We start from the raw sequence: 144,179 nt of genomic DNA, 5'->3' as shown, positions 1-144,179 counted from the left end.
CGTCACATTTGAGGAACCGTTCAACAGGGCGATACCCTCACGACCAGGATTTCAAACATGTTTGATTTTCTTACGAGCATGCAATTGTTGGTTGGGAGCTGGTTGTGAGGTGTTAATCGCTTCTCGTGACCCCATATATACTACTATACGATTTAGCCGAAACTTGGCTCGATCCCAAAAAAAGACCCACGAGTCAAAAATCGGCTCAAAATGGGCCGAAAATCGCACAGTGTATGCCCGCCTTTAGACTTGACAAAGAAATGACTCGTGACTTAACTCGGACTTGAGCCTATGACTCGGAAAGTTACATTTATTTAGTTAAGTAGATTAAAACTACCATCTACTTTGTTTTCTATCTTCTAAGATGCTAAGTTTGTGATCCAGCTGCTGATTTAGTGCCTTGCTCTTGGGCTCCAGGTCTCTTTTGTTCACCAGAGTTCCCAGCTGGTGTTGGGCTGGCCTGTGTGGATTTATTTAGTGTGTGCAGATTGATCACACTGGTTTGTGTTTAACCTACTTAGGCAGAGAGCGAGCGCTAAGCTGAGCCCCCTGCAGGATTTAACATTTCCAACTGTCAGGAACGAATTAACCGTCTCTAATACCACTTTCATCCCTCGCTGGGTTCCTTTAGCAAAGTGACTCACGGCTCTGTAACGCCGAGCAGGAGGATGTTGGAGCGTTTTGGAGAGTGATTCTTCTAAACATCCATGTTGATTAGACTCTGATCTGCTCCCAGGGGCTTCAGGGAAAACTCTTCTGCTTCCATTTAGAAAGCTATTATTTAGAGCACGGTGATCAAACACTTCAATATTTGGGGTGCTGGTTTTCAAGTAAAGATAGCTTTGATTTTAGGAAACCAATAAAAACTAAGCACATTGATTACTGATACAGATCCATAGAGAGAACAAATATATTTGTGACGCCATAGTATGAGGCCTTAACACCATATTACAATAGTTTATTTTAAGGAAAGCAGCTCTTTGACTCACTAGTCTTTTCTTTTTTTTTTTAGAGCTCACCATGTTCATTTGTGTGGAAATTTCATTTTATTGAAAATTTCCTAAAATCCCAATAAGAAAAAATCTTTAACCATTTTTTTCCTGCTTTATTCTTCCTCCTTTATATCCTGAAACAGGATCAGAATGTAAAAAGGTTCAAACGTGTAACTGAATTTTTGCAAACACAGATCATTTTTTCATAAGGATGTTGAATCTATTTAGATCAAAAACTCCCACACTGTGCAGTTGAATGGTTTCCCCCGGGAGTTTTTATTGTCATGGAAGTGGAAAAAGACCATCACAGGTCAGAGACTGACGCTTTGAAGGCACAGACACTACAGACAGAAAACAAAAAGCTGTTCACTTTTCATTGCACAAAAAGTAGTCTCTAAAAAGCGAAGAATGACACTTGTAAAGATCCATTCCACAGGTTCCCCATAAATCACAAGCAGCAAACTCAAGGTCCGGGGGCCAAATCTGGCCCTTTAGAGCATCCAACTTGGCCCGCGAAGAGAAAACATGAATCATTGTTGGGAATTTTAGTGACTTTTGACTTCAAGTCATGATGCATAAGTTCCCTTTGGCATGGAGGTACTTTAGGACAATAGAAATACATTTACCCTAAGACACAAGTGAGATCACACTTTATACCTAAAATACACGTTTCTTAAAAATGGCCACCGACTGCAAGATAGGCCCATATCTCTGCTTCTGCTGTTGCTATGAAGATAAACATGATGTTCAAGATTACATTTTTGGGGTCAAGAAATCCCATAATATAGGTTCCAAGTTGAAAAAAACAACATTATTCCCCTTTTCATGACAATTCAAGGCAAAATATGCATTTTTTTGGTTTCCTTCTACAGTCCAAAAACATGACTGTCAGGTTGATTGGAGTCTCTAAATCAGGGGTCACCAACGCGGTGCCCACGGGCACCAGGTCGCCCGTAAGGACCAGATGAGTCGCCCGCTGGCCTGTTCTAAAAAGCCCAAATAGCAGCACTTACCAGTGAGCTTTATATATATAGATTTATTTATTTAGCTATTCTTGTTTAAATCACACTTACATGTAACTTAGAAATGACAATACATATATAAACACTTAAAATGTAAAGTGTTTTTTGTGTTTAATACATACTTGCCAACCCTCCCGATTTTCTCCTGATTTCTGCCCGACATTGTCCGGGCGGACCATCCTTCACTGAGCGTCGTTTCCAGCCGGACAATAATAACGATTACACCGCAAGAGGACGAAGACTCTTCTTCCTCTTCTTATGCGGTGTAATTAATTATTGTAATAATAATATTGTTGTAATAATGATTACACCGCATAAGAAGAGGTGTAATCGTTATTATTGTCCGGCCGGAAACGACGCTCAGTGAAGGATGGTCCGCCCGGACAATGTCAGTGAGGAAATCGGGAGAAAATCAAATCCGACCATGTGTAGGGAAGTGTTTCTGTTATGGTTATAGCCGTTGTTGTATAGGCTATGTTTAATTTTCCTTTTGTTGATTATTTTTATTTCAGGCATACATTGCATAAATTATCCATCAATCTATGCAATGTATGCTTTTTTTGTTTAATTTTATGTTATTTATTTTATTTATTCTACTACTACCACCATTTACCATTTGCACGGGTACTGTGGAATTTGTTCTTTACTTTATATGTGTTTTTCAAATAAAAGAACACTGTGAAATTGAATTATGTCATTTTCTCTTTAAAAAGCAAACTACCCCCCCCCCTCTTTTGAAAATCTCCCTAAATATTATTTAAGTGTGTATCAAACTGGTAGCCCTTCGCATTAATCAGTACCCAAGAAGTAGCTCTTGGTTTCAAAAAGGTTGGTGACCCCTGCTCTAAATTATCCATAGGAGTGAATGGGAGTGTGATTGGTTGTCTGTGTCTGTGTTGCCCTGTGATGAACTGGCGCCCTGTCCAGGGTGTACCCCCACCTCAGTCTTTTGATAATCTTCAACACGTTAGTGAAGATTATCAGAAAATAAGAATCTGTGTACCCTTCGTTCTTTGGTTAGTTTTAAAACCAAATTACAATTATAACAAATAAACAGTGTGGTTATTTTGTTTTTCTGATTTTAAACCAAAACAGCAAATACAGAAAAACCAGATAAGCAGTGTTTTTCAGTTTTTTTTGTGTGTTTTTTCTTTTTTTAACTTGTTCTTTTTGTGTGATGGGGAAATTAGAGCAAGAACTGAAGTCCGCTGCACTTTGTTCCCTCCACAGGTCCTGGACCAGGTCTCCACACACAATAGGACTGTTTAAGATTTATTTCAGCAATTTTCTGGTCCTGCTCCTGTTTTCATGCCGTCTGTGGATGTTTTAGCTCGTAAAAAGCTGCTCAGTTGATCGCAAGAAACGAGGAGCATCAGTAGATTCATTACACCACCTGTGGTTCCACATATGTGCATGTTTTACGTAACATCCATTTTTTGGTTTTGATTTATTTAATAACGTTTAAATTCACCAGTAATGTGACTTATGCGTTGCTTCTTTTTATGTCCGGACCGGGAGCAATAGTCTGGCCATTCACCAGTTTATCTGGATACAATTTGGACCATAACAGTGTTCGGTAAAGTTGGCAGATATTCACAGATTCAGACTTCCAGCATCAATAATTATTTAACGAAATGCCATTGATACACAAATTACACTTCTGCCATCAGGTGAGGTGGAAAACATGATACAAGATTATTTTTTATCAAACGCAGCAGAATAAAAGTCCGTCTGTCGGTCGTTCTGTGTGGTGAGATTAAAACATGAAGCTGTCGTCCTCGTTTCCCGTAAATATCCAAATATCACACAAACAGAACCATATTTGATTTTAAGACAGAAAAACGCTGCTTGTTTGGTTTTTGTTATTTTCCTGTTTCTGGTTTTAAATTAAAAAAACAAAAACAAAAAAAAACAATCAGTGTTTTCTATTTTTTAATTTGGTTTTGAACAAAATAACCAAAGAATGAAGGGTACACTGATTAATAAGGCCACATCATTGTTTATTCCATTGATGCAGGTTTTTTTTTTTTGTCAACATCTGTCTCTGAGCTGTACACTGTCTAAAATAGGCTGACAAAATTACTCATTATATTGAAAAGAATGATAAATATTTCCAAGTTCCCCCTGCAAGATGCTCAAGTACCCCTAGTGGTACACATACCCCTGGTTGGGAACCACCAGTTTAAATTCACAAATTCAATGAAACTCACAGTTTTGATGGCAGCCATTTTTATTCACAATTTTTTTTTTGAAAGAATATTTTTATTCAATTATTTTACATTTCCTTAAATTAAATACAAATTTGTCTCAAATTTTAGGAAATTTAAATGACGAACCTGCAGAAACTGATATCTGTCACTTATTGGAAGTGGAAACTTCATTTTGCAATAGTTTTCCCACCTAAAAATCTGCGACTCACTTGAGATCAAGCTGCCCTGAACTAAAATGAGTTTCAAACTCTTGCCATGAAAGGTATCAAGGTGCATTTTCCACAATAGCAACAATGATACAGAAGTTTGTGAGGCGTCATAGAAGCACTGCTAAGAGAGACGTCAGCTACCATGGTGATACATGGAGTTACGTCGTCACTGATGTGTTGCCAAAGATCATTTTAAACCTTTCAATTAAAGGTTTTAAAAAGCGAAATGTGTCGATTAAGACACGTATAAATGTTTCTCATGAGTTTCTGCTAAAACAATCAAACGTACATTTAGAGCTTGTCGCACTAACGTCATCTTTTTTTTCCTTTATCAAACTGTGAACATTTAAATAGGTTGCTCTTTCTCACAAATCCAAGAAATAACCCTTCATGAATTATTGATGAGCGCCAAGAGGATTAATTATTAAGCTGTAAAACCTTTAGCTAATGTGATGTGTTCAGAGTGGCACTAATGCTTGTGACAAAGAAAGAAACCCCAAATCCTTGCATGTTTTCTTTTTAGTTGATTTAAAAGTAAAACATAGTGTCATGATTATACAAACATGGCGCAAAATCGATCAATTGATCAAAAACTATATCAATTATAAATTTACTAAATTCCTCTGTATCTTTCTCAGTGCATCAGGACAATTAATACAATTCCGTCTGGTTGTATTATAATTATGATACAATGATAATAGCAATGATTTATTAATAATCACATTCATTTCTATAAATGGCAAGTTTGAATACATAGACATACATAGACAAACCATGAAAAATCACTCCTTGGAACTAAAAGGTGTGTACATTTGCTGAAATTGCAGAGAAAATGTTGCAAGTTGGTAATTAAGTTAATAATTGTAATATTCCGGGGTTCTTTTATGAGACTGGAAGAGAGGTCATGGACTCACGTGGCTTCAACTCTTATTTTTAATCCCAGCATAACACAGATAAACACACCCTTCCGCAAACCGTTAAGGTACTCATTTTACGTATAACACAAATAACTCACTGGGATGGTTTCATATATAACAATATATTACAATAATGTCTTTAAAATTGAATGGTTGGATTACAATAATCAAAGATCTATCCAAATTCTTTTTTTTTTTTTTTTTTTTTCTTGATGCCCTCGGCGACTATGGGCATGGTCGCTGTCCCTGGGGGCGCTGCTCTTGGTGCTGCTTCCGTTCCGGGTCTCTGGCCTGGGGTCTGATCCCTGCTGGCTCTGGGCCCGCTGGCGAGTGCCCGCTGGCTGCCCGTTCGGCGCGGCTCTGTCCGTCTGCTGGGCGTGGGCCTTGGCTCCGCTGCTGGGGTCTCGGGCGGGGGGCTCTCTGGGCCCTCCCCTCGGGGGTTGGGTGCTTGGGTGTGGGTGGGTGGGGATGGAGGGATGCTGGCGGGGGGCCTTGGGGTTGGGGGTTGGGGTCGGTGGGGGGATGCGCTGGGTGCTCGGCTGCTTGGGGCTTCCTCGGATGTGGTGGGGGGCGGTGGCTGCCTCTCAGCCTGGGATCTTGGGGGCATCTGGGGGGTTGCTCGGCCGTGGGGGGGCCTGGGGCTCCCTGGCTCTTTCTGCTGGCCTGGCTGCATCTGTGTGGGCCGGGGCAGTTCCTGGGTTTGCGGTAGCGGTTTTTTGCACATATACTGGTATACGATGACTGGCACGCCTTGGGATGTGGGATAAAACTCATACTGGGCTTAACTTTAGACACGTTAATCCCAAATACCTGCTTTAGGTATACCACTCACTCAGTCCCCTGTTCACAGCCACCACCATTATAGCTAAGCTTCACACTTATCACTATACTGGCTTGATTACACAACATAATAAGCACAATATATTCTACAACTTCACATCTCACCCTCACTGTAAAACAATCTATTCTTCCCACCCTTTCTATTTCCTACCTTGAGTCTCTCCTCCCTGCTCCCTTTCCCCTCCCCCTCCCTCTCCACTTAGGTGTAACACTGCTCTCCCTTTTTTATATTATCCCTTAATAAAATATTTCTCACCCTTCCTTAGGGAGGGCTGGTGAAGGTCACAATTAGGCATTAAAATAAATCAATTTATTTTATTTCAATAACAAACATGCATTGCTGTCTCATAATGATTGCACTTCTTGTAGTGTTGACCTTTGACAGCATTTGCAGACAAGAAAAAAAAAAGATCTATCCAATTTCTGACCCGCATGTTCTGTTTTCAGGGTCGTGGGGATAATCATTAAAAAATTACTTAGTTTAATATACATAGAGCTCAATAAAAGTATAAACGAAAGAACGTTTTGAATGTTTACCTCATGTTAAATGTCATTGAACACCTTTGTGAAAATTCATTTTTTTAATACAGGGATTGAAACAAAAGATTGAAAAGGATCCTCAAAGCATGTGGTCATTGAATGAAGTCCAGGAGAAATTTCTTGTGGTGCCTTCATGTAGGCGGAGAAATTCCTGAGTCAACAAATTCCACTTGACAATATTTCAAAATTGTTAAATTCACGTGTGAAATGGATACATCAGTTGACAAATGTCAGCATTTAATCTATTTTAATCCATTTATTTTATTCATTATTTAGTCCCATGATGAGGGGTTGGGCCGGCCTCCTGCATGTCCCTGGTGTGTTTCCACCCAGGTGTTCCTAATCTCCTGATTGCCTTCACTGCATTACTTAAAGGGGCAGTATTATGAAAATTCACTTCTATAATAGTTATGCTACAGTTAATATACATCTCTTTAGCCTCATTCAGAGGGCCAAGGTGGAAAAAGTTATGTTTCCTCTCTCCCTTGTTATTTCATAATTTGTAAAAAAGTCAGCTTTAAATGGGCGAGTTGGATTTTTCTCGATACTTGACGTCACGTAGTGGAAACTACGGTGCACTATGGCAGCCTCGCTTTTGTCAGTCTGCCCCAGCGCAGCTGTGGCTACAATAGTAGCTTACCACCACTATGTGTGGCATGAAAGAATATAGCCTTAATTCTGTAAAGTGCTTTGAGTGTCTATGATAATGCGCTATATAAATCCAATGCATTATTATTATTGTCATTATTATTATTAAAAATGTGAGCTCCTCTCTCTCAAACTAACTTACAGCTAAAACATATAAAATATATATTGTACTTTATTGTCGTATATGTAAAGCTACATACACAAAATGTGCTCTCTGCATTTAACCCCTCCCTGAGAAGCAGTGGGCAGCAACCAGAGCAGTTCCATTTTTAGTGTCCGTTATACCGCCTTGCATCACCTTTGAGATGATCTGACGTATTTGTAACCCAATGCGATGCAGCTGTTGGACAAAACAGTGGATTATCACCTTGAATGGACTATTCCTGTAATAAGTAATGGAAGAAAGTGACGTAGCAGCTCCAGTGAGTGTTTGAAGCAGCTGACAGCTGATTGAATTTGCTGAAACAATGTTTGTCTGACTCACAATCACAATAGCCGCTTAAATAACCATGTGTTTTACTGTAATGTGCAGTTTTTTTGGCTTACAGCCATAAGTGTGTCTGGATAGCAAAAGAAAATTGCTAGTGATCAGCTGTGGTGTGGAGCCAGCGTCTACAGACACGCCTACGCATGAATATTCATAAGTAGGCCCCAAAAAAGCCCATTTTTAGAACTGCTCAGAAAGTCACTTTTCAGAGGCTAAACTCTGGAAAACAGGCGAGATTTAGGAAAATAAACCTCAAATACTATGACGTTGGGGTTCTTAGAACAAATGGAGATTAGTGAAAAATAGCATAATACTGGACCTTTAAAGCTGCAGGAGATAATTTTTTAACAAATAAAGACATAGCGAAGGCCTTGTAGATCATTAACTAAAAAAATATATATATTTGGTTGAAATTGTCACTCCACATAATTCAAGAAATCTACTGTACATTATGGAAAAACGTTCATTTACTCTCAGGATTCAAAGGGACATGTTTTACAAAATCTGGACAAATGGACAGAGTATGTCAAATCCATAAGGTCAGATCTTGTATAAATGTAAATGTTTTAAGTGAATGGATACCATTTTGTACAGGTGCTCTTTCCCATAATTATTCATAATCAAAAATATAAAAAATCAAAAATTGCAAAAAAATAAAAAAAATGACCACTTTACTGTAAACGCTTGGTCTGTTGAAATGTTGAAAGATTCTCTCACTACGAGACATTTCATTTCGTCCGGACTTGGGTCTTTCGGGTAAACTCTGAAGTAAACATCCATCATTGTTTTGTAGCAACTTTCAGTGAAAACACCATAAACTTTGGCAGAGTTTTTGGTGCAAACAAACTCACAAAATCACAGTTAGAATGAAGTAAATGACTTATATGCATCTCTCTCTGAGTGTTTACAGTAGAGATAAAAACAGACAAGTGGAAATTTCAACCTACTACATTTGGTTGGGAGTAATCTATCCTTGATTTATTGATCTACACTTTCTTTATCTTTTGAAAATATAATCTCCAGCAGCTTTAGTGTACTTGAACACAGAATGGGGTAGGGCTAGGTGATAGGGAACAAAACTCATATTCAAAATAGCGATATATGATATAAAGACATTTTTGAGTTGAATATACTGATGCATATCACACAGGCACATTTATTAACAAACAGCTGCACAATATGTGCCACTTTCAGCTTGTTCCTCCTATAAGGGACAGCACGGTGAGTGAGTTCTGTATTGTGGCGTTTTTTAGGGGATGGCTCTGGGTTAGGACGCACTCGACAATCCATCTAACTGTGCTTTTCATGCTGTAGTAGTGAAAGTAATGATTCTTCAAATGACTGTTTTAATATAAAATTAGCTAAAAATGATTTGTTATAGACTATATTGTAATTTTTTATATTGCCAAAATAAAAATCTCGATATATCTTAACTCTCAATATCTGCCAGGCCACAGTTTCACATCTTTCCACCTGCTCTGTCTGTGTTGCTTGCCTCTTTGTCCTTTGCACTTGAGTGCCATCCTCCACCTTCTCTCTTGGACAAGGATTTTCCTGTTGTGTTGCTGTGCTGAAAAACAGTTTTCCTCCAGAAAAGCTCGGCCTACGACAAAAACACACTCTCACCCCAGGCTCCCTCTTTGTCTCATTTTCATACAGCGGCCTAGTGCTGGCTACAAAGGTCACGCTGCAGAAGCTCTCCTCATCAGAATACAGATCAAAACAATGTGAAAAGTATATGCAGAAGGTCACAAATGCTCTGTTTATCTAAAAAATTAACTCCACAACATTGTCTGTTACAATGTGCATGTGTGGCGTCCCTGTGTGTGTCTTCAGGCATCAGCCAACACTGTTGCCTTAAGGTAAAGCCAGCTGTCTAAATGTAATCCGCTCTTTCTTCCTATGAAGACACACACACACACACACAAACACCACACCACGCTATAATCCTCTTACTGGTTAAATATGAGGATCACTGAAACCTGAATATTTCAGTAAATACATATTTTTGTCAGTTTCTCGTGTCTACAGATCCTTTCCTTCCATGTTTTTGCTCCTTTGAGGATAAAACAACTGTTTCTGCAGTCTTCTATAACAAATTGTCCTGTTTAGGCAAGGCAAGGCAAATTTATTTGTATAGCGCATTTCATACACAAGGCAGCTCAATGTGCTTTACATGATTCAAAAAGTGCAAAAGACAACAGCTTAAAATCAGATCAGAACATTAAAGTTTGCAACAAAATATTTAAAATCATCAACAAACATTACAACAACGTGACAAAAAATCTCTCTCTCAATCATACGCAGTAGAGAAAAAAAGTGCCTTTAACTTTGATTTAAAAATGTTCACATTAGATGCTGACTTCAGCTCTGCTGGCAGTTGGTTCCACTTCTTTACAGCATAACACTAAACGCAGCATCGCCATGTTTACTGTGAGCTCTGGGCTCCACTATCTGACCTGTGTCCATATGCTGGGTTCATACCTGACTAACATCTCACTGATGTATTCTGGACCAAACCCAGTGGCAGTGTCACGTTTCCCTTGGGATTGTGTTGTGTTAATTAACATTATTACCAATATGTCTATAAAGAAACAACTCACTGAATTGTCAGTGTTTGTGTTACACCTACACAAAGCTAAACAACAGTCGCCCACACTCTGTGCCTGCTGCCAGCACCTTCTGCTTTACACTTGTGTTTCTCTAAATCAGTCATTCGCTACTGCTTCTCCGGCTTCACGACCCAAAAGCTTTCATTAATAACAATATGTGACCCAAAACAAGGAAAAAGGTTCATATATCCGGATTCATGTTTTGAAAAGACGGAGCATGTCTGGAGCAGAACAAAAAATATACCTATAAGGTGCACCGGTTTGTTGTTTTTATTGTTAAGACGCATTAAGTGAAACAAAATAGTCAGATAAGTCAAACTTTAATCAACTCATTAACAATAATTCTCAACGTTGTTCAGGTTTAACACATAAAATAACAGAACAATACACTCACTTTTTCAGTTCAGTATGTTGAAGCACAGTACTGGTACATAGCACTCCACGAGGCGCCTGACTACGGTAGTCCTAAAGTGCCAAAAATCCATCACGCAGTGCAGCTTCATAGTTTACCAAAGTTGTACTAAAGCATTTTGACATTAATTTCATACATAAGGCGCACCTGATTATAAGGCGCACCTGACGATTTTTGAGAAATTAAGGATTTTAGTGGCGCCCTATAGTAAATACAGTAATCATTGTTGGGTAACATTTAAAGAATGAGTTTTATGTTCAAATTAAAATGTCTTACAGATAGAGAGAAACTTATATTCTTACTGAACTACCTTTCAATGATTCGTGCTGAATCAGATTTTGGATCTTTATTCAAAAAGGCAACAGTTAAAATGATAGCATTAACATTGAAAATAAACCAAACAGTTGCCTAAATCATAAAATAAATAAAAATTAAAATGGTTTTCCTTGGGAAAAAAAATTATGGACTGTATTTTTAATGTCTGTTCTCTGTCTGCTGAATGGCTAATGACCTTCAAAATTATGGAAAACACTACAAACTTCTATAAGGACAATTACAATCCAATTCGTGTAAAATTACATCACATTTTTTGTAAAACTACATTTACAGTTTATGCAAACTTACATTCACAATTCATGTAAAATTAACATTTGAAAATGAAACAAAATATGTTAAAAACAACCCTATAATTATTGACTTATAAAATTAAAGGTAGATATTTAAATTACTGGTAGTATCTGTTAATTTACAGTTAGGATACATTGTCTTATGGAAAACTGGAATAAATCTGTAAAAAAAATATACAAAATATTTTATTTAAAATGACAGTAATCGTCATTAAAATATTGATGTTATCTTACAGTTGTAATTTTAAACATAAACCTAGTATTACTGAAAATATCTGTGAACCTACTGCAATTTCATTGTTTTTTTATGAAAACAGCAAAAATCTGTAGGCTTAAAAAAAAATGACTGAATATTTCCAGTAAAATTACATTATTTTGTTACAGTGCAGTGTTAGAATCCTCCTTAATTTCAGAATCCTAAACTTATTTTCCCATTTTTACTCCACTCCACACTACATACATCTGATACCAGTTTAACGCAGAATGTAAGTCCACTATGAACTAGAACAGGAATGTCAAACTCTTTTACTTAGGAGCTATGTTTACTGTAATCTCAAGTGGGCTGCAGCAAAAAAATACAGCTTTTGGAGGGATAAAATATATTTTTTTTACAATTTGTACTCAAGTTTATCATTTAAAGAATGTAAATAAAATAAAAAAGAAAAAAGAAAAGTTTAATGTATGCTAATTTGAGGAAATATGTTGGAGAACAAGCATTGGTACGGAAGCGTAGAGCTGCCATATTGAAAACATATATTTTTTGATCACTATATTGTACAAATGTGATATATTGTTTGCACAATATAAGTATAATTGTTTGTATAATATGAATGTTTGTACCGTATAATATAATTTTTGTACAATATAATATCACTTTGTACAACATATACTATATTGTTCGTACAATATAAGTATATATAATACATGTATAAAAAAGTACGTAAAATTTAAAGTGTTCTAGCAAAAAAAATTGCAATTATAAAATGCAGAAATCAATAAGAAGTTCTAAAAAAAAGTTCCCTCCTTTTTTTTTTTTCTTACCTGAAGGGACTGAGATATCTGCAACTAAACTTTAAAGGGGACATATCATGCTAAATCTACTTTTTTAGCCCTTAAATGTTTAGAAGTACAGAAAAGTTCAAATTAGTCTCTTCAGGTGCTCTGTTGATATCTTTATATTCTGTTTTGGTCATATTTTGCAATCTGTTTAAATTTTTCTATTCTCTATTACGTTTTTTGAACAATAACATCACAGTATTTTCAGCAGAACTGCCAAATTAGGACATCAACTCCAGGCCCAACAATTCGAGCAAACTGGCCTTTTTTATTTCTCGCTTTTATTTTGTAGTCCAAGCTCAAGGATGCCGAAGTTACGAGAGGATAAGTCAAAATGTTGGGTTGTTGGATGTAGTAACCCACACGCTTCATTACACACCGTCTCCCAGCATCAGAACCTTTTCGAAGTACCTGGTTGAGTTTTATTTTTCACAGAAATGTACCCACATCTGTGGGTAAGGTCATTTTTGTGTGCGCGAAGCACTTCAAGGATGACTGCTTCTGCAACCTCCGCCAGTATAAAGAAGGATTTGCAGAAAGACTTTGTCTGATTGAGGGTTCAATTCCTTCTATCTTTGGAGACGACGAACAGAGCACTTCGGTAAGCTGTAAATAACGCTAAAAAGTGTGATGATAAGACGTCCCTGTCATTGTTTTGTGGCATTAGCAGTTGCACCGTCTTCATATGTTAGCGCTGTGTGCTCGTTTTAGATCCTTGATGATATGGCCTACGTGATTTAATTTAAGTCTAAAGTTTTCATTAGTCATTTCATTTTGCCGTTTTTGTCTCCGAAAAGATTGTATTAAAATGCATTCCGTGAAGTTAGCTTGACGCTAGCGTTAGCTGGGCGCTAGCGTTAGCTCGGCGCTTGTGTTAGCTCACTTGTTAGGGTTCTGCAGGTTCATCATCTTCATTTTCATCTCGCTCCGACTCTGGCTCGAACATGTATGGCTGGATGACAAGTCTTCTGTTGTTGAAATTTTGTAAATAACGTGTGAATAAAAAGTTTCTAGCTAGACAATCGTATCTCTTCTATCAAACTACAAAAATTGCCGAACAGGGTGGAGTTGAACCGAGTGTCACCTCTGCAACCTGGAGAGGGGGCGGGGTATGAAGTGTCTCATTTGCATCTAAAGAGACCGCACCAAAACGAGTTGCTCTCAGAAGCACATCAGAAAAGGGGTGGAGCTATAATAATGAGGAATTCAGACCCAAGCATTGCAGTTCCGCTTTATATAGACCACAACTGTATGATTTATATGTAAAAAGGAAAAATTTAAAGGCATGACATGTCTCCTTTAAGATGATTTACACAATGATTTATATGTTTGTTGTACTTTTTAAAAACACAATGAAAACATTAATACATTCTTCCCGCAGGTCTAAGGAGAATCTCTGTCGGGCATTGAGTTTGACACCTTTGAACTAGAGGTTCAGTGGTGGTTCGTCTGGACCAGCTTTTCTAAAGCAGTGCTGGAGGTCAGCAGCGCTACAACCAGACTTCTCAGTTTGATCTGTCCTGACGGCTGAGCAGCTAAATCTGCTCCTCAGCAGTGAAGAACAAGCAGCTGTTGTTCTGCGGAGAGAAAAAGAGCCGACGCCTGAAGGAGATGATGCATTTGGATGAACGAAGGAAGAACAGTGATCTCCTGACCTATTGTCCTTGAGTGAGGACATCCCATGCCAGATACCCCACACGTGGCATCCAAATATTTTTTTTTTGTCAAACTTAGTCACGTGTCAATAAGGAAAGCAGGATGTAGTCTTGTTTTTCAATCATGGTGCGTTTCCATTGGCTGTATCGGCTCTACACGGCTCCGCACTCCTCAGTTTTGGAACCTGATACTATTTTTCTGGAGCATTTCCATTGAGCCTCAACCTGACAAACGAAACTGCCAGACTCCATGACCTGCACTTTTTTGCTCCCATTTTCACAAGATTGCCAACAAAAATCAATGGTGGCCAAATGCGTCCTCTCTGTGCATGAGTTGATGACTACGCTGTGATGATTCTCCGAATCAATCAGTGTCTGCTTTGTGCCTACGTCACATTTTCAGACCAGGGCAGCTTTTCTTGGAACCTCAACTAAGGAGGTACAGTAATACCTCGTTTATCGCGGGGGTTAAGTTCTAAAGATAACCCGCAATAGGCAAAATCCGCGAAGTAGTCAGCTTTATTTTTTACAATTATTATACATGTTTTAAGGATGTAAAACCCCTCACCACACACTTTATACACTTTCCACAGACAGGAATGAACATTTCTCTTTTATTTCAACACTCTCAAAGTTCAAACCTTCGTAGAATTTAAAATATAAACCTGTTTTCAAACCTACAGCACTTCAGAGTCACACTGCTAGCGATCAGACATTGATGCCGAACGCATTCAGAGTCTTTGTTGACGATGACGTCAGGCCGTCAACACAGACACCGGTCTGTTCACCCATTCAACCATGGAGTAAAAGCTGTGTGTGACCACCTGGAGCTGTGAGACACAGCCTTTATAACCAGGACCGGACAAGGAAGGATTTGGCGTGGAGGAGAATCAGGGAGGAGGTGGTAGTAGAAGGTAAAAGTTATCTCTGTAGCACTGAGCTAGGATAGCATTAGCCGCTAATCACACCGGCTTTTTTCACTGGTGGTTTATGTTCATGGGGAGAAAAAGGAGCATAGCTCCTCACTTCAGCAGGCAGTGAAAGTCACCGTGTTGGATGTGTTGCTGGTGGGTAAAGGCCAGTGTTGTGCTAGTTACTGAAAAAAGTAACTAGTTACCGTTACTAGTTACTTTATTCACAAAGTTACTATTTTGATTACTTATACCAAAAAGTAATGCGTTACTGGAAAAAGTAACTTTTGAGTTACTTAGAATTAAAGAATGTATTTTTTTTTTGGGTCATTTGTGTCCATACAGCTTCATATTAGTGCTGTAATAATATAATAATCCACTGTTGATCAACTGCTATAAAACAACCATAAATTATGTGCATATAAAGCACAAAACAGCTGCTCCAAAATTAAAACAGTAATTTTTCAGCGTTAACACAGTAATGTAAAGTAAGCTGTGCATATTCCAGGTGCACATTCTGCTGTTGAAAATGCTTATGAAAATAAATGTGGAAAAACAAATTCACAGCATTTTTCTCAGCTACACAATGCTAAACATATCAGGCTAATGAGCTGCTGTTAGCAGTGACTCTGCAGTAGCGACAGGCTTCTTATTTACAACACATACACATACCATGCAATAGTTTGGCTGACCTGTCCGTGGATTACAGTCACAGTCCGTTACAATCCAGTCGCAGCGTTAGCTTAACTTCACTGATGCATCTTTTGGAGACAAAAATAATACGCGTATTTCCACTCGACCTGCTCTCGCATTGACTCACCATGATTGGCGCACGTGATGTAAACAGAGACACGCTGACAATGCTTCTTTTTCTACTGTTTTACCATGTTTGGCACGGTGTCCCGCAAAAATATGTAGCGCCACTGTAAACAGGAAGTACACTGCAGCTAGCAAAGTAACGGACAAACGCACCATATTGTAATGGTAACGGCGTTATTTCTTTAGAAAAATATTGCGTTACAGTACTAGTTACTGTCAAAAGTGATGTTGGGGCGGGAACGTGTTACCGCCCAACACTGGTAAACGCAGAATTAGCCGATCAGGACGCAGAACACAATGCGCGTTCATACGCTGTAAAAAAATGCATCCAAAATTGCACTGTAAAAAAAATCCTCAAAAAACCGAGGCTGGGAAAGGTGAACCACGTTATAACGAGGGACTACTGTACTAAAAAAGGCAACACCAGGTACCCTGGAGGAGGTACTTTTTCCCAGTGGAAACGGGGTGAAAAAGGAGCGTAGAGCCGATACCACCAGTGGAAATGCGTGTGTGAACCCTTTGTAATGACTTGAATATCTGCATAAAATGTAATCTAATTTTCTTCTCTGTCCGGTGTATGTTTTCATGTTTTTATTGGACACAACATGTCAACCTTCACGGTCCAGGCTGGAAAAAGTAATGAAAACCTTTGGCTTTATTAACTGGTTAATGGACCTTTGGCACCAATAATCTCACCAAAATGTTTCCAGTAGTTGCAGATCAAACTGTCAGGAGGAAATTTGGACGATTCTTCTTCTCAAAACTGTTTCACTTTTATTTTGGGATGTCTTGTCTGAAACGCTTTCTTGAGGTCGTTCCAAATCGTCTCAATCTGGTTGAGGTCAGGACTCTGACTGGGCCGCTCCAGAAGGCGTATTTTCTTCTGTTGAAACCATTCTGTTGTTGATTCACTTTAAAGCAATAGTTAGTTGAATGTTGAATCACCCATCATCTGTTGAATTGAAATGTTTGGATGAATAGTCTGTAGTTCTCCAGTAAAATGTCTTCGTACTTTTTTCCTTTTCTGTCTATAATTTCAATCTGTCAAGGCTGTGGCAGCAAACCAGCTTTAAACCAAGATTGCCTATCATACTTAAAGTTGGGCTGAGTGTTTTTCCTCACACGTAGGGTTGTACGTTCCCTCCAAACAACTCGTGTTTGGTTTCATCTGTCCACAGAGTATTTAGCAGCAGTGCTGTTAAACATGGTGATCTGTTGCAACTTAAAACATGCAGCACTGTTTTCTTGGAGAGCAGTCGCTTCCTGTCGTGTCGTATAAACTCTTTTCTTCCTTAATGTAATCACAAATTTGTCTATCATCAGAGATGCAAGCTAGCCAAACTATGGAAGCCATAATGAAGATTTCACATTTGGAATACATATACTCAATTTAGGTGTACTAGTGCACGAGTACACTTTACTAGTGAAGCAACAAGGCAAAAGGAATTTATTTGTATAGCGCATTTCATACACAAGGCAATTCAATGTGCTTTACATGATTAAAAGATGCAACATTGAACAGTTTCAAAATGAATAAGAACATTAAACTCAGCAGTAAAAACATTAAATCAACGATAATATGATTAAAAGTCTCCCTCTCAGTAATAAGCAGTAGAGAAAAAGAGTGCCACTAACTTGGATTTTAAATGGCATTTTGTTCCACTTCTTTGCAGCAATGCAAAGAAGTTCATAGTTTTTCATCAAACAAGGTAAGTACAAATAAACACAATTTCAGGTCAGTACATTTTATTACAATACACTACAATTTAATTTTAAACTCTTTACTAAATCAATGCAGGTAAGTAATCTGTAAAATAAGGCATTAACCAAACAGAAAACTAGGTCTACTTTTATAACCAGAAACCATTTTCCTTATGTTTATTTCGATTAAAGATATTACAATTTTAATTTTAATTTATCAATTTCCCTTTCATATTATACTGTTTTCATACATAAATTAGATATTTTCACTCTGAATCTTATTAAAGAGAAATTTGCTATATTTTAAATACTAGTTTATTTTAGCCCTTAAATACGTAAACAAGGTTTTGATTTAATTTTAAACTATTTTATTTATTTTAACAGTCCAGTCCTTATGAGCTCACAGTAGCTCTTTGGTTTCAGTCCTTTTCCCATGTGTATTGTGCAGTGCACGTTTCTCGGCTCCGTTGTGCACAGCCAAAGGCTGTTTATAGGGTGACTTTCTCATCGGTGCGATTGCGCTCACCTGTTGAGGTGCGCCGCGGAGAATCATGCGCGCACACGGAGCAGTATGAGCACGCGCTGGCATGCGCTTGGAGCGGCACATGCCCCCAGCATTAAGCCTGGTTTATGCTTGACGGGCGCGGGACGTCGAGAGGTGCGTGAGCCAAAAATGACGTCACCGCTCACCCCGCGCTCGGAGCACTCAGGCAGATCACCGCAACAGTATGGTTATCACAAAATCACACTGAACCACTGGTTGTAATACATAAGTTAGTCACTGTTATTTTCTGTTGGGATCGTGTCTAACTGAGTGTGTATGTTTAGACCTAACACTGCTGGAAGTCGCCATCTTGGAAAGCCCATGGCCTAATAGCTTCGACTAAGTTATTATATTTTTGGCTTGAAAAAACATGTTAGTGAGTATATTTAAGTGTACTGTTTCATAACTCATAAGACTGTGTTTTGTGAAAGTTAAGCATAAACGGTGTGTTATATAAATAACCGCTGATCACGGTAAATGTTAGCGTTAGCACATACATGCATTTTCCCATAGACGTTAGCATGAAGCTCACGGACTTTTTGTATAGTGGTTTGTTCTGTCTATGAAAATACTAATATGTATTTGTATGTTCAGTTTACAGTGTTTCCTGAATAAAGACTATGCATATCGTCTGAATCTGAGTTTTGGGGCCTGTTTTCCATCTGCCCAGCTGTGGTTGCGGGGGCAGAATACTTGTGTTAAAGTAAATTAATAAACATGAATAAGATTGATTGTATTTAAAAAAGATACAGGTGGTTTCAGTCAATGAAGTGAGATAAAGGCTCGTTCAAACGTTTTCCTCTCAGTTCTGTTTCCTCTGAAAAGGATATAATGGTGTTTGTTCACCTTTTTTTTGGGCCACAAAAATGTGATTTTCTGATCCAAGGGCCACATTAACAACATTCATGTCAGAACGATAACCAATCTGAGCATCTATAACAGCAAAAAATAAAGAGTTTGTGTTTTTGTTGTTTAATTGTGTGTTTTTGCTGAATTTTTGGAAGCTTTTTTGTGTGTTTTTGGATTATCTTTGGAGTAATTTTGTGTTTTTGTTGTCCTTTTTGTGTATTTTTCAGTAACGTTTTACTGTTTTCTGGAGTTATTTTGTGTATTTTTGTTGTTTATTCAGCATTATTTTTTATTAATTTTGTGTGTTTTTGGAGACATTTTGTGCGTTATCTTTGGGGGATGCATGAAATTATAAGAATGGTCTCATGTGGCCCCTGGGCCACTAATGCCCATGTCTGCTTTAAGTGGGTTTCCTCCTTGTTGTCTTAAACATAGATTTTGTGCTAATTACTTACTCTAAAGGATGACTGTCCCTTTGTTTGTTAGCCTCAGAAAGAATAGGCCACCATGTAAATCTTTCTTTTTATGCCTCATGTTTGCAGCAACAAGCTCCATTTTGCAGTTTGTCATAAACATAATACTTTGTCTTATTTCAAAGTATTGGTTTCCGTGTATGTGTGTGGGTGGAAGTTTGGGGATGGCGGTGGGGCACCAAAGTCTACTCTCGCCTAGTGCACCATATTACCCACTGTTGATATCAATGATATCTATCATGCTCAAATGGTTTCCATACTAAATTTTCTCTTTTTATCGATAAACAGTTCTACTGTTGGCTGATGAACATCAAGACTTTTAGAGATAACTTAGTAACAGTTTTCCGCTTCATGCAAGTCAACGATTATTAACTGTAGGTCTTCTGAAAGCTCTGTTCTGCGTGGTATGGTTCACATCAAGTAATGCCTCTTAAGAATAGAAAACCTAAAACATCTTGAATCTTCTCATGCAACTTGGCTGACTCTTGACTTTGTTTCGCTCCTGAAGATGTAATAGACCCAGGGGCTTGCACACGTTACCCAGCCCCAACTGTAAATGTTTACATGTTGTGTTCAATAAACATATGAAATTCAGAGCACATTTAACTATAATTTACTCAGAAATCTTACATTTTCCCGGAACTGTAATTCAGAATCTCCAATGGTGCAAAGTAAATGTTTATGGCAGTTTGAATGAATGTGTTTCTATGATTACAGCTTCAGACCACTCATTAGTACTACTCATCACTTATTAATAACTGCTTAGATGAGATGAGATCAGGTAAAATCAGCTAAAAATGCTAATCTTGTGACATTTTAAAGTCCAAACAGACATTTTAGAGGCTTTCAATTAGTTTGAGGGACATAACTCATGTTAAGTCTGTCAAATATTTGCCGTCACTCTCTCCTGAGTTTAACGATGGATGGAGTTGATCTTTTCTTTGAGGTAAATGAGTTTGTGAACTTGTTGGATTTGAGGTTTTTTTAGTTTGTTTTCCTGCAACATAGCAGAAGATGAACAAAACTGAGTCAGATTCTCACATTACTGACATTTGAATCAGGTACATCACACACAGACACACACTTGCCAATTCGTGGTGACTCAGTGCGTCTGTGGGCGGAGCATCTGAGTCACCATCAAACAACTTCTGAGCCAATAATACTCTCTCTCTCTCTCGCCATCCATCGCTGCACACCTCCAGCATCTCTCCATCAAGCTCAAAACAAATCAGATGCTAAAAGAATTCCCAAAATCATGTAAGAAATAATGTTTTTGAACCGTTCAAACTGTAATCTGACAATTACTTTTAGTTTCTCTCGTGCCATACTCAGTTTTTTATTCTATTATTTCACCTTGTTGGGCTGTTAAAAGATAGTTATTTTGCTGAATGAATGAATGAAGTCATGCGATACCTTTCTTCAGTCTTCTCTGAAGGTGTCAGATCGTCCGTTAGACGACAATCATCTTTCAGACCCCTGAAGACAACATTTCAGCTAATAGTGTTTACAGATGTGTTGTGCGTCTTCTGTCATGGTTCTGTTTTAAATTTCCAGTCTCCTTTTGTTTCTGCACAGCATCGCCATCGCTATAGCAACTACAAAGCCAAACACTAAACAAAGATGCAGCTGAAAAAATGTGTGTTTTTGTGTTTGAAAAGTGTGTGTACGTGCGTGTATGTGTTATGTAACGGGCGGTAACTTTTAAGGGTTTGCCAACATCACGAACATGTTGGAGGAATTATGTTTGTGGGGGGGGTGGGTGGGTGGGAGGGGGATACCAGTGATTCCTCACATTTACAATCGTGGTGACGAGTCTCTGGTGTGGTGTGAAACAGCGCTGCGATTCTGTGATTCAGCATTGGAGTAAACAAAAGAAGCAATAATGTTACATTTTCAAAGCAGAATTTAAGCTTTTGCTGAAGGAATCTTGTATTTGAAGACACCATTAGAACAAAATATTCGAACTAACCATCAGAGAGAACAGAAACGTTAGGATCAACCGAAAACAAGCCAAGATTTTCTTCGAGGTAAGTGAATATGGATTGTTCTGCAGCTGCAGAGTCAGTCATCAGAACGTTTCACCTGCTGAGGCTGCAACAAGCAGCAGGAACTGAAACCGCAAAAGACCTGCAGATGATCACCTTGAACTATTCAAATCTCGATATTGGGTCCACGATACAATTCGGATCCCGATATTTTTTTTTTTTAAATACATTGATTTATTTTATTGCTTAATTGTGACCATCACCAGCCCTCCCTAAGGAAGGGTAAGAAATCTTTTATTATAGGGAGGATATAAAAAGGGAGAGCAGTGTTACACCTAAGTGGAGGGGGAGGGGGGAAGAGAGCAGGGAGAAGAGACTCAAGGCAGGAAATAGAAAAGGTGGGGAAGAATAGACTGTTTTGCAGTGAGGGTGAGATGTGAGGTTGTAGAATAGAAATGTAGAAATCCCGATATTTTTTCAAAGAAAACGTTAATCAAAGATTGGGATGTAATCAGCGGTGGACTGGCCATCTGGCTTATCGGACCTCGTCCTGGTGGGCTGTTGACCCAAAGTGAGCCGGTCCGCTCCGATACTTTTTTTTTCTTTTTTGACAAGCGAGTGGAGGCAGAAGGTGACCAAAAATTGTCCCAAAGTGGGAAAAAACGTGGCAAGAAAAGAGTGACAAGTGACTAAAATGGGCCAATAGTAGTCAAGACTGGCCAAAAAATGGACAAATGAAGAGGAGGTGGTATGTAATGGAAAAGGATAGCTTCAAAGGGCAAAATGTGGCAAACAATAGCGAAAAAGGACAAAAATGTGGAACAAAAATAGGCAAAATGTCAGGGAATAAAGGAAGTAAGTGCTATTTATTGGGGAAAAGGTAGCATATTTGGTTGAAAAGTGGCTAAACAAAATGAAAGAGAGGACAAAAATTCAATAAAAGTGTCAACTTGCAAAAATGGACAAAAAATAGGAAAAAAAAGGAAAAAGTGTCAGAACTTTTTGAAAAGGGTTAAAGATTGGACAAAGGAAGTTGCAAAATGGTCAAAGGAATTAGGGGTTAAAAGTTTCCCCCTTTTAAAATTTTCTGGTGGAATAATAATTAAAATGAAGACATTAAGGGCCACATGTTGAGCATCAGTGACTTAATAACGGCTTCTACGTGGTGTTGCTGATAATGTAGGAGGCTGGTCTGGACATAAATTGCCTGGGAGAAATACTTTTCTCTTGTCCACTCCTGTATGTAATAATGCACTTCTCCACAACTCCTTTCATTTTGAATACAACAGATCATATTCTGGAGAAAAAACGAATTAGTCAAAATACAGATTCTTCTTTTTTTATTTAAATTGTCAATATTTTATTTTAACTAATTTATTTTCTTCTTATAACCATCTTACAAACCTTCAAATGTTTGAACATATAAACCAAAATAAACTGCACATTTCTTCATTCATCACCATGCAAAGTTGAACAAATAGATGCTGACTTTCCTCGGATCATTAAGGCGCGCGCATGAACGTGAATAGTGTTGGGTTAAAACGGGTTCAGGCTTTAATAGACATCGGCTTCACTCGGCTCTGAAAGGTTCGGGCCGTGTTTTGTCGTACTCGGGCTGGGTCGGGTCTTCTTTCCTTTTTTACTAAAACAGCCACAGCACCCCCTATTGTTTAAGCAGAGTATCGATGCACATACTGTGCTGTATTGATTTTAATCCCCCTTATTTGCATCGATTCTTTGCCAAATTTAGGATATCCTTTCATCCCTACCTGGAACCAAACCATGTTCTGTGTTGTCCATTATAACACAGTGGTTATAATGGACAAAGGTATAAAGTGATATATCTTACTCAAGAGTACCGTTACTTGATTTAAATTGGACACAAGTACAACTAAAAGTAAGTCAAACATAAAATACGCAAGTACGAGTAAAAAGTAGCTCAATTAAATAGTACTCAAAGAAAAAGTTACTAGTAATTTAACAAATTACTGTACTTCTCTTAAAACAAGTAACTATAAAAGCAACTCAGTTACAGTAACGTGAGTACTTGTAATTCATTACTTTCACCTGTGATAATGGAGGACATGACTCAGACTCTGCCATCACTCAGCTGCTGTCACACATCTCGCCCTCCGTCTCGCATCACTTTGACGTCCAGCATCTTGTATCACTTCACCCCCTAAACCGGCTCCACATCAGGACGACTGTCGTCACCTCGACGTGACAGGCTGGCTGCTGGCAGTGGGCGGGCCAAGTGGTGCCTCAGGTGAGTCTAATGGATATTTAATGAGGCAGAATGCCGGATTGGGCCGCGGGTACACAGCTGGAGCACTACAGCGGTTTTTGACCTGCAGTCGGTCTCAGAGCATCAAGCTGAAAGTAATGTGATTAGCATAGATGGAAATGTCTTCTTTCCCCAAAAACAGTTTGTTTATTCATGCAAACATAATCACATTTCAATGGTTGAATATTCTTTCAGGCTTCAGTTGGTGGCCTGTGAACAGTACCCATAATCATTATGCATGAAGATGTGTGTTTGGACCCTAAAGTGAGTCGCTACGGTGGCCGTAAAAGCTCACAACACAACGCAGAATGACGAACGCCATGATGCAACACAAAACAAAAACGTACAGAAATATAAACTTCACAACACGAACGCTTACAACGCAACACAAATGTTCACAACACAAACGCTCATAACACAAACGCCCACAACACGAACGCTCACAACACAAGACAAACGCTCACAACACAACATGAATGCTCACAACACAACACGTAAGCTCATAACACAACGTGAATGCTCACAACACAACACAAATGCTCACAACACAACATGAACGCTGACAATACAACACAAACATCCACAACACGAACATCCACAACACAAACGCTCACAACACAAATGTCCACAACACAAACATCCACAACACAAACATTCACAACACAACACAAACATCCACAACACAAACGCTCACAACACAAACGCTCACAACACAAACGCTCACAACACAACACAAACATCCACAACACAAACGCTCACAACACAACACAACACAACACAAACGCTCACAACACAACACAACCCCACAACACAAACGCTCACAACACAACACAAACATCCACAACACAAACGCTCACAACACAACACAAACATCCACAACACAAACGCTCACAACACAACACAAACGCTCACAACACAAACGCTCACAACACAACACAAACATCCACAACACAAACGCTCACAACACAACACAAACATCCACAACACAAACGCTCACAACACAACACAAACGCTCACAACACAACACAAACATCCACAACACAAACGCTCACAACACAACACAAACGCTCACAACACAAACGCTCACAACACAAACGCTCACAACACAACACAAACGCTCACAACACAAACGCTCACAACACAACACAAACATCCACAACACAAACGCTCACAACACAACACAAACGCTCACAACACAAACGCTCACAACACAACACAAACATCCACAACACAAACGCTCACAACACAACACAAACGCTCACAACACAAACGCTCACAACACAACACAAACATCCACAACACAAACGCTCACAACACAACACAAACGCTCACAACACAACACAAACATCCACAACACAAACATCCACAACACAAACATCCACAACACAAACATCCACAACACAAACATCCACAACACAAACATCCACAACACAAACGCTCACAACACAACACAAACGCTCACAACACAACACAAACATCCACAACACAAACATCCACAACACAAACATCCACAACACAAACATCCACAACACAAACATCCACAACACAAACATCCACAACACAAACATCCACAACACAAACATCCACAACACAAACATCCACAACACGAACGCTCACAACATAACACAACACAACACGAACGTCCACAACATGAATGCTCACAACACAAAAGCTCACAACACAACACAAAAGCAGTCCAGTAACAATCCACAAAGAAGAGTGACATTGGTTTCAGCGCCCCATCCTCTCACGTACCTGATCCTTTCCTCGCTCTTCTTCGTGGATTTTTATCAGACTGCTTTCGTTTTGTGTTGCATTGTGGCGTTGTTCATTTTGTGTTGTGTTGTGAGCTTTTACGGCCACCGTAGGTCACAGATCTATTTTTTTCTTCTAATTTTAAGTCCATGCCGCTTTATATTTGCATATCTGAGCTTACAAAGGTTAAGAACCACTGCTCTGCCTGACTTACAAACTAAATGAAAATGTCACACCTCTGAAGTGGATTTTCAAATGTAAGTTCCAAACTATTTTCCATGAGCAGGTCACTCTTGATTACAGCTTTGAGGTCCTTCTGGAGGTTTTTCATGCTCTTGGTGTATTACTGTAAAAAGGTTGAACTTTGCAAATAGGTTACAGTGGAGGAAGTACTGAACTGCAGGAGTTGGTGCAAAGATACTTTGTGCATTTTGGAAAAGGTGGACCTGTAACTTTAATGTAGGCATTTATGTATGACAAAAGGTCTTTATTTTTCATTAATTCTGTCTCTTAAGACTTAAAAGTGCCTTTTGAGGGTTGTAGTCGTTCTGTATCCATCAACAAAGTGATATGAGGTGAGTGAGTGTGATGGTGCGGGGCGATTCGGAGGGAGAAAAATGTAAAACCACATTAACAGGCTCCGACGTTCACTGTCAACTCTCATCTAATCATAAACATCTTTATTTTTAACAAATAGAACCATCACAGAGCAGAAACACCATGTCCGAGAATACACAGAGATACGTGCACGTGCATGCTTGTGTGTGTGTGTGTGTGTGTGTGTGTGTGTGTGTGTGTGTGTGTGTGTGTGTGTGTGTGTGTGTGTGTGTGTGTGTGTGTGTGTGTGTGTGTGTGTGTGTGTGTGTGTGTGTGTGTGCGTGTGTGTGTGTGTGTGTGTGTGTGGGTGATGGGGTATTAGTCACCAGAAATGGCACAGAGCCTCTCTCTCTTTCAGTAAGTGGGTCACTCCATCTGAAGCAGAATATGGAAGAACCGCAACACTAACATTTTCTACCCAAGAAGTAACCACAAGAACACACACACACACACACACACACACACACACACACACACACACACACACACACACACACGCACACACACACACACACACACACACACACACACACACACACACACACACACACACACGTACACAAACACCTTAAGCAGTCAGTGTTACACTTTGAAAACTTCATCTAAATAATGGCAAATGAAAGAAAAAAGAAGAAGCAAATCGTAACGATGTCAGAACTTCTTCATCCTAAAACCAAAGTTTTTTTGAGCAGAAGAGTTCAATCATAAGTTACAGTAACATCAAGAAGAAGGAAGATGAGAAACTGGAGAAATACCAGGACCTGAAGGAAAAGATAATGGTGACCTTCAAACAGGAGAGGGACTACAGCAGAATCCTGGAGCAACATCTGAGTTCTCAGCCCAGAAAATCTCAGTTCTTGGAACAACTTAAGTGCTTTCTTTGGACTGATGCAGGAAAGTTGACACATATTCTCAAAAACATGTAGAAAACCCACTGAACTCAACTATTATCGAAATAAAATAGATTTATTTATAGCAAGAAACTTCCAATTGTTAGAAATAACACATTTTACCACCTCTAATAACTCTACAGTTTGTTGCAATACAAATGCACATTACAATAATTATTTCACCCATTTTTATGCCTAACTATCGCCTTGCCACATATTGTTGGAGTTAAACATTTTTTTGTCCAGTTTTTATGCCTTAATATAGTCTTACCCCTATTTTTTGGCGTTTATTCGCCCTTTTTTATGCCTTTGCTCCATTTTATGAAGTTTGACATTTTTTCTCCAGTTTTTATGCCTTACTATAGCAATACTTCCCTTTTTGGGTGTTTGGAATTTTTTCGCCCATTTATATGCCTTAATATAGCTTTGCCTTCAATTTTTGGAGTTAAATATTTTTTTGTCCACTTTTTATGCTTTACCTCCATTTTATGGAGTTTGACATTTTTTCTCCAGTTTTTATGCCTTATTATAGCCATTTTTTTTGGCATTTGAATTTTTAATGTTAATTCACCATTAAGTGCAAATAATGGCAACTCGTGACAGGGAATGATTTAACTATATAAGCTTAATGATTCTAAATGTCACTTATTGCTATAGTAAAATGCAGAATGTGAGAACAGAAACAAAGTCCTGTGCTTTAAAGCTTTTTCAAACGTATGTAAACGCTGTCTTTGGAAACATACTTTGTCTTCATCTTCTTCAATTAATGAAAAGCATAATGTAGAACTGGAGCTGATCCACTGCAGCATCAATGCTGTGACTGTGCAGCTCTGATTCACTGAGAGAAAAATCACTCTATCCCTGTGATTCAGCGATTAGCTCAACAAGTGAAACCCTCAGAGGATCAACACTGTGCAGGGCAAACCCAGCAGTTAGTGGCATGAGACACTGACGCTCTGAAATCCACCCTGGCCTTATATTACAGTCATCATTTCATACCACTTAAACGTTACAAATGTAAACGTTGTTTATTAGGATTTTATGAGATAAAGAAGGGGTTCCAAAACGTTTCACAGTCCCGTACCCTTTCAGACATTTAACCTGAAGCCATGATCCCACGACTCCTGTACACTTAAAAACATTATAATGTAATGTCATATACAATGTAGCCCTATAGTGAAAATTGTCTCTGAATTTACCAATCCTGTTGAGGAATCATATATAACTAGAATATTTGCTTCTCCTGAAGAAAATGTGAGGATGCAGGTGCTGGCCCGCGCCATTGAATACTGCATTAGCATTAGCCTAGCATTAGCCTAGCATTAGCCTAGCATTAGCCTAGCATTCCTGTCACTGATCATTAGCATTAGCTAGCATGAGTTAACATTAGAATTAGCCTAGCATTAAAATTAGCCTATCATTAACATTAGCCTAACATTAACATTAGCATTTTCTAGCATTAACATTAGCCTATCATTAACATTAGCCTAACATTAACATTAGCATTTGCTAGCATTAGCCTAGCATTAACATTAGCATTTGCTAGCATTAACATTAGCATTTGCTAGCATTAACATTAGCATTTGCTAGCATTAACATTAGCCTAGCATTAACATTAGCATAAACTAGCATTAACGTCAACATAGCATAACCAAATAATTAGCATAAACATATCATTAACCTGGCATTAGCATTAACCTATTATTAGTGTTAGCTAGCATTAGCTTAGCATTGGCATTAGCCGACCATTAGTACTAGTACCCCCTATGACAATTTGTGTACCCCTGGGAACCTCGGTGATAAAGCAATACAACAATTGCAAAATGGGAAGAAAAATTAATCATAGTTTTTAATTTATTTAATTTTTTTGGACAAATACTCATCCTCCTTTTACTCTGATAAATACTATTAAAGTAAGTAAGTTAGTAATTTACAGAATGATTCATGTTTTCTCTGTCATTTTCACATTCTCCTTCGGGCCAAATTGGATGCTCCAAAAGGCCAGATTTGGCCCCCGAGCCTTACATTTGACACGCGGTTTCGATCAAAGCATTTAAATGTGTTTAAATGGCCCAATCAAAGTCCAGATATTTGTCTTATATTTAATTGTCAGTTTTTTTGTGTTTTACTAGTCAGTGTGCGGGTCTCGTCCAGGGTTGTGGTCAATTATCATTGTAATCAGGTAATTGATATGAATTACAATTAATGGAAAAATTGTAATCATAATTGTAATTGAAAATATCTGAAATAATTGTAGTTAAAAAATCTGTTGCTGTTGTAATCGTAATCAAAATTTAATTGATTAGAGATAATTGACTGTAATTCTATGAAAACTGTCCATCTTTTATGATAACGAGTCAGTTTTGACCCATGTCAGCTGTAAAATACACAAATAATTATACAGTATCTATCATTTAATTTGTGTCTCATCCCTTGTTTTCCTTGTTGACTTCTTTATTCATGAAAACATTTTATTATTTTTTTTGGTGTGTGCGTGAACACTCCTTGATTTTGAAAAAGAGAACTGACAGGTATTGGGAAAAGTTGATTTGAAACATATTTTGATAATTGTTAACTACGTACTGTGTGTGTAAGCCATAGAACTGGAACATGGGTTCCACAGGTTTGCGTTTAATGAAATTGTATCATTTTATTCAAAAAAAATAAATAAATAATTGTAGTCGAGGAGTATACTGACAGAAAAACGGCTCACACGCCCACACCCAAAAAATAATAAGATGTTTTCATGAATAAAGAAGCCGAACAAAGAAACCAAGGGATGAGACACAAATGAGATGATAGATCATATTATTTTGTGTATTTTACAGCTGATTTAAGACATGGGTCAAAACTGACCCGTTGTCATAAGAGATGCTAACAGAAAGCTAACACAAAAAAAGGTTTTATTTATTAAAGGCTCAGTAATTGTGATTAATTGTAATTGAACTTGAGTAATTGAGAATGTAAGCGTAATTGTCTTTCAGAAGAAAAATAATTTAATTGGAATTGGAATTTTTTTTGTTACAATGCAGTTGTAATCATAATTAAGTTGTAATTGAACATGGATCATTTAAGATGTAATTGTAATTGAAAAATGTAATTGAGCCCACCCCTGGTCTCGTCCTAGTGAGTGTTTGGACACTGAGTGGTAACGTCTCTGTGATGTTTCCTTTCCCAGTTGTGTTTGTCCCAGTTTCCTTTTGTTCTTTTGATGAAATGGCCTTTGATTTCTCCTTCTCTGCATCACATCCTGACACAGTCTGGAGCCGTTTGGCAGACGAGCAGAAACGTCAGACACATTTCAAACGACTTGAACAGGAAATGAATCTGTGCATTTGTAGCTTTGCAACACAACAGTGCAGCGTTAAAGCCTCACAATGGTGTCATTTGAGTTCACGGTCAGACTTTCTGCACTGAAGTCATTAGATCAGCCGCCGCGGACACTTTGAGACAATGTCACAATATTTGGCGAGATACGGTTGCAACGTGGGCATTGATTACCATACTGCATTGTGCCAGACATCTCAACACGTGTCTTTATTTTTTTTATGAACATTGATATTAGATAAATACTTTATGCCAGAGCTTTCTGTTCAACAGCTGTCACAACTTGAATAAATAAAAATATGTTGTGTGATATTTGAGGACATCCAGTGTCAAAATAGAGCTATGATAACTGATAACTCCATAAAACTTTAAACTGAACACCAACCAATGTGATTGTCAAGTGATGGTCACATGATTAACATTCACGTCAGCATTTAGAATAATGACCAATAAATACAGGAAACCGCCAAGGTTTGTGTTTTCATGATGTACACTCTTCTATTATTCCTTCCGCATTTTTTGGATTTATTTTCAGCAGAATTATGTCAAAATGACTTCACAGATTTTGACCAAATTTGAACCAAAAATAGACTTTAGGGCCCTGGATGATTTCATACAATTTTGGAAGGGATCCGGATCAATATACTGATTCTGGATCAGTTTTAATAAATGGTAAAATTCCTTTCTCTCATATTTTTTCAAGAAATTCCCATCTCTGTAATCTCTGTATCTCATATCTGAAGTTTGACTCAGTTATGTTGAGTTGGTTCCTCAATGACCCAACCCACTTTCATTGGGATCGGATCCGTATTGTGCATTTCATTGTGATTTGTCTGAAATATTGGGGTTGCCCTTACATTTGGACCTACTTGTCATTTTTAGTTAACACAGGGTAATTGAATTTATTCTACATAAAAAATGTTAGCTTAACATAAGGTAAATAAATATACTTTACATTAAAAAGTTTTGTTAATCTAACATAGGGTAATTCAATGCACAGTAAATAAAAAAAAAAAAGTCATATTAGTTTTAAATGATGTAAATAAATATACTTTACATTAAAAAAAAGTTTTGTTAATGCACAATAAAAAAAAAGTCATATTGGTTTAATATATAGAATTTTTGTTTGTTGAACATTGATAAATCATTTTTAGTAAACAAATTGTCCAACTGACGTTTTTTTTTTTTTTTAATGTAATTTCAACAGACTTTTTTTTTCAGTGTATATAGTTATCAATTGTAATATATATATATATATATATATACTGTATATATATATATATATATATATTTTTTTTTTTTTTTTTCCTAAGCCTTTAAAATGTGAATGCGTCACTGGTCCTGATAATTCACAATATCTGTAAAAGAGCAGATTTTGTGTGTTTTTTTCTTGCTCTTTTGAGTATTTTTTTTGTAATGTTGTATCTTTTTTTTAGTAATTCTGTTTCTATTTGCTGTTGTTTTATGTATTTTTCTGTCATTCTGTGCACGTACTGTACGTTGGGGACCACTACCTCCAGTTTCCTAAATTTTGTCTCGAATCAATTTCACTGTAGTGTCCAAATGAACTGCAAAATCTTGCTTTTATGATCCCACAAATAATTTTTACAAATCAAGACTCTAAGTTTTGACATTCTGAGGGACAAATACAGTCTTAAGTGTAAAATCGTAGTTTATGAAAACACAAGCACAAGTCCCCGTAGTCACAATAACCAAAACAAATCATCATGTCATAATACATCATTGATTTGTGTTTTTACACAATGTTAATGAGTGCTATACGTCATCCTTAAAATGATTAAATAAACACTTGAAATCACGGCTGAATTGACACAAACATCTCAAAACCACACCTGTAATAAATAGACAACATATCTAACAAATCAAACAGATTACACATGTCAGTATGTTAACAACTTTTATACATTTGTACAAAAATAGAGATATTAAAAGCAATGAAAGCATCATTCGTGTTCAAAAAATAAATAAATATCACACACTTGGAAACAACATGTTGACACACAAACCACACCACTGTAACTGCAAAGAGTTAGTAACATCTGGTATTATTGGTCAATAACTGAACGTGGAGCTGCAGTTCCCTGAAAATCCAACGAATATAAAGGCTTTCCATCTAACAGCAGAAGTTTGACTCCACACAAAGTCGAGTCTGTGCAAACTTAGCCATCATCTGAAAAGCTCTAGTCATGTCCAAAAAAGGGAAACCCACACCAACGACAGCGGAACAGTCTGGAGATTAACAAAAATGTTTTTAGCTGACAAAACTCAAACACACTTTGTGATTGTAAGACCTGAATCGGAGATCAGGATTATTTAATGCCTTTTTTTTTTAAATACTATGCCTCAACACCTTGATGATGAACCTTGACAGCAGCTTTAAAAACCATAAACCCTTTAAGGACAAGTCAAGTTTCCCAGATAGTTAAAGCTACTTGACCTGATAACTAACTTTTTTTTAAATGTACCAGTCTGTCATCAAAAAGTTGTTCTCACAAACCCTCTGACTGGAAGTTACTCACAAACAAATGTTGAAGGTAAGAATTGTCACTGAAAGGTTTGTTTTTGACTCCGTCACAATCAATGAGTTTGTTAACAAATGGCCATGTGATTTGATCTTCGGCAAGGCTTTGCACTTTGGGATTGGGATTGGGATTGGGAGTCCCGTAGAGCAATGTAAAGACGGCATCAATGCAGAAAAAATATTTTCTATTGGGGGATGGGATTCGTTTGAAGCCATTTTTGTTCTGCTTTCTTTGTGTTCTTCCCTCTGATACTTCATTCTGATTTGGGCCGTTATCGGTTATTCTGTGAAAACTTTGGGAAAACAGCAGAAACGTCACTTTAGCAAGTGTTTTTGGAGGAATACTGACATCAGCAGCGGATAAGAACAACTTTTGGATGAGATAGAGTTACAGTTTAAAAAGTTTTAGTCATTGGGTCAACTTTATATATCGCCCTTGAAATTAATAATGTCCTCAAGATCTTCTGCACTGAGACATTTTCATCTTTTTCAGCCATCTGTGACTTGATGAGTCTGGATTAGTTGTTTTATAAGATCTACAGGCTGAAACATGAGCTTTGTAACATCCTAAAGAACCAAACTGGATTCAAACTCCTTCATAGCATCTGCAAAGTGGACGCTACGAGGGAGGAATCCAACTTTTTAAAGGTTTTAAGACCTTTTATAAGTCGGATTCCTCCATAGGCATATTTAGGTCCTCATTCAAGTTCAGTGAGATTGTCTCGTTGGAGATGAGCTGTGAACTCATGGCCCCCAATCACAGTGTCTTTCCCACAGGGAGGCCAAAAATAACAAAACTTAGGTTTTAAGTGGGGTCTCCAAACCAGGTCCTTAGGACCAACAGATGTATCTCTGCTCTAATGAACCTGAAGATAAGGTGTGGCCTATTGTTATCTGAGGTTTCCACTGGATACGTCTTTGTTGCTCCACGGCACCGATCTGGTTTTGCTCCGCTGTCCGCTGTCCGGTAATCCCCAACGGTTGCGTTTTGAGTGCGCCACGGTGCACTCCGTTTGGACGACTGTGACGTCACGAGACAGATCAGTTCTCACAATATTTATATAATAATAATGCAGTTAAAGGTATATGTTATAAACGTAACAATAAACAGATAAACATGTCAGTGTTCCTAACGAAGGAGAACAAGAAGGTTGGACTCTGGACCAACAGAGAAGAGATAAAACTGCACCAGTAAAACATGAACTAAATCAAAGTTACTGCCGTTTACAGTGTAGTTACAGTATGAGAGGAAACAATATAGTGGATGTGAATTTGTTTTTACACATTATGACGTTTTGGTGATGTATTTACTTGAAATATAATCTGAAGTGTTTTATTTTGAAAAGTAACAGGTTATTTTATTGCTGAGTACGTGCTTAACTTCTTGTTTAGTTTAATTTGCTCTGTGCTGATTGATGCGTCGTGCTCCGATGTCCGCCAAAAATAGAAGCCCTGCGTAAATCTGGCAGAGGGCACCGGACTACCACAGCTGGGAAGGAGCAGACATGCACCGCAGCGGACCCGGTGGAAATGAACACATAGACTAAAGTGGAAACCGATCAGTCCCGGTGGCGCGGCGGTGACGTAACGCAGCGGAGCCGCATCCAGTGGAAATTGGGGGTTAAGCTTTCGTTGGATTTTGATGCTTTATGTCAGGGATGGGCAACTTTTATCACAGTGGGGGCCGCAAAAAAATGTAATTTTCTGATCCAAGGGCCACATTGTCAACATTCATGTCCATATTCAGAATAAAGACCAATCTGAGCATTAACACAGGAAAGAACAAAGACAGAGTTTGTGGTTTTGTTTTTGTTGTTTGTTTTTGAAGTCATTTGTGTATTTTTTATGTTGTAGTTTTGTTGTAATCTTGTATTTTTTAACTCATTTTGTGTGATTTTGTAGATTTTGCATGTTTTTGTGGTCATTTTGTATATATTTCAATCATTTTGTGTTTTTTTGTTGTTTTGTGTGTTTTTGGAGTCATTTTGTGTTTTTACATTGATGCCTGCACAAACTTAGGTTGAGGGCCGCATTTGGCCCCCAGGCTGCCAGTTGCCCATATCTGATGTGTGTTTTATAAGAGAGTGATTTCTAAAACTTGCCGGACTCCAGCTCTAAAGAAATTACGTTTGAAACCCTGATTTAAAGCTCTTTATATTTCCTTTACAGCATTAAAAAAAGTTCTCTCATAATAATGTAACCTTTATTGATGACGTAGTGAAATTCTTCTCTGCATTTTTACCCATTTTCCCCGAGGGGTAGCAGTGGGCTGCCAACTGCAGCCAACCGGGGGAGCAGTTGGGGGTTAAGGGTCTTGCTCAACATCCCACAGTGTTGGGACTCGAACCGGCGATTACAAGCCGTCTAGGCCACCACTCCCCAACTTGCTCATAGATTTCTAGAAGAGCCAAGAACCCTTCGGGATCATTTAGGCGTCGTCATTTAGGACCGACACGATCTCTGTGACATCATGTGTGACTGGTGCAGGCTGATTTAAAACTCAACACTTTGTTTAGATATAAATCCATGAAAAGCAAATAAACACAGTTTGTCCCAGCTCAGAGGCAGAGTTAACAGATGGGCTTAATGATGGACAAGCTTGTCATTAGGTCTCTTTCTGTTTAAAGAGCTGATAGGCATCAAATGTAGCACATATTCAAACAGCTGTCAGAGCTGTCAAACACTAAAGACGCCTCGCACAGTTCCATCCTCCAGGAGAACGTATCCAAGAAAACGTAACGTTCGGCTTATAAACGAAGAAGAAGGTGAAAACATAACTGAAGTAAATGATGACCATTCACCTCCTACACTGAGAGATGTAATGAAGCACTGACTGTGGATATGAAGAACCACATACTAAACTCACATGATAAACTCATAAGAGTTACAAATATTTAATAATGAAAAGTTCTCATTTGTAAAGATTGGAAAGTCATCTGAGATTCGAACCAAATATATTCCAAAAGAATCAAATTCCAAGAGTCTTTGATCTTTCCCTCACAGCCCATGATTGGTCCTCTCATGTGCATCCTGAAGCTCCACCCCCTTTGTGGCGTGCTTGTTTGGCGTTGGTATACACACCCATCCCTCCTGTTTCAGTGTGGCTCACACAGAGTGGCCTGCTGTCAGCTTGTTCTGACCAAAGCTATGAGCGTCACACCCTCAGCCTGCTGCGGCATCCATGTTCTCCTGATTTCCACGGCCGATTCAGCAGCTGGAGTCTTCGCCCCTGGTTCCTCCTCCAGACTTTCTTGAGGCAGTTGAGCTCACAGTGATCTGGCAGCCATTGGTGACATGACTCATGACCTTCTGTTTGAGCTGAGCAACCTGCTCCCGCAGCATGGAGGCGGTGGAGGCCAGGTCGGAGTTCTGGTTCTTGAGAACTTTGACCTTCTCCTCGAGCCGTGAGATCCGCTCCAGTTTACGTTTGCGGCACTTGGAAGCAGCAATCCGGTTGCGCAGTTTCTTGCGTTCTGCTTTGATTCTCTCCTGCGTCTCCAGGTCTATCGGGGAGAGGGATGGTGGGGATGATTGGTCTCCTGGTGGGTGAGGCACCTCAGGGACAGTTTGAGGAGCATCCAGGCTTCGGGGGTGAGACTGAGGAGCTCCACCACCGTTGTGGCCTAAACCTCCACCGTAAGCCATTTGCCCTCCGGAGTAAGGCATCTGGCCCGGGTTATAGCTGCTGAGGTTAGTGTAGACAGGCATGTCTCCACCACACACCAGGCCCCTCTGGTAGGGCGCCTGCAAGGAGACACTGGATGAAGTTGAAGGAGACATGGGTCCACTGACCACCAGCTGGTTCTGTTTATGAAGGTCTGCGAGAGCTTTCACGAAACCATCTGCGAATCCCTCCTGCTCATTGGTGGCCTGGTTGCGGTAGAGGAAGGGATTGGTGGAGTTGGACGCAGGGCTTGTGGTGACCAGTCCCTGGTTGGACTGAATGATCAGATGTTCCAGGTCAGGGGAGGCAAGCTTCAGCAGGTTCATGTCTGCTGAGGAGGCTGCAGAAGATGCCGCTGATGGCGTGTTCCCGGTGAGACCCAGGCTGTTGTGAGTCCCGCCCCTCCCTCCTGTAGCAACACCTCCACCAGAGAAATGATGGCTCCCTGCCACCACCATGCCCTTCTTACTCATCAGCATCTTGTTTCCGGGGTAACGCTCATATTCTGACAGCTGGCTGAAGCCGGGAACAGAGGGGGAATCATCGTGGTAGAATGGAGTCTCCATTTTGGCCGTCATTGACAAAGTAATGCCTGAGAGGAAATCTTCATAATCAGATTAACCTGAATATCAGAGAGGATTCCAGTGTTCCACTGACGTCTGCGGCTGGAGGATGAAGGACAGAGTGAGGAGCTGTTGGGAAAATGACAAGATAAAGGCTATTACTGTGTGGAAACCAGAGTGTTTTATAAAGAAGCTCAGAAATGGCATGAACTGGATAATTATTCCTTAATTCTAAATCATCTTATTCAATTCTGTGGCCCAAGAGTTCACTGGACACTACTAAAGGTTCTTCAGGAAACCAGTCTGTCCCATGACCAACACACAGACATTAACACACTTATTCACTCCTACAGACTCTCTACAGGTGCTAAATGTGGACCAGTTTTGTTACGGTTCGGTGTTGGTGTGGACCCCAAATGCAGGGAAAGAAGGAGGCAGGATCGTAGCATATCGTTCCTGGAACCACTCCATGTTTTTCTTCCAAAATCCAAAATCAAAACTTAAATCCAAAACAGGGGAACAGGGAGCAAGACCAGACACGAGGAAGGCGACAACGAACCTGACGTCACACAATGATCCCGCACACAGACATCACTGAGGGGTGGAGCCACAAACACCAATCCCTGAAACACAGACAAGAGTTAACACAAACCAAATAAACAAAGACAGAACAAAAAGAGGACCCAAGGGTTAAAATAAACAGAACCTAACAAGTTTAAACCAAATAGGCTGTAAAACCATTCATTTCAAAAGCCTCATTTTGTATTTTTTTAGTATAAATAATATGAAAAGTAGCCTGTAAGGCACCGACAATATCTAAGCAATAAGTGATAAATATGAATATCTACTCAGAAATTGATAGCTACAATATTTACAATATAATCTATTTTAATTTGATGTTCAAAGGAAGCTGTGTTTGTTATTAACTTATTTTACGGTTGAACATGCCCCTAACAGATATTGGCATTAAAACATAGCTACAGCACTGCATTACTACAGATAAAAAACCTTTTAAGTAAAAAAAAATGTACATCATTGCTTAATGTTTTATTTTAGTAAAAACAATACAAAACAAAAAAACAAGGTTTGTGGATTTTTTTTAAAATTTTTTTTTACCTGAACTTGGATCTGAATGCACCATTTAGTGAAAGTGTAATGTTGCTAATTCTGCCTTTAATGGAGGTCATATCTATTTAAATGTGAAATTATTCCGTTAGATTCTTCTATTTTTATTTGTTTTGTGCAATAAAAAAACATGTTTGTGTCACATAATTCTTTTAGTTATGGAATAAAATCAAGATTTCTCTTACATGATTAATCAATTATTTAAAGAATCAGTTACTGCAACCTTAATATCTAATATTTTTTCAAAATCCTTGGTCTCTTGCCCTCAACATGAATTAAAAGTTGATCAATTGATCAACCTGTGTTATCACCGATAAGTAAGAAGTCTTTTTGGAATGACTTTAAGAACATCAGTGAGCTGATCATTGAAATTGTCTACTAACTCCTGAAATCACTGATCAATATACTTATTCAGCACTTTTCATGCATGTCAGTTCAACACAAAGTGCTTTAAAGTGGAAAGAATGGTTTGAAACATGTCGTCTTATCCACTCGACTCCCTCCTGGAGGCTCGTCCACAGGCTGTTGGACGGGTGAGGAGCATAATGCTGAAAAGCTGCCTCTCCATACGTGTTTGTGTTTGTGCTTGGATTCACTAACCGATCTGTGCCAGAGTAGCTCATAACGGGTCATTTCATCAAGCAAATCTGTAAAACTGTTCACTTGGACACTCACACATGAGCACAAGTCCATCTTTAAACTTACAGAACGTGGAGCTAATGTAGGATAAACTGCTGAGTATTTTCTCTGGTCCTCATCAAAACACCTACAACTACATTTTGGAGCAGCTGAAGGTGTGAACTGCTTTTTTTTGTTTTGTTTTTTTAAAGAACCAATGAGGAGAGTGTTTCAATGATAAATAGGACATGAGATAAAAGCTTGCATCAGCATGAGCACATTGTGCAGTGGGCCGACTCTGGCTGCAAACCTGAAGTGACTTTTAAAGAAATACTTCGACTTTCTCAATGTTTGGTTTCCCTTTTGATGATCAATAACTGTTTGTCTGCTTCTATGATGTCATTTTAAGGCTCAAAACCATCCATCCATCTACTTTCCAACCCGCTTGCTGTTTTTCAGGGTGGCAGGGGGTCTGCTGATGCCTCTCTCCAGCTGTCATTGGGTGCTAGATGGGGGTACACCCTGGACAGGGCGCCAGTCCACCACAATCCAGAGACTCTAGTCAACCTCACAGTCATGTTTTTGGATTGTACGTGGAAAAAAAACACACAAGTATGGAAAACTCCACCCAGAAAGGACCCACCCAGGGCTTTAACCCAGGACCTAATTATTATTATTATTATTATTATTATTATTATTATATAATAATAATAATAATAATAATAATAATAATAATAATAATAATAATAATAATAATAATAATTTACTTTTAATCTGAAAACAATTTATACTTTTTTTAAAAACAGCAATTTTAAACAGGGACTTTAACTTTGCAACTGTTTGTTAACCAGCAAACATTTTCTGGCAGTCATTTTTCAAAGTGTTTTGTAAAAGTTTTGCTGTATGTGCAGGCTATAGACACGGATGCATCAGAATGGAAAAGGTCGTTGGATCATAGATGTAAGACACACAACAAGAAGAAGCCAAACAAACCAAAGTACATTGTTTTCTGCATTGATGTTAGAAGAACACATGATCAGATTTTGTACATTTTGTCATGGAAATGAATGTTACTGATGTCTGTTGGATAACACTCCCTGCCAAAAAGCAGGAAAGAAATAGTATCGTAGGCTACTTTTAGAAACTCTGTAGTTAGTAAACAAGTCCAGAGAACTTCCAGGGCATCGAAGATCTGCTGCAGATACCACAGCACACCTATGTCTTCATGGTTTGGGTCTATTTTGACAGCACATACACAACAATGGCTGGTGGTCACCAGGGTTGGGGTCAATTATAATTGCAATCATGTAATTGATAATAAATGACAATTATGGCGTAATTACAATTGTAATTGTAATTTCATAAATCTGTTGCTGTCGTAATAGTCATGAAATTGTCAATGACTTCAGATAATTGACTTTGTAATTGTAATTGGCATGAAAATTCGATGAAAAACTGTCAATGATAATTTCACACAAATTTCATATGTTTCATATCAAGCATTTTGTCATTTAAAAAACATTTTAATTGAGGGCGATACTGATAAAAAAAATTTAGGAACCCAAACAAGGTCAGCAAGAGATAAGAAAGAAATTGGTTTTTAGTGTATTTTATAGATCATTTAGGAAAAGTTATCATTAGAGATGCTAACAAAATGCTAACACAAGAGAAAGGTTAACTTTCAAATAGGTTATCTATTTCAGGCTCGGTAATTGCAATTGAACTTTAGTAATAGAAAATTAATTGTTTGAATAATTGTAATTTAATTGAAATTGGAAAAAAATCGTAATCGTAATTGAATTGTAATTGAACATGGGTAACGGAATTGACGTAATTCTAAGATAACGAATGCAGAACTGTTTCCCTCAATAGCTGATAAACACAAACAGATGATTCATTAACACCATCCAATTTAGAGTGAACGTGAATGTGAAGATAACAGCTGGAACAGCAGCTGGCGCCAAATGCTGCCTGACCCCCTCTGGTGGACAAACTGTGGAATAACATTACTGTCACGTTTTAAAGATAAAGCTCATTATCAGCATATATATCATTTTACAATAAATGCATCATTAACCAAGCAATATTTCCTCTTTTGAATTAGTTTCAAGTATCTGTTGTTTTGTTTTTACTAGTTAGGAGTTATTCCTTTATTGACTTTTTTTGAGGACTTTTTCACTATGCATATAAAAATGTTCATTCTTCATTTTCTTGTTTTCACACACACACACACACACACACACACACACACACACACACACACACACACACACACACACACACACACACACACACACACACACACACACACACACACACACACACGTATGATTAGCAGCCACCATCATACAGCACAGTTTAAAAACACAGCGCTACTATTTACTTCAACAGTAATAAATCACCTCGAACTGATGGTTTACTTTCAGCGACTCGTGATGAGCTCCTGGTGCTGGTGCTGTTTAAAACTCCATCACACACACCATCAGCACAGCTGGAAACAAACAGCTGGAAACACGAGGAAAAAGGTGAATACTCACAGAGAAGGACGGAGAGAAGAAGGCTCTGCTGCAACTGTATGATCTGAGAATACAACGAGAGAGAGAGAGAGAGAGAGAGAGAGAGAGAGAGAGAGAGAGAGAGAGAGAGAGTGAGTGAGTGAGTGAGTGAGAGAGAGAGAGAGAGAGAGAGAGTGAGAGAGAGGGAGAGAGAGAGAGAGAGAGAGTGAGTGAGTGAGTGAGTGAGTGAGAGAGAGAGAGAGAGAGAGAGAGAGAGTGAGTGAGTGAGTGAGTGAGTGACTGAGAGAGAGAGAGAGAGAGAGAGAGAGTGAGTGAGTGAGTGAGTGAGTGAGTGAGTGAGTGAGTGAGAGAGAGAGAGTAGAGAGCGAGAGAGCGCGATGGTGCGTGCGTGCGTGTGCGTGCGTGATGCGTGCGTGCTGAGCGAGCGAGTGTGCGTGCGGAGCGCGCGAGGGAGAGAGAGAGTGAGCGAGAGAGAGAGTGAGTGAGTGAGTGAGTGAGTGAGAGAGTGAGAGAGAATCCAGAGTTTATTTGACCTCTTATTTCAACAGTAATGTGTGAAGTAAAAAGTTATGTGTGAAGAACAGTAATGTGCACAAAAATATTTGACATTCATTAATTAACAATATAAGATCAAAGATAAAGACTTGTCCACCACCACCACCACACCACCAGTGTTATATTGTTTTTCTAAGCAAATGTATAAAATACTTCTCTATTTGAATAAAATGTTGTTGAAAAATGTAAAATAATACATTTTATATTAATTTTAAAGTAATTTTTAAATTAATAAATGTAAAATATGGTGTTGTGGTGGTGGTGGTGGAGGCAGAAAGCAGGAGTGCTGAGAAAAGTCAATCATTTAAAAAAGTGTCTATTTGTACGGTTGGTGTACGGACAAGCCCCAGTGCTATTGGTAAGGATACCAAAGTACAAGTACGTAGCGTCTTAGGGTTGGGGTTAGCGTTAAGTTATAACCCTATGTCGCAACAATTTTTAGGGTTAAAGGGCCCGTGTTAAGCTAAATCGACTTTTCTGTGCTTTAAACATCATAAAATGCTATATGGGCTTCATACACATGCCCAAAGTGTTTTTTTCATTGATTCCCTCAATCGTTAATTAAAGGGTGATTTGCTCCTTTCTTACCTCGCTCCAATTTGATGACGCGTTCCCACTTTGATGACGAATTTGACGCAGCACTGAGCTGGAGAAGCCACGCCTCCAGGAAGCTCTCTGCCGTGATTGACATGTAAACAGACACGCCCACGAAGGTGAGCATTTCAGCGTCCTTCGCGCAGTGCTGTGTATGTATTTTCTACAGTCTATGTATGTACCAGTGAACGCCCCGCCCCCATGCTCTGTCTCGTATTTATAAAGCAGCATGAGCTCGGCTACGGAGTGGGAGGGAGGAGGGCGGGCCGTCTTCTGGCCCTACGTCACCGTGCGGGGAGAAGGAGGTCAGTGTCCCGTCTATAGACACGCCCAATCATGAATATGCATAAGTAGGCCACAAATCAGCCTGTTTGTGTAGATTTGCTCAGAAAGTGACTTTTCAAAGGCTAAAAACAGGGAGTTTGGGAAAATAAACCTCAAATACTATGTTTTTGGGGTTCTTCGAACAAATGGAGATGGGTGAAAAATAGCATAACATGGGACCTTTAAGGTTTGGGTTAGGTTAGGTTATATCCCTATATTTGCAACAATTTTTAGAATAAAGGTTAGGGTTAGTCTTAGAAGCCACTGACTGCAGCATGCAGTCCAGGGAGGCGCTCAACTCTCGGGGCGGCGCTCAACAGTTCCGTAAGTCTGAACCAATCGTGTTCAGACTTACTCTAACCCATATCTATTTTGTATGCCTATAGAATTATGAAACATACACAATTATTTATATGGCACATTTTATTTATTTTGAGGTTGATTATTTTTAACTGTATAAAAATCACACAGCACAATAGCATGCCGCATTGAGCTCCGCCCCGAACTGTGGACTGAAAGCCAATAGCATGCCGACGTTGAGCAGCATCGAGCTCCGCCCCGAACTGCGGACTGCAGTCAGGTGTACTTCTTTAGTCTTCGTCACGTGACCTAAACTGGCCAATGACTAACCTAGCACATGACCTAAACTGGCGCTGTGTAGGATAGAATATCGGTATATTGACAATATATATGACAAAAGTGGGATTCAAACCCACGGCAGCGGAAGGAAGAATCCCTGAGTGAGGCGCCTTAGACCACTCAAGCATCCTGACGCGGTGATAACACAGGCAAATTACGCTTATGTAGAAAAGGTCCAGAAAACGTACCCATAGTCCTGGGGGCTATGGCTACGTTTCCGTATCAATAGACACTTCCATAATTTAATGTCATATTCCAAAAAAACTAAAACCTACAACAAAAGCTATTTCTAAATCGGTAATTTTGGTTACACTTAAGTACATTTTAAAATAAAGTAAAGTAATTAGTTACATTTCTACACCCAGCCGTTACTGAGCAAATTATTACTTTTGTTGTTTGAAAAGGATCAACGGACATTTTGAAACTACAGAAAATGAAATAACCACCCAACAGATAAATCACATTATAGCCGACCAAGCAGATTAATCGTAACGCACGGCTCCAAAACACCATTGAATGGAGGTTATTTTGTCAGTTTTAGAGTTCATAAATATAGCTACATACTTAGAGCCTGATGGTTTATTTTTTATTTTTTTTTATTTTGAATTGAATTCATTGGTGTTATTTTGTTCAAAAAAAGAATTGTACATTTTGACAAACCTTTTATTTTATTACCGATGCCTTTGTGGAAAATATGATTGGTTCAAACTGTGCAAGATTTGGTCTTTTCCTTTTTAAGTTTATACACGAGATGTTTACTGTATGCAAGGGAACCGTGGAAAGATTTATTACCAAAAATAAACATGGGGGATGAAAGTAACAAGTAACTTTTACTTTGAGTACTATTTAACTGAGCTACTTTTTATTTGTACTTGAGTATTTTATTTCATGTATGACTTACTTGTACTTGAGTACAATTTCAATCAAGTAACGGTACTTCTACTTGAGTAAGACAATAACCCAGCCACCTCTCTGTGCCGGAACACTAAGATAAATATTGAGGGAGGCCAATCAATGAATGTAGCACACCTGAGTGTCAAACAGGAGGGAGCTATTCACTCAACAGCACAAACACACAGACAAGACTAGTGGAGACACCATCAGGATACTTGGAAGCACAAGGTAAGGCACATTTATTTGTATAGCGCATTTCATACACAATACAATTCAACATGCTTTACATGATTAAAAAGTGCAACAGAAAACATTAAACAGTTTAAAAATCAATAAGAACATTCAAATCAGCTGTAAAAACATTTTTAAAAATCCTGTAAAAACATTAAATCAACAATTAAAAAAAAAAAAAAAATGGATGGATGCTAACTTCAGTTCTGCTGGCAGTGTGTTCCACTTCTTTGCAGCATAACAACTAAAAGCAGCATCAAACGGTTTTACTCAGCCTTGCCCATGAGAAAATACGTTTATTTCAGCAGAAAGTTTTAAACTGCATTGAGCGAGATACCTGGGAGCTTCACGCGTGAGCTCTTATTTTGAAATAATCTAATCCAAGTCAAGACGAGGTGAGAGGATAAAGGCTGAAAACATCCAGCTCCTGACATACACTGTTATGTGTACGTTTTATGCATGTATTCAATCTAAAGGGGACGTTGACAATGCTCATACTGACTGATGACATACCTCGAGAATTAGCACTTGATCATCAGAGATCATCAAATCGCAGAGGTTTATCTTCTACTACAGAACCATAGGTGTAACGCGTTGTTCTTAGAGCTCATGCCTAACTTTTTAATTTATAAGCCAACATGGAAAAGAAATGTACAGCACGTAAGGGTGGATTGATTCTAACAGGAAGTTAACAGCATGGATCACTTACATTACATCACCATTGGGCTTAATTTGTTTGACCTTATGAAGACAACATTGTGAGCTTGAGGTTAAATCAACATGACCATTCTGACTCTAGCTGTCATATGGTTCCCATCTATATGTGCTTCTCGTGGAAACCAGTCTGACTGTTCCTCCTTCACGTCTTTGTCAGTTCATGTGATGACTTCTTCTTTCCTTTAAGACTCCTATTATTCTCATATTACTTACACATTTTACCCCTGGGGTCAAAAATTGGTGACCAGGAACTTTGTTTATTTGTTGAATACATAAATAAGCCATTAATAATGAAACCTCGCCCTGTTCTCTACCGTCACCATCAGGTCAAACTTTTAAATTAGAATTCATTTCACTTTAATAGTTTTCATCCAAATCTTCTCAAAGTATGAACCCTATAGTTGTGATCTGCCGCCATCAAGTCAAACTTTCAGTTCATCCAAATCTTTTCTAATTTGGGGTGCACATTCATGACTCGCACAAAATTGATTTATATTGGTAAAACCCTCTTTTCTTCTTATGAACATATTTATTTACTTATTTTTATCTCCTTTTTGTAACATATTTGGGTTATTTACTAAAAAAAGTCCTGTTTCAGACACATCCTCTTCTATGTGACTTTCACTGTGAAAGAGCTGTCCCAAAACCTCATTGACATTTTCCTAGTGGACATGAGAGAGAGAGAGAGAGAGAGAGAGGCTTGCATTAGACACAGAGCACAAAAGACAAGTTTTACACAGCTAAAACAGCTTGTGTTCAGCACATTGAAAAGATATCATGATCATTTCATGCTTAATCAGTTTTATCCATCAAATAAGGAAACGTCATAAAATGTGAAGCAAAAAAAAAAAAAAGTCAACTAGTATTTTTTGAATGATAAATATTGAATGGGGTCAAATTGGCTCCAAGGATAGTAGCAGGGTTAAAGTTTGCACTCAGATAATTGTCCCCCAGATAAATCATACACGTTGTAGAATGTAGTTTTTTAAAATACATGGCCATAATGAGGAAAATGCTACAATTTAACTTTAAATTTCCTTGATTTTTGGGACCAATTTGTATTGAACTTAGGAACATTTTGGAAAATAATTTGTGAGAAATTGGAAAAATTAAGTTTTTCCAACAATTTGAGATTAAAAATGATTGCCATTGTGATATAAGCATTGGAAAATTGTAAGCCCTGAAAATATTGTGAAGTTTCATTGAATTAGTGAATTTGGAGGTGCTGAGATGCCTATTGAATTAGTCGGTAATTTACACAGTGAATCATGTTTTCACTGTCATTCTCCTGTGAGCCAAATTGGATGTGCTGAAGGGCTGGAATTGGCCCCAGGGCCTTGAGTTTGACACTTGCTGTAAAGGTTCTAATAATGTGGCTTCATGAAGGGTTTTTGGGGAGACGTTTGAGACAAAAAACTGTTGATTGTGTTTGTTTGTTTGAGTGAACATCAGTGAAGGATTCTACATTCAGCATATACGTTACAGGTACAGACTGAAACTGACTTATCTCTGCATGTTTGAGTGGAGACTCCACTGGGATGCAAAGGAACAGAAACTCACACCATGTGACACATCTGAAAGTTATCAGCTAACGTGACATAAGCTGAAAAATAGTCGCGATGACATCATTCTGAAACAGAAACAGGAAAAAAAAAAAAAAAAGGAAAGAGGAAGACATTCACTAAAGAAACTGAGAAATGGAAAATTACAGGCTGGATTTTTTTAAGTCTGAAAAAGTATCAAATCTAAAACAATCCTGAATTAAAATAAATATGAAGATGTGGCTAAATGGTGCTGTCACTAATAGTTGGTTTGGATTAGGAGACAAACAAATAAAGATACAAAATGCAGGGTTAACTCAAGTATCAAGTATGATCTGAAAAATGAATTATTTGATACAGTGAACAAATAGGCATGAAAGTGAAAATGAAAAAATGACAAAAAGAAAGTGTAGAGACAAACCTTAGAGATGTTCAAGAATGGTCAAAGTATGGGTAAAGGAAGCAGAAACAAAACAACCAGGGAGACATTTTCATCCATCTTCTATGGGTGGCTTTTCTTTTTTGTTATTCATTCCAGTTATTTACATGGCACATTAGTTTGGTTTCTGTCTTTGAATTAGGTCATGGGTTCGAGCCCTAGAGCTTTGTCAGTTAGTTGTTCATTTGATTTAGTTGGTCTTGTCTTGGTAACGGCATTAAATTCATGAACTGAAGTTGCCTTATGTTCAGCTTATTCCGGCTCTATCTGTTTGTGGGTCAGTGAGTAATGTTTGTTTCTACACACCTTGTCTAAACAGTCAGTCTGTGCTGAGAAAGTTGTAACGCTCCCTCCTGTTTCCACTCAGGTATGCCTCATCTCCTGAGTGCCTTCTCTCACTATTTAAAGGAATGAAGTGTTGTAAGAAAATGCATTTCCATGAAATAGTTCCAACCAAAACACACTGAGTTTGAAAGTTGTGTCCACAGAATGAAGACAATGCAGGAGTGGTGGTGGCACGCACAAGAAATGAAAGTATTAGTTTCATGACGGGGTGATGTTTTCCCATGACATCATGTTGGTCAGTCAGTCAGTCAGTGAGGTTCTTGGTTTGGTAGTTTTTGCTTTGTACATTCATTTTCTTTATTTGTACTTTTGGGGTTTGGTTTTACAAGTAACTGGACCATCCTCCACCATGTCACCATGTCCAGTGACTCTGTCTGTGCCCAAAAGATAAAGGTTTGGAGGAGGTTATCATACAGATATTGTGAAGTCCCATTTAGATTAACAATCTCTATTTCTAGGCAGACAATGATCACCCCCCACCCCCCCACCCCCTTTTTTTTTTAATTAACAGTGTATTCTTGTTACAATAAAGCAAGTTTTTTTGGATCAGATCATTCACCAGAACAAAAGTGCATTGCACCTAAAAGTGTTAGCATAGATGAGGGTTTGTGGTAAACATTTCTGTCGCATTTTAAACTTTCAGTGTCAATTTCTCTAATTTTACTTTAAGACCAGAGATGCATAACTGTTATCACAGCAGGGCCACAAACACGATCCAAGGGCCACAATATCAACATTTATGTCAGCATGTAGAATGATGACCAATTTGGGCATTAATACAGGGAAGAACAAAGTTTTTTGTTTTTATTATTGGTTTGTTTTTGGAGTATTTGTTGGCATATTTGTGTTGTGGCTTTACATAGCTTGTTTTTTTTTTTTTTTTTTTTTGTTTTTTTTTGGAGTCTTCTGTTAATTTTAAGTAATTTTGTTGTCACTTTATAAAATATTTTGTTATTTTTGTACATTTGTAGTCGAATTGGGCAATTTTTGGTTAATTTTGTGTATTTCTGTTATTTGATATATATTTGTGTAAATTTTGTGTGTTTTTCGAGTCAGTTTGTATATTTTTGTCATTTTTGAAATTTCTCTTCATTTTTTTTTCTGTGTATTTTTAGTGATCTTGTCTGTTTTTTTTTTTGTTTTTTTTTGTGGTTAATTCTGTGCATTTCTGTTGTCACTTAGTGTATTATTAATGTTTTATATTATGTTTCAGTTATTTTTGTTTGGAATCATTGCTCTAGAACTCTAAAGGTGTGCTGTAGTATCCGCACTTTGAATCCTGAAAGATGTGAGGTGTTGGGAGTGGATCATCCATCCCAGCATTCACTTCACACAAAGCCATTTCCGCCCACAAATATGTGATTGTCTGATCCGAGGGCCACATTATCAACATTTATGTTAACATTTAGAATAATGACCAATCTGAGCATTAATACAGGAAAGAACAAAGGGTTTGCGCAGGGTTTTCTTGGTGTTTTTAAACATTTTTTTTTTTTAAATCATTTTGTCTGTTTTCTTGTCAATATGGTGACTTTTTGTTGCCTCTTTGTGTGGATTTCAGGTAACTGTGTGTTTTTGTTGTATTTTTGTGTTATTGTTGTCATTTTGTGCATTTCTCTGTCTTTGAAGTGGCTTTGTCCATGTTTTTGTAGTCATTTTGTGTATTTTGTAGGGATGTAACGATTCACTCAACTCCCGATACGATTCGATTCATGATACTGGGTTCACGACACGAATCTCTCACGATTTATTTTACAAAATGGGACTGTAGACAAAAAACTAGAAAATACGGTACTATTTTCCTTTTATTTTTCTTTGTCAAAAGAATCCCTTGATAAACTATTCAAAACAATGCAATTTAACTAAAAATAAATCTTGAATGAAATAAATAAAGGAATAATACAAATGAAAATGAAGCCTATTAATTTAAATTCTGGTTCTATAATAAACAATGCAAAACTGCATAATAGTTATTTTACTTTTTAAAAGTGCAACTGAAAATGTATTTTGTGCCTTAACAATTGGACTTTAAAAAAAAAAAAAAAACGTGATTGCACTGATTTACGTCATATTTGTTTGAACCAGCAGAGGGCGCTGGTAACACAGTGGTCGGTTGGCATGCAGATATCTTGCAGTGAAGAAGAAAAGCTACGCGAGCAGACAGAGCTAATAGAAAAACGTGACTTTTACAGATATTAAGTAATATAACAGATATTCTTTCGGTGCTAAAGGGGTAATGAATCATTTATTAACATATTTAAGAGTAGAAGGCGGCCAGAAAGAAAGTATTAGCAGACTCCGCCCGCCGCCTACACTTGTGCTGGTTAAAAGAAGTACTGTGATTCAATTTTCAGAAAATCGATATCAACAGTGATACCAATGAATCGATTTTTAACTGCCTTACGATTACGTTACATCCCTAGTATTTTGCTGTCATCTTTTGTGTTTCTGGAGTTTTGTGTGTTATGTTGGGCTTTGTTTAACTTCCAACTACATGATTTACATCTTTGTTTTGGGGGCTGTACAAAATTAGACTGAGGGCCGCATGTCACCAGTTGCCTATGTTAGCTCTAGAAGCACAAATCCTTGTGTTTTTTTTTTTTTAAAAAAAATATAAAACACAAAAAAACAAAATCTTCAATCCTAATAAAGTTTCATGGTATAAATTTAATTTCAAAGGCAGATCCTTCTTTGAGCCTACACTACAGGATCAGTGAAAGGACAATGCTAAATTCCACTCTATTGAAAATAGTGTACCAAGGGCGCCTTCCAGTGGTCAGCACTTCATCAAATACGCAACAGTTCACAGTATACTACTGATTCTGAAGCTATTGATAAAGCAGAATGTTATTAAATTTGAAATCTTATCATAATACTCAATTACAGACATAAAAACTATATTAAAGACTCCATTCAAACACAAAAAAATCATTTATTTTCACCATAAACACTGAAATAAAAGTGTCTTTAAAATATTAGTAATTACGCAACCAAACAGGTTCATTGTTATTTTTTTTTTTTTTTTTAAGTCTCCATCATGAATTACACAAATCACATGAGCCAGGGGAGCTTCATTCATCATTTAAATGGACTGGTAACTGTGCAGCAAAGGATTGCAGAAGCAAGGACTTTAAAACAGGAAAGATTAGGATTAATTTAACACAAAACGCTATGAAAGTTGCCAAAAATTTGTCCTTAAAGTTGCGTGTAATAATTTGATTGTACATACATATACTTTTATGTTGTTGTGTTGGACTCAACTAAGATTTCATGCTAGTAAAAACATTTCAATTAGTGTCAAGAGATTAATAAAATTGTGCGATTAATCATGCTCTGTAATTAATTAGGCTCTGTTTTTAATCGCACCTAAAAATAGGTGAGAAACGCCCTCAACTTGAGGTATTTTCATTTAAAATACGTTTTTATGGCAGATCAAAACATTGATGTATAACAGAGTGGCTTTATAAAGTCATTTATTGTTTGTTTTAAACAGACTTGAACACATGCAGGCGTAAACATTTACATTCCTCTCTATGTGAGACTACAGTTCCGAGGGCTGTAGTCTCACATAGTATTGATGCAGGCTTTTGTAAATAAATAATAATAATAATAATAATAATAATAATAATAATAATAGTAAATACAAGTGAAATAAAATGTCATATGTAGTGCTATAAGTTAGCACATCATAAACAGAACACTTTTCTGACACCGAACTTGTTACTTTTTCTCTCCTTCAGATGATATTTATCCAGTGAGTTTGTTCATTTGTCAATCACTGCCAGTGGGCGTTAACTGTAGCTGTTCCCGCTCAACTTTCTTGAAGCCAAAACACAGCGCTTAGGTGCGCTGCCATCTTGCAAATTTGGATAAAGAGTCTGCGCAGTAGGGTCCGGCAGGAGGAGCCCTAGTAGCACGCCCCGCCCATTTAGCGGCTGTCAATCATCTTCAAATATGTCAAATCCCATTTTTCAACCTAAAATAACTTATTTAAAGCAAACTTCACAGAAAGATGAGCACTTGAATGCAATGTAGGGTGATAACTAATAATCACAGCAGAGTTTTGGTTTACAAAAAAAAAAATTCTGTGACGAGTATTTTAACTTTACAGTTTGACCAACATCCCATCCATTAACATTGAGTTTATGACCTATACTGCAGCCAGTCAGCAGGGGGAGCTCTAAGCTTCACTTCCCCGTGAACGTGCGTCGTTCATTCATTTTACAGTCTATGGTCACAGCGTGCTTGCAGTATGTAGCAGTTAGCACTGTCCATGTGTCCGAGCTAGCTGTCCGCACTAGCTCTCCGTGCTAGCCACTACATTGAGGTGGTAGCAAAGGCTGCAAAGCCCCGGTGATAAGGAAAACTCTTTCATGCACAATCGGCAAACAACTAGGCTTTAGTTTTCCATCCGGTGTTTTTAAAAGCCAAAATTAACGCAAACAAAGCTGAGCAGTTCGGCAGTCTCACATCTTGTATTGTAGTCTGTGCATCGGTAATATGGGTATATCGGGAACTCTTTAAATAAAAAAGGTTCCACACTGTTTGGAGTGCTTAAATAAAGTTATTTTTTAGATGACAGCCCTAATACTTTCACAAGCTGATGAATGAATGAATGAATGTGTTGTCAAACATGCCACAGATGTATTTGTCTCACCACTGTTGATTCCTGTGACTAGAAGCCGAAGGTAAGGAAATGTAAGAATGATCGCAGCACATGGGACCACCCAGGTCCTCAACCTTCTGCCTCCCACTGAAGGTCATTGCCACACTCTGAGGCTGCTCTCCGCCCCACATTTCCTTTCCTGTTGTGTCCTCCTGATGCTGAAGTCCTGGACAGGTGGTCAGAGTCTCAGTCTGGACTGTTAGGTTATAAGAAGGGTTCGTCAACCCAGGAGAGTGTGAAGCTGCTGAGGTGACAGCTGTGGGTAGGAGGCGGGGCTGATGGGAGATGTACTTCTGATGATGTGTATTGTAGTTTTCCAAAGACGTTTGTGTCATGGCTAGTTTGTCTCTCTGGTTGACGTCAGTTGTCACTAATGTTCCATAATGAAGGAGCAGCTCTGGAGGGTCCTGAATATCTGCTTCACTGCAGAGGCTGTGATCAAGGTGAAGGCTGTGACCTCTGGGTTGACCCTAGAATCACAACACAGTCATGATTCTATTGCATTTCACGTTGAATGTTGTCAATAAATCAATATACTGTTCAAATGAATGGTCACTAGATGAGCTGTATATCAGATGCTCACTATTTTTGTGTACAGATACTGTATGTGGATGCTTACACAATCAGCTGTAGTTGTCATTGCACATGCTACAGAGCAACACAATTACATTTCAGTTTGATCTCGTCCAAGAAACATGAAAGACAATCACATATAACATGGGAGGACAAGGGCGGGAGAACTGTGGGTCTCCACAAGGGAGGAAAGGAGAGGGGAAAAGGCAGGTCCTAGATATTAAACACCTAATGATCGAACCCACTCTTAAACCCTGAACAGCAATTAGAGCAGCGGTTCTCAAACTGGGGGCCTTCGAGCTGTAGCTCAGGGTCTGTCAAATAATTTTTAAAAACACTTTAATTAATGCCGTACCATTATGAAAGTGTATAACTACATATGGGCATCAATCAGGGTTGGGGTCAATTACATTTTTCAGTTACAATTACCTTTTCAATCACCCATGTTTAATTACGATTGCAGTTACCAGCATTTTTTCCAATTATAATTAAATCACAAATATTTTTTATCCCCAATTACGTTCTCAATTACTGAAGTTCATTTACAATTAATCACAATTACTGAGCCTTAAATAAATAACCTAATAAATGTTAACCTTCCTCTTGTGTTAGCTTTCTGTTAGCATCTCTTATGATAAGGTCCTCTCCTATCTATTGGTTACTTTGTTAAACTTATCAATGACAATATAGGTTTTAATATTTTTTAAATGGTAAAATGTGAGAAAGCTTGATATAAAATATATTTTAATAATTAACTACATATGTGTAGAACTGTACATAAAACTGTCAAATGGTTCCCCAGTTTAAATTACAATTGACAATTTTTATATATATTTTCATGCCAATTACAATTACAAAGTCAATTATCTGAACTCAATTACGATAAAGACGGCAACTGATTTTTAAAATTACAATTTTAATTACGCTATAATTGTAATTAATTATCAAATACGCAATTAGAATTGACCCCAACCCTGACTTCAATTATCCATGTTCAATTACAACTAAATTATGATTACGGTGACTAGCTTTTTGAACCAGTTACAATTATAATTACAATTGTAATTTTTGCACTGCAAGTCAATTACAATTAAGTTCTCAGTTATTCACAATTATTGAGCCTTTAATAAATAAGCCCATAAAACCTAACCTCCTTGTGTTAGCTTTCTGTTAGCATTTCTTATTAATGCCTTTTTCTGTCAGAAGACAGAAGACATATGAAACATATTCTAATGATTACCTATGTATGTGTAAGCCATAGAACTCATTAGAAAGTCAATTTTCTGAACTCAATTACAATTCAATTATGATTACAACAGCAACAAATGTTTTCAATTACAGTTACAATCATAATTGACCCCAACCGTGGCACTAATGAATCACAAAAGCAAACTCTATTTGAATACTGGACATGACACACTGCTGTATTACTGTGGCGTGTCATGGTTGTCTTTATAGTCTATTGATAGTTCATTTCTTCTACAAAGATCTTCAATATTATTTAGTTTGAAGCGTTCAAAGAATAGATCATTCCTGTGGAGCTAAGGGCTACAAATGGAAGTGGATTCTGTTTGACTGATGTGAAGAGTATAAGGGGGTCATTGTAAAATGTTCTCCCCTTTAAAGAGTCCCTGGAACCAAAAAGTTTGAGAACCCCTGCGTTAGAGAATGAAGCTTTAAACATGTGCTAATGTCATTTCACAGTGTGACGACAAACCAATGGCAGCAGAAAGATCTAAGCAACATTACCCAAAGGTTTTTTTTTACACATGATACAATGAACTTACCAGTGAGATCAACCACTTTTCTGATAACACTGGTTTAGGAATTGGAGGATAGACCTTATGTTTGATGCTGTCCAAAGACAAAAACACACGAGGGTAAAAAGTTGAGTTGAACAACAACAAAAGAAGATGAAAAAGTGAATAACGTCCTCAGGTTTAACTCTTTATAAACAAGGCTGACATTATCTTCAACTTTTAATAGAGCTGCAACTAATGATTATTTTCATAATTGATTCATTGGTCAATAAATCAATAGATTTTTTTTAAAACACATATCTATAAAGCACATTTAAACCCTGCTTAAGCTGATTAAACTAAAATAAAAGTGTCACTCACGCACAAACACTGGCGCACGAGCACACACAAACACTCATGCGCGCGCACAAACACTGGTGGTGCGCACACTCAAACACTGGTGGTGCGCGCACACAAACACTGGTGGTGCACGCACACAAACACTGGTGGTGCGCGCACACAAACAATGGTGGTGCATGCGCACACAAACAATGGTGGTGCATGCGCACACAAACACTGGTGGTGCACGCACACAAACACTGGTGGTGCGCGCACACAAACACTGGTGGTGCATGCGCACACAAACACTGGTGGGGTGCGCACACAAACACTCGTGGTGCATGCGCGCACACAAACACTCGTGGTGCATGCGCGCACACAAACGCTGGTATGCGCACACACAAAGCTCTGCAGGTGAAGCAAAGGGCTCTGCGTCACAGTCAGTGACATGAATCCCACGACGCAACAAATTGATAATAAAATTTGTTGTTAACGCTTTCAATAGTCGATTTTATCGATTCGTTGTTGCAGCCTTAGTTTCTATTGTCAAAACGTGTGTGTTAGGTTGACTGAAGTGTGTAGCCTACGTACCTGCTCCAGTGTTTGTAGCAGAAAATGGTTGAGAGGGAAATGAAACCGGAAAGCCCAAGCAGGGCAACGAGGATGTGCATGAATAAATCCTCAGCTAATCAGGACACACAACAGATTAAAGCGAAATGTAAAAAAAAAGCTGCAGGTTGTGATCAGATGTGGTCATTACATTGCGTTAACTTACTCTGGGAATTGAGTTTTGCTGTGATAGATGTATTCCCGCATTCTCCGACTGATGTGACAGCAGTTACTGTGAAGCTGTACCAGGTGATTCTCAGGTTTTTTGCTGTGATGCTGGTGCTGTGAGGGTCGTCTAAACATGACAAAGAGGAGGAACCAAGCGTTACCCCAAAGCCATGTCAACAGATTCATTAAGGCAGAGATGGGCAACTTTTATCACAGCAGAGCTGCAAAATTTTGATTGTCTGATTTTGAGGGTCACATTATCAAGATTTGAGTCAGCATTTCCAATAATAACCAATCTGACCATTAAAACAGGAAAGAACAAAGGGTTTGAGTAGTTTTGTTGTAGTTTTTTACGGAAGCTTATTGCATTCACTTGAATAAAAAAAAGTTTCTGTTTTTATTTTACTGTGGTTTTGTGTGGGTTTTTAAAAAAACATTTTGTGTATTCTTCTGTCATTCTTTGTATTTTTCTTGTTCAGTGTATTTTTGTTGTTTTTCAATATTTTTCTTTTTTTTCATCTTGATTATGTTTTTGTCATTCTGTGGATTTTTGTTGTTCTGTGTGTTGACAATGTTGTTTTCTGTTATTGTTGTGTTTTTTTTTTGTTTTTTTTGTAACCATAGTGTGTATTTTTCTGTCATTTTCTGTGTTTTTGGAATCATTTTACGCATTTACTTTGACAGAAAAATGACAGAGAAAGAATTCATCACTGTGCAAATTACCAAATGATTTAGTTGTAGATATCTCACTAAATTCATAAAATCAATAGTCTGTTGGAAGTAGAAGGTATCAGTCAAACTCTATTTATTCACACCACAGGTTGGCGCCATGGCTAAGAAGATGTGAACAGTACCTGATTTTACTCTGAAGATGTGTCCATTGAGCTCCTGATAGTACAGCACATAGCCTTGGATGAATGCAGACTGTTTTCTCAGAGAAAAAGAGTCCCAGAAGATCTCCACATCCAACTGGTGTTGTTTGAAGTTTAGCGGTTTGAACAGATCATCCTCTATTCCTGGTACAGATTGAGATCAAACACTTGTCAACTGGTGAAGTCTCCTGTCAGCCTGACATAATGTGAGAGTCCTACTTTTCTCCTGCACATAGCCCTCCCTTCTCTGCAGAAGCACAGGAGATCCCCTGGTGCAGGCGTAAATAGACAAAGAATATCTGATTCCATCTTTGAAGCTATCTGGAAAATAATAGCACACGTGTATCTAAATGTCAGTAAGTGTGACATCATGGAGGGCTTTTTAAGGACTTACCGGACTTTACAGTCACGTTGGTTTCATTGGGTGCAGCTCTGAGCCATTCCACGTGATCTTCACTGAAGGTCGGACACCAGTCCACTATGTAACCACAGCTGGCAGCGGGACTGGCAGGCCAGGACAGTGAGAAGGTCCCATTACTTCCAGTAATCCAGGAATTGTTCAAAGCAGCTTTGTCTGAGAACAAACACTTCTGGATTTAGGTTTGCCCGTAAATCTGCTTTTAATGGTCAAGGTTACATCACGTTTTTTTTTTTTTTTTTTAACTTTGGAATTGATTATTCAGAATGAAATAAATTTGAATTAGTGTTCTGCTTTGTGTTTACATGGAAATAATAATTCCGAATTGAGGCTTACATGGAAACATGTTTATTTGCCTTTATTCAATTCCGTTTTAGGTCTGGGGATTGGGAAGGTTTCTGTTTGAGGTATCACGTCTATCGGAAAAAAAACACTCTTTTTCACTAAAACATAGAAGACCACATAAGTACTATTTTGTACTTTTATTTTGATTGTAGTTTTGAAGCAGCAGCTCAACAAAAACAGTTTCACTTTCGTCAGCTGAGCAAGAGAATGGAGATAGATAGACTAACGCAGAAGCAGCAGACCATACGTTGGCCAATCAAAGTCAGTAGTTAATGCAACGGCTGCTGTTCCTCCAATATACAGGAGGTTAAGTGGAAGGAGAACATTCAAACAACCCCCGCATCAATAGTGACACTATGTGTCCTGGTGCAGGGTTTCACGTCCCCCGATAAAGCCTGTTTTGTTTGCTGATGACGTGTGTGCGTGTGTGTAATAAGTCTGCGTTTTCGCATGTTTGTTATCGTCCATCCACTCTTTTTGTTATATCCATGTCTCCTAAGGCTCTTATTAAATAAACAGTCTTGGGTGAAAACCAAAGCTTTCTTTGGGCGACCTTTAGAGTAGTTCACAATATGATAGAATAAGTAAAAGTTTTCAAAATTTTGCCAGATCGCATTTAGCCTTGTTTCTATTGACATCTTGAACATCTATACCAAAAATTGAGCCAATATAAAGTCAGTAAAGGGTAGCACACTTTTTCACAATTTTTATTGCTCAACTGAAGAATGAGCAACTTTCACAGGTACAAGAAATGTACTTTTATATGCACTTGAACGATACAAAGGTAAGAGTGGACAATATTTGTCTCTCCCTGTATTTATACTAAATGAGTAAGAACATTAGAACAGTTCAAACCCTATTCCTGAAAATTGAAAAAACATTGTTGAAAAAGTGTGCCACTCTTAAATGTGCAGCAATTGACTCTATTTTTGGTACAGATGCTCACAATGTCAATTGGCACGAGGCAAAAAGTGATCTGGCTAAATTTGGTGAAAATTAAATTTGTGAACCACCATAGCCGCCATCTTGGATGATGTCGTCACCAGCACGTCATCGCGACTGGGCAAGCTTGCGTAGAACGACCGACATTTATTTAAAGTGGAATTAAATGTATACAAGGTTGCGGAATTACTCCATTCGGAATTAAAATTAGAATGAACCAGACACTTAATTAGGATTGGGGTTTAATTTGGAATGTCCATTTTCATTTGGAATTTTGTGTTTACAAGGTCAGTTTAAAGAGGATTTCATTTGTATTCTGAATGAAAGGGAAATTAAAGCTCTCATGTAAACTTGGCCATTATTGTCTCAGGACCACACAATGACACAGACACTGTAGAAACAAACAAAACCCAGTGAAGACGTCGTGTTGACTGGGCGCGGTACCTGGGCTGATGGTGATGGTGGACGGGGAGGAGCTGCCGTTGATGTTTCTTGCAGTAACAGTAACAATATGCTCCTCACTGCTGTTCAGACTGAGTGCGACACTGTGATGTCTGTGTGATACCGTAGCTTTGTTTGTATCACTTGCCGCTCCAGGCTTTGTCCAAGACACGTCATAATCGATGATGTCGCCATGACTCTGATTGGCTCGGGGACGCTGCCAACAAATGTGCATATGAGTTTTTAAGATAAATTTAATATGACTTTAGGGCCTGTATTACGAAGCTGAATTTCCTCTTATTGCGCTAACTTCCGGGATTAATTTGGTGCGTCTTGTACTACGACGCTGGCTAACTTCTTACCGAGGTAAATCACCATGGTAACTTAGGGTGAACATCTAACCTGGTCGGGACTGGGTTATGAAGTGGGTAAGATCTAAAAGAGTACAAAAGTCCTGCCTCCTGACCATTCAGTTCTTTTGGAAAATGGCCCTTTATTAGAAGATCCTGGTTGGTGCGCAAAATGACATCCTTTAGGAAGATATAGATTTACATCTGATGGACTGATCTACAGTCAGCTGATGAAGCATGTGTCGGGCACTCTCCGTATCGCGGACGGATTAAGTTATTCATTTATACATACACTATACTGACATTGTCAGTCTCAGCAGGAACATACGACAGTGAAACAATGTGTGGATACAGTGTGTGTGATAAATTGAGGACTACCTGACTAGAAACACGTCTGTGCCTTAATAAAGTGAAACTGATCAGAGCGCTGTCCGTTTATCATCCTATGGACTAATATTTTATAATCTCAAGCTTTTACGCATTAACGGTGTCAGCAGTTATTCCTCATTTGTGACAAAGTTGCTCTACAGTTTCTCCGTGATTGTGATCGGTTTGACACTGTAATCTTCACGCCTGTCACTGGAGCGCACACGTAGCCTGGCTAAAATCACCTCGCTTAAAGGTGCAGTCTGCAGCTCTTATAAAAGTGACTTTTTGTCATATTTGCTAACGCTGTCACTCTGTAAGGACAGCCTTACATGATAAGACCAGTTGTTCTGGTCCCAGTGTTTCATTTACATGAAATGTTACTGTATTCTATGATCCCTGTGTTTTTTGTTTTTTTTTTGTGTCCTGTATGTAATCTTTTTATATATTGTTTTGTGTCTTGCCATGTCTTATTGTTAAGTGTAACATTTTATTACATCAGCCTGTCTAGGGACAGCAGATGGAAATTAGCCGTTGGCTACAATCTGGCATATTTACATTTTTTTGAATGTTCATTAATATGTATTGTCCCTACTTAAATAAAGAAATTAAAATAGTAGTTTGTGTGAAAAAGGCTCATTGAGTCCCCCCTGCTCACACATTGAGAGAGAGAAGTGCTGCAGTAATATGCTTTTAACAGAGCATGTTTTATTACTGTGATGTTGCTGTCGAACTAACATTAGCTTGTTAGCTCCTCTGAGGTAGGGACTTTGGAAAGTCTGGAGACAGGGCAAGAGAGCAGCAGATCTGAGAGTTGCTGACTGCACCTTTAAGTGAACGTGTTTATATCTTGCTTCATAGGACAGAGAATGTTTGGTTAGGTGAAGCCAGCCAACGGAGATGAATCCTGGATATGCTTATTCAGCTTTGTAGTACAGGCCCTCTATTTCTACAATGAGTCATTAAACTCACTTTCCAGATAATAATTGTCTGGTTTTCCTTCCTCTGCATCCACACATCGAGAGCGTCTGGTACTGTGGTATACGCAGACAAACACTGCCTGTTAAACAGCTGATGTTACTGCATGTAATTCCTGTACTTCATCACTTACCTCGTCACTTACCATCACTCTGTGTGATGAATATAACGCTCCTGCTCCAATCTCCCCATTTCCAAAAATGTTCAGCTTTTCCGCATCGCACTTTTACAGCATACCTCCAGTTTGGTGTCAAGTCGTTTATGACCACAGCACTCAGGCCGACTCCAAAGTGTTCAAACTGGGAAGACAAAACCAACACTAGACCAGTGTTTCATATCCCGTGTCACCTCATTTTAACACAGTTTTGAACAGATAACACAATCATGTTGATTGTTTGATCCGAGGGCCACATTATCAAAATTCATATCAGCATTTAGAATGACTAATTTGAGCATTAGTACAGGAAAGTGAAAATGGTTTTTTGTAATTGTTTTTTGTTGTAGTATGGATAGTCTTCTCTCATTTTGTGTTTATTTAGCATGTAATATGAATCATTTTGTGCATTTCTGTGTTTGAGTCGTTTTTCTTTATTTTTGTCTTCGTTTTGTATATTTTCTTAATTTTTGTGTATATTTGTAGTCGTCTCAGTTGTTTTTGAAGTCAATTTCTGTATTTTTTTTGTCCTGTTCAGTAATTTTTGTAATTTTGAGGGGAATTTTTTTGAGTCATTTTGTGTATTTTTCTGTATTTTGTATGTTTACTTTGGGGGCCACAGAAAATTAGGCAGAGGGCCGTATGTGGCCCGCCAGCCGCTGAAGTTGACATTGGACAATGTAACTCAGATCAAACAATCCTGCTCCTCACAGAGACGCAGGTTTAATCCTCCTGTTTTGACGCTCACTGTGGACTTAGTGTCGCTGTGGCTGATGTGAACTTGGCAGATGAGCCTGAGCCTGTTGTACTCCCTGACGCTCCACGTCCACTTCAGACTGACGTTTCTGGAACACACACTTGAAGCAGCCACTTGCTCTGGAGCAAACATGTGAACTAAAAAAAAAGGCAACAACAATAATCAACTTAGTAAAAAAGCACGAGCCATTTAAAGGCAGGTTAGGTCATTTTCGAAAGCTAGCATGATTTTTGAATGTAGCATCCTCAGAGGGCTCCGCCAAATGAACCATTTTTACAGGTATACAGCTGCTGCAGATGACATATTTTCTTTTTCTTTTTCAGAGCACATACGATCTTAATTTCTGTCAGGACATAAAGACAATTTCAACCAAAAACTTAAAAAAATGCGTCTGGAGAAAATGACCTACCCTACCTTTAACGTTTTCTGATTTCGATGATTTCATACCTCTTTGAGTCAGATCAGCCTCATCATGGAGCTCCACCTCTCCAAGTTTATTTTGAGCTTTCAACGTCCAATTCCTCACTTCAGCTTCCACTTGGATTAGTGTTGAACATTTTGCTGAAGGTCCATTTAAACAAGGTCTGAAAAGGTAATTGAGAGTTAAGAAGTGTGTGACATTAACAGTGAGCAGAGGTATACATTAGCGAATGCTTACGCCTTACATTAAAGGGGACATATCATGGATTTAAATCCTTCCTTTTTAGATATAAATCATACAGTTGTGGTCTATATAAAGCGGAACTGCAATGCTTGGGTCTGAATTCCTCATTATTATAGCTCCCCAGACCCCTTTTCTGATGTGCTTGTAAGAGCAACTCGTTTTGGTGCGGTCTCTTTAAATGCAAATGAGACACTTCATACCCCGCCCCCTCTCCAGGTTCAACTCCACCCTGCTCGGCCATTTTTGTAGTTTGATAGAAGAGATACGGCTATGTAGCGGCGCATAAACTTTTTATTCAGAGGCTATTTTCAAAATGTCAACAACAGAAGACTTGTCCATCCAGCCTTTCATGTTTGAGCCAGAGTTGGACCCAGCGGAGCGCAATTCTTCATGGTGAAGCCACACTGCTCCTAGCAGTTGATACGGTGATACAGCAGCGAAAATGAATCTTGAACCATGAATTTACAACATTAATCTGAAAATGAGGATTTTTTATGTCACAGAGCTATAAAATCAAGAACAAATCAGGGCAGAGCTGCATTCTTCTTGTAAATAGGTAGATACATTTCATTTTTTTTTTACAGCAGTTTTACTGTTTTGGACTAAATGCTGGAATTCACTGGATTTAGAATGTCTTAGAAAGACTTTGAGAAAACTTTTAATCAAATATATGGAATCAGTAAGACATGGCATTGCTTTAAAGGTGAGGGGTGCTGGTTTGTTTATGTCGCCATTTTTTTTTTCCCAAGTTTGATATAATAATTGACTGTTTGCTGTGATGGTTGTCTTAGAATGGTATTTTAGAATAGATTTTAAGCTATATGATACTTGTGATATGCTGCTGTATTTAAGAAGCATTTAATACCTTAAGAGCGTGAATGAGTGAGAACATACATTTTGACTCGTATTTGCAATACGGTGGACGTTACGAGTTGAGACAAATGTTTGTAGTCAACATTATCAATTATGTTACTAATCATTTTTGCATTATTGTACTGTACATGTTATACACATTGTGGGTGGCGTAAATCTCGAGACAGTCTATATTTAATTCTATTTTTTTCAAATGTTCTTAGTAAGGAGTTTTATAACCGTGTGGTTTCGATGTACCTTCCCAGTAGATTATACTGTGTTGGACTCCTGAGAGACAGGCGTGTGTCTCGTCCTATAGTCCAAGCACATTCCACTGAGCTCATATCTCGAGTTTCACACAGAAGATCCCTGTCATCAGGTGGGTCTGACTCATGGGAAACAACACCAAGACACAATCCTCAGCGTGAACCAATACAATGACATTCAAAGGACTAAAAGGCTTCACATACAGCCAATGAAGGCACATGCTCCGTAAGTGCTTGTGTTGGTTTGACATTTGACGTCCACACAGACATCTGAAGCCTGGTCCAGCAGAACGTTCAGGGCGTAGATGTCGTCACTGATCTTGGTGGTGCTCATGTGGGTTCCTCTGTTGCCGCTTAGATACATGTGCTGGAAGCTTTCCCCTGCTGGTCGGACACAGCAGAAGGTGGCTGTGCTGCCTGCCTTAAACACTTTGTCTCGAGGAAAAACTCGTTTTCTTTTTAAATCACGGTTTCCTGTAGAGGCACAAAGGTTATGGTCAAGGTAATTTGACCTGTGTTGTAAAGTGAATTTGCAGTGAGTCAGCTTTAGTTTTCATAAACTTTAGACAACGTGTGTCAAATCTGAGCCTTGGGGGTCAAATCCGGCCCTTTGGAGCACCCAATTTGTCCCCATAACAAAGTAAAAATGATGAGAAAACAAGAAATATTGTTTAAACTACCAACTAATTATGTTGTAGATACATTAGTCTGTCCAAATACACCTTGTCTGCACATGCTATCATAGGTCAACACTATATGCAGTGCAATGCATTTTTTGTTATTGAAATTAAATAAATGAATTTATGTTATTGCATAATTGTGACCATCACAGTCACCCTTACCCTTAAGGGAGGGTAAGAAAAACTTTATTAAAGAGAGAATATAAAAAGAGATTACAGTGTTACACCTAGGTGAGGGGGAAAGGAACAGGGAAGAGGGAGTTAGGGTAGGAAAATGAAAGGGGTGGGGAAGAGTTGACTGTTTTGAAGTGAGAGTGAGATGTGATGTTATTGTTGTGTAATCAGTTAAGCCAGTCTGGTGACAAGTGTAGAGAAATATAAAACGGGTGACACAGCACCCATCTTACGTATAACAATGGTGGCCGTGAACAGAGGGAAGGAGGGAAGGTACACAAAGGTAATGAAACTCCACGATATTTGCAGGGCTTACAGATTCCCTGTGCTTATATCACATGATGAGTAATTTTTCATCACAAATTGTTGAAAGAACTCTCAATCGTTTTAGTCAAAGTATAAAAAGACGAGTAGACAAGTGACTGCGTGTGATTGAACCGAGTACATAAAGCTGAATATATCATTACTGACCAGGTAAAATCTCCCTCTGTGTCCATGGGCTGGTGTAGTTCTTGTTGCGTACACGGAGTCTGAGTGAATGTGGGGCACACTCCAAAGACAGAGTAGGGATCCACTTCCATGTATGAACAGATCCTCTCCAGTCAGGCGTCACAACTACGTTACTCTGTGTTGGAGAAAAGAGCAGGAATGAAAGCTAGAGTATGTGTCCCACTGTTCCAGGGTTTTGAACACGCTCACACACTCTTACGCGATTGACTTCAGTGTCTGCGATGAGCACCAGCAGCTCGTACGTGATCACATCATTGAAAGCAAAGCACGATGGATCATCTGTCCAAGTAAGCAGGAGCAGCTGGTCGGAGCCGTTCAGACTGAGATTCTGAGCTTCACAGTGGAAAACATCTGAGAAGAGAAACTTGTGTCAGAAAACACCTCATTTTATTCCAAATCCAAAGAATTGTCTACAAATTGTCTTTAGAAGTGTCTAAATATTAAAATTAAATATACTTCCATGACAATTAAAAGATCATCAGTTCCTTTTTCTCTTCAAACAGCTGTTTGGTATTCTTTAGTTGCTTTAGTCTGGGATCATGGTCCCGGGTACGACATTAAACTGCATCCAGGCGGGGTGGGGAGGTCGTGCTCGGGATCAGTGCATCCCAACCTGAAACCTTTAAAATGCGCAAGGGTGACCGTTACTACTCACTCAGTGACTGGCGAGTGCGGACGGTGCCACAGAACTGAGCGGGCCCTTGGGTTACTAGGGTTTGGAACCTTCAAGTCTCCAACGACAGTTGTTTCTCAACTGCATGAAGGTCGTTCTATCCAGGAACTTGGGGTGACGTGGTAGTTCAGAAGCTATAGGCGTTACTGAACTGGCCTATTTTGGAAAACCTCAGCCCAGTCCGAATGGAGAGACCCCTAGAAAAGGTGGGGCAAACATGGGTCACCACAGTCCCTCATGACTGGCAGACTGCGGCCAATGGGGACCTACTCGTGGTCAAAACATGAGAAGAAAACCGAAACTGAACCCTTGCTTTCAGTGGGAGTAATGGAATGTGAGGACCCTCATGGAGCACGATGGCCAGAGAGGCCACACCCACGCACTGCTCTTGTGAGTCAGGAGCTGGATTTCTTCAACAATGGCACCCCCCCCCCTCTCCAAAACAAGACTTGCCAGAGAGAGAAGCCTCTCCGAAGTTGGTGCCAACTACACGTTCTTCTGGAAAGGGATAGATCCACGGTGTCTTTGCAATCAAGACATTGATCGTGAATCGCTATAACCTGTCTCGAGATCCTCCACGTGCCTCTCATTGACAGCAACCGCCTGACCCTGATCTCAGTCTACGCACCAACCCTCAACTCTGTGGATGACGTCAAGGAGTCATTCTACACTGCACTTGAATATTTTGTCCATTGTTTCCATTGGCTTTTGCAATTCATTGTTTATATATTATTTTTCCTCATATATCAAAGACTATTTGTGCATTTTGTCTCCTGATTTTACAAATATTTATTTTCTTAACCTTTATTTCAAATTGTAAGTTTAATGACAGGGGTGGAACTTTAATGCAAGTCCTTTGGGCTTCGTCGTTTCCTTGCACCTGTAATGTGTGCTAAATAAAACTTTTGTACTTTCAAACATATTGCAAATTATGAAGTCCATATTTCTGTTGCAATTCAAAACTTATTAAACCTATCTCCTCCTACAATCTTTGCTCAATTGGCACCAAACTTGCTACAGTACATCTTCAGACTGTCCTACTCAAACCATCCAGACAGATAAAAAACTGAGCCTACAGTATATTTAAATATTTCATTGTAAACAATAATGTAAACCTATACTGGCAATTTTTTTTGATGAATACATTTTCAATTATGATTTTAAAAATTGTAGTGATTGTAGATGATATTTGGCAGTTATGAGAATTTTTATTTTTTTTTTTACAGCATTTTGAATTTCGTTCTCATGCGAACAAATGAAGTTGATGCAAAAATCGCATTTTTAAACACCAGTTTTTCACTTAAGGAGCCAATAAATTATTGTTAGAAATAAATGATCAACATCTCAATGCTATATAAGTGCAATTTTTCTGTCTGAAATGATTTTTTGACAACTGTTAAACGCTAATAACTATTGTCTTGCCCACAGGTGACTGGATCAGTTAATTAGTGAAGCTACAGGTTATTATCTTATCTTTAATCTTGCTGTAGATGCTCCACAGTGATATGATATTTTGATTCATTATAATAAAGACCCCTCATGGCTCAGTCACTTCAAGGCTTCCATAGGAATAGATATAAATGCAGGCTCACGAGCAATTTTTTTTTAAATACACATACACTTTCACATTTCTCTGCTGTCGGGATAGAAACGTCTCTGTGTACAAAGGCACTCGAACACAGCGGATATATTTTAAAGCTCTGGATGAATGAGAAGTTAAAACACTCACCCTCTGTCCGTGTATCACCTTGTGTGACCGAACCCAGTGATGAGACCAAGAATAATAAAGGGATCATGGTAAATTTCTCCTGATAACCTTTTGAGTCTTTATTGGAGTGAATATGTGCATCAACAGGATCTGAGGTTGGTTTGAAAGTTGTGAAAAAAATCAATCTTCAGTTCTTCCCTGACGCCACACTCCCCTCCCAAACGTCCCATGATGCACTCCTTGGAAATCCATTTGCTGAGTGACTTCATCATGATTATGAAGTCCATGTGGACCTCTCTGCAGGAAATGGATAAACTGAGTTCCCATAATTGTCCTCCAGTTATTAGCAACCACAGCGTTAACTGTGATCTTTGGACTTAATTTTTGCTTTCCTTACCAGTTTCTGTACTCTATTAAAACACAAAAGCAGCATTATTTACAAAGAAATGTCAGAGAGTCAGTCTTACTCACAAAAGATGAATTTCTTGTAAAACTACCTGATAGTGGTAATTTCCTTTAGTCACAGTGTACAAATTACATATACTGTATACTCACAAGGATGAAAATGGGTTACGTTAACACTGGATGTGCATTTATCCATGAGTTGTGTTTTTATCGATATGTAATAGGCAATATAGTATATTTATTTTATATTTACAAATTAAAAAGAATGGAACTGATGATTAATAACTAAAACAAAGTATATTCTGAACATAATGTATATTGTCACTGTGCTTTATTTCAGTTGTATGATGTTGTTATAAGTGAAGATGTCCGATATCATTGGCTAATATTTGCCGTAAAATGTAATAGTGGTTGACATCAGCATCGGTTTTTCCACCAATAACAGATGTGTTGTTGTTGTTGAGACACTTAAAAAATACATGTTACTTCCCCCTCACCTGACGTTGTATTATTTTTCATATGTTGCACAGATTAAGTTTTATATGGTATACATCCAGTGGGGCATTACATCTAAAGTGGGCATAACTTTTAAGAATTGGGGATATATACTGTATCATAACATGAGCAACTGGTGGCCCGTGGACCACATGCGTCCCTTAGTCTAATTTTGTGTGACCTCATAAGTAAACCCATCAAAATGACTTCAAAACCACACAAAATGAAAGAAATATATATATATATGTGTGTGTGTGTATATATATATGTGTGTATGTGTATATATGTGTATATATATGTGTGTATGTGTATATATGTGTGTATGTGTATATATGTATGTATATTTGTGTATATGTATGTATATGTGTATATGTATATATTTGTATATATGTATATTTGTATATGTATATGTGTATATTTGCATATGTATTTGTGTATATATATGTATGTATATATGTGTGTATATATATATGTATGTGTATATGTGTATATGTATATATTTGTATATGTATATGTGTATATATATATATATGTATATATATGTGTGTATATATATGTGTGTATATATATATATATATATGTGTATACTGTATATGTGTGTGTGTGTGTGCAAAAGGAATACTGGTATATATACAAAAAATACACAAAAGGGTTCAATAAACATACAAAATGACAAAAAATACATGAAAGGACAACGAAATCTGATATAATGGCTCAAAAAACTGATAAAATTACACAAAAATGACTCCAAAAACACACAAAAATAACAATTACAATTAAACAAAATAGACGAAATGAATCAATACTGGCTAATATGTGAAATTGTAAATGAAGTGTTGGTCAATATCGGCATAGTGGCAAAAAGCTATTATCAAAAATCTGTAGTCCTATGTATTACAATTTATTAATGTGTGTGATGGGTAAATAATTATTTATATAAACAGAATGTAGTATCATACAGACTTCATGTTACTATTTATATCATATATATGGTTTGCCTTTTTATGTTCTTGTTCTTACGTAAAAGCTGCTGTGACAACTTAAGTATCTATATCGTAATGTATTGTCAAAAAGCTGAAAAAATGAGTGTTTACTTCTTGCTACTCCTGTTCAAACTCATAAATGTATTTACCTTGAATTCATTTCTTCTACTGTTGTTCAAAATAAAGCATTCAATCACTTATTAAAACAAAAAAAAGACGAGACAAGTTCCCTTTGTTGTGAGTTTTTTTAATTTTGTAATCAGTCAAGTTGAACTCAGTCCTAAATCTTGTGCCGTTTTCAATTAAATCATCTTTTAAATACAACATATTTTTCTACATGTACATTCACTGCATTAACCTGAAGTCGAGCCTGTAAAGTTCCATCAAATACTGACAGAAGTCCAGTGCAGCAGTCAGTGAGGAGGAGATAATGTTCCTCAGCAGATATTACAGTAAATATGACTAAGGTGAGAAAAGAAGTCAAGAAAGTTGGATTTTATTTATTCATTTTTTGCTGCTGTGCTCAGATTGTCCAAAAGTGAGAAGTTTGGAGTGTAAACCTGTTTTTGCCCAGTTCAGAGGAGCAGAATGCACACATGCCTTTATTCTACTACCTGCCCTGGATGGATCTAAAGCATCTTCACACATTCAAAAATATTGACCAATCTAAATACTAAAATAGAAAAGCTCAAAAAACATTTTTTTTTTCTATATTATTTTCTATAATTTTGTGTGTTATTTTGGAGTCATTTTGTCTACTTTGTGTAATTGTTTGTAATTTTCTGTTCACTGTGGGCAGAGGGGGTGCACAAAATGAGACCAAAACTGGCCCCCATCAAGTAGTTGGCCATGCTAAAAAAAAAAAAGAAATAACTGATCCATGGAGGCACAAACTGGCAGGACTGATGTCAAAATGTTGTGGCTCATCTGTAGATCAGAGGGGTGTTCCTTAAAGCGGGTTATGGTCAAACTCTGAGTATGTTTGGGCTCAAATGAGGGAAACTCTGAGTATCCCATTCCTAAACGCGAGGTATGTTCTTCTGAGTCTGTTACCATGGTAACATTGTCCGTGAACTAAACCTGGTCGCTGGCAGGTTTTATCGAAGAAACCCTGGGTTTCTACCTGGCTCCGCCCACCTGAACACCGTTTCTGAACACTTTAATGTACCTTAACACATTAGCAACATAACACACCACAGACGTGCTCACATCATTACTAATGTTGTGTTGCTTTACCTTTTTTCTTTTTTGCAAAGGCAGTTTTCTTTAAAACATTGTAGATGAAGATCATTAAGTGAAAACCACTGTAAGGTTGATCTGCATTAAAACATCTACTGACGTCTGTAGAAACCTGTAGAGAATGTAAAGGCGAGATGACAATTGAAATTAATACACTTTTAAGACACGGTTGTTGTTTCATACTGTAATACAGTTTGATCTATAGAACATGCAACTTTGAATCATAGGGTTGTGGGTTCGAGTCCCGCTTCAGTCTTCTTTTGACATATTTTGGACGTCGAGATGACTTTGGTGACAATATTACATTAAAAATCAATATAAATGTTGTGATATCAAGCGGCAGCCACTGTATTTATAGCCAGTGTCACGGGAGGACTCTCTATGCAGCCATCCTATGCTGCTGCCACGTCTCTCCAGACACATTTTATTCATATTATTCCCCGCTCGTCACGTCACTGAAGCGATAAAGTGATGAAGCGACCAAAAATTGTGACTAATCACGGGTGATTTATGCCACTATAGTCTTTGAAGTGGGGGTCAGTGTGAATGCACCTTTAGAACAGGCTCGTATTCCACAAACACCTGCTTATTTCCCCCGTTAGGGTGAATAAATCACTCTCTTCCGGGTGGTTGCCATGGTAATTTGTGTAACCTTTGATCCATTGTTGATGGCTTTTTATCGCTTAAGTAACCCAAGGTTTACATACTCAGGGTTGATTGACCCACTTCATACCAGCTGTAATGGAATCAGATACCCAGAGTTTCCCATTGTGGGGTATGTTGACCCAGAGTTTATAGATAGACTCAGAGTTTGTTAACCCTCCTTTATGGAATACAACTCAGATCTTCTGTTTTACACAATGTGTGCAGGCATGTTTGCAAACATTGTGGACAAATCCCACTGAGGAGCAGATTACGTACCATTCTGACACTGAGCCGATCAGAGACCATGAAACACACGCATATCCTATCAGCTCGTCTCAGCTGACTTTCTAAACTCTTAACATCTGAGGAGGAACGAAACTTCTCCAACGGCCTGATCTCTTTACTTCTACTGGGTTTTACACTGAGTTCCTATACACTGTTCCACAACATGTTCTTTTGAGAATAGGTTCTACCAACTTAAAACTGCACTCATGGCGGCACATTTGTGGTTCTTCAAGCTTTTTAAAAACACTAGAAGTTTAAGGCAACAGTCAACTTTAATAATAATGGTTTAAATAAAAATATTGGAAATGCCAAAAAAAGACCAGTTTAAAAACTCCCCCAAACTCCATCATGTTTCAAATTTAGGACCACAAATTTTTTAATACTCAGAGCACATCTTACAAAGATTCTGCTGATAACACAATCTAAAACGATTTTTAATTAATATTTATCTTAAAAAGATTCTCTACGTGATTGTAAACGAGTGCTGAAATGAGATATTTGTCCCTTAATCTGGTTTAAAGGTAGATAAGCGTGCAGGTTGTTCACAGTTTGGCTCTGGGAGTCTGATCCAGCAGAGTCCTCATATCCAGCAGGGCCTTCTCCAAAGCCTGTGCCAGACGTTCAGCATCAGTTTCCTCACAGTCGTTGAACGACGACACAGCAAAGTTGATGTGATCGTTCATGGGGTTGTAGCACACGCCGTAGCCGTTTGGTACGACCGGACCGAAGCACATGACGCAGTCCGTCTTAGAGGGTACCTGTGAGCAAGGTGAGAGTGTGGCGGTTAGATTTCTTCTGATCCAGACTCGTTCTGTTCAATGTCAGAGGAAAGTCAGTGTTTCTTCATACCTGACTGGTTGATAGTCGATAGTGCAGAGCTTTGGCGTAGGCTGCATCTTTGAAGACTTTAGGCAGAGGCAAGTGCTCAGACAGGGCCTGTAGTTTCAGACCCAGCAGGTGTCTGTCGATGGCCTGGCCACAGACGGCCTATCAAAGAAATGGAGCACTTTACAGTGAACCATCTGATCCCATTAGCCTGCTGTGATATAGTGGCTACGAGGTGCAAACTAATCTCTTATTGTTTGTTGGCAGCAGATGAAACTCACCTCGTTTGTGTATGACCTGTGGGCTTTGACTGCCTTCTCTAGCAGATCACACTTCTCTGTATTCTGTTAAAATAAACAAAAAAAACAACTTTTGAAACATGAAGTACTGATCACATTAAAGCTGCAGTATGTAGAGTCGTGAGACTTGTATGGAATCAACAACGCTGATATTTCTCAGCAATTTTAGGTTGACATTAAAAAAGAGATTAATGAGATTAATTAATCCGAGTATAACGCTAATAAATGTCTAGGTCTCCTCTTCTGTCTACACGTACCGCGTCATGTTTACTCGGAGATGAGTGGTCATGGTCACATAATCACTCCTCGTCCTCCATATTTGCGGAAAAGGTGTTTCCATAGTGCTGTTGCGTCATTTCAATTTTAAAACGTCTGAAATACCACCACATCAAAGCGTAAAAAGTATTTTCCATTACCAGTTTTTATTGCACTATTTAGATTTTGCGCATTTCCAAGGGTAATGGAAATTCAGCTATTGTCACTTGAATGTTTGTTTAATCGCCACTGTAAACTGTGTGCTTTGACATTGTTGGAAAAGTTTTGCTCATTGCATTGTGGGATGTGGAGCGCCTTGGACAGATGCATAGAAGTGTTTTTCCTGGCTTGACTCCATTTTAGTTTGTTCCCAGACATTTTTTAAGAAGTGAATTTGGTTGTTTTTGGAGGCAAAAGCAAGAAAGAACGGTAATAAGTAAAAACACTTCTATGCATCTGTCTACGGGACTCCACATCCCATGATGCAATGTGTGTGTTTACAGTGGCGATCAGAACAAAATTTCATGCAGCAATTTCAAGATTCTACATTTATTTTGAGCAAATTATTTTTGATTTATTGATCTACGAGGACTACACTGTCTTTATCTGATAAAAAAAAATCTGGTCTCTAGCAGCTTTAAGATCTTTATTAGTATAAATAGTCAACGGTTCCCTTTTCTGTGGATTGGTAAAGACAACACAAACACATACGGACCTGTTTACTGGGGTCATCAAAGGCTTTGACGAAGGCGGCTGAGTCATTGGAGGCGGATCTGATTGTATCAGTGCGACCGAGTCTGAACATCCGTAACGAGGCACTTTCATATGTGGAACAGCAGTGCTGATACATCCTGCCCAGTGACACAAAAAGTGGACAAAGTTTTTCATGTAGAAAGGAAAAATACACACAGCCAAGATGTCATTAGGTCTTAACTACGATTTACTTTGTCCACTAATAATTTCCCTCATTGCTTTAGTTAACTACACTATTCCACCTGAAAAAAAACAAGGTTAAGACCAAGTGTTAACAAATACAGAATGGTAAAAATTCATTACCGTTTAGCGAGAAATGAAAACTAAATGACTGAAATCAATCTGAACTAAGTTTGTCAAATCAATGACTGCCCTGAGGAAAAGGTTAAGACAGGGGTCTGCAACCTTTACTCTCAAAAGAGCCATTTTGCCTCATCTCACCTGGATTGAAGTCCTCCTGGAGCCGAAAAAAATACCTTTTTAATGAAGACAACATAGTGTGTAAAATTCTATACAGTTAAAATTATATCGGATAATGTTATGTAAAGAATATTTTTTTTTAAATAATGTATTTGAAGGACTACAGAAAAATAACTTGAATCTGCTAATTTGCTCATTTCTTGCCACATCTCAAGCATGCATATTTAGCTGACATGTTAGCAGTTTAATGAATCTGTCCCAACACAATTAAAATGTATATTTACTTCCAGAATAGTATTTTAGTTGATTTAGTTATCTTACCAGGGATTTAAAACTTAAGGTGAACCACAAGTGCAAGGAAAGTTGATGGTCAGTAGATGTTTCAGGAGGTGAAGTAGAAAGGTGGCAGATTTATTGCACAATGTTTGATTTATTTTTAGGTTGACAAATTGTTATATATCATGATTTTATTTGGTGTCAAAATCATTAATCATTAATACCCTCTGTAAGAAAATAATTATTTATTTCAGTAATTTTGAAAGCTACAGGGAGCCATTGCAAAAGAGTCAAAGAGCCACATGAGGCTCCAGAGCCACAGGTTGCAGACCCCTGGGTTAAGATATACCAAAAATGTTAAATAACACAAGTCAATTTAGTCAACTACAACTGGACCAAAACTAAAAAGAACTTAAATGACTGAAATGAGACAAACACTAAATGAAGACAGTGTCAAAAGAATAAAATCAAATTAAAGTTCAGTATTAATTGGTTTTAATCAAGTTTTTGATGACCTAAGCCTTTAAGATTTATGGAAACTTATTTTTCTATTTAAATCTTAAGTAGTTTAACGCCAACACGGTGGGTAGTAATGAACTTAAAGTGCTGCTAAGATGATTACAACACCAGTCGGGGGCAGGTAGTTCTTACCTGTAGTAGGCCAGCTGCAGAGCCACCTGTATGAACGCATCAGGGCTCATCTTGTGCATCTTGGGAACATTTTTTCCATAGTGGCTGAAGACCATGACTCTTATGTCCACGCCCTGGGCCAATCTAACAAATGAAAAACACAAGCACAGTTCAATCCATTGATATTTTCAATATACGTTGTAACCGGTCGAGACTCTGCGTTGTGTTTAGAGATGTTTTATTCTGACAGCAGCAGGAACACACACACACCCTCCAGTCAGTTTTCCCCATAAACATGCCCCTCTCACACGGAGATCGTTAACAAAAGGGAAGAGGTCAGGGCGCGGGAAAAACAAGACATAGGCGGAAGTGTCACATTTAAAACTGAACGTGGGGATACACACATAAATTAAGGTTCCACATACTGATTTGGAGGTCCAACTTGTCAGGTATGAACTAATAAAATAAAATAAACTTAAGATGACAGATTTTGTCTAATTATAACAATATTTTACATGCATATATAATTGACCCTGTTACATACGCAACACCTTAAGAATCCTTAGTGTCACAGTGCATTAAAACAATCAGACGTATTAATTAGGGAGCAAGTGATGAATCAATTAAATCAACTCAAAACACATAGACAATTGTTGTGGCAAAATTATTAGTTATGCTTAATAATATATTTACTCATATATTGTAATCCTTAAGCCTTGGGGTGTAACTTTCCATTGTGTCTTCAACTTTGCTTTTCACTCTGGGTCAGACCGCCTTGTCCAAAGCACATGATATGTTCCCCAAAACAACCTCAAGGCCAGATGCATAGGCATTCTCTGTGCACGCACTCACATGCTTACACACACTCACATAGCACACATACACACCACATACACATCAATTCACACACACGAACACATAAACGCACACACCTCCACTCCCATGACAACCAGCAGATAACGGAACTGGTTGTTTTGACCCAAAGGAGAAACTGTCTTTCTTTTCACCCGATGTCCTTCCCTCCTCCTTCTCTCTCTATCCTTATCTCCCGGGGGGGAGGAGGGAGGGGGGACTGAGCAGGGATATACGTGATGTGTCAGAATTGTCTCTCTCTCGATCATCGGACGTCCGCCCGGACGGTCACTAATTTTTGTTCCACTTTGTTCCATCTTTGTCCTTTTTTTACTTAGTTTATAATAAATCTTTTTTATAAAATCATCAATGCTCCGACTGGACTCCATCATTCAACCAGAGCAATAAATCATGTCTCCAAATGAGGTCAACCGCAAATTCTGCCGTAACACAATGCAAATGATTTACGTCCTCACTGGAATTTTATAGTCAAAACTGCCGTTTTAGCAATCCATTGGCAGATGGGTGACATCATCTTATGATGTAGGCTGAGCTGCATGAACGCAGCATCAGAGCCACAGACTGCACCCAAAATGAGGCGGATACGTAAATTGAACCACGTCTGTGCTGTAAGTGAAACTGATCAGTGTCTGTTTGTTCTCTAATTAATTATTGTATAATTTACACATTAACAGACATCAATCCTCTGCCTGCATTCCTTCCTTCCTTCTTTTGCTGCTACAACAGTGTGATTTTTGGTCTGAATTATAGATTTGAATTCTTCGTATTTTTTAAGAATTATTACTCATAGCGACATAAGTTTCTCTATACGGTTTCTCCATGTTTGTAATTAGTCAGAAGCTGCAATCTCTTCTCTTTTTTGTAAGTGTGCACTGACCCAGGTTGGAAAACATTGTCTTAAAAAGTAACTAAACCCCTGCTTTCTGCTGACCTGCCACTAGGAGGGAAATTTTAAAAAAAAATGCCTTGATTATGGGCGTTACTGCTGTAGCACGAAGACACGCCCACTCTGTCAGCCCACAGACGGTAATACACACAATAATGTGTCTGTACACACACACATAGCGAGTTCATAAGCTAAAATGTGTCACTACAGGCACATACAATCACAATGTGAAGCTCACACACAGCCTTACAGACAACACTCAGGGGCAAACAGCACTGCTCTCGCAAAACAAATGGGAATACACTTATAGCATAGATGTGTCTGTAAATACACTTATAGCATAGATGTGTCTGTAAATACACTTATAGCATAGATGTGTCTGTAAATACACACATAGCATAGATGTGTCTGTAAATACACACATGGCTTGATGAACCCTCTGATTAGTGCACAATCTGCTCTTTATAGAAGCACAAAGTCAAAAACATCACCGCACACAGAACACAGTGGACTTCCTCATTGGCTGTCAATCAATGCTCGCTGAGGGCTATGATTGGAGGAAACCCTTGCCCTCCTCTCACCTTTCATAGGAGGGGCAGGGCCAACAGTGACAGTTGATGACGCAGGGGAATCTTAAAGTATCCATTTCAGCCAATAGCAAAATTCAGTTGTAATAGCTGGCGTTCATCTCTTAGTGGCCAGTATATCTGACATTTTACAACGAAATACGTAAAATTTAAATATTTTTACTAAAATGTGAAGTGGGACGAGGATTAATAAACAGCACTACTTAATACACAAATACATATGTATTTAGCAGAAAAAAGTGGGTTAGGTGTTTAGTTACTCTTTAAGTGAACGTGTTGATATCCTACTTCATAGTACAGCTGCTATTTATCCCTATCCTGAAGCAGTCACACACCAATGGGACAGAGCTGCCATGCAAGGCGCTAGTCGACAACTGGAAGCAACTTAGGGTTCAGTGTCTTGCCCAAGGACACTTCGACACATAGACAGGTATAGACTGGAATCTAACCCCCAACCACAGAAGACGACCCTTCAACCACCGGAGCCATGGTGGCCCGTTCACTTTGGTTAAGTGAAGCTAACAGAAAGATATCCCGGATGTATTTATCCAGCTTCGTAGTACAGGCCCGTAAAGGTAGCTGCTCTTACAGGTTGATGCTGTTCTTGGCCTCCTCGATGTCCTTCTTGATTTCAGGTGTAATATTGAAGTGAAGTTTTTTCGGTGAGGGCAAAGAAACCGTGTGAGACGACGCCACCTCTGACTTGGCCCTGTTTCCAAAACCACACAAAGAAACAACTTTTTACCCTCCATTTAGATGAAGCTAATGTTTTCTTTCTGAGGCAGATGATGGAAATAATAATCCATTCTTCTTAATGCTTTAGCAGTCATTAGGAGCTACTCACATGTAGTCGACCACATGGTCGATCAAGGCTACGATGGGTGGGCCCTCGGCTGGGGCGTGCTCATAGTTAGCACCACAAGTTCCATCCAATCCAACTATAAACTGAAACAAAAAGGAGAAACATGTTTAAAAAAAAAAAAAAATGGACGCACGCATGACAGAGAAATGTGCTAAACAACAAAAATACACAAAATGATTATAAAAAAAACAAAAAATATTAGAGAAAAATATACAAAGCAAAAACAAAAATACACAAAATCTAAAGCACACACGCAATGACAACAAAATCTTTCTTTGTTATTTCCTGCACTAATGCTCAGATTGGTCATTATTTTAAATGCTGACATGAATGTTGATAATGTGACCCTCAGATCACATCACATTTTTGTAGCCCCGCTGTGGAACAGTTGGTCATCTCTGGTGTACAGACTTTGGTCAGGATGTCACGATACCAACACTAATATTGGTCTTATATCACGGTGTGTATTCAATGAATGAATTAGTTCATCAAAAAAAAATGTGGATTATAAGAAAGCTGCACTTAGAACAACACAAAGTCAGCAGAAATCACAGAATTGCACAATTAGGGAGAACTACTGTATGCACTAGGTTGAAAATAAGATCAATTGAAATTTCAAGGTTTTTTTTTTTTTTTTTTTTCAAAACAAATCTTTGCTGCACTGTTATGTCATAAACATATTATATGTAAAAACAAATAGATTCAGCTCATTTAATATGTCATGCAGGATCCTGAGGCACAATAAAGGTAGGATGATATATCATGCGACAAGATATCAGGATACTACGTCACATGATGCATCATCAAGGGTAAACTACGCACCAGATTGTCATGGTTTATTTTTATTTTTTGTATTGCTATTGAGTTGAAAAAATCATACACAGAAAAAGTAAGTATGTCCAGAGTTAAAAGTCAAATAAAAGCATGTGTTTTCTGCCAACTGCATTTTTTTTGGTCAACATTTCTTTTCCAAAAATATTGTATTATATTATCGTGAGCCCATTATCGTCTATCATATCATATCAGGAACTCAGTATATTGTCCCACCTCTAACAGTAAATCAACTATGTCTACATGAGGGAAATTGAAGCAAGCTTTGGTAGTCTAAGCCAGCGATTCTCAACTGGTGGGTCGGGACCCAAAAGTGGGTCACGGACAGCTGATCAAAAATAAATAATAGCCTACTTAATGTCTCTCATGTTGGACTTGTCTTTTATTTTGAAAGAAACTTTTATTTTGACAGATATACTGTGAAATGCATGTTGCACATCAAAATTTATAAATTCATGTTTTAAAAAAGATTATATACATGTTTTTCAACAGATATTTTTGAAAAACTAAATTTGGTTGAATTCTGAAAAAAAGTAGGTCGCGATTTAATTACCGTGGCAAAATGTGGGTCCGAGGGTGAGACCAGTTGAGAACCCCTGGTCTAAGCATTTGTGAAAACGTTAATAACAGTCAGGCAAACAAACAAACCACAGCCTGGACAAAACAGCATCTCACGACTTCCGGTTAAGATGAAACTTAGACAATTCAACTAAAATTCAAGTTAGAGACAGAGAAACACACAGGTTTAGCCTCAGCTGTGTCAAAAGCAGTCATTATCAGCAGGTGCAGGATGTTACACACTTTAACCTGGAGTCCTCATAAAGACTGAGTAACACAGGTTAAACCTGAGGTGAATGTGGAAGAACAACCTGATCCTGCCTTTCACCCCAGCTTAGTTTACGATTTCATTAAAAAAAGAAGCTTGACTAAAGGCATGCAACACATACTACCAATTGCATTTTTAAGTTACAATTACGTTTTCAATTATCCCAATTCAATTACAATTTAATTACGATTAAGGTTTTTTATAAATTAGTTATAATTTTCCCCTTGAAAATTAATTACAATTACTTTCTCAATTACTAAAGTTAGTAAAATTAGCAACAGCTATAAAATCTTTGTACAAAACAGTACAGTATTGTTACTGTTTTTATAGTCCATATTTAAATAAATTCTATTATATCCTAACCCATTAACCCACTAACTCTCTCAACTCTTCTAACTCTTACAACCTGTATGGGTGTGAAGATTCACTCACAGGTAGTAGGAACACTTGATATGAAACCCATTTTAGTAATTAACTACATACAGCAGTGGTTCTCAACCAGGGGTACGTGTACCCCTAGGGGTACTTCAACACACCTCAGGGGGTACACAGAAATATTTGTCAATTTATTTTTTTTAAAATGATGAGACAAATTTCCGCTTGCTCACAGACATTTTCCTTATCTATCGATAATACATTGTGGCACAACGCTTTAAAATACATAAAAAAAAGGTGAAGATCAACACCTAAAATGGTCAAAACATCAGAAAAATATGAGTGAAGCTTTCAGACGAGCCTTCTGACACAAATTAACAAAATAAAGGCGTACTCGCCTTAAGACAGAAAAGATAAGCGTATGCATATGCATACTACACATACCTGTAGTGTCTTGTCAAACCAGCGGTTGCCGCTGTTCCACTGGCTGCCTCCTCCATGCAGCATCTGGACGGCGGCACAGCTGCGAGACATCTCATCAGACACTTGAGGCATCGCACCATCCAGACACAGAGTGAAGATGCTCCTTTGGATCGCCAACACTGAGTCCTTGTTGGTCTTATCTGGGCACAAAACCAGCACAAAGAGATATAATTAATCCTAGAACACAATTGGCAGGTGATTTTCACCCGAGCAAACATATTTACAATATTTTCATGAGGTTGTTTGTCACAGTGTCTCGGGTTTTGGGGTAGCTTCAGCATCTTCTCTGATGTTTTAGAACATGTGGATGTTCTCCTGTTCCAAAAACCACTTTTTCCTACAGGCACATGTTTGGCAATAGTGATAGTGTCCCTTTATGATTACACTGCATGCACTGACTGTGAAATTTCCATGCAATCTTTATTTAGTCCCGTAATTGTAACACAAAATGGTGATTTCCCAGGAAATTCATGTGGTGATGTTAAATATTTTAATCAGGTGATCATTTTTACCAAAAAATGGCAATTTTTGTTCCACTCTCCTGCAGCTGTTCATGTGTCAAGGTGACTATGCCTCAAGCAAGCCTGAAATTCCCCAGAAATGGGTGGACCAAAAACCAAGTTTCCAGTTTACATTTCTAATTTTTCAGTAATTTTGGTAGTTTTTTTTCTTTTCATTTTGTTAGGCATGGCATAGTTCAAAATAAAAGAACACAACTCCAATTTGTCGTGTATTGTCATATTTTCATTATATCTACCTTTTATTGGGTATGATATATTTTTTTTTATCTTGCACTTTCTTATTGATCCAATCAGGATTGATGAATTCTTTTTATTGCTCCATGAAGTGCTCACCGTTAATGAGGGTGTGGTAAGCCTTGCCCCAGGAGTCTCGGTGCAGGGTGGTGAGGATGCCCACTGGCTCACTGCTGCTCTCCTGTGAGGCCCTGCATATCTTTTCCAGCTGAACACTCATCTGATTGGCTGTCAGTGGCGTCCCATCAGCATTGTAGACATCCAGCAAAAAGAACTGGATACACATAAAGATACAAATATACAGCTTTAGAGAACTTAAAACAAACTTTAAATAAACTACAGATAGTGTGCTGCCAGCTGAATATTTATATGGGTCAATTATAATTGCAATTGTGTAATTAACAATTAAGTACATTTATGGCGTAATTTTAATTGTCATTTAAAAAAATCTGTCGTATGCTGTCGTAATCATAATTAAATTGTAGCGGAGTTCACATTATTGACTTTAATTGTAACTGCCATGAAAAATTCTATAAAAATTGTCAAATATAATTGAACGCAAAACTGGGGAACCATGTTACATAAGTTCTATGTACAGTTCTACACATATGTAGTGAACTATTATTAAAATAAGTTTCATATCAAGCTTTCCCACATTTTACCATTTAAAAAAATATTAAAAACAAATCGAGTGATATACTGACAGAAAAAAAGGTTCAGGAACCCACACCAAAAATATTACAGTAAACCTTATATTTTTACTGATTAGGAAGCATAACAAGGTAACCAATACAGGAAATAAATTAAATGATATTTGTTTTCAGTGTATATTACAGCTGATTTAGGACCCGTTATCGTAAGGGATGCTAACAGGACGCTAACACAAGAGGAAAGCCAACTTTTAAAAGGTTATTTATTTCAGGTTCAGTAATTGGGAGTAACTGAATGTGAACTTTTGTAATTGAGAAAGTAATTATAACTGACTTTCTGAGGATAAAAAATTATTATTTAATTGTAATTGGAAAAAATGCTGCTCACTAGTAATCATAATTGAAATGTATTTGAACATGGGTAACAGAAAACGCTATTGTAACTAAAAAATGTAATTGACCCCAACCCTGATGCTCGCCCTGTTTTTCTTTAGGGTCATAACAAAGATTAAAAGTAAAGGCTACATAGGGGGCCACATGACCACAGCCAACATTGAATTGCCCCTTAACTCCAGGCTGCAGAGGTGTACCTCTTACCTGAAAGTTGTGCACTACAGTGATGTGAGTGGGGCGTGGTGAGCTTTTGGCGTGATTCACCACCGAGTCCGTCTTCAGACCAGGAATACGGCAGGATGAGAGAACCTCGTAGTACTGATTCATACACAGGGGCTTCCCTCCCAGATACTCCACTGGAAGAGTCTCACTGGAAAAAAACACACACACACGTACGCACAGCTATTTACAAATGGGTACAATTTTGGTTTTCTTCCGGTCAAAGCTGCTATCCGGAGTTTCTGACAGGACGTCTCCATGTCCCGCCCTCAACAGCTTTACTTCCTCCCCCTGCCTCTGCCAATCTACCAGAAGCCACGCCTCTACTTTTCTGCAAGTGCATCGTGGAAAATAACAAGGTCGCATAGATATAGGTCTATGGGTCAGGTAAGAGCACAAATCATATTTTCCTGTTTGCTGTTGTGACGCGCAGCCTTGTTTCCGTGCACAGTTCTGCATTCACTTTGACAGTCTCAAAAACAGGAAGTCTATTGGCTGGGTGCACTCTGTGATGGTTTCCATTTGTATAGGGGTCTAGGACGAAGGAGGGAAACATAAACATAGATTTCTCAGTAAGTCCAGATATCAGTTTTAAGCCTGAAGGTGAACGTTTTAAAGTCTGATCTGGTCTTGAGTTCTGTTGGTAGTAGATTCCATAGCTTAGCACTTTAGTAAATGAAGACAGACTAAATGAAGTCCTGCAGTGTGAGATCTGATAGTTGTGATTGATGGAACCTCTGGTGATTCTGTTATTGCTATTTTGTCTCTGGATAAAATAACTGAGTATTTCAGGTTCTAGGTTATTGATGCATTTGAATGTTAGTTTGAGAAAGCATAAGTTGCTAAAGCTTTGTTTTTTTCCCCCCACAATTATAAAAGGTTGGAATGTAATATCTGATTCATTTGAAACTATTTAGATTGCTTTGTAGCGTTTTGGAGATTTTCTTTCTTTTGTTGAATTTTAGCTGTGGGTCAAGAAGCAACCCAAGATATTAGAATTCTGTTACAGATTGAATTATTTTTTATTTTGCAAATGTATTTGAAATTCCTGCCCGACATGTTCTATTTGAAACACACATTGATACCACACACATTTGTACCTAATAAACCTGTGTGTGTGTGTGTGTGTGTGAATGACTGACAGACAGATAAAACCTTGTTAAGTATGTCGCATCTTTCCTACGAGCTCCTGCAACTGTGCGTTCACTTCTTTTATCTTGTGTGTGAATCTCTGATTATGTATTTATTATTATCTAATTATGTATTATATTTTAGACAGAGATCTGCTATAGCAGAAGTAATGAGTAGCCCTGACTGAGATCTATGTTGAAGTAAACACTAAACGACAGCAGGGTGACAACAATAATTATACTCACTTGTCAATCATTGTCTTGAAGTCCAAGACACCAGCAATCAATTTGGCAGCAAATCTGCAGACAGGGGAGACACAGTGTTTATTAACTTATCAACGGTTTTTAAAGTTGAATTTGATGGAAACGCACACACACACACACACACACACACACACACACAAAAAGCCAGTCCACAGTGGACAGATCTGACCTTAAGACACTGTTGCATCAAAACACATTATTGATTTAAGCATCAAATTGACTGAGAGTGAGTTTACCAAAGTTTAACAAAGTAAAGGTTTTACATATTGAACTTTGAGAGCTGCTGCTCACTGGATATTTGCTATTTTTGGACCGTTTCTCAAACTTTTTTGGCTCAAGTATCTCTTTGTCTGACTACAATATCTTGCTTTGAATACTATCAAAAAAACAACTATGGAGCATAATGATGGAATATATGAGTGACATTACAAAAAAATAAGCAAATTTTCTGGAATGTAACAGTATTTAGTGGCTCATGAATAGATTTGTTGCTATAGTTTTGATAATTTCCCTGGTGTGGGACCAAGACAAACACGTGCATTTACAGTTCATGTTCTAATCAGGATCATTTCCATCATTTTAACCTTAAAACAAAAAATATGAAACCTGATATTTTAAAGCTTTCATTTGTTAATTTTCCACTCTCTCTCTCTCTCAAGTACCCACTGCAGTGCCAGACAAATATCACCTTCAATTACAACAATAGTCATCTCAAAGCGCTATCAAAATATAAAATTCTTAAGAAAAAAAAAACAACAAATTTAGTGTTGGACAATATCGGATATCAGCAAAAATCTAATATTGAACATCTCTACTTTGATTAATTCTTTGCAGCAGCTTAATTTATTACGTGATCACCTTATCTGGCCCTGCTTGTCTTTGAAGTTCATCCGTGGAAGGACCAAACCAGGACTTGAATGAACCACCACCGGCATCCGATACTCCAGGTACGCCACCCGAACCCACCAATCAGAGAGCTCCAAACACACACAGAAACAGAGTGTAAGAGAAAGAGGATAACAGAAACCTTATACATTTCATATTGTGAGAAAAACCCTGAAAAATTGGCTGTGCACTTTTAAATTCTAATTCTAGACTTTTTCAAAGAAAAATTAGGAGTGTTTGGACAGCAGAACAGATCTGTTAGAGATCTTAAAATTATATTTATAAATTGTAAAAATGATCAGAATTATTATTTTTTTTAACCGGTTGAATGTACATAACTTGTACTGTATATATTGCATCTTGGCCCCTCCCCCCAAAGACAACAGATGGAAATTAGCTTTTAAGATAGTCTGGTACAAACATCTGTGTTTTTATAACTAAATGTATTTGTATGCTGCCCTAATATACAAATAAATGAAATGAATAAAAAAGAGAATATTTTAAGCATAAATTCCTGAACATGTTTCAAAAAGATGCTTTACATTTATTTAACAAACCCTTCAGTTGTCTTTGCTGTGCAAACCAAGCTCAAACTTTCCTCAAAAAAAGCCGGTTTGACCTATGTCAACATAACATCTGTACATATTCAATGTCAGTGTTAAATTAACTTAAACAATACATGTGTGATGTCACTATTTGACTGATATAAATGACTGAACACCATTTACACAGTGAGGAAATAATGTAGCTGATAGTGGAGAATTATTCCTCCACATATTAGAGGTTGTCTTATAATGATAATTTAAAAATATATTGTAATTAAAATTTAATTGAGTTTAGATAATTGACTTTGTCAATCATAATTTAATGCAAACTGGGGATCCAAGTTACAGTTCTATGTACAGTTCTACACATATGTAGTTAACAATTAATATATGTTTCATATCAAGCTTTCCCACATTTTACCATTTAAAAAAAATTTAAATCAAGGTGTATACTGACACAAAAAAGGGTCAGGAACCCACACTAAAAATATTAAAACCTATATTTTCATTGATTAGGAAGTCTAACAAGCTAACCAATTGTTTTTAGTGTATTTTACAGCTGATTTAGGACTCGTCATCATAAGAGATGCTAACTGGAAGATAACAGAAGAGGAACGTTAACTTTTATTAGGATATTTATTTCAGGCTCAGTAATTGTGATTAATTGTAATTGAACTTTAGTAACTGAATGAAAAAGGATTTTTTTTTAAAATGTAAATGAATTGTAATAGGAAAAAATTCTGGTCACTGTAAACGTAATTTAACATATGTAATTGAAAACTTAATTGTAACTGAAAAATGTAATTGACCCCAACCCTGGTCTCTACACATTGGGAGAATGTGGACAACGTTTGGGCCAATTTGTTGCTCTTGTGTCGGAAATGTTTTGTTCCAGTGAAGCTCACCCAGTTCTCCTTCTTGAGCGCTCTCATCTCCAAGCTGCTCTGCAGTCTCTCTCCAATCCCTCCTGCTTTCTGAAAGTCCTCCAGCAGCTCTTTGGTGTGCTGCAGCTCGTCCACCTCTATGATGGGCTCCAGGGCTGTGATGTAGCGCTCACAGGTCTGTTGCAGAGGAGGAACGGGCAGACTAGGCAGTCCCTTCTGGTGGGTGAGGTACCTGCCTGCGACCCGGTTCGCTGATACAGGTTTTACTAAATGGCATGGCTTCACAATACCACAGGGCTTCATCATCCATTGCTTAACAAGAAAGAGAGGAGACCAAAATGTTAAACAGGTATTTTTACTATAAAGTGTTCACTGTTAGAAATAATTGGGTGTCTTTTACTAACTATATAGTATCTATTTGTTTTTTTCAACAAGGAATTATACATACGGTAAATGTAAACATTTAAAAGAAACATAACATTTCAATAATCTTAGAAATGCAAGCGGAAAAACACATTCATATTATTAGTTCTAAATAATTAATAGTATAATTAGAGGCCAGGCAGCAGTTCTTCTTTCTTTTTCTTCTTCTTCAGAGAAAATTTTACTTCTCGTGTGCAAAAAATTTTCACATTTTTCACAAAGATCCAGTCCCATGTCAGATTGCCTCAGCTGCAAAAACAGGCCAATCATCTTAAGTGCTATATTAATTAAGTCCATTTAACATTTGCTGAGAATTGCCTGGCCCTGACAATTGCTGCGCATCAGCTATATTTTTGCTCTTATTTCCCTTATTTTGCGGGTATTTTCCTCTATGAAGCCTGTTCCATTTACCGAGGTGCGTGTGTTTACAAAGTCCGTGTGAAAGTCAGTATGTTTATGGCTCTGTCCATCCACTCTTTTCATTTTATCCATGTCTTTTAGGGCTTTTAATACGTAGTGTCAGCTGTCGTTCGTGCCGCCGTCATCTCGGATTATGTCGTCACCAGCACGTCATCGCCTGGACTCAAGTAACTGTAAAGAGGTCTTATATTAGTCTATTTTCTTTTTAAAGTGGTGTTTTTTTTTTGTTTTTTTTTTGTGGCTTTAGACTCCATTTACATATTTGTATATAATATCTTCCCTACAATATAAATGGGTTCACAATACAACTATTTTTTATAGTTTCTGTTTCCACTGTATCCAGAATAATAATCTTTCTCTACAATAACTGTTGGAATCAGAATCGTTAAAATCCAAACGATGCCCAACCCTAGCAAAGAGGAAACACTCTGCGGTGTGTAGGTGAAAAGCCATGTTATTCCTTGGCGGAAATACTTTTAAACACTTGCTGTACATTCAGCTGACGTAAAAAATATTGTTTTCAAATATGTAGAACAATTGTGAATTTATCAGTAGCAGTAGCAGTTTTAATATTTTAGGAATTTTTATGCAGGCACCTTTTTTCTCCGTCAAATGTATTTAAAAGAAACTAAAATTAAAGAAAGAGTGTTATTTAACTGTCGAACCTTGTAATAATTTTAGTTATTTATATACTTCTTTAAATTAAAAAAAAAAAAAAAAAAATTAAAAAAAAAATGTTTATGGTCTTGACTCGGTCTCGGCTCCCGGAAGTCTTGGTCGTGTCCTGGTCTCAGTGCATTCTGGTCTCGGGCAAGTCTTGGTCTCGGATAGTGTGGTCTCGAACACAACACTTTTTAATAAAGTCATGCTTTGCCCTGAAGTAAACCCGCACATTGACCTTTGACCCAGTTAGAGCAGGGGCCCTGGATAAATACTGTTGGGTGCATATTTTTCCAGCTCTTATTAAACATGACCAAATATCATTACTAAAGTAAGTCAGTAACATCTACCAAATGTATTCTTTACGCTAGCTAACAGCTAATAAATCAACACAAAGTGCTGAATGTCACCTACCGTCGTCCTGCTCCAAATGCCCCACATTCTGCACTAGAGAAACGGGTCGAAGTCCAGGAGTAGCCGCCTCTCTGTGGGTCCTGTGCGGGCTTTAGTTTGCTGTCAGTCGGTAGTGATATTCAGCACAACCCGCCGCTCCTCACGGAGACCCAAAAGCTTTTCTTCCACCAAAATAAGAAGGTTAACTTAGCGCACATTAGCGCCACCTGCTGGACCAAGGCCACACTCACTAACAGTTATTGTTATTTTAGTCTCTCAGTGATTCCCAACCGAGAGGAACACGTCTCCAGCAGCGTGTCTGTACTATTGCACACCTTTAGGGAAACTAACTATCGTGGTGCTTCCATGTATTTAACCTGTAATAGTTAAATCTAGGCTGTTATTATTCCTCCACACGGCAGGGGGCGCTAACGCACCTTGGGCTGATAGTAACTCTGCGACCCGCAGGGAGGAAGCCTGTCGTTTGGAGAAGGCTGAGTGTTAGTATTTTTAAAACTACTGTGCTTCAACGATGGCAAAGGGAGTGGGAGAATGAGACCAGAGGGACTCACCAATTCGCGTTTCATGCATAAAAGGCAGTTTTGAGCCATCTTCTCTCCACCAACCTCTATTAGAATCTAAAGTGCAGTGATTCTATTGAACAGAAGAGGGCACCATTGCGCGTCTTTTAGTGTACAGTCTGCCGGAAACCATTAGAAGAAGAAGAGGAAGCCTGTCATCTTCATCATGGCGGGGACAGAGCAGCAGGCAGGTAAAGCTCTAACAATGTTTCACTCTTTATCTTCTGCTTTGGTTCACACAGATAAACACCTCAGCAGCCTGTCTTTGCTCTGCTGTGTTAACACCAACTTTACTGTGTTACACTGTCAGTGCTGCACTAACAGACGGTGTCGGTCCACATTTACTGCTGCAGGGAGAACTTATTCCACTGACAAGTTCTGCTTTCAACATCGCTAATCTATGTAGTATTTGTTTTTTAGCGGTAGCTGAGATGTTTGTATAAAAGTGTATAAAGAGTAGAGATGTCAGCTGTGATTATGTCCCTCCTACGGTGCTACTGTATGTACAATATTAGAGCTGGGAGGTTATGCTTTTGTCCCGATTCAATCTTGTTACGATACTTGGGTGCCGAATTGATACATATTGTGATTGGATAGTAAAGATTATTTAATTCTTAATTTATGTATTATTCTTATCAAAAACAAAAGCTCAATCATAACACTTTTAGAAAGGAAGTGTCTCCGACTACGTAATACGTATCTATTCAATATACCGGCAGTCTATCTGTACAAAAGATGACGTTCCTTTTCTACATAAGCGTGGAAGGCCGAGTGGTCTAAGGTGCCACACTTAAGAATTCTTCCTTCTGCTGCCGTGGGTTCGAATCCCACTTTTGATAAATACATTTTTTCATTTTAACATATTTAACATTGCAAATTTCACATTTTAAAATACATATACGAAAAAAAATAAACATTTTAGGGTTAGGGCTAAAATAAAAGAGTCAGTTCTAAAATAATGGGGTTAGGTATAGGGTTAGGGCTAAAATAAAAGGGTTTGCAGGGTAGCTAAAATAAAACTGACAGAACTTTAAGTCACGTGGTGCACCTATCATGTGACCTAAAATGGCCAATGAGGAGCGCTGCGTATGGATAGACTGCTGGTCGACGTATTACGTACTGATAGCCACTGCCTTCTAGAAACAATATAGGTAGCGGCTCTGTACGTAGCCGTAACAGTACGTAGCGCCCCTCATTGGGCAGTTTAGGTCATGTGACTAAGACGCTACGTACTTGTACATTAAACCTAAACCTTACCCTAACCTGTGCAGCCTCTAAATTAGAGGTTGACTAATACATTGGCCAGCCCTCCCTAAGGAAGGGTATGAACCACTTTATTATAATGAGGATATAAAAAGACAGGGCAGTGTTACACCTTAGTGAGAGGGAAGGGAACAGGGAGGTAAGACTCAAGGTAGGAAATGGAATGGGTGCTGACGAGTTGATTATTTTAGAGTGAAAATGAGATGTGATGATGTAGTTAGGTATAATGGTGGTGGCTGTGAACAGAGGGAAGGACTGATTTCTAATATATACATTTATATCATCAGATATCAGCCATAAGCAGAATTAAAAAAAAAAAAAAAAAAAATTGGTGTCGGCCTTTGGAAATCTCATATCGGTTGACCTTTACTCTAAATTATCCAAACATGACTTGTTCAGCCATTTTTCCGTACGTTGTTGATACTGCTGCGTACGAATAGCTACGTACACGTATGATAGCCACTTCAAACAATATGAGTCATAGTTAAAAAAAAAAAACATAGCACATCGAAAGTCAGTTAGTATATATATATATATATACAGTACATATCTATATATATATTTACATATTAGGGCTGAAACTTTAATGCGTTAATTGCAATTAATTAATTACAGACAAATAATGCAAGTAATCACTTTTTTTTTTTTTGCACTTCAAACAGCGCAGAACCTTCCTCATTTCATGAGTTCCCGGTATACCCATAATACTGTTGCACACACTACATGTAAGAAACTGTTGACCCTGAGGAGAAGTCGTTGTGTTTTGTGTGCATTCATTTTAGTTTATAATAACACAAATAAATAAAACAAAAGCCCTTTTGTGTACGAATTGTGCAGCTGTTGCAGCCTCCGCTAGCATCTTAAAGCTAAACATGTTGCAGCTAGCACGGACACTCGGACAGTGCTAGCTGCAACATGCTGCGAGCACGTCGTGTTGCCAATCCACACTCTAAATGACAGGATTCAGAGCCTCAATGAATAAGTCCATGACTGACAAATGAACAAAGTCACGCGATAAATAATTGTAGTTAACAGTCGACCACCCTCGGTGGAAGTGCGTTATTTTTTCTGTAATTAATTAATCGCTATTTAGTATTTACGCGTTAAAGTCCCAGCCCTAATATATATATATATATATATATATATATATATATATATGATCAATTTTGGGCAGATATATTGATAATTAATATTGTCAGAAAAAAATCGTCATATATTGTGAATCAATTTATTCGAATTCCCTTAAACATAAAATAATAAATACCTGGCATGGCTTCACTCTGATGAACTCTTCAAGTGTTCAAGCTGTTTGTTGTAAATTGTGGTGCTTTTTTTAAATTCATAATTCTGGACTAAGAGTCTGCAATAAATATTGATGATGATGACGAAGATGTTCCCTTCCCTTACACCCTCCATAAGCACATGTCATTGTTTTCAGGGTCAACAAATGAAGATGAAGCTCCAGAAGCTACAGCCAGTATCACCTACATGGTGCCCAGGAAAGAAATCAGCATGGTGTGTGACATGGAGAAGTGGAGGCGATCTCAGGTAAGCTCGCCAACATATGGTGTTGACCACTTGACCCCCTTCCTGGGTTACTTTGTGCTGAGCAGAGGACTATTTAATCTACGGCTGCAGATCTGCACAAACAGCCCCTCTGACCAGTCGTACAAACACAATTTATTCACACATACAGAGCAATGGGAGCCTTACTCCAGAACAAAATGATTTGACTAAAGCAGGATTCAAACTGCCACATCTTGAGTGATTGACAGGAGGTTATGGCTAGGAGTGTGCCGATGTCTCGATACGGCGATATATCACGATATTTTTATGCACAATATCGATATGCTCCCGCTATCGTTTTTTTTTTTTTTTTTTAATTGTTTTTTTTTTTCAAAACCTTTTCTGCTTTTTCACTAAAATGTGCATGTACATCTTCACAGAAATCTTGTCACTGTTTGTTGAAGGAACCAATATTTTGTTTACTAGAATATTGCACTATACTGGTGTCACTGGTAAGAAAGACCCTATTTTTTGTTTACAGAAAGCACTATTGGAGATACTTATTGGTTTACATTGGTATGTTGACACTTATTTACAGAAATGTTGCACTAAAATAGTGTCACTGTTCATAGGACACTATTTATTGTCGTTCAGAGATATAAAATAAAAATTGTATTTTTTCACTTAATCTTTTTTTTCTTCTTATGTCGTAGATTATTGTCGATTGATTTCTGGCCAATATATTGATAATCGCAGTATCGTCATATTGTGAGATAATCGCTATCGTGAGCTTTGTATCGCGTATCGTATCGTAGGTGAGGTACCCAGAGGTTCCCACCCCTAGTGGTGGCTGTGTTTACCTTGTCCTGTTCCTGCAGGCCTACGCTGACTACATGGGCTTCATTCTGACGCTAAATGAGGCTGTGAAAGGAAAGAAGCTAACGTGTGAATACCAAGTGTCACCGGTACGTAGCGATACCTTTACCTCCTACATCTGTCCCTGACCACCGTCTGATGTTTATGTTCTTTACTCTGCAATGCTCTGCTGTGACAGACGGTGGAGAAGCTCCTGGAGCTGTTGGCCACTCTGGAGCGATGGATAAATGAGACCCCTCCAGTTGATCAGCCGTCACGCTTTGGTAACAAAGCCTACAGGACTTGGTACGCCAAACTGGACCAGGTTGGTGCTCACGTTCTCTCAATGCACTGTTATATCTTTGCTTATACTGGGATGTCTGACAGCAAGCGATGTTAGCAGCAATCATTTTTATGACCCACAATAGTGTTTGTTGACTTTTTTTTTTTCAAGTCACAATAACTCATTAAAAAAATATGTGAATGAAACCTGAATCAAAATTAATTATTTTCATGTGTATATTTTTTTTATAATTAAAAATGAAAGAAAAAAACAAAACTATAATGTTCCCATGTGATGTTTCTTTTTGGATGAAACTTACTTTTTTTAATTTATTTTTTATATTTTGTGGAAGGCGGGACAAGCCTTAACACCATCAGGTTGATCAATTATAATCAAAGCTTAAAAAAAAAAAAAAAAAAAAGTCTTTATTTTATATTTCAGTCATCCAAATCTTATAAACAGACTGTGTCTAAAATAGTCCTCATGATGACTAAATTTTGACTAAAATAAGTTCCATTTTAGTAAAAATAAATAAATAAAAACTGTTTTTTAGAATTTCAGCTATAAATATTTCCTTTTTTAATAAATTGATTAAAGAGAACATAAAAAGTAAAGTCTTACATTCTACTTAATTTTTTAACAAGCTCTAGTATTGGATTTATTTAATGCCACATAGATGGATGTTCAATGCAGCTTAATGTGTTTTCTTTCTGTCATCCTCTTTTGTGCGCATGTGCGCGTGCGTAGGAGGCAGAGAGCTTGGTCTCAGCAGTGCTTTCTGCAGACACCTGTGCAGCAGCCCCAGAGATAGCCGTCTATCTGAAGGAGTCTGTGGGGAATTCCACCAGGATAGACTATGGAACAGGTAACGGTGATTATAAAACTAATGCCTCTGTTAAGGAGCTGTCCAACCCTAATAAGAAATGCAGATATTGAGGAGCCTCCCAGTATTGGACAGCTCTGTTATGAAATATTAACTTGTTAGTGATGGTGTAATTGGCTCTTCCTAGTCAGAAACAATGTGAATATGGTTTTTACTAGCAAAACTAGGCTTGTATGAAAAGTGTTTAACATAATAACACACATGGATTGTTGTCTATCAAACAAATTAGAGTGACAAATATTAAAGAACACAATGACAAAGACTAAAGTGGAACCAGATTCAAACGGCCAACCTTCATCATAACAGGGTCAGTTTACATTTAAAGCTCATTAACATAAACTATCTGCTCTTGAAAGCAAACGCAAGCCTGATTATAGGCTAACGCACAATATGACAAATATTAGGGGTGTGCTGATTATTATTATTAATATTTGGAGTCGATACTACTTTTGCTCCGTCAATTTACATCTTAAAAATTACACAATGATGATAAGAAATGGTACGAGTCTCAGTTTTTAAATAATGAACATTTATTGAAATGAACAAAGGTGAGGTAGAACGACAACAAGTAAAAAATATTTAACAAATATTAAAAACAGGTGATGTAGTAAAAAATATTAAAAAAAATATTAAAAACAGGTGATGTAGAACAAGTGAAAAATATTTCTGTTCTCTGTAAAGAATGCAAATCAGCGAACACAGCAGCTCGCGTTGGCCGATGCCGATACACGTAAAAAATGCAAAAATTGGCCGATGTATTGGTTTATCACTAGTCACTATATAATATATCCCGACACTAAACAATAATGTATAATTGCAATATCAATAATTACAAAATTCACCCTTACCAGTACAAAATGGTATGAAATAAAATGTATTTCATTTGTTTTAAACTTGCAAGAACAAGTAAAAAATAACTAACTGTAATTCAAGTACAAATATCAAAAACTAGTGTATGTTTATCAAACTGTCAAAGTACATTTTTCCAATAGGTTCAACTTTTTCTTCAACAACAGATTCTGATTCTGTAAAGTAACCACATACATCTATAAAAGTGTCCAGTATGTTTTATGAAAATAAAGTGCAAGCAACTTCCTGCTAAAATGCATTGAGGAGTGAGGTAGTTTAACAAAGTCTGATGTGGTTCACTGACACCTAGTGACTGGGCCTTTACATGCTATGCATATGTTAGTGCAATCAAGTGGTTTTTTTGTTTAAAAAAACTTGGTTAAAAAAATTATAATGTTACTTTTTTTGGATCGATACAATAATCGCGCGGTGAAATATCGCAATATATCAACAAATAGATTTTTTTCTTACACCCTTAACAAAAGTGCTTTAAAAAATTGGGAAACTTTAACATGAAAATAGAGTAGATATATAAAAGTTGGGACAACATATTGTGCAACAAGATATGACAATATTAAAATGTCACAAGAAGTATCGTTATGGTAACGAGTGGTATCGCATGGGGGGCGGGGTCAGATGACAAAATAAATCCACATAATCTACCACACACCAGATACTTATGATTTGTTTTTTATTATTATATTCTTTTTGAGTTCAAAAAGGTAAAACCCAGAGTGAGTATGTCAGTATAAGTTAAAAAACCTGCAATTTTTTGTCTATTTTCCTTTTTTTGGAAAATATGGTAACGTTATTGCACGTCTATTATTGTCTACTGTATCGTGAACTCAGTGCATCGTCCCACATACCCTGTGTAAATCAATATGAGAGAGAGAATAGACACCTTTATTTGGTTTGAAAACAGTCGTCGTTGACCTGTAATGGACACCTGATCAGAATGAGCCTTTGTAGTAAATGAATAAAAAATCTCTAATGCTCACATCATCACATTAGTTGTGATAGAGCAGCCACCAGAGGAGCTTTGGTTCTATTTATAAATGTCTATCTGCTGTGCTTTTGGGTGAAATAGGAACATGAATCCTATGTAGCATCATAAGCTGGTCGATGGTGTGAATGCTTTTTCTTCTCAGGTCACGAGGCAGCGTTTGCAGCGTTCCTCTGCTGCCTGTGTAAGGTTGGTGCGCTGCGTGTGGAGGACCAGCTCGCCATCGTCTTCAAGGTGTTTGTCAGGTGAGTTCACTCTGTTCTACATCGTTTCCTCCACAGACAGAAAACCTAATATTACTCACAGCTCATTGAAAAAGCTTCACTTAATAAAATCTTGTTTTTGTACGGAAACTGCTGTAGCTGTAGGTTTAGAAAAGCCCAGGCCTCACTTCAGTCAGTTGTTTGAATTAACACCAATAAAGAAGGATTTTATTTATTTGTTTTAAACCATTAAATTTAGATCACGTGTGTCAAACTCAAGGCCCGGGGTCGAAATCCGGTCCTTAAGATCATCCTAATCGGTTCGCTGGAGAAAATAAAAATTACAGAGAAAACAAATTGTGAAAATGACAAAATAATTCAGTTGTAGATATCATAAATCATACATTAAATGAAACGCCACAATATGTCACATGACTGCAGACACAAATTGATAAAAGAACTTGACATTTTTCTAAAATCATGCAATTTCTCAATCACACAAAATGTCCCTAAATTAAACCTTTTTTTATAGTGCAATATTCCAGTAAACACAATATTGGTTCCTTCATCAAACAGTGCGAAATTTTCTGTGAAGACCTACTGCACATTTTAGTGAAAAAGCAAAAAAGGTTTTGGAAAAAAAAAAATCAATACTTATCTATAATCGATCGTGCGAAAAAATATTGCGATATATCGCAGTGTCGAGATATCGTCACACTCCTACTATAAATGTATCCGTTATATGTGGAAATACAAACTAGGGCACAATAAGTTTGAAATTGATCTTTTTCCCATCTAAAATGTGCTGCCCACTTTAGATCAAATGGCCCAGTATTCGACCCCTGAGCCAAAATGTGTTTGACACCTCTGATTTAGATTAGCGTATACTTCTGATGATGACACCTTTTCACAGCTACAATTATATCTGGCATTGTATAGGCAGTATAATAAACCTAAAGACATTAAGAACAACCTGTGTGCTTCTTTTTCATGGTTTTTCCCTCCCAGGTATCTCTCTGTGATGCGGAAGCTGCAGACGACCTACAGAATGGAGCCGGCTGGAAGCCAGGGCGTGTGGGGGCTGGATGACTTCCAGTTTCTTCCCTTTATCTGGGGCAGCTCCCAATTTGTAGGTGAGCAAACCAAGAACAAGCATGAAACAAACCTTTGAGTGGCAATTTCAGCCTTTTACATCTTTTTTTTGCAAATAGTCTTTAAAGGTTTATTGTTATGCTATTTCTCACCCTTCTCCATTTGTTCTTAGAACCCCAGCAACATAGTACTTGAGGTTTATTTTCCCAAACTCGCCTGTTTTCTGGAGTTTTAGCCTTCCTAAAAAGTCACTTTCAGAGCGCTCCTAAAAACAGCCTGTTATTTGGGCCTTCATTCATATGCATGAGCAGGCATAAACACAAACGCTGCTTCAGCCTGTGTTTTATCGCAGCAGCTGTAAATCATTAACAGTCTTCCTTCTCCTCCTCACCTCTTCTGAGCACAGAAATAGTCCATTTAAGATGATAATCCATTGTTTTGTCCAACCGCTCATTGCATTGGGTCACAAACACGTCTGATCATCCCATAAAGGCAATACAGGGTGGTATAATGGCTACTAAAAATGGAATTGATTGTGAGCGCTCTTCGTTTTATCAATACACTGGATTGTCTATATACTGAACGTAATTATATTAACTCTAATATTAACCTTCCTTCGCTATGTTTGCTTTACCTGTGAGGTAGTTTGAGAGGGAAGAGCTCACATTCTTATGTAGGGTAGGGGGAGCCAGGATTGTCAGTAGGAGGAGTTTCTCCATTATGACACATTAGTGGGGGAGAAATCCAACTCTCCCGTTTGGAGCTGACTTTTTACAAAATGTGGAAAAACAAGCAAGGGAGGGAGGAAAGAACGTTATAAAGTGATTATATTTATAATACTGCCCCTTTAATTTATTAACCTTCATTATGTCAGTTCCCTTTAAGTCGATTCACTCGGTACAACACATAGCATGGGATATCATGCCCCTGCGTGGCCTACTGAAGAAAACCTCTAATTATACTTTTTAAGGCAGATGATCTGCGATGACGTAAGTGAGGCTCCGCCTGCCTCATAAATACGCTGTCATCACAGTCATCCTGCTGCTGCTGCTGCCCGTGGAATGCTAATTCCGTCTCCAAGCCTCTGTGTTTCAAAATGAGCACGAAGGCTAAAGCAAAGAAGAAGTAGTCTGTTCGCCCCTGTCGTCAGGGGTGCGGCTTTTCTTTGCACGATAAGGACCAGCACAAAGCGTTTCCTGTCTGCCTCGGGATAGTCCATGCCAGGAGAGCATTGACGCAGCCTAAGTCCTGTGCGTTTTGTCGCCAGCTTCGGCATTCAACACTGGAATAAAAAGCTGAGGTCTCACGGCACAACCCTCTCCTATCCGAGTCTCGGGACCGGGCTTTGTTCGAGGCTGATGATGAGGAGCCTGTGGTCGAAGTCCCCGCTACTAGCTGGGCTGACCACATGGAGTACGTGCACAGGTTGGCCGAGGTCAAGCCCGGAGTTCTCCGGGGGCTCTAATCTGCTTCTGGTAGGGCTAGACGCTGACCATGAGGACAATGACGTACTGGACATCGGTCCGGACGTTCATGGTTTGTCGGAGGATGAGCTAGATGCATTGTTGCCTGGGGAATGTGCCACCGCTACTGCGCCGGTTAACCAAGACAACACATCTTTCTACTCTCTGTGCTGCTGTGCAGCTGAGAGACTGGAAGTGGAATGGCCCTCTCCTCCCCTGGTTCAAAAACCGTCACGGTTTACGGGATTTTTCCTCCCTCCCGAGCCTATTACTGTTAAAAATAGCCTTCCCATGTTCCCGGATTTTATCTCGGAGTTAACATCAACATGGAACAAACCACTGTCTGCCCGCGTCACGGTGCCCAGCTATGGACTGTATTTGGATTTAGATGGAGCTTTCTCTGGCTGCTTATCTGGCGCCCTCTCACAACCATGGTGTGAGCGGCCCCACATCGCAGCTGGATAAAATCTACAGACCCCAAGCAGGCACCGCTCGTGCACTGAGTTCTGTCACCATGCTGCAGACCTATCAGGCAATGCGGCTGGCTGAGCTCAGTTCGCTGCTTCTCCCCGACAGCTCTCTGGCTCCTCTTCTTAACGAGGTGAGGATTGCCACTAATTCTCCGGGTGTCCCGTTGTGCAGCGCTCTACCTCGGCAGAGGAATGGCATCTATTGTGGTGTCACAGAGACACCTGTGGCTGACTCTGTCTGATGTTCCAGAGAGAGACCGAGTCGTTTATTTAGACGAGGCGGTATCTCCCATGAGTTTGTTCGGGCAATCACTTGACGCCATTCGGGCACGTTTTGAGTTGGGGAAGAAGCAAGCTGAAGCCCTGCGCAGCATCATTCCCAGGCGTGACGCTAAACCCAAGCAACCTGCAGGTGCCCGCAGGCCTGCAGCGCCACCTTCGCCACCCTACAAGAGGGGTACACCTCCGTCAGGTTCTGGACAACCGGGGAAGGTGCAGCCTCCTGCGCCGCAGGTTCCACATCATGGTCCACACTACTCGGCTCGGAGCTAAGGTCTGCCGCAGGGCTTCCAAAAGGGCCCAGTGAAGAGGTGGAAGAAGCCACACATCTCCTAGCTGTGGGACTGAGTGGAGAGGGACTTCAGCAGCAGGGAGACGCTGGTGTCCCTATTTTGTTGCTGCCAAAAAGGCGCTGGCCAAGTTCTGTTCAGGGGCCCAATTCCAAAAGGCATTGTTCTCTCCTAACACAGTCTCCCAAGTACACAAATGCACCTCTGTTACCTCTGTTTATAAACCCCAGTTTGGGTGTGTAATTTTTTTCAGGTAACTGTAAAGTTTTGCAATGTTCATCACTTTCTTGGTGCCCCTTTAAAGGTCCACTCTGTGCCTATTGCTAATGTGCCCATGTTGTACTAAAAAAAAAGTGCATTTGGTCTAAAAAAAAAACCAAAGAAAAACAAAACAAACTCCAACTCATATAAACCTGGTTGGTCAGATGAGGCCGCTCCCCCCAGCACACTAGAGGGCAGCAACACAGCGTATTTATGAGGCAGGCGGAGCCTCACTTACGTCATCACAGATCATCTGCCTTAAAAGGCGTGATTAGAGGTTTTCTTCAGTAGGCCACGCGGGGGCGTGATATCCTATCCTATATGTGTTGTACCTCGTTCCTCTCCTTCAGGGAACAGAAGTTATAGACATAACATTTCGTTTTCCATTTCCATGTCATTCACCTGTCAGTTTACACATTTCTGTTTCATTTTTGTTCCATTTGCTTTCTCTAATCAGATGACATTAAAGGCTAATTAACACCCCAAACATGCATAATACAGTTAATGGTGTTTACTATCATTATTAATTTCACATTTATACACAGTAGAAATGCAACAAAACAAGCATGCACTCTCCAGCCGTTTGCTAAAGTAAACATTAGTCACACGTTTTATAGTGGAAAATAGGGAAGTGTGTAATATTGTCCCAAAAGATTACGTTTCATATAAATATTTCCATTTCAAAAGATGAAATCTGTCACATTACATCATATTTCGCACCAGATTTGACATTTCCATCTGGCTGACCACCCCCCTTTTAACTAAGACAAATTGTGTGTGAATGTGATATTTTCCCAAAACATGCATGTGAGGATATATCCAGTCTCACTTTGCAAGTATTTCTTGATTTTGTTTAGTTTTTTTTCTTAAATAATTTGAAAAAATTGAAAGATTAAAACATTGCTATTTCGTTTCAGGAAGTGAATTCTGCACTTTCCGTCCATTTTCTGCAATCATGGAAAATGATGGTCTTATAATTGTGAAACATTTATCATTGCTTTCTCAATCAATTTAGAAACCTTCTTTAAACAAAGTGCGTGTGGACATGTTTCACAGCCAACAATACATTTTGAGACGACTCTAAAGACGGAATAAAAGTGATTAAAAGAGGCCAAAGTGCTTAAATGAACACATAAATAATGCATTATTTTATTATTCATTATTATGCAGCCTCCAAAAATATGATGGTAAATGTATTCTACATTTACCTGGTGGATGGCATCTGATAAAAGACTAAGCCAAGGTACTGAACTACTGGTTTTGTGCATTATCCAGGGTTCCCGTGCATCCTTTTAAAGTCTTATAAGGCATTAAATTGGGCGACCGTGGCTCAGGTGGTAGTGGGTCGTCTTCTGATGGAGAGGCTGGGGGTTCGATCCCAGTACTTGACTATGTGTCGAAGTATCCTTGGGCAAGACACTGAACCCTAAGTTGCTCCCAGTGGTCGACTAGCGCCTTGCATGGCAGTCCTGTCCCACTGGTGTGTGAATGTGAGAGTGATTGGGTGAATGAGCTGATATGTAAAGCGCTTTGAGACTGCTTCAGTGTGGGGATAAAGCGCTATATAAAATCAAGTCCATTTTACCATTTTTTTTTTTTTTTTTTTAAATTCATGCATCTAATAATAAGGCCTTAATTGTCATTAAAATGTTTTATATCAATGTTTCAAAAGTCTTAAATTTTAACACCTAAGTATGATTTTATGATTGTAATTAGTCTCACGTTTTAAAATAAATGGTAACATTTGTTTTTAAAGATATAACATCTGTGCAGATGTGTGTCATGCTTGTAGCAACTTTTAACAACATGGGGAAATGTAAATTATATTTAAAATTAATATTTTAAGATCCACAGAACTTTTTTTTACTATGACTATGTAAAATCTGAAACCAGATTCTGAAAGAATAGACTCTCTACTTTCATCATCAAAAAATTGTTTCTAGCTTGTTTTGTTCTTCCGTCATCAGCAGTTGAATATAGGAAGGTTCCACAGAAAATGCCAATTTTTTGTGGCTTTTTGTGAGAGAAAAAAAACTGTCAAGCAGCACATTGTTTTTGAGGCTAATGTTTTTAGCTTTAGTGACACCTCAAACATCTGAACATTGGTTTCCTTCTATCAAACAACAAATCAACACTGAGACTGTGCTTTTGAATTAAAGTGTTATCATTTGCACAGTAAAGAATCATGCTTCGTTGCACAATGAAATGCGTTGTCCTGAAACGCTCCAAGTCTCACCGGTTGTTGGTCTCCTTCTAACACAATCGACACACTCCTAATAGTCCACCTAGATCCACACATGCTCTGCCCTGAGTGTGTGCTGCTTTAAATCCACCGTCTTAGACTCGTTTTTCCATTTTCTTCCTCATAAACTCTTCACCTCCTTCTGTACTGTTTATAACCATCGGCTAATCTCTCAACCCAAAGTGTGGTGCTGCCATCTACAGGGTAGGAGTTGGTCACTACACCACAGTAGAAGTCTGCTATATAATGGGAGACCTCCGCCACAGTGTTTCCAAACAAACCCTGTGAAAACGTTGGCAGTGAACGTTTGAATTTGAAATTACGTTTTGTTGTTTCATATATTTTTGTAGTCATTTTGTGTGTTTTTAGAGTGATTTCGATTATTCTCGTCTGTTCTTGTGTTAACTTTGGGGGCCGACAGTTGCACGTCAGCACTAGACACAGTAAAAAAATTTACCTTAACCCTATGTTATGTAAATATTGTGACTTTTTTCCGCCCCAATTATGTTTACTGCGAAGTCGGTCTTAAATTTAATTTCAAATGGCAATAAAAAGTGTCAAAGTCTTGAATTGAATTTGACTGAAGCTGTAGGAACCCTGTTATCACTGGTGTACCTACCACTAGATGGCAGCTGATAAAAGACTGAATGCAGGAAGGTTGTGAGGTACTCTCACACATCAGTGATGCAGTGGTAGGCTGTGTACACTAGGGGTCATCATTCCATCTCATATTAAAGGATGGCTCTGTAGTGACCAACTGTGCAGCTGTTAGCAGTGAGGACAAAGCCACTGGGAACTTATATTAATAGACATGTAAAGGTTTTAATTTCAAGCCTGTAAAATACAACATTAGATATATTAGTTACTACCATTGGTTAATAGAACAGCCTCGTATTTAACTTTTATACTGAAACACACCAACATCGCCAAGGTCATACCATGTTCAAAGACACATATGAGAAAGCGACTGTCTAGATCAGCTGTGTCAAAATTCATTTTAATTCAGGGGCCAAGATGGCAAAACAAACTATTTTATTATTCATGTGTTTACACTTCCACCTATAAAAGTATTTAAAGTATGTAAGGTACTGACAATGTTTCATGACCAATTTTTATTTAATTTGAGGAAAATTGTAGCATGTGTATTTTGAGGTACTGAGATATCCACAACTGAATTAGTTGGTGATTTATACAATGAGTCACGTTTTTGCTATCATTTTTCACTTTCTCCTCTGGGGCCGAATTGGGAGCTTTAAATGGCTGAATTTGGCCCCCGAGCCTTAAGTTTGACATGTGGTTTTCAATTTTTTTTTGTCTCTTGTACCCCGTTTGCATTTTTTGTCAAATCACGTGTACCCCTTCATATCATTTGTAGTATAATTTGTGGAACAGCGGACTCTCCTAGATTGATTCCCCTAACTGTGTCTCAAACATTGGTTCCCTAAGGATTAATCTATAAATTCAAGACAATGAGTGTAATTTAAAGTAGAATAAAATAATAAAATACCATGCAACTTTAATGTGAATACATCTAGTGTAAGTAAATACAGTCTCCTTTGTAAAATGTAGCTAATTATTGTCTCTTATTGTCCGAAGTGTGATAAAATGACCTCAACTGGTCTCATCACTTTTTTTAGAATTCAACCAACCAAATTTAGTTGTTTTTTTTAAAAAACACACAATCTTTTTTAAAACATAAATCTATAAATGTCTGTCAAAAGAAAGACATTAAGTATTTATTTATTTTTGACCAGCTGTCTGTGACGCACCAAGTACAGGTCCGCGACCGACTTTTGGGTCCCGACCCACCAGTTGAGAATCACAGCTCTACAGCATAAAAATAACCCCGTTTCAAAAAATTACAATAAAATATGGTATTTTATGAAGCAATAGTACTGTTAATAATTCCAGTTATTAGGCAGAACTCATGGACAAAACTTGGGACACATCAAAGCGATCAGCAGACGCCTCTGAGGAAGGCTGGCAGTTGACAGTCGAAAAGGTTTTCTGAATAAATGCAACCATAATGTATTAATAGTGCTGTTGGTTTGTGGTGAATTAGTCCAAAAAAAAATATAGCCTGAAAAGGAACGAGGAAAAATTCCCATTTACTTTAAAATAAATGGTTAAATCTTTCCGAGTACCCCCTGCAATGTGCCCCTGTACCCCTGTTTGGGAACCACTGGTCGTGACGTTTACCAGTATCGCCTCTTTCTGTTCCTGATTAGAAAATAGATATTTGGAGACATTTGTTACCCAATAAAATAGTTTGATAAACAAGCCCTATGGTGTACGTAGGTTTTACTAATCATTCAGTCCTTCGTCCATGATGACAGAACCATTGTTGGAAATAAGTTCTGCTGCTTACAAACAAAATGTTTCTAATGTTTTCTGTTTTAAACATAAGGTGTTTTTCTGTCTGTGAACGATGTGACATTAGTGATGTGTATGAAATATTTCATTGACCTCATGTTTCAAATGAAGAGCATTGATGCTTTTTTAAAGTAAGCAGAACATTAAATATTTGCAGCTATTATCTTGGTGCCAGACACCACGGCACACCTTCAGATTTTTCTCAGGCTTTTGCGTGTGACTTACATACAGTAAATAAATGCGCTCCGCTGTGGCATCTGTGCGCCCTCGCTTCTGTACTAAATCTGATCAAATCAATCAGGTTATGGAGCAGAAATTAAAAAAACATTTATTTTTTTTGTTTTAACTTTATTCTTAACCTACTTTTTTCAACTCTAAAAAAGGAAAACACATATTAGCATTTTATTTTTCTAAATAAATGTGGAACTGGAAATAGAAGGAAAACAAGTAAGCATCCTAATACTGTATATATCTTATGATACTCGGGGCCATAAGTGTGCAGAGAAAATGTCCCCCGCTCTATTCCACAGTCAGCCTGAACTGCTGTGACCAGTGATTTTCAGTTATGAAACGGTCATAAGTGTGACAGTAAGTGTGAGGCTAGGGCTGGCCGACATGGACCAAAACTTGTTTCTCGATATTTTTTTCTCAAAATAAAACACGATATAAATCTCAATGTTTTTTATTCAATAAAGTCTGAGCAGAAATACAATTCTAGGTTAAATTTGCTGATGCAAAATGCCACACAAGCACATTTATTAACAAACAGCTGCATAATATGTGCCACCTTTGGCTTTTTCTCCTCTAAGGGACAGCACGTGTGAGTGAGAAGTAATGGAGGCAGCGACTCTTAAAACAAATATTTTGATAGAAAATAAGCTATTACAAATATGTATAACAATATATGCAATATTGTGATTTTCTGTATCGCAAAATTGGAAAACTCGATATATCATTTTTCAAAAATCAACATATCGCCCAGCCCTATGTGTGGGTAATAGCTTTAGATCATCCATTCTTTATTCAACTCATCGATGTCAAAACCCAAATTTTTGATCAATAAAGAACAATCACTCTAAAGCAGGGGAATCAAACACATTTTGTTTCAAGGGCCGGACCAAAAAAATAATGTTTTTGTGAAGGAAAAAGCAAAAATGTAAACAAAATCTTGGATGTTAAGCAATTGGTCAAAATTCCTTGACTTGGCAACTAATTTTTTGGAAATTTGCAGTGTAATTTGCCAGAATTCTGTTGGATAAATTGCCAGAATTTCCCGGCTTTTTGAAAATAATTGCAATTTAATATTTTTGTAAATAATGTAGTACTGCGACCTCCATCGTATTTTATCTACAACTTATATGATAATTTACAAAAAGTCCTGTTTTTACTGTATTTTTTTTCTTTAAAGGGGCCATATGTAGAATTATTGTGAATTTTTAAATACGTCTGAAATACCTAACATCAAAATTTGAGTGTTAAGAAACGTGTCCTTAGCTGTCATGGATGCCATATGTGATTTATTTATTTATTTCTTTTTTGTCTTTTTTAAGATTACATAGTTATATATACAATAACCAACCTGTAGTACCTTTTTCCCACTGGTTGAGTGAGTATTAGCCTATTTACAGCAGAACTGTCGCTAAGCCTTTTTCTGTGCGTAGTGTCTTTGTACAGTTTGATGTAATGTTCACTAGCATCACGGCTGTGTACAAGTCCATATTTTCAGCTTGTAGTAGTCTGTTAGGTGAAATATACACCGGTAGATAGATCATTTCAAACATGCGCGCTAAATAAATTGACGTCACTTCCTTTTCGACTGTGTTTCTGTTTAGATTTACATCAATAAATTAAAGATCACACACAAACACTATTGTTTCATTATATTTTAAAATGATAATAATAATAAATGCAAACTGAAATAACAAAAAATAGGTTTTTATCCTATTTAAAAAAAACTAAACAACAAACCTGTCACAAGTAATATGCCACGTGGTGGTGGCAGAAATTGCTTGCAAATTCTACATATGGCCTCAATATCTTCCTGTGGGCCAGACTTGATGCTCTGGCTGGCCGAACTTGGCCCGCGGTCCTTGAGTTTGACAAATGTGCTCTAAAAGCAGTTTAGGTACATTTTTTCTTTCCTCTGAACAACTTCCTTTACCTGCCAGCACTCAAGCAGACAGGTCAATGAGATGACCTTATATTGAATAAACCTATTAAAGGATCACAATTGGCACAAATACTTAACATTTTTGACTCTTAGCAATAGAAACTTGACTTTATTGATTGTTTTCTGATGGTGGAAGACGTGCTAAAGAAAGATCTAGCAGTGAATCAGCAGCACGTTGAGTGCAGAGGCATGATAGGACATCATTTATTACATCTCTACACCTAAAGTATGGAAAATGTTTGGGATATTTGGAGCCTTTCAGACAGAGCCCTGCTAATGAGTGAAACCATTGTGTCCTCTACACCGTGAGAATGAGCAGGTACAGGGGGACACCTGGTGGTGAACATGTGCACTTACAGCTCCATCCCCCCCCCCAGGTCACCCAACCCTGGAGCCAAGGCACTTTATCGAAGACAGGGTGGTGAATGAGCATCACCAGGACTACATCTTTCTGGAGTGCATTAAGTTCATCAATGAGGTGAGAAGCTCTAACTACTAGGGGTGTGTGGGGGGTAAATGTGTAATTGATGTTATTGATGATTTTGAATCGATTCTTAAATTTTTCAAACTAGTACAGTGCCCGTCAGAAGCATGCATTTATGTGGGAGCTTAAGTAGAGTTGTCAATTATGGCCAAATGAGTATGTGTTTGAAGGTTGGATGTAAAAGAGGTGTACATACTCTGTAGTGTTATAAAGGCTATATTTGCCAGTGCAGAATGTGGGTGCAATTTTCCTGGTTTAATTTTATGGGACATGCGCATGATAAATGTGTTTGTTGTTGGGTTTTTTTTTTTACTTACTTTTATATTTTTTGTTTGGTGTATTTTTCTGTAATGTATGTTTTTTGTAGTCATTATGTATGTTAGTGTATCTTTCTTTTGTGTTTTTGTGCATTGTTTTGAATAAATGTGTTTGTTATTGTTTTTTTTTCACATTTTTAAAATTTTTTTTTTTTTTTTTTTTTGGAGTCATGTATTTTTGTATCTTTCTGTTGTGTTTTTGTGCATTTTTTTTTTTGTATAATTGTTTTTGTTGCCATCGTAGTGTGATTCTGGAGGCATTTTGTGTACTTTTTCTATAAATTGTTTAGTTTTTTGTTTTATTTGACTCATTTAGTATATTTTTATTATAAATAAATACCGTGTGTGTGTGTTACCGTGAAATGTTTGAGACGCTGATAACAAAACTCCGTAGGCATTGTAGCGCCAATCAGAAAAACAACAAAACTGCGCAAAACAAAATGTAAAGCTCCAAACTACATGAGTGAGTAAGTAAATGAAAGTATTATCTACAATTTGGCTATCTTTTTTTTTTTTTTTAAAACAAAAATTATTGTTTACCTTCGAACCGAGTGGTCAGAGCTTAACTTCCATCATGCGCGGCACCACCGAGAATCTGCAGTTTTCCAGATGGAGTATTGAACGGATTGAGTTCAACACAGACTCAAGTGAAACAGCGAGCAATTACACCGACAGTTATATGGTTTAAACAATGGGAAACATGTCTGGATAAGACTCACCAGTAGCTGAAGGTTTCAAATGATCTATTTGGAGAGCTCCCGTTTTTGAGACGCGACGACAGCATGAGATGGAAAACCACTTTATTCGCCTTTATTCAATTCCGCTTTAGGGTGTTGGGAAGGGCTCTGATTGGACACGGGGAGAACGTGACGTATCACGTCTTTCAGGAAACGACACATAACAAACCGTTTCTTTTCGGCTACAACATAGAAGACCACATGAGAACTGTTTTCACTTTTATTTTGATTGTAGTTTTGAAGCAGCAGCTCGATGATAACACACGGTTTCGCTTTTATCCGTGGAGCAGAAGAGAGAGCGAGTAGCGGAAGAGGGAGATAGAACACCGTACTTTGGTCAATCAAAGACAGCAGTTCTCCATCCACTGTACAGGACGTTGAGTGAAAAATAACTTTATAATGATTCACGCGTCATTAGTGAAGCTCTGGTACCTCGTGCTCCGCAGCACCGATGAAGCCGTTCCGTTTGCAGAGGTCTGTATGTGTAATAAGTCTGTGTGAATGTCTGCATGTTTATTCTTCCGTCCATCCACTCTTTTCATTATATCCATGTCTTCTAAGGCTCTTATTAAATCAATAGTCTCAGTTTGAGTCCTAAACAGCCATCCTGCACTGTCGTCATCGTATTTACAAGAAAGAGGAATTATTTAATTCAGAATAAATCAGCCACCTTGTTCCAATTTAAATTTAATTTGGAATTAAATTTGCATTAGGAATTAAGTGTTTACAAGGTTGTTTTTTTTTTGTTTTTTTTTTAAGGATTTTTTGGGCTCTAGTGACCTTTATATGACAGTTGCTTGACAGGAAAGGGATCAGAGAGAGCAGGGAATGACACGCAGCAAAGGGTCTTAGGTCGGGAATCGAACCTGGACCGGCTGCAGGTGAGGAACTACAGCCTCCGTACATGGGGCGGGCGCTCAACCCACTGAGCTACACACCACCCCGCAAGATTGGTTTAAGGAGGAATTAACTTTTATTTTGAATTAAAGAGGAATTAAAGCTTCCATGTAAACGTGACCAGTGATGCACACGAATGTGTGTCTCTGAGGCTCTGCAGCCACAGTGCGCCTGCCCGTGACACAGGAAGTGTTGTTTCCCTGTTTACACGGTGATGGAGGGAGAAGCGTTTTCAAAGACTTCCACTCTGGTGCCCGTTTTTTTAAAAGTTCGGTTGTCAAGCACCGAAACGCTGTTACCGTGTAAACGGACAGACAAAATGCAACAAAACTTTTACGTTTTCACTTGAAAACTTGTCATGTAAAGGGGGCCTTCAAGTTAAAAGATAAATCTCCTCTTTTTAATCATTGACTGTTGATGACTCTGATGCAGAAACAGTTTATGGCTGACTGATTTATCATGACACAGAGACCGTCTGTTTGCAGAGCCACAGTCACTGTTAGTAGACCTGTGTTTGTCGTCAGCATAGATTTTAAATTCTTAGATGAACCAGTGGAGCACAGCTGAATGTAGTTTGGTCCAGGAAAAGGAAAGTGGGCGGGAGTCGGCTCCGAGGCAGATGGATTGTGTTGGTAACACGCCAGAGCAGGAACTGTGGGCTTTGTTTGGGGATTTTGGAGGAAAAGGAGGGGAGGGAAGTATAGGAAGGCGTCCACAAAACGGCAACATCCTTTTCCTCCTTCCCATTACAGATGTGTCACCTCTTCCTCTACCTGAGAATGTATCCTCTCCCTCATCATTAGCATTTCTAATGTTCATGTCATAACTCCGATTCTAGTTTGTCCAACATAAAAATATTGTATAAGCTACCAACCATAAGCACTATCCAGACTTTACACCTCAGGGGAAACCAAATGAGCACTTTGGGGGTTCAGGGCATCTTGAGAATTGTAGCTTCCAAATTCCTCAGCGAGCATTCTGATCCAACTATGGAACGACATCCAAAGTTTAATGTTTCTTCTGCAGATACCACAGCACACCTTCAGAGGTCTGTACACCTGAATGCTAATTGGATTGTATTAGCAGAAAATTGAGACATTAATAACATTTGACACATGGTTACTTTTTTTTTACAGCTGACTTGTGTTTACAAAGCTATTATAGAAATTTTCAGATTTTGTTTGAACAGCTTTTTGCTGAATTAATAAAAAAGTATTTTCAATTTTCCATATAATGATACAATATATTATATTGACGTATAAATGGTTCCTGTGTTTTAAAACAGCCCCAACTTTGTTAGTTTTAATCAGATTGGCATTTAACCGCTTTATTTTTATTCTTTTTAATTTATTTGGATCTCCATTAGTCGCTACCAAAATGTAATAACTACTACCTTACCTTATAATGGTCATCTAACAAAACAATAAAACATACAGCAGCAATAAAACCTACCAATAACACACAGCATTTACAGTATATCTTAAAAGAAAGTCTATAAATCATTCAAAGTAGCTCCGAACTCCACAAAAGGACCAAAAAGTTTCAATGGACATTTCCTATTGATGATCATGTGGTCAGATATATTTGGATTGGTTGTTCTGCAACTTTAAATATTTCTTCAAACTCTTTTTAAAAACTATTACTTGTTAAATGAGTAATGCTTTGATAAGCATTTGTTGTCAAAAGTGAAGCAAGGACCCAAATATTCGTGCCATCTATTGGTGTTTTACTTGAACCGCCATTTACTTCCCTTTCCTGTCTGATCAGTTTAACATGGGTGGTAATTTAAAATGCGTCTCTAAATATTTCCATTTTTGTTATTCATTCTGAAAAAGGTCAATTATATCTCATTTTAGTCATTCTTTTAATTAACCCTCAAGAGACTTGGTCCTTACTATCTAATTTTTTTTAGAAAAACTCCAGTAATGAAAATGTGTATCAGGGCCCCAAAACTGCTTTACTATGAAGCTAGAAGAAAAAGGGGCAGACACTTCTAGTTTCAAAATAAAAGCCTGTAGAGAGCTTCTGTGACCCACTACCAGCTGTCTCGATTGAAGATCCTTTTTGTGAGCAGTTTTATTGAAATGTCATAATTGTGTGTTTACTTGAATTATTTTTGAATGCTATGATTTGATGACTTTCAAAACATAATAAATAGGTTGAGTTAAAAGTATCCTAAAGGTTCCAGATTTACATTTATTGACAGCAAACCATGACATTACCAGCTTGTTTTCAGTGGAGTCGTTGTGCTGCCTTTTAAATAAAACACATACTCCAGAGTATGACTTTTTTTCTTCTCAGGAACCAAACTTTATTTGTCTTGTCAACCACCTTGTTTGTCCCCTTTAGTTACTGTTGTTCAGACAGGCCTGATTCTGTTTGCTGTGTGTGTGTGTGTGTGTGTGTGTGTGTGTGTGTGTGTGTGTGTGTGTGTGTGTGTGTGTGTGTGTGTGTGTGTGTGTGTGTGTGTGTGTGTGTGTGTGTGTGTGTGTGTGTGTGTGTGTGTGTGTGTGTGTGTGTGTGTGTGTGTGTGTGTGTGTGTGTGTGTGTGTGTGTGTGTTCCCGCCCCAAACATGAGTCACATCCTTCCCCACATGCTGCTGTGAATCACTCCTTCCCTTGGGGAATATGAGCCTCCTCCCCCTCCTAGTCCTCCCTCCTCCATGCCCTTCCCCCATGTGTTCTCATGCGAGCCCTGGAAAGTGTCTCGAGCGAAGCTGGGCGGGGGTTCAGTGGGGGGATGGAAAAAGGAGGGGGTTGTTAGATTGATGCCCCGGGGTCTAGGCCTGGGTTCCACGGCCCTCAGAATGGAAATGGTGGGAATCAAGCTCTTTTTTTTTTCTTTCATGCACTTAAACATACTTTCTTTTAAAATATGTTAACTGTCATGAGAGTGAAGAAAATCCAACTTTTAAACACAGAATTCAAGGATAACTCTGTGAAACAATTGGCCTTTTGTCTGTTTACCACTCGTTTTATTATTATAGCAGTTTAATTTGTGTAGCATTTCAGATATTTTTTTTATAGAGCTAGCAGCCACTTCTAGAAGTACTACACTTTTGGAGCCACGTTTTTAGTGAACACAGCATGCAGGATCATTGGTGCCCCACTCCCCTCCTTGCAAGACACATACATCACCCGCCTCACCAGAAAAGCTACCTCGATTGTGAGAGATGCTAGCCATCCCGCACATAGTCTGTTCAGCGTCCTGCCTTCTGAGAGAAGGTATAGGAGCCTCCGTGCCCGCTCCACCAGACTCACCAACAGCTTCATCCACCAAGCTGTCAGGAAGCTGAACTCTCTCCCCTCTGTCACCTCAGTCATATCCACCAGCTGAATCCTTCCCCCCCACCAAAATAGCAAAAAGACTGAAAATGCTGTTATTTATTACTGTTTTACTGACTGCTCTTTGTACTATCACTCTTGCACTACTACTGTATATACAGAATTTTTTTATGCCGCCAAGACCGTTTTGCCTTTGCACTATCATAAACTATATAGGAACTCATCCTGCTACTCCCACCTACACACTGTATTTATATATTAGTATTAGTTTTAGTATTTGGTATTAGTAAATGTTTTATCTGTTGTAAAAATTGTATGTCTACCTTTAGTAGAGGAATGTCTTTTCTGTTGTGCCTGAGCACTTTATCTGTTCACCGTGGGAAGTGAGAAACGTCTTCTCGATTCCCTTGTATGTTTGTGCATGCAAAGGAATTGACAATAAAGCTGACTTTGACTTTGACGTTTACATACAAAAATAACTTAAAATAACCCTTTAAAACCCAGTAAAAGGTGCTGTTTAAATACTTTGTCTTGTAACCTATTATTCTGTGAATCGAGTCTCTTGTTTTGATTTTTATTAATAATTTAAGCTCGATATGTGTCTTTTGTTCTCCTCAGACACATTGAATGACATTAGCAACGTTGGACTTACTTAGATTTTTTTTTTTTGGTTTCTGGAAAGTGAAAGGATGAACTTGTAGTACTTTTGTTTATAGCCTAGGACCAAGAGCAGATGGTAGCTGCTAAATAAGAACACAACAACTTACCCATTATAGAAGGCCTGAAAGTGCTCAGTCCCCTTCTGGATCTTCTTGGTGGCCTAGAAAAACCGATGGAGCCCCCGTTTATGTATATTAACATCAAAGCGCATTTAACTGAAAGGAATGAGTAGACAAGAAACTGACAATGACCGTCGTGACACAGGTTAGTTTTACCCTACTGATGATGTGTTGTTGCAATAGTAATCCTGAAAATGGTTTTCGAGTCAGTTATCAGTAATAGTGGTGGATTAAAAACATGTATCTAATTAGTTAGACTTTGTAATTAATTAATATAGATTAATCTAAATGAATCGCAAAACAATATTTGACACGAGAAGCAACGTTTTTCCAATTTAAATGTATTTTGGTATATGACTGAATCAATGAAAACAATAAATGAGCTTAAACAACAAAGTTGTTTTTATTGTCATCACTGAGTGCTAACATAATGTACAATGTGAATAAAGAACATTATAAATAACTTAATAAAAATAACTTAAATTAAATTAAGCTATTTCATGGATTTTTTAATAAATTTTCAAAAACAAATTTGTGTTTAAAACGGCACTAAGAACAAACATTCCAGAGAAGTGGAAACTGAACAATGCAAAACAGTTTTCATGACATAATAAGACCAGCTGAAGAAGCTGATGAATTTAGTTTAATATTGTCTTTATACATGGCAGTTCAGAAATTGGGTCAGACAAAGCTATCTGTAGCAGGTCTTCTAACTCCGCCCACATCCTCTACCACCGAAAGTGGTCGACTGTCCACGACAATCTTTTATCCTGTGACTTTGTTCATTTGTCAGTCATAGTTTTATTCATTTTGGCTCTGAAGCCTGTCATCTTGAGTGTGGATTGGCAAAACGGCTTGCTCGCAGCATGTTGCAGCTAGCACTGTCCATGCTTGCCGCTACATGTTTAGCATTAAGATGCTAGCGGAGGCTCTGGTGATCATAAAACTCTTTCTTGCACAATTTGCACACAACTGGGATTTTGTTTTCAATAGTGTTTTTTATAGTTGTTTATACTAAAATAATGTCTTTAAATACTAAAAATAGCTTCATAATGTATTAATCACAATAGATGTAAATAGGGCTCCAAGAGATTTGTTTATTTTTACCTTTGACTGCGAAAATCTCACGCATGTGTAGTTACAGTCAAATGTGTTTATTAGAGAGAAGTGATAATTCAGGATCATCGGATTGTAGGATAAATGTCAGTTGTCCAAGACCACCACAGCAGTTGGACCGTTGGTCCAGAGCTGTGTAAAAGTTCTAAAGGTTGTGGATTCTAATCCCTCAATGGTCTACTGCCAACTACCTTTACATTTATGCTCCTAATGAGATTGTTGGGAAGGAGAAGCACAGTGGTACTGGACTCTGCTTTGTTTCCTTGTGTTTCCATTAGCCTGCACTTCCTGGTACCAGGGTTTGCACCAGCTGCTGGCCTGCCATTACATCCTGGGAAAGTTGTATTGTGGAGTTTATCCTATTGCATTGGTAACTAAGGATACTTCCTGGAAACATCATCAGTACAGTTCCTAACTCACATAATTAGTTAATAGGAAAAAACTACATATAACACCGACAATAAAATTAACGTTCAAGCTTTGTTTCTGTTAGATGGATGCATAACTTCATGCTATGTTTATCAAGCTTATTGGAATTTTGTGTTGAAAATTTGATATAACAAAATAAAATAGACATCATAAAACAAAAGTTTTATGAATCCTAGATGACCGCCAGAGGAGGTCCTTTAGCACTGGATATTTACGTCTCACCTATGCGCTGGTCGAGCACCTATCCCAACAAAGTCACCTGTGAACCCCGAGTGACCCTCCGGAGTCTATAAGTTCCGGTGTCACATGTGGATGTTTTCCTCAGGAATTTTCTGGCGAAAGCACAGTGATTCTGAGTGACTGAATGCTCTGGCCAGAAATTGCGGCAACAAAGACCTTCAGAGTGGACTGTGAGTGGCCACAGAGGGACCGGAGATAGCAGTCACCGAGCAGTAGACTGGGTCCAACCGCCTGTCTGCACACCAGACAGAGAAAATCTTGAACTTGTTCTCATATTGGTGCCAACGCATTCAGGATGGTGGCCCTTACAGCATCATTACAGTCATTCAGCAGTGGATCAGCCCCTGCAATGTCCCAGCCAACAGCTGGAGACGCCCCGGGTCGGGGTGCAAGATCTTACCCCTTCAGCTGCGAGAGGAGATCTCTCCTGTCGGGGAGGCGCCACGGCTGGCAGCAATGGAGCCTACACAGCAGGGGAAACCAGGTCCTCCCCGGCCACCAAGGAGCCACCAGCAGCAGGCTGTGGCCCTGCTCGGAGACCAAGTGTTGGCAGGATCAAGGGCAGAGGGGGGAAAGCATAGCGCAAACCCCATGGCCAGTCGTGTGCGAGGGCGTCTTGCCCAAGGAGGCTGGAGATCTCCGTCCAAGAAAACCAGAAGGGGCAGTGGGTTGACTCCTCGGTGGCAAAGAGGTCTATCTTTGCATCCCCAAAAAGTTTGCAGAGGTTTTCCACCACCTTGGGGTGAAGCCTTCATTTGCTGGGGTCACCTTCGAAAGAGAAAATTCGCCACTTGGTTCTGTTCCTCTGACACATGCATTGCTCTCAGGCTGGCCAGCTGGGGAACCACTCAGCCAAGGAGATACTCTGTCACCCGCAGTAACTGCAGTGACCTAGTACCACCCTGGTGGTTTATTTGTGCCACTGCCAACATGTTGTCCAACCGGACAAGGACGTGCCTTCGCTTCATTAAGGGCATAAATTGTTCCAGGGCTAGGTGAACCGCCTACAGCTCCAGCACATTTATGTACCCGATGCTGTCCTGGGCCAGCCACAGGGCTCGCACAGACCGCTTCTGCCAGATGGAGCCCCACTCTGCCAAGCAAGCATCCACCATCACCATCTCTCTGTGAGACGGAATGGCGCCCAGGAACACCCCCTTCGCCAGAAATGACTTCTCTCCCCAGGGGGTTAGAGATCGGGTGCACCTTCAAGTAACCTCGAGGGCGAAGGCCTGAAGCGAAGCATCGCTGAAATCTGTCATCAAAGCATCCACCAATGCTTGTGATGGAGAAGCTGAGAGGGCCGACATAAGGTGGGAGAGGGAGTTACTGACCCACCCCGCTGCCTTGTACTCCTTCGACAGCAAGTCGTTTGTTATTCTGCACTGGGGTCGAGGACACCGAGCGTCGTTCCTTAAGGACTCATCCGGAGACGCTATCAGAGATGCGATTGCCGGCTCTGTAGCTGGTATTTGGCCCAACCCATATTTGGTGGCATCCTGCATAGCCGCTAGGGCCCTGGCGTTCGAATTGGAGTGGGAGAATGACTTGGTGTCTCTCCATCAGGTGTGAATTTCCCTGGCATAATCCTTCGACGGAGGAACTGGAAAAACACTCTGCGGGTGTTCTTGCCTGAAGAAAGCGCTAATGGAGCAGGGTTTTTCTGTGGGACATCGAGCTGCAGTCGAGCTAGGGCCCCACAAATATATAGACTCCATAGGGGTGTCCTCAACCCCCCGCAACAGGCTCTGCCCTGAGGATTGGGAGAGCAACTCAGAGGCATGCGATGGGGAGTCCACTCCAAGTTCTGTAAATTGCGTTGCTGATGCTGCGATGGACATGGCATCTTCATCGGCCAGGGTCCTCACCTCTGGAGGTGCCGGGCTCCTACCTTTGACAGCTAGGACCTTGCAAGGGAGAAGCGGGTTGTCCAGAGGGGTGTCGGCCCCCTCCGAGGCCTGCTTCAATTCTCTCAGCCTGGTCATGCGTTCTGACCATGGCAGACGATTGATGCCCAAACAAGGTGGGCAAAGATCGTGACCGTCATCTAACTCCAGAGGGGCCTGGCAATCCACACAGGAGTGCGCACCGGGAGCAGGAGCGAGGACACTGCCTTCACTGGGAGATACTGCGTTGTACATCAACAGCTCGAGCGGGAGCACTGCTGCTGATGGACAAACTAACCAGATTCTAAGCAGCCTATGCTACGAAGCAAACCCCCAATAAAGCAGCAGGGTGTGTCATTAGCTTGAGTGTGAGCACTGCTACCAACGATGTGCTAAACACACTCGCAGGAACAGAGAACAACAACCTGAGCTGTAAAAAAAAAAACTAGATGGGCTCTAATCGCCTCATTAGCTTGAGCGGGAGCACTGCTACTAACTACACGCTACTGTATTGAAAGGAAAACGACAGCCGAAGCTGTGATAAGAAAACTAGTGTGGCTGATCACTGCCTCTTTAGCTCGAGTGAGAGCACTGCTGCTAACTGAGGACTAAACCCTGTGTAGCCATCACAATAACAGCAGACAGTAACAGCCGCAGCCGGTTGGCAGTAACTAAAGTTTGGGACCATATCACACATAAACAGGAAGTTGAGGGTCGAAAGTGTAGCGAACATACATGTTAAAGCTCTCGCGTGATTTCAGCGTAATCCTCCCGGCTTCAGTAAGTCGTCTGAAGCATATAAATGTAAAGTGAATAACAGTAGTTGACTCTGTTAACCCTATTTAGCATGTTTAGTGCAATTTTGGTAGGTTTAATAGCCAGTAAAGTCATCCAAATAAGGAAAGATGATAAAAGGCAAACAATGCAGAAAGAGGTGAAATGACGCAGAAATGAGGAAACTGAAACGGATTCTGCGAAATGTCAAAATGGAAAATCAGGGTGTCTAAGTATATGCTATTGACAGTCGGCGGAGGGGCAACTGTGGCTACAAATGTAGTTGATTTTTGTATTCAGGTAATTGTAACCTGATGTATGTTGACATGTATTTCTCTGTTTCCCTCCTGTAGATGAAGACCGGTCCATTTGCTGAGCACTCCAACCAGCTGTGGAATATCACTGCAGTGGCGTCTTGGTCCAAAGTCAACCAGGGTCTGATCAGAATGTACAAGGCTGAGGTACGTACGCCTGCTTCTTTAGGCATTAACAAAGCATCAATGTTTTGGTGTGTTGGCCAGACTTTTGAAACAATGGTGTGTAAATTACGTATTTTATAGTCACCCTCGAACAGAAGCCTCGTCAGTCAGTCGACAGCGAATAGTTTTTATTGGAGGGGCGGGACCAACAGTTGTAGTTAGTGACGAAAGAAGCTATAAAAACATCATTGACTTCCATTCTCAGCCAAGAGCAAAATTTGATTACAATTGCTTGTTTTCAATCCATAGAGAGCAGTCACTCCTACATATTCACTGCAAAATACGCCAAATTGAGACACTTTGGCTGAAATGTCAAGAGTTGGACAAGAATTAATGAACAACACTACTTTATATCAAATACATTTGTTTTCAGCAGAAAAAGTGGGCTGGGGGTTTGTTTCTGTTTAAGCTAGCTAGCTGTTTTCAGATTGCTCCGCTTTGCTTCGTGCAGTGGTGCTCACTGAAGCACGTGGGGCGACATCAAACTTTTACCCTCAGCCACTGAGAGGAAGCACAGGGTGGGGGATCATCTTGAAGAAAAAAAAAAAAGAAATAAAAAAAAAATGTTCAAGTGGGAAACTTGATTTCTTTACTACAAAGCAAGACAATGAGCAGATGCTACACACAGAAAGGACAGATCTACAGTACATTCCAAGCAGCGAGTGATATAATTGATTTGAAACCAGGTTTTTTTCTGCTAATGGACATTTTTCAAAACTTTTTTTAAAATCATGGATAAAAGGTACACACCAATTTAAAGAAGAACCATTACTAAGACATCATCCCAGTTTTGGTGAAGCAAGTAAAGAAGACTGTTTTGGAGGATCTGAAGAAAAAGAATAATTTAAATTATGATATTATATATTAAATTGAAGTGTCAATATGAGATAACTGCAAAATAGATTTGATACTTATAATAGTAAAATATATATGTATTAGTGATGCATACATATATTTGTGATGTAGTGTGTTTATGGTCTTTGTCTCAGGCTCAGTACTCTCTTGTCTGTGTAATGTTTTGGTCTTGGTTGAAATGGTCGTGACTACAACTACTGTTTGGCCATTACTTGTGTATCCAACAGATTAAGTCAATATATGTAACAGAAAAAAAGGGTTTTCATTTGGACCTTTTGAGGCAGTTTGTGAGTGTGTTTAAGGCTGCTGTCACACCAGTATAGTCCTGGGCTCGGGCGAATGGTTTGTGTTCACAGTACACTAGGGCTGGGCGGTACACCCGGTTCATACCGAATACCACTTTCTATTTTTGTTATAATATTAATTTTTAATATGTCGCCGCACCGGTGTATTTAATTACACAACTTTCAGAATGCTACTCTGCACCGCGTTTCAGACCGGACCTTTTTCAGCGTTGCACTTCTAAATAGGAAGGGAAACTAGCACTCTGGTGTTAGTTGCTGTGTAAATTATACGTGTAAATGAATAAGAAAGACACAATTGAAAGCTCTGAAGCTGCATGTGCCTGCGTGCGCATGCTTCTGCTACAGGAGAACAATACTCATAGACACACGGTTAGCGCATGTCAGCAGTTTGGCAGTCATCCACAAAAAAGAGAGCAAAGGATCGCAATTTGTAATTCTTATAACGCGGAAATAAGTCCTGGTGGAGCTGCAAACAAAACGCATCCTTATTCACCATAAGAAACCACCACACCACTGAGTATGCAGCATTTTAAGCTAGAAATCAAGCTAATGCTAAAGCTAAGCTAGCGCTGCAAAGAGCCAGTAGGCGGCTGTTGCAAACTTATATTACTAATAGTGTGGAATTATTCTACAATATTCACTCATCATGACAGTAAAATAGACCATCCTAAGTCAATCTACTGCTGTAATTCCTCTCTTATCTTTATTTTTCTTTATCCTCTATCCTTAATTTATCTCTTATCTTTATATTTACCACTATTATTATTATTGCTGCTAGCTTGTGTGTTTGTTTTTTTCTTCTGCGCACCGACTACCAAGTCAAATTCCATGTGCGGCAAAATAAACCTGCCTGATTCTGATTCTCAACCAGTAGAAAATGCTTTGAACACATGGTTATGCATGAAGAAAAAAAAAAAAAACCATTATATACCATGAAACAGTTTAGGAATTTAGAAAAATACTCTGCTATACATCTTTGGTCATACCGCCCAGTCATACAGCCTCTGATGCAGTGGCACGAACTAGTCGCTTGGCGGAGCCGTTACTAGAGTAGTGACAGCTCTTGGCAAACAAACAATGAGAAGAAGACGCTTTCTTCTATTGGTCAAAACGAGTGCGTAAGAGTGCGTAGAGAGTTCTGCCTTTATCTCCAACAACAATGGAGCTGCAACAAATTGTTGTGCTTTTGGTGGTTTTGATCTTTTGTTTCGGGCAGTAGCCGGAATCTTGCCAACCTACAATGCTGTGTGCTCTACGTCATCTTCAACACTTCCTGTGTTTGGTCCACGTCAAGAGCATTTGCCTTCACAGCACAGACAAATTGTTCTAGACTTATATTAATAACACTGCCAGTTCAGCCAAAAAATCGCTTTAGAATTCAACTGCTTGATCTGCTCTAGACTTTGAGAGATCACACCCCCTAAACTAGGCAGACTGAGCAAACGAATCCTCGAGCCTTTTAATCGCTCTAGGATTCTTCAAAGTTCTTGTGGGGAACATTACAGAAAAGTGGAAATGTTTGTATGGATTTTAGATAAACCTTTACCAGAGCTGCTGGCCTGTTAGCATTCTATCATGAGCCACATTGTTTAAACAATGTTTTTAAAAAAAGCTTGTGTTTGCTAGAGCTAGAGTGTTGAAGTGTTTTATTGTGTCAGCCCTTACCCATATTTAATGTTGAATCAGAAGTCTGCTGAGTCAGACGTGCTATCCTCGACCTTCTTTGAAGCTGCTCATAACGATCATCTCTCTTTAATGTGAGCTCTCTGTATATGCCTTCAAACATTTTCTTTAGGTTTATCTTCTTAATTCGGATGACTTACGTGTGATTATTTCTTCTCGTGCCACTGTATGCGGTGCTTCTAAAGTCTTTGTAACACAAATACTCAAAGACAAAGGCCTGTCTGAATTTGAAATAGTCAAAGAAAGATCAAGACACCAGTGTATTCCTGCTCACTCACAGGTACTAAAGTGTTGTCTTGTTTACATGACCATTAAAAATGTAGGTTACTACTGTGAGCACAACACCCGATCAGATGGATTAGTATGGGGTGAGAAAGGAAAGGGTTAACAGGAACGGGGAGAGTGGAATTGCGTGTGTGGGCGGGAGGGAGGGAGGGAGGGGGGTTGGGGGAGGGGGTGTCTAAGCCCGCTCTCTCCCCGCCTGCATGCCCACATCCTGTGTTTTCCAGAGAGCAGCCTGCGAGTCTTCCCAAAGAGCTGAGGGGCCAAGCTGTCTGCCTCCCCCCCCTCCCTCCCTCCCTCCTCGTCCTCCGCTGCCTTCATTAAATCCTCCCCTCCCTCTGTCCCGACCTTCCTCTGAGCCTGGAGCAACCATCAGCAGACTTGCATTCCTCTCTCCTTTCTCCGGCCCCACACCGGGTTTGGAGCAGAGCTAAAAAGAGCAGAATCCAGCCTTGTCTGTGTGAGAAGGGCTATTTCTGAAACTGCGCTGCTTCATTGGAACAAACTTAACTTAGAGGGAAACTATTGCAGTGGATCATGTCCTCCTTTGTGCAGTTGTATCTAATGTCTATATAAGGAATCGAGCTGAGCCGCCCACTTCTTAGACCCACATCTGGATGAGTTGTTTCCAACTTAACGTTTCACTACTTTGGGACGAATCTGAAAATCACTGGTTGGTTTGATCTTTAAAGAGAAACGATAAAACCAGCAAACTTAAAAACATAAGTTCTACAGTTCAGTAGGAAAGGACATATTCAAAGGTGATTTAACAAAAAGGAATCCAGGTGTCCATTGGTTTTCTTTTTGGCACTGGACAAGTCACCAGTTCATCACAGCACAAAGACCCACACATACATTCCCACCTAACGGTTCCTATTGGCCCCGCCCATACATGAACTTTTGTCAATAAGAGTTCTTTGTCACTTCGGCTCGCTGTCAACATAGAGCCTCCGCTTTTCCGTTACAAACTTTTTAGGGTCTACTCGTCATGGCTGCGTCACTTTACACTTTTTCGTTTTGTTTCTGTTTAATCGTCTATTCCTGTTTCAATGACTTTACTGGCTAACTTCCTGAAATCATACAAAACATACTAAGTAAGGTTAGAATCATCTGCTAATATTAGTTTTAGATTCATATGCTCTATATCAGTGGTTCTCAGACTTATTTTGGCCCAAGTACCCCCTTTCTTTTATTATTTACATTTTGCTTAGAATTCTATGAAAAAATAACAATAGAGCATAATGATGTTATGAATCAGTGATTACATGTAAATAAGTGGAATGAAGCAGTATTGAGTGCCTCCTGAATAGATTTATTTGTACATTTTCTTATCATTTGATCTCCCACCTGGTGTGGGACCAAGACTGAGCCTTGTATTTTCAGTTCATGTTCTAATCAAGATAGTTTCCATCATCATTATTATGATTATCATTTGAAACAAAAATAAACATAATAAAACCCCATATTTTTAATGCTTTTGTTTGTAAATTTCTCTCTCTCTTAAGTACCCCCTGTGGTAAACTCATCACCAGTTCAGCTAATACACCATGAGCTAAGGCCCCATCCACACGGAGACAAAATGAAAGCGTTTCCCCTAAAACGGGTAATTATGTGTGCATCCACACGAAAAAGGCTAAAAACGCTCTAGTAAACAATAGAGGCCTCTATGTGGCGCTGTAACGCTACCACAGAAATACACCAAAACAGGGAAGAAGACGGAGCGAAAGGCAGCATCTATTTGCAAGCATGTCTGGATTGGTAGTGGAGGTTTTTTCATTTTTTCTTTATTTGGTCATTAGGGGAACCACCAAATGATTAAGGCTGTGCTGCAGTTCCTGCATGATGCTGGAACATACAGGAGGATCTAGTCGTTACAATAAAGATGCAGTGGAAGGCACTTTGTGGTGTCAACTTTGCCATAAATACAGAAGAAGAAGAAGAAGACACTTGAGGATGCTCATAAAACTCTGTTATGAAAAAACAGGACATATAAAGAGAAAAGGAAGGAGATGGAGACAAAGACATGACAGGAGATTTGCTTGTGGACCTGCTGCTTTGTTGCCATTGTTACTGTTGTTGTTGTGGCGCTCAAGCATGCGGGTTAAGAGAGAGGTGGGACTATGGCATCATTATTTGCAGTATGCGTATACGCCGTCCGCACGGCGCCCCAGCAGGTGGCATTTACAAATTTAACCAGTCTGCGACCCGTTTTCAGAAGTTGGCGTATTCGGCTTCCAAATCTTTGTTGCCGTGTGGACGCAAGGCATAAACGATAAATTACTTGATCGTTTAGACTACAGCCTGTATCCGTGTGGAGGGGGCCTAAACCTGAATTTGTACCAGAGCCGTTTCAGATTTAAATGCAGTCATTATAATCTGAACCGCTTGGTCATCGCAACACATTAATAACGCACTTCAGATGAAGCTCTGCATTCATTTTCAGTCACAGGATAATATGATAACTAGATGAACCATTAAATGTAGCAAGAGATTTTGAATGAGATCATGGGTGGGAATGGGTTTATTTGTCAGTTTGTCGCTTTTTCTAGACCACAGGAGTCAAACTCTTTTTTTTGTCCAGAGGCCAAATATAAACCAGTTTGATCTTGAGTGGCCGCAGATTATAGGCAGGAAAGCAAACAAAGTATCTAAGACAAAATCCTTAACACATTTTCAGATATCGTTCCTTGATTTCGTAAAAAAATTTGTATTTATTCAGGGAAATTTTGTGGAATAATTTAAGGAAAATTGTTCTTTCAACAATTTGAGATAAAATTAAGACTGCCAAATATGTGATAAAGGCATGTGGAAACTGTGAGTCCTGCAAATATTGTGAACTTATTGAATTTGTGTATTTGGAGAGATCTACAACTCAGTTAGTTAAACAATGATTCTTGTTGTCGCTCTTATTTTTACTTTATCCTGTTGGCCAAAATTGGATACTCTAAAGGGCCGGGGCCTTGAGTTAGACACATTTGTTGTAGACATTCAACCACCCTTTTTCCTTTAAGAAAACAATTAAATTTGTGATATAGTTCCAAAACATGGATCTGAGGCATTTAAAGAAAAAAAGAGTTTCATAACGTGAATTCTGTTTTTTCAGTCTGTTTTCCACTATCATGGAAAATCAGAGGCCTGACTAAAGTTCTGTATTGGCCCCGCCCACACAGGAACTTTCTTCAATAAGAGTTCTTTATCACTAAAGCTTCCTGTCAACAGGAATACACATTCTGGAAATGTGTTCCAGAGAAAGAAGTTCTGAAAATTCCTTCTGTTACAGGAGTTGCTTGCTTTTCTTGCATTTTAATTTTAAATTGTACAGTGTGGAAATGATTTTCAGCATCAAAAAGCAGAAGAGTGAACAAGCGAAGGTGAAGCGAGTCAGTGACTCCCTCACTCACTTCTCCTCAGCGCGTCTCAGAGCCGTGTGTGTGTGTTCTCGTTGCTGTTAAGCCATAGGCATCTTCATCTCGCTAAAAATGTTCAGACCTCATTATTCTACTTATGATTTTCTACATTGACTGTAGGAAAATCACCACATTTCCAGACATATTTCAGTGACACTTGAAGTTTTATACATAAGTCTGACATTTCACGGTCATTTTTATGACATGATACCTGTCATTAGCATGAATAAGGTGTCATGAAAGCTGTCATTAGGTGTTGTTTGTTACCCTAACCCTACCTAACCCTATTAGATCCCTTCACCTAACCCAAAAATGCCAACATAGCTCCAAAGCTGTCATAATTTAGCAAATGACACTCAATGTCAGCCTTCATGACAGCTTATTCATGCTCACAGATAATGACAGCGTAATAATAGCCTTATGTATAAAACTTCCAAGTAACGTGTTATCAATATCAATCAATTTCCAGAAATATTTCTCATAAATTGAACAGTTTTGTTCCAGAGTTTGATCATGTGCTTATCTTTTCCTATGAACCTTTGTATGTTAAGTTGTTTAAATGTTTACCTAAAGACTGATTCCAAGACGTGCTTTTCAAATTTAAATGAGGTCTTTTGTGGGAACTGCAGTAATATCGGAACACGCACGCGCGGAGGATGCACACAGTAGAGCTTTAATTGGGCCAAAAAAAAAGACCCAGTCCGAACCCGTCCGACCAGAATGAAGCTGATGTCTCTTTAATCCCGAACACGTTTCAACTCGACGGTGTTCACGTGCATGCAGAATGATCCGTTCCGAGTTTTAGAAACATGACGAGCAGCTCCATGTGTGCTACGTCTGGTTGAAGCACTGTTTATATTGTTTACTTGCACATATTAGCGCTTTTTACCGTTAAATCCACGCCACCAATGAAACCTCGTGCCCTCTCACCAGCCAGAGTGGAGGACCTCGAAGAGTTCATTGGCCGATATTACACCGAGTATGTGATGGAAACCGGACCTAAAGCCGTGAGCACATCAGGTAAATCTGCGAAACGCCGAAAATATGACTCCTCTACGGATACGTCAGATCTGGAGGCCTAGTTCCACGCTGAGATCTTAAAATCCATCAATAAGCGGCTAGGTGTGGTCGATTTACTGCACCAAGACTTTCAGGAAATGAAGGCCAGCCTGGAATTTGCCTTCCAACAAATTCAGGACTTACAAAAAGACAATCATGATATCAATTCGGCTTTATCTGCGGTGACCTCAGATGTAAAAGAGCTAAAAAATCAAAACAAGCTTCTTAAAGAGACAGTCCTCGAAATCCATTCTCGCAGTATGCGAGACAACGTGATCTTCTCAGGTATTCCAGAAACCCCCAACGATGACCCAGAGGCTCTGCTGATAAACTTCATGTCGTCTGCGCTTAAAATCCTTTCAGAAACCGTGAAAAACATGATATGTGTGTTTCTGTTATTCAGAATAAAAAGAGTTAAAACAACCCGTGCACGCCTGGAAGTCTCTTTTGTGTCCAAGTGTGCAGCAATTATTGTGACGGTACCGATTAAAAAAACAACAGGAAATCCCTCCTTTGTTGCTGAAAACTGAACGTAGGGGGTGCCACATCGCTCCGTAGGGGAGCAAAATTACAACGTCGGGGGCTCCTACGCTCAACAGCGCTGGCGAGAACCTTGCTGACAAATCCTAGAGCATTTTAACCACAATAGGATTCATTTGGCTGGTGTGACCACGCAAATGAAATATTGCCCTGATCAGGCAGGTGAAGTCTAGAGTAATTCAGGTGTCCTTTGATCACGAACGCTCTCGGCTCAGTCCAAACACAGGAAGTGTCAAAGATGTCGTAGAGCGCACTGCATTGTGGATGGGCAGGAGAACCCATAGAAAACATGAAAACCATCAAAAGCTTTCCAAAAAATGTTTTAACATTATTGTGCCGTAGTTTGCACTTTCGTGTATAACTATATACACATTATGTAAGACAAGGCTTCAAAATTCCTCGATTTTGTGACCAATCTTTGTAAATTTTAGGGGAATTCTGTGGGATTGTCTACAAGAAATTGCAGGAGTCTAGAAAAATTCAGAGGTCATTTCTAACAATTTGCAGTTAGTAATGACTGTGGTCGTCTGATCTTGGCTCTGAAAAAATGGGAGTCCCTGCAAATAATTTAGAGTTTCATTGAATTTAATTTGAATGGACTGAAATCTACAACTGAATTAGTTGGCAATTGAATTAAGGCTGTGCAATTAATCAAAATTCAATTACGATTTAGATTATTACACTCAACTATTACAAAAATAACAAACGAGAAAACACGATTATTAAAAAGAAATGTATACATATGTTTCATTTGCTAAATAAAACAAACTTCCACGATTTAGGATATCTACAAAGAAGAAAGCTTGGCACATGAGAAAAAAAACATTATAAATACTTATTAATTAATACTAAAGCTATCCTGCAGGCCAACACCAGGAAAGTTGTAAAAACACTTGGTAATTAAGCAAGGCAAGTCTAATTCTGTTATATGAAAACACTTTGGGTTTGACGATGAAGACCTAGAGCAAAGACACATTACGTGCAAGAAAAGTTTTGTTTTGTGCAGAAGTGAGCATACTTGATTTTAGTGTTTGAAGGATTTTATTTATGTTTTTACATTGTTTTGTACAAAAAGGTGATAACGTTTTGGTTGACAAATAATCGTTTGAGTAATTGTTATTACTTTCTTACTTTCTCCTGTGGGCCAAAGGGCCGGATTTGTACCCCGGGCCTTGAGTTTGTTTATTTATTTATTCATTAATTTATTTACTCATGAAGGGGACCATATTCAATCAAAAACATAAATGTTTCCATTTGATGCATTGTTCCAGAGTTATCCTATTTGCGGTCCCTTGGCAGGTCACAATTAAAACATCAGTTATAAAATATAAACGTGTCCTTTAGTTTATTAATTAATGCAACACATTTTTATACTGCTTTTGTGTAAGAAACTCTGTTTTCATTAATGTTGTGTGAAAGATCTTTGGCTTTTATCGCTGACCTTTGATGGTTTTACAAATTTGCCCCTGATTGAGTCTCTTTGAACGAGACGTGTTTGAGGCGTGTTTCTCCAGCCCACTTCTGCCCATATGATTATGACTGATCGTGTCACAGCTCAGCCAGACAAACCAGAGTTCAAACCCTCCCAGCCCCCACCACAGCTACCCAGCACCCCCCACCCCGCTTACTGCCCCAGAATGAGTCCATGTCTGCGAGCACAAAGAGATGTCGGGGCTCCTCGGCCATTTTCGTACGCGGTCAAAGTGCAAACGTCTGGCTGTCACAGACGCCGTCTGTGCCAGAGGAGGCGGCATGTCCTGGAAAAACATGTCAACGGAACATGAAGGAGTGCACATCTCTGTTGATTTGTCCTTCATCGGATGATAATTGTCTGAGGGCCATGTTATCAGCATTCATGACAGTGTTTAGAAAAATGAACAGTCTGAGCATTAATATAGGAAAAAAGAATGGTTTGTGTTGTTTTGTCTGTTTTTGGAGTCATTCTTGTGTTGTTTTGTTGTGGTTTTACATACTTTTCTGGTATTTTTGGAATCGTCTTCTGTATTTTTTGAGTAATTTTGTGTGTTTTTGTTGTCGTTTCTTTTATTTATTTTTCTATTTGTGTATATTTTTGTTGGCATTGTGTAATTTTCTTTTTGTTTTGTATTTTTTTTTTTTTTAAATCTTTTTTTGTATTTTTATTTTCATTTAGTAAATTCATGTTATTTTTGTGTATTTTTAGTTTTCTTGTGTTTTTTTATTTTCTGTTATTTCTGTTGTCTTTCTGTATATTTCTGTTATATTTTAATGTTTTCTCTTCTTTTTATTTTTTGTCATTTTTGGGGTGTACACATAATGAGCCGGCTGCTCATTTCTGATTTACATGATATTCATTAGGTTCATCTGATGTTAGAAAGCATATTCAAACTCTTTCCTCCTCATTTCATTTTTAGTGTTTGGAGAAGTTTCCTGTGATTCAGCATTTCAAATTTGGGAGTCTACTTTCCGTCCAGCCGACGAAGCCTTGACGCCTCGGCACAAAAACACAAATCCAAACCCGAGCTGAACTGAACCCTCAGCCTCCTCCTTTCCAACCGCTCCATAGCAAAGATCCAACCAGTCAAGTCAGACACGCCCATTCTTACCGTGAAGACATCTTAACCTTTACCGCCAAGCATGAGGGGGAGGGGCTTGGTCATTCTGGAGTGTCTGTATATTTTTGGCATGTATTTAAAGTGATGTACAGAGTGATACTGAAGATATTTCCTTCAACCCATGAGCAGCGCTGGTGGAGCTCCCACTAATGCCAGCCTGTGGGACTTCTTCACAATCTGCACTTTTACTCAGAAACCTTGTTTCTTTGAATTTGCCACGATCTCAAGCCAAATGTTAACAAATTCTGCATAAATAAATCAATAGTTTCTTCCATGGAACCTGTCACATGTAAATCTGAGAAGGAGAAAAGATAATGAATTCAAAGAAGTTTGCATTTTTATAACGTTCCAGTTCAAGTCTGTGTTCATCTGTGAAAGCTGGCGCACACACTCATTCTTTATTTATGTGTGTTTGCTGTCAGTTGCTTTTTCTCTCCTTCCTGTTTACTATTGTTCTGTTGACAGTGGTATTATTTTGTGGGTTTTTTTGTTAACCATGGCATGTACGTTATAATGTAATAAAGAAGCTATTTTTGTGAACCCAATAAAAGACTGAGGATATTTGTCTGTCACCGTCTCTACACCATTTGTTTTTTTTAATTTATTTTTGGGTTTGTTTTTGTTTTGTTTTGTTTTTAAGTCAAATCAAGGCCATTCGGTCATATCACATGAGCTGTTTGATGATGATTTGGTTTAAAGCAGCTATGTTTCTTAATTAAACCGTGATATTTATTATGGACTTGTTCTGTGCGTGTGTTTTTTTTTTTTCCTGGCCAATCCAATTTCCTCCCACAGTCCAGAAACATGAATGTTGGTTAATAGGAGATGACTTGTCAGTACTACTGCACACTAAATAAATACATCCTTTAGACCAGGGTTGTCAAAAATCATTTTGGTTCAGGGGCCAAATACAGAGCAGTTTCATTTCAAGTGGGCCACATATTCTGTGTGTGAAAATGAGTAATTTCAACATTATTGAGCCCTAGTTTGCACTTCTACAAATACACAAAATATGTAAGAAATGACAATATCCAAGCAATAAGTGATAGATATCAGTCCAAACAGGGTTTTCACTTTAAATGTATTTGTTTTTGTGACAAATTTCTATTTAAGTAAGGAGAATGTTATGTAATAATTTGATAAAAATGTAAACATTGTGTGAGAATTTATTATTTTATTTTTTTCCCAACACTAAAAATGTCTGTTAAAAGCACCTTGAGCCCCTACAAATTTTGTTGGGTCTCATTCACACATTGATTCATGTTTTCTCTGTCATTTCTACATTCTCCTGGAGGCCGAATTGGATGCTCCAAAGGGCCGGATTTGGCCCCCGGGCCTTGATTTTCATATTTTGCTTTAGACTGAACTCAGCTGCAGTGAAAGAAACTGTTACTATGATGATGCAAAAGTTTTTAATCATTAAATGTTATGTATTCTTCTCTCACGTCCTTTTTATATCTATTCTTATTGAACGACAAGCAGAAAGACACAGATGTGTAAAATGAAAGCTTACTGTAAGTTTGATGTGAATCCAGTTGGAAATCAGACCCGAAAGTTTAGATATATCATGTGTAACACTGTCTTCCTTGGAGCTTTCTCTGAGGAGTTTATAGGTTTTCCAAATGCATGTGTGGATTCTTTCTTCTCACCCACAATGAGTGTGTGAATGCTAGTTTGTCTACATGGGACTGGGGGAGTCGGACAAGCTTGTGCACAGTTTCCTGCGACGTTTGCTTTAGCAGCAATTTTTACCAGAACATACATAAAACTACATTTTATTTTTAAAACTTACAATCTTTCTTTGCTTTCCATTACCAAATAGTTGACAGAACAGTACTTCAGCCCGGTGGTTGGGAACCTCTGGGACACCCGCCTTATGGGAGCTTTTGTTGTCTTTGTATCTAGTTTTTCTTTACATTTTCCTAAAGAAGGAATGAAAAGCCATATCTTTGTTTCATCTTAATTTTTCTATCAATTTCTCTTCCATCTTTTAATGTTTTGGTTTCATTTTGTCATTGTAGAGCAGGGGTGTCAACCTCGTTTTAGCTCAGGAGCCAAATACGGAGCATGTGCAGACGAGGTAAAAAAAAAATTAAATATGGAGCAGTTTGATCCGGTGGACGTGCACTGCAACTGTTCCCACTCAACGTTCTTGAAGCCAAAATACAGCGCTTAGGGGCGCTGCCATCTTGCAAATTTGACGTCATTTGGCGCCAGAGTTTGCGCAGTAGGGTCCGGAGGGAGGAGGCCTAGTAACACGCCCCGCCCATTTAGCGTATTGCCCAATCATAAGCATATATGACGTCAGATTTCGTTTTTTAACCAAAAATACATGTTATAAAACCCAATAATTTGTTATGCTTTCATTTGTTGAATTTTCACACACTCTTACAGGTAACCCCTGTAGTGCTATAGTCTAGTGTACTCCCATATGAGAAATGTTGCTCTAAATCAGGGGTGGGCAACTCCAGTCCTCGAGGGCCGGATTCCTGAGACTTTTAGATGTGTCCCCGCTCCAACACACCTGGTTGAAACCAATGTGTCGTCATTAAGCTCTGCAGAAGCAATAATAACAAGCCATTCATTTAATTCAGGTGTGTTGGACTAGACAGCACTGAAACAGCACTTCTCATAATCACTAACGACCGCCTCATAGCTACCGACTCTGATTTACTTTCCATTCTTATTCTCCTTGATCTCACCGCAGCTTTTGACCCCATTTCTCACTCCACTCTCCTTGACAGACTCTCTTCAATTGGCATAATCCACACCCCCTCGCTTGGTTCACTTCCTATCTTTCTGGTCGCACACAATTCATTCAACTGAAATCCCACAAGTCCAACACTTTCCCTGTCCCTGCTGGTGTGCCCCAGGGCTCTGTCCTGGGTCCCCTCCTCTTCATCATCTACATTCTCAGTCACATCTTTTGTAAACACAATATCCATTTCTACTGCTACGCGGATGACACTCAGCTCTACCTTTCTACCAAACCATCTTCATATTTTCCTCCATTCACCCTTCCCTCAGTCTACAAGAAATGCATTCTTGGTTCTCTTCCAACTTCCTGAAGCTCAACAGCTCCGAAACAAAACTGCTTGTAGGCACCTCCTCCACTTTCTCCAAATCCAACAGTTGTCCTATTTCCATCAACAACTCATCTGTCCTTCCTTCCCCTCAGGTTAAGAGTCTGGGTGTCATCCTCGACAGTACACTCTCCTTCCAGTCTCACATTAATAGCATCACCCAGTCTGCATATTTCCACCCACGTAACATCTCTTGTCTCCGCCCCTCTCTCACCCCCCACACCACCGCCATCCTCGTCCACAGCCTCGTCAACTCCCGGATTGATTACTGCAACTCACTTCTGTTTCGGCCTCCCCAACAAATCCCTCCAAAAAACTACAGCTCCTCCAAAACTCTGCGGCAGGGATTATCACACGGACCCCTACCACTCACCACATCACCCCCGTTCTACAACAACTTCACTGGCTTCCCATAAAACAAAGAATCAACGTCAAAATAATCCTCATTACATTCAAAGCACTTCATAACCTGGCCCCTCCGTACATTTCTGACCTCCTCCACATCGCCACTCCTGCCCGCAGACTCCACTCCTCCTCCACCCTCCACCTCTCTGTCCCACCGGCCAAACTCATCATCATGGGACACTCTGGAACTCTCTCCCCCCTGACCTCCGTACCATAGACTCATTCTGTTGCTCCTGTTTTTATTGTTTGTTTGTTTTTATGACTCCACTCTCCTTGGGTGTTTCGAAAGGCACTTTTAAATAAAATCTATTATTGTTATTAGCTAATTTGCGTGTAGAATATATAATATTGTTGAATTCAACAACAATGTGTCAGTAAAAAGTAATGTTGAATTAATGATTGTAACCATCAGATGAACCTGACAGGGTGGCCGATAGATTCTGAGCTGAGGAGGGAAACTGTTGAGCATAGCATAGTTTTACTACGGCTGACAGACGTAGACACCAAGAGACATGATGTGAAACGCACAGCCCTCCCCTCCTGAGGTTGCAGAGAGCTGGAATTCCCCCGACTGACTGCGTGTTGGACTGCAGAGCTGAAAGTGGAGGAACAAAGCTCAGCCCTCCACAGGCAGCGGATCTCGTCTAACCAGAACAGCAGCTGTCTCTCATTTCAGATGACGCTCCTTGTGTACAGCTCGTTCTGAACGCTCTGCCGATAAGACGCTCAGCGGATGAGTCAACGCTGACACACTCGCTCTCCCAAATTCTTCACTTTGTATTGAGACTCAACAGCAATTTTTGTCCCCACTGAGGGCCAACAGCACAACCAAAAACACAACGCGAGTCAGGAAAAAATATCTCAACTGAAAGAAAATACGTCACGTTCATATTCCTGAAACTCCTTCTCATTTTGAACGTATGTGCTGTATTTAATACTCAAGTCTTGAGTCGAGTTTTGGACTTTTGATTGTCTAAATCAGGGGTCCCCAACACGGTGCCCGCGAGCACTAGGTAGCGCGCATGAACCATGTGAGGGGCCCTCAGGAGCTCTAGTCACCAATGAGCTCCATCTAAAATCTGATTTACTTTCCAGGATTCAAACTCACAAAGATAAATACAGATGAGAAATGTATTTAGTACTTGGTAAAGTTCAATACTGCTGATAAAATTTGAGTATGAAATTACCATAACCATCTTTAAAGATTAACTAAACCCCTGCTTTCTGCTGACCTGCCACTAGGAGGAAAATTCAAAAAATGCCTTGATTGTGGGCGTTACTGCTGTAGCAGTACGACACGCCCACTCAATCAGCCCATAGCGCTGTGCGCAGAGACAGACGGTAATACACACAATGATGTGTCTGTAGAGACACACATAGCGAGTTCATGATGTCACTACAACTACAGGCACACACAATCAGGACGTGAAGCTCACACACAGCCTTACAGACACCAATCAGGGGCAAACAGCGCTGCTCTCCCACCACCTCGGACGCAGAGGCAGACGGGAATACACACACAGCACAGATGAACCCTCTGATTAACGCAGAATCTGCTCTTTATATAAGCAGAGTCAAAAACATCACCACTTTCAGAGGACTTTTCTCAGTTAGGCTGTCAATCAGTGCTCACTGAGGGCTGTGATTGGAGGAATTCCTCCTCCGTCCTCTCAGTTTTTATAGGAGGGGTGTGTCCAACAGTGAAAGTTGATCACGCATTCTTAAAGAATCTGTTTTAGCCAATAGCAAAATTCAATTGTAATAACCGGAGTTCAACCTTAAGAGGCCAGTAACTCTGACATTTTACAACTAAGTACGAAAATTTAAAGTACTTTTACTAAAATGTGAAGAGTGGGACTAGGATTAATAAACAGCACTACTTAATACCCAAATACATATGTATTCAGCAGAAAAAAATGAGTTTGGTGTTTAGTTTCTCTTTAAATGTGTATTTTCACTAAAACATTGTGACAAATGTTTTTAAGTGTTGCAGATCAGGTGTATGGTCAGTGCTAACTGTTATATATAATATGATGTTTAGAAGATTTTTTTTAGTTTTTAAACACAAGGTGGATTTTTTAAATACATTTCAACAAAAATGATACAATTGCATAAATGCAGAGTGTTTCTCAGAAATTTCAACAGTTAAGTTACTTTTTTTAAACAAAGAAAGAGTACAAGGACTACAGAGAAGTGGAAAGGATTGTGGGAAATGTAGGATTTCACGGAGATTTCACAGAAAACTACTTTGCACTCGATTATGAAAGCTCTTGATGAGTACGGACATTCCTAGTGGAGTCCACTCTCCCTATGTTCCGCCCGAGTACGTTTGGGCCTTATTGTAGTGGTTCTCAACTTGGGTTCAATCGAACCTCAGGGGTTTGTTGAGTCCCTCTCAGGGGTTCAGCAGTGGTCAAGACACACACTTACACAAAATACATTTCCATGATGAACTACTTTATCCACCCATCCATCTTCCAACCCGCTGGGTCCTTGGGGGTCTGCTGGTGCCCATCTCCATTTTCACCAGCATTTATTTATTTTTTTGGTTTTTTGTCAGTTAGCGAGACAAAAGTAGTCAACGGATGTTTGACAAAATTGTAACCAAAGATAGACCTTACACCTTGGAAGATTCTACAAAATTTTGGAGGCGATCCGGATCAATACACTGCTACTGGATCAGTTTCAAAAATCAAAAAGTCTATTTCTCTTTCTCTCACCGAATTTTCAAAAATTCATATCTTGGTTCGTAATTGACCAATTTTAATGAAATATGAGCTTTAAAGTGTGAACGATCATGGTACCATGATCAGGATCAGATAACTGACAATATCTGGTAAAGAGGAGATTTGGAGGCTTGACTCCGAGATCTTGGAAAACTACTGAAGTAGGATTCCCTCTCTGATCAACGAGACTCTGTTTGCCTTTCACGTGGAGCCAAAATGAAGCAGAGTTTCCAGGAAAACAAAGTTCAGAGTGGTTAAACCGCTCCAGGATTCTAATGTGTGAACGCGCCCATGGAGTGTATTTATATCTTGCAAAGTACAAAGAATAGAGAATTGTAAAATCCGATCTCTTTTTGTCTGTGAAGCACAGATTGATACACTCTGATGTAACATAAAAAGAAAACAACTGGCTCTTTTGTTCTTATTGTTGAGAATGTGTGGAATGGGACAGCTGCGCTGACCCGCTGCAACACGTCTGGGCTTGAAATGAGGCTTTCTCTGTGGAGGCAGCGTCTAAAAATCACATGCAGCTGCCGACTCCCATTGGATCTGTGAGGTAAAGTGCTGGTATAAAGTAACAATGCTTACATGAACAAAACAAAAACATTATGGATTTTGTTTTCAAGATACTTTTGTCATTTCATGACTTTCTAAATTCTCCCCTCCTTGTCATTCGTTCTTCTGCGAAAAAATCTAACAGAAATCCTTCTGATTGGTTCTCCGAAACACGTTGAAACCTTACATCAGCAGCTTGGAATCCTCCTATTTCACAGAACCTTCAATAGTGAACTTCATGTCCACAGACATTTCAATCCCAGGATTCAGTGCTTTGCTGTTCGCCTGGTGTAAAGAAAACAAATATTTAGATTTCGTTACCTTCACTGTAAACCCAAACGTTCAAAGTAATTACATAGATTAGTTTATAGAAAAAGTTCTTCTAACTTATTTATGTCAAGTTGGTGTAACTTGTTCTTCCTTTTTGAGTTACTTGAACTAATATGGAACTATATTTGTTTATAAGTAGGCATAACTTAAAAACACAACTTAAGTGCAACTTAATATACTTAAGTAATTGCATGCTAAGACTGATAAGATCCTCTTATTTCTGTGGTTTCAAATAGGGATTATTTAAAAATAAACTTAATTCATACAGCACTTTAATTTAACTGTTATCAAAAAAAAAGGAAAAGTAGCCAGTCATCCAACCTTTTAAGTTCTGGAGAATTTTGACTTTTGAGTTAATCAACTTAAAAAAATGAAGGCAATCGATTGCTCTGGTAACTCGTTCAGGTTTTGCCCTTCATCAGAGCTACATTCATGTGTGTGTTGAGACAGATGATCAAAATCTAATACGAAAAATAAAATCCATCGGTCTGAACAACAGTTTTGTGTGTTTTGCTATCCTATTTTTGTCTTTTTTTTACATTTCTATTGCCATTTTATATTTTATGTATATTTGTTGTCTTTTTGTTTATTGTTTTATAATGATGTATGTTTGTGGGGTCATTTTGTGTATTTTATGATGATTTTGAGTACTTTTTGTGTATTTTTCTTTTGTGTGTTTTTGTTATCCTTTTAATTTTCTGCATTTTAGTCGTCTTAGTATGTTTGTATGTTAGATATGTGATCATTTTGAGTATTTATTTTTTTGTCATTTTGTGTATTTTTGCTGTTGTTTTTGTGTTTTTTTAAAAAATATATTTCTGTGTTACTTTTGCAGTTTTATAATCATCCTTTAAGTTTTTTGAGTCAGTTTATGTATTTTTGTTTTGTTTTTTTGCATTTTTAGTCATCTTGTCCAAGTTTTGGATAACTTTGTTTATTGCTGTTGTTATTTTTCATTGTGAACCTTCATCAGAGCTACAGTACATTCATGTGTGTGTTAACATAGACGATCAAAATCTAATAAAAATAAAATCCATATGTTTGAGTGTTAAAGACACCAAAGGTCGAGGATGGAGTCGTGAACCAAAAATGAGTGAAAAACAGAAGAACCAAGACATCTCAGTTTTGTTTTAGATTAGGCATCCCTCTGACTCCTCCCCCTCTGTCCTCCATCCATCCAGACCTCTGCACAACCTGACTGACCTGTACGGTCACTGATGACACAGTCTGACCCCTACCCCTCCTCCCCCATCACACACACACACACACACACACATTACCTATTCCCAACAGTCCACCCTCTCCCCCCTCCCCGACGCACTCCCGCTGTCACATGACCACCTCCTCCTCCTCCAAACAAATCAAACCTCCTCTTCTGACAAAGCAGGCCCCTCCCCCTCAGTACATCCCTCCTACTGAGCCCCCACCCCCTCTGTTGTTCTCCCCACACACATCAACCCATGTCTACCCCCCCCACCTCGAACCAACACACACACACACACACACACACTGCATGTTATCATTTGATGCAGGTCAGGTGATCACAGATTAAATAAGGTGAGGGGTGTGTGTGTGTGTGTGTGTGTGTGTGTGCTGCAGTGGCTCTATCGTCCTCACAAATACTCCTGCATCAGGTCACTTTACTCAGCTCTTCCATGCACTGTGTGTGTGTGTGTGTGTGTGTGTGTGTGTGTGTGTGTGTGTGTGTGTGTGTGTGTGTGTGTGTGTGTGTGTGTGTGTGTGTGTGTGAGATCAGAGCCACTCCAGCCCATCCATGGCACATTGTTTTGGGTGAGGAGGAGATCTAGGGAAACGGCTGCAGAGGAACAAATGAGGCTGAGTGTGAGGCAGCGATGGATGTGATGTGCAGGGGTGGAGCGACACGTCTGTGTGATGCTGATGATGATGATGATGATGATGATGATGAGAGGCAGAAATGAGGCATCCAGGAAGAGGAGGAGGAGGAGCAGTGAGAGGAGGGTCAGGCTGAGGTGGCTCTGCTCTGCTCTGCATACCCCCCCCACCCCCCCAACACACACACTCCACCTCCCCCCCCTCACACACACATATCTTCATTCATTGATTTTAAAGAACACCACCAAGTGGCACAGAGCAGAGATAACAGGACTGCAAGCTCTCCTCATGGGCTGTACTCACCAACACTGAGCAGAGTGCATCATGGGAGCACCAGTGGTGGAAGATTGACAGCTAGGCCCATACTGCTGATCAAGCTGTGGGTCAGGACCCAAACGAGGGTCACAGAAAGGATTACAATCTACTCACAATTCCAGAGGTGAATGTAATGGATCACAAGTACTGACGTTACTGGAACTGAGTATAGCTTTTATGGGTACTTGTACTTTTTTGAGTATATTTCTAAATCAGTCATTTTACAAGTACTTAAGTATGTTTTAAAAGAACTAAAGTAATTTGTCACATTTTTGTGTTTATTTGTAAATATTCATTTCATGGTCTCTTCATAAATATTAAACATAATCCATATTGTTTTAGTCGTCATATTTCTGATCAATGCCACTTTCTTTGGTTCATGGTTGGGGTTTCTATATAATGTCACATGGCACATTTGGCAAGGCACTCTTTTAGAGTTCATAAATGTAGCTATACTTAGAGCCTGAACATTTATTTTATTTTATTTTGAAGTGAATTAATTGGTGTTATTTTTATTTTAAAAAGAATTGTTCATTTTATACAGATGCCTTTGTGGAAAATAAATTAAGTTCCAATTGTGCAAGATTTCATCTCTTCCTTTTTAAGTTTATACATGAGATGTTTACTGTATGCATGTTTACTTGTATTTGAGCATTTTATTAATGACTTTCTAAGACTTGGTTAAAATAGAATGTATTAAATTAACTCTTTATTTGAATCACTTTAATTATCTGGTTTAAAATGCTACTTTTTGTTCTAAGGTACATTTGTGGAGTAATAGTCAGAAAGTGCTATAAAAACAACATTATTTTCTATCCCAGCGGTAAAACCAATAATTTTGCATTAAATAAATGACAAAAGAATAAGAATAACTTAAGCCTTTTTCTTGATTTAAATCAAACTGCCAACTCTTACAGGAGTTCACTGAATAAGGAAATAAAATGTAACAGTGCAACGCAAGAGACGAGTAGGAATACTGGGAATACCAGAGATCTACCCACTAAGGATCAGTCTTAAAGGTAAGGTCTGATGCGTCCTGCTGAAAAACTTCCACTCCACTGGTTAACATAGCAAGGCGTGGCCTAGAAGCCAAATGGGAGGAATTTAATAGGCTTGGTTATTTACCAAATGGGAAAGAGGAGCAGTGGAAGCCTCAGCCTCTGTTGGTGGAAATGTTTCTGCTCCACATTGAAAATGTTTTGCAGATACAATGTGTGATGTGACTCAGAGAAAAACTGGGATTTAGTAAGCCTGGTTTGGTCTAAATGATGAATGTTGGGAACAACAGCACGGCTGCTCCAATCTGCATAAATCCACACACGGCGACCTTGGTTATCTCCATGAACATCATGTTTCACAGCTGTTGTTTAATTACACTATTTATTTTTTGAATTATTGTGCAGTAGATAATACAGAGAAAGGCAACTGTTATCACAGCGGGGCCACAAAAATGTGATTGTATCTAATCCGAGGGCCACATGCATTATCAACATTAATGGCAGCATTAGAATAATGACCGATTGTGTATTAATACAGGAAAGAACAAATAGTTTGGTTTCTTTTTCTCTCATTTTGTGTATTTTTGTCAGTTTGTGTGTTTTGCTGTCATTTTCTATAATTCTGTATTGTTTTCAAAGTTAATTTTAAAGTCACCCTTTGAGTTTTGGAGTCAGTTTGTTTGTTTTTGTTTTGTGTTTTGTTATTTTATTTTTGTGCATTTTTTTGTATTTTTTTTTGTGTATTGTTTTGTAATTATGTATGTTTTAGGAGTCATTTTATGTAGTTTTGTGATTATTTTGACTACTTTCCTGTAATTTTGAATGCTTTTCAAAGTCATTTTGTGCATTTTTGTTGTTGTTTTGTGTTTGTGTTAATTTGTGTATTTTTGTTTTATGTGTTTTTGTTATCCTTTAAATTTTCAGCATTTTTAGTCGTCTTGGACAACTTTTAGTTTAATTTGTATTTCTGTTGGCATTATATATATATTCTGTTATTTTATGTATTTTTGTTGTCCTTTTGTATATTTTTCTGCAATTATGTATGTTTTTGCAGCCATTTTGCATATTTTTGTTATGATTTTGAGTATTTTTCTGTCATTTTGTCTGATTTTTAGAGTCCTTTTGTGTATTTTTGTTGTTGTTCAGGGTTTTTAACGTCATGTTCTGTATTTCTTTGTTACTTTTGCATAGTTTTATAATCTTCCTTTACGTTTTTTTGTCAGTTTGTGAATTTTAGTTTTATGTGTTTTTGTTATCCTTTTATTTTTCTGCAATTTTAGTCATTTTGTACACGTTTTGGTTAAGTATGTTCTAGTTATTTTTTTGTCTTTTTGTATATTTTTCTGTAATTTTGTCTGTTTTTTGGAGTCATTTTGTGTATTTTTTTTTGTTGTTTTGTATTTTTGTTTTCATTTTCTATGTGTTGCCTTTGCACAGTTTTAGAATAATCCTTTAAGTTTTTGGAGTCAGTTTGTATATTTTGTTTTCCTTTTATTTTTCTGCATTTTCAGTCATCTTTTTGCAACTCTTGGTTAAATTTGTGTATTTTTGTTGTTATTTTTATACAATTTTCCTTTTTTTTGTCCTTGTGTATATTTTCATGTAAATGTGTATCTTTTTTAAAGTTGTTTTGCGCATTATGTGTTTTTATATGTTTTTTAGAGTCATTTTTTGTGTATTTTTGTTGTTGTTTTATGTATTTCTGGAGTGATCGTGTTCTTAGTCTGAGGGTCACACGTGCCCCCCTGCGCTGCCTGTTGCCTATGTCTGATTTCTCCCACAGTCCAAAAAGATGTGTGTTACATTGACAGGAGTCTCTAAATTGATGTGAATGAAAGTGTGGATAGTAGCGAATAGTTGTACGTCTCTGTGTGTTGATCCTAGAGTCCTGCATAAACACAGAAGATAATAAAAGTCTGAATGACTGTATGTGTGTCTTTTATTGACAGAATTGCCAAATAACCAATTTTGACTGAGATATTTCATCATGTGGATGTCAACATGAGAAAACCCTGAAAGCACTTTTAATGATGGAACTTGCTGTGATAAAAGTTTGAGTAATACTTCGATTAGGATCGTTGTTGCTGTTCGATCAGGTTGTTATAACTTCATATACAAGCATTAAATCACACTGTATTCAAATACCACACAACATATTCAGATTTATATTTTTTTATTAAGATTATCAATTTTTAACAAATATTTTCTTGAACAGTTTTACCCGGTGATATACAATTCATTAAGCACAAAAATACAAGAATAACAACAAAATATGTCGAGAATGGCTGAGTACTCTCTTTATTTTGGTACACATAGTGCTCATATAAAGCTAATGCATGGACTCCGGGGGCTTATGGCTGAATCATGGATTTTGCCTTTTTAAAACAAAAGGACTAAAGATTCTTTTTTTTTTTTTTTTACAAAGTGAAACTCACAAAACCGAGCTGACGTTATGACGCTGTGAAAGGCTCTGAAAGCAATGAGCAATGACTGAGGAAAACAGACGTAAAACCCTGCATAGATGAAGCCATGATGGAGGCATGGTGCTGCAGTGATGAGGCGTGCACACACACACACACACACACACACCAAGGTGTTCGGACTCCATCAGGTCATCTAAGCGGGTTGGTCTGTGCACCTCAAATGTCATTGGGAGTGAAGAACGTGGCGTTTCACATGACAACAAACTGTTCTCTGTGCAAGATCCGTGTGAGGGCGAGGGAGGGGTCACCCCCCCACCCTCAAGACATTCAGTCACTTACTTACAATGTGCTTTCAATTGATCACAAGTAGTGTGCATTGGATTTAAGGCAACAAAGGTCCACTGAACTCATCAGATCTAAGTCACCAAGGGGTTTTTCCCCCCCCCCCACTTTGTGATCAGAAAGGTCTGCACGTCCCATATGGCACCGTCTCCACCTGCCCCCACTGAACTCCTCTTTTTTTTCTTTTTTTTTTTAATAAATAACTTTTGATTTTCTGTAAAAATAGATTTAACTTAAACACCTGGCAGGAGGAGGTGGGGCCACCTGGCTCAGGTGGAACATGTTCAGGTGTGTGTGTGTGTGTGTGTGTCTGTGATGTAGTCTATTGTGTTTTTTTTCCTTCAGCATCATCCCAACAAGTAGAGCCAAACAGATAACAATACACACAACAAATGCTGCTTTACCATACCTGACACTGCATGTGTGTGTGTGTGTGAGGGGGTGGTCAGTGGTAACACATGCTAAACACATGCCCATAGCAACGTGTGTGCCATTACACAGAGGCTCTCAACCAGTGGGTTGGGGTCCAAAAATGGGTCGCAGACCGTGATGTCAATGGATCACAGATCTTGCGCTTTTATTTTGGAAATAAATGTATTCAGGCAGAGTGTTGTGTATTCACACTTTTAACAGTCTGGTACACTTCACTACTTTTAGTAAAGTAGAACTAATTACCAGGTAATTATACTTGTTAATTACAACTTTGGAGAAAAATTATTGGAGTTTTTTTGTTTGTTAAAATGTTTCCACTTTTAGATCAAAATCCAAAATTGACTTTTTGGTTTTATCTTTAAAAAAACATTTTTATTAAATTGTTAAAATGTTCCATTGCTGCTCATCGTCAGTATTCTATGTTATTCTGATTCAATACATTATTTATGTATTTATTGAACATTTATTTTTTTAATTGGGTCGCGACCTGTTCATGAGGGGATGGATGTTGGTTGAGAACCAGTGTGCGTGGATGGAGATGTGAGATTCAGGACCATCACCGTGTTCTGATACCAACTCTCACCGAGGCTTCATTCATTTGGTTGGACATCTGGAAACTTTTTGAAAACCAGGCGTGTGACACCAAAGCGTGCGTGCGTGTGTGCGCGCTGACAGCCTGAGCCAGGTTTCCCTCTTTTAGTAAAGGAGTCAGAAAGCCACGATGGCCCGGGTCCATGCCCCCAGGCTGGCCAGAGCCGGTTTGCTACAGATCTGCTCCAGGTCCGCCTGTCTGCTCAGCAGTCCCGAGAAGCCGGAGCCGAAGATGGAGATGAGGTTGGAGATGTTGGATGTGTCCGTGTATTCCAGGCTGGGCAGGGCGCAGTCCTCGCGTCTGGCTCGTTTCCGTGCGGTGCTAAAATCCGGGACATCCTCCGGGTCGGAGGCGCCACAGCCGAAGTCCCCCTTCCGTTTCCTCTGCGGGGTCTGCGGGTCGCAGCAGCAGTCCTGGTGGAGGTAGCCGTTCTCCACCGTGGTCACCACATGCGTGTCCAGGTCCAGCACGGTGGTTTTGTTGCAGTGCGTGTTGTTGTTGTTCGTGTTGGTGAGGGTGAAGTGTTCGTAGTGAGGAGCCGGCTCCATGCAGCAGCTCCGGTAGAAGCCGGGCTCCGGCTCTTTGACGCAGTCCTCCCGGTGGATCGCAGCGGCTTCCCCGCAGCACGCTGCCCGCTCAAGCTGCTCTTCCTCCCGGTCCTCCGCCTCCACGTCCAGCGGGTTCAGCTCCTGGATCTCGTTGCACACAGTCATCACCTCCTCGTACTGCTGCATCCTGTAGATCTCCGCGTACTTCTCCTTGATGTAGACCTGCCTGGCGTTCCTCAGCACGTAGGACACCAGCAGGTTCTTGTGCAGCTTGATCCCGCCTCTCTGCGTCCTGGAATTGTGGATCTTCATTAGGGAGATGGAGATGAGGCTTTGCGCGTCCACGGCGCACTCCATAGTGTTGATCATGGTGGTGGTCCTCCTTCTCGGACTCTCAGCTATCTCAGCTTTCCAGGAGAGCGCTCCGAGTCCGCTCTGAGGAGCCACATTGGATACAACAGTCCGTACTTCCTTTGGAAGCCAGCAGTCATTGGGAAGCGTCCTGACACACACGCTGAGTTTATACCCAGAACACAGAGCCCGCCCTCAAAGATCACAGCCAATCAGGTGCCTGCGAGCCCCTGAGTGACAGGCGCGAGCTGTGGAATTATGAGCCGGTTGACCAATCAGCGTGAGGCGGTTCCTCTGAGCGATTCAAATTCCAACCAGGCTGTGGAACAGGAATGTCCTCATTTCAAGCTCCTCCAAAAACCTGTTAGTGAGCAGAGCCGAGCTCATAGAACAACACATGTGACACAATTACAATTATAACATTTATCATTTAATACATTTTAGGTTGATATATATATATATTTAATTAATCATTTATAAAGTGACCGAAGCAAAAAATGAATAAATAAATAAAGTGACCAAAGCACTTATATAATTAAAATGTTTTACCCATATCAGGCACCTGAAGCAAAAGAAAAAATACAATTAAATATTTTGATCGTCTCCAGATTTGTTCCAACCACAATGTGTGTAACTTACAATAATGCAAAAATCATTTGTAACATAATTAAAAATGTTGATTACAAAAACTGAATTTGCATTGACGCATCTTTTAATGTTGTCAATTCATGATAAAATCAAGCCGGCAGCCGCTTTCTGGTGAAGCGTCAAGCTGCAGCCGCTACAAACCACGCCCCCTACAAAATACGCCCTATCGATCCCCCTGATCCAATAACTGGACATGAACCTTTCCACTCACCATAACCGCTACCACCTCTACTTCCTGGCTAAATTCGAGGAAAAATTGAAAAATTGTTTCACCGTCGCACATGTGGGCGTTTTGTCGCACATGTGGGCGTTTTTTTTAACGGCTCAGTGCATTGTTCACATTGAAAAATTGGTTGGGTGGGCTTGGTTTGTTGTCACTTGTATTGTACCTGCTCCTGCAGTTGGGTATTATTGGCTTTCTGCTTCATTTTTCCTGCAGTACCATACATGAACTGTTGGCCGCAGTGTTGCGTCATCATTTACTTTGTGAAGAAGAATTGCGCAACAGAAGAAGACAACGGTCACATGACTTGAATGCCAAAAAACAACTTGTGTTTTTCAAAAGAACAACAAATGAATTCATATATATTTTGTACA

General features: G+C 38.8%; 5 protein-coding genes across 8 annotated transcripts; 1 reads left to right on the top strand and 4 right to left on the bottom strand.

Moving 5' to 3' along the window:
• Window positions 1-34,819: 34,819 nt before the first annotated feature.
• Window positions 34,820-41,469, bottom strand: LOC114472782 (transcription factor AP-1-like). 4 transcript variants are annotated; one of them, XM_028462019.1, is made up of 3 exons: window positions 41,276-41,469; window positions 37,690-37,753; window positions 34,820-37,259 (listed from the first exon to the last, which is right to left on the bottom strand). In XM_028462019.1, exon 3 carries the CDS (start codon window positions 37,143-37,145, stop codon window positions 36,111-36,113), a length of 1,035 nt encoding a protein of 344 aa, XP_028317820.1. In that variant the 5' UTR covers window positions 37,146-37,259; window positions 37,690-37,753; window positions 41,276-41,469; the 3' UTR covers window positions 34,820-36,110. The 4 variants fall into 4 exon arrangements, with proteins under 4 accessions (XP_028317820.1, XP_028317821.1, XP_028317822.1 ...); XM_028462020.1 differs by having other exon boundaries at window positions 41,411-41,458; XM_028462021.1 differs by lacking the exon at window positions 37,690-37,753.
• A 10,780-nt stretch (window positions 41,470-52,249) lies between these two features.
• Window positions 52,250-67,109, bottom strand: LOC114473461 (leukemia inhibitory factor receptor-like). Its single transcript, XM_028463100.1, has 17 exons — window positions 66,934-67,109; window positions 64,731-64,882; window positions 64,493-64,646; window positions 63,372-63,641; window positions 63,160-63,286; window positions 61,833-61,969; window positions 61,377-61,522; window positions 60,620-60,773; window positions 60,469-60,530; window positions 58,784-58,997; window positions 57,029-57,208; window positions 56,854-56,955; window positions 56,617-56,778; window positions 55,761-55,889; window positions 55,577-55,670; window positions 54,695-54,761; window positions 52,250-52,804 (listed from the first exon to the last, which is right to left on the bottom strand). The coding sequence occupies exons 1-17, from the start codon at window positions 66,998-67,000 to the stop codon at window positions 52,322-52,324; spliced, it is 2,700 nt and encodes an 899-aa protein (XP_028318901.1). The 5' UTR covers window positions 67,001-67,109; the 3' UTR covers window positions 52,250-52,321.
• Window positions 67,110-69,026: 1,917 nt separating this feature from the next.
• On the bottom strand, window positions 69,027-88,043 carry crata (carnitine O-acetyltransferase a). The gene is made up of 14 exons (XM_028462609.1): window positions 87,788-88,043; window positions 85,892-86,182; window positions 84,415-84,533; window positions 83,539-83,592; window positions 82,148-82,313; window positions 81,000-81,174; window positions 80,107-80,285; window positions 77,613-77,713; window positions 77,358-77,477; window positions 74,444-74,566; window positions 73,059-73,194; window positions 72,071-72,133; window positions 71,814-71,951; window positions 69,027-71,722 (listed from the first exon to the last, which is right to left on the bottom strand). The coding sequence occupies exons 1-14, from the start codon at window positions 87,812-87,814 to the stop codon at window positions 71,507-71,509; spliced, it is 1,908 nt and encodes a 635-aa protein (XP_028318410.1). The 5' UTR covers window positions 87,815-88,043; the 3' UTR covers window positions 69,027-71,506.
• A 166-nt stretch (window positions 88,044-88,209) lies between these two features.
• On the top strand, window positions 88,210-128,552 carry ptpa (protein phosphatase 2 phosphatase activator). The gene is made up of 10 exons (XM_028462610.1): window positions 88,210-88,538; window positions 91,049-91,158; window positions 91,995-92,081; window positions 92,171-92,296; window positions 93,002-93,119; window positions 95,135-95,234; window positions 96,201-96,325; window positions 106,210-106,310; window positions 117,130-117,237; window positions 127,780-128,552. The coding sequence occupies exons 1-10, from the start codon at window positions 88,514-88,516 to the stop codon at window positions 127,852-127,854; spliced, it is 975 nt and encodes a 324-aa protein (XP_028318411.1). The 5' UTR covers window positions 88,210-88,513; the 3' UTR covers window positions 127,855-128,552.
• An 11,850-nt stretch (window positions 128,553-140,402) lies between these two features.
• ier5l (immediate early response 5-like) lies at window positions 140,403-143,084 on the bottom strand. Its single transcript, XM_028463660.1, has one exon. The coding sequence runs from the start codon at window positions 142,950-142,952 to the stop codon at window positions 142,152-142,154; it is 801 nt and encodes a 266-aa protein (XP_028319461.1). The 5' UTR covers window positions 142,953-143,084; the 3' UTR covers window positions 140,403-142,151.
• Between the last annotated feature and the right edge of the window lie 1,095 nt (window positions 143,085-144,179).

Source organism: Gouania willdenowi, chromosome 12 (genome assembly GCF_900634775.1).
Source record: "Gouania willdenowi chromosome 12, fGouWil2.1, whole genome shotgun sequence".
NCBI lineage: Eukaryota > Metazoa > Chordata > Actinopteri > Blenniiformes > Gobiesocidae > Gouania > Gouania willdenowi.
This window is presented reverse-complemented; position numbering and strand designations above follow the sequence as displayed.

What these genes read in the sequence shown, in the direction of transcription:
- LOC114472782 (XM_028462019.1), bottom strand. Translation starts at nt 37,145, where the DNA reads ATGACGGCCAAAATGGAGACTCCATTCTACCACGATGATTCCCCCTCT.
- LOC114473461 (XM_028463100.1), bottom strand. Translation starts at nt 67,000, where the DNA reads ATGATCCCTTTATTATTCTTGGTCTCATCACTGGGTTCGGTCACACAA. An exon ending in CAGTATAATCTACTGGGAAG is followed by an intron (nt 61,970 to 63,159) that starts GTACATCGAAAC and finishes TTACCTTTTCAG; the next exon opens with ACCTTGTTTAAATGGACCTT. An exon ending in ATTCATCACACAGAGTGATG is followed by an intron (nt 60,531 to 60,619) that starts GTAAGTGACGAG and finishes CGTATACCACAG; the next exon opens with TACCAGACGCTCTCGATGTG.
- crata (XM_028462609.1), bottom strand. Translation starts at nt 87,814, where the DNA reads ATGTGGGGCATTTGGAGCAGGACGACG. An exon ending in GCCAAGAACAGCATCAACCT is followed by an intron (nt 74,567 to 77,357) that starts GTAAGAGCAGCT and finishes TTCATTTGTTAG; the next exon opens with ATTGGCCCAGGGCGTGGACA. An exon ending in ACAGGTCATACACAAACGAG is followed by an intron (nt 71,952 to 72,070) that starts GTGAGTTTCATC and finishes TTTCTTTGATAG; the next exon opens with GCCGTCTGTGGCCAGGCCAT.
- ptpa (XM_028462610.1), top strand. Translation starts at nt 88,514, where the DNA reads ATGGCGGGGACAGAGCAGCAGGCAG. An exon ending in GGTACGCCAAACTGGACCAG is followed by an intron (nt 92,297 to 93,001) that starts GTTGGTGCTCAC and finishes GCGCGTGCGTAG; the next exon opens with GAGGCAGAGAGCTTGGTCTC. An exon ending in TCAGAATGTACAAGGCTGAG is followed by an intron (nt 117,238 to 127,779) that starts GTACGTACGCCT and finishes TTTCATTTTTAG; the next exon opens with TGTTTGGAGAAGTTTCCTGT.
- ier5l (XM_028463660.1), bottom strand. Translation starts at nt 142,952, where the DNA reads ATGATCAACACTATGGAGTGCGCCGTGGACGCGCAAAGCCTCATCTCC.